Source organism: Crotalus tigris, unplaced genomic scaffold (genome assembly GCF_016545835.1).
Source record: "Crotalus tigris isolate CLP2741 ecotype Arizona unplaced genomic scaffold, ASM1654583v1 scf7180000019068.10715455, whole genome shotgun sequence".
In the NCBI taxonomy this organism is placed as follows: domain Eukaryota; kingdom Metazoa; phylum Chordata; class Lepidosauria; order Squamata; family Viperidae; genus Crotalus; species Crotalus tigris.
In genome coordinates this window covers 8,403,207-8,514,913 of record NW_024097358.1, presented here as the reverse complement: position 1 = coordinate 8,514,913, position 111,707 = coordinate 8,403,207, and the positions used below count along the sequence as shown (strand labels likewise).

The window sequence follows — 111,707 nt, the reverse complement described above, 5'->3', positions numbered from 1 at the left end:
AAGAGGAAGCGGGGACGCCATTTCTAAATCAATTTGTTTTTATTCCCCAGGAAATTCATCACGTTTTTGTGAAAAAAACAACAAAAATATCCGCAGCTGCCTTGTGATAAGATTTAATATATTTCATAGCAGGGAATTAAAACGATCGAGGATCGCACAAAAGCATTACAATACTACATTTTTTCCCACTATTAAGAGAAAAAAATTACTGACGGAAAGCAAACTCCCTTTTCTTTTTTTCGGTCTTGTAGGTTTTTCAAAAATAAACGTTTAATTAAGAAGAATGCATTTTAGTCTTCTAAATTCCTTGTGTGTCCAACCACACTTGGCCAATAAAGAATTAGGCCGTCCACGCTTTGAGGAAAAAAAAAAAAGCCCAGATCCCGCGAGATCATGGCACCAAACCTCGTAAAAACCCCACAGGTCAGAAATCAGGATAACCTATTCTCCGTCCCATCACTGATCTCTAGGCAGGAGTCGCGAGACTTCGCAAAGCTCGGGGTGTGCGGGAGCGCGTGCGCCTGCGTAGGAGCAAATGTACGCGCACGCACGTGCGTGTTCTCGCGGTATTTGGAGAAATAGGAGCAGGTAGAGAGGAGTTGGGGGAAAGGAACCTCCGAGATATACCCAAAGAAGTCACGGCGTCGGCGGCTCGGAGGACGACAACGACGGCGATTATTTTTTCGTATTCTCGCGAGAATTGGTGGCTAACCTTCTTCCCTCCTCGCTTTCCTACCTTCCTCTCCCCTCCCCCTCCCCCCCAATCTGGAAGGAGCGCCGTTTCGGTCTGGGAAGTAGGTGGAAAAAGATGGGAATCTTGACTTGGGGAACTCACTAGAGATTTAGGTTGAGGAAGGTGGTGTCCCCTTAGTAGAGGCTCTTGGGTTGGTCACGGGCCTGCGGGATTTGCTCAGTGAGCGAGGCCCCGGGGCGGGCTGGAAGTGTAGATAGTAACCCCCTCAGGAAGTTAAGGAAATAGCAGATAAATTCAGTCCCTACTTTCATTTTGTAGGGACGTGGGACCTTAGTTAGTGGCAAGGCAACCTTGAGGTTTGCTTAAGTACTTTGAGAGACTAGTCTTAGGGGACCCCTTTTTCAAAAACCGTAAAGCGACTAGTATTTTCCAGAACTTTTCTTTTTCTTTCTTTTTTGGCGTTTGTAACGTTCAACTTCTTACCTACTTACAATCTAGGGGTTTTGCGTATTTTTTACGCCTTTAATCAACCCTTTTGAGCAATTAGTACCCTAAAAGTGGGAGTTAATTGAAAGGTGGCTCAACTCAGTTGTAACTCTATTTGTGAGGCAGCTTTATCTTACGATATTCTGCATGTAATTGCAGAATCAGGTATTCATAAAGCAGCCCAATTTATCCTCATGTAAAGAGACAAGGGTGGGTTGAATGTAGGACATAAGTCACAAAAAAAGTGGCCCTTCCATCATAGGGAGGGGGGCTTGAAGAGTAGAATTTGGGCTTTTTGGAGGATTCCTCCCTCTTTTCAAGCACAGTGGAGAAGGAATGCCAAACCCAGAGAGACATGGGGGAAAGAAGGATACGGGAGGTGGGGGGTCTTTGCATCAAGATGCAGTGTCCAGCAGTGGGAGCTCAAACAGCAGAGAAAGGCATCGACTCTCCAAGCATAAAAGACACAGATCCAGGCATTCCAAAGATTCGCCGTTGGGGTCCCAAGAAGGAGGAGCACCTCTTGGCAGCATGATCAAACCATTGGTAGAATATGATGATATCAGCTCTGATTCTGACACTTTCTCAGATGAAGCCGTCCTCAAGTTGGAACGTAGAGAAAATGATGAGAGGAAAGGGACATCAGACAGGAGTGATCGACTACATAGACGTCATCATCAACACAGGCGTGTCCGTGAGTTGATAAAAAGTAAGCTGGGAGACAAGGAGAAGAGAATGGAGAAAAACCAAGAGTCCTCAGGCAAGTTGAGTTCTAGTAAAGATAGACTATCTGGTACTTCCAAAAGGGTTCATGAGGAGAATGATGACCATTCATCTAAATCATTCAAGAGCAGTAGCAAAGAGTCCCGTTCAGCCAAACTGCATAAGGAGAAGTCTAGGAAAGAACGGGAGGTAAAATCTGGTCACAAGGATCACAGTAAAAGTCATCGGAAAAGAGATGCCCCCAAAAGTTACAAGTCATTGGACAGTCCAAAGCGGAAATCCAGAAGTCCACACCGTAAGTGGTCCGATAGTCCCAAACAAGATGACAGTCCTTCAGGAGCATCCTACACACAGGACTATGACAACAGCCCTCCACGATCACATACATCCAGTAACTATGATTCATATAAGAAGAGTCCTAGTGTATCCTCACGACGACCATCAGTCAGCCCTCCATATAAGGAACCTGCTGCCTACCAATCCAGTATGCGTTCTCCCAGCCCTTATGGCAAGAGACAGCAGTCAGTCAGTCCATACAGCAGGAGGCGTTCATCCAGCTATGAAAGAGGGAGTGGATCATACAGTGGAAGATCTCCCAGCCCATTCAATCGAAGGCGCTCCAGCAGTCCTTTTGTTTCCAAGCGGTCTCTGAGCCGTAGTCCTGTTTCCAGGTATTATTATTCATCATTGAGCCTCTTAAGTACAATGTAACTAAAGGGGCTAATGTCCCAGAATCATTGTTATTGTTTCTTAGAACAGAAAATGTTTTATACTTCTCTGATTCATTAGGGTCACCTTTCCCATCATGATGCGTCCCTATGTGTTGGATTATAACATTTTTAAGGTAGCATGCTTATGCTACTGAGAGTGGAGTTGGAGTAACACAGACGGGTCCAATATTGTATCCTAAGTAATAGGTTCTATTTTATTGATGTGGAGAATGAAGTTGAAAAGAAGCCAGGTCAGCCAGTATGACACTGAACTGGTGGGATATCATGCTAAACAATGATATGAAATAGAATCATACAGTGCCAGTGAGCACTGGTCTTGCATGTTTTTCAAAATAGCTTTGGTTTAATTTGTCATGTTATCAAAACTTTGCAAACTAGAATCAATGATCAAAATATGATTGGCATGAACTACATGGTGAACGACAATGCAGATGGATAGTTTCTATGTCAGGTGTGTAAATGATAAACACAGCTGCCAGGATTTACTGTTTTTTGTTTTAATTGTGTCAGATGTAGTATAAACTCAGACATTTCTGAAAACTAAAACTAAATCCATACTCATATATATTGTAGTTTTTCAGTTTTTATAAAATTAAAAAACTGGAAGAGGTGACAGGATGGGCTTACTAAATATGTAAACTTTGGTGTTGTAAAGAACATTTTTAGCAAATTGAACTCAATTCAAAGAAAATGAAGTACACTTAAATTTATATCATTTAAGTATATAGCATGGAAGTTTCAGGTTTTATCAGCCTTCATTGTATTGTATTCTCTTAATTTTTTGCTAGTAACAAAATGGGTTAATTGCAGTGACTTTCCATCTAGTTAATGCTTGGATAGTTTTATCACAATTATTTTACTGGACCTTTCTTAAATGGAGATAGACATTTTTTTGATACACTTTTAGCGAAACAACAATTATATGCTCAAAAATCACCTTTGATTTCAGCTTCTAATCTTTATGGATACCATAAGGCAATGATGGCGAACCTTTTAGAGACCGAGTGCCTGAACTGCAACCCAAAACCCACTTATGTATCGTCGGGTGCTGGGTGGGCGTGGCCCATTGGGTGGGCGTGGCCATGGTGGTAACAGCAGACTGGGTAGGACTAAAAAGTTCAATCAATCAATTCCAACTTTGCGAAATCTTTTTTTTTTTTTTTGCACATGGCGGCGGAGGCCTAAAGCAAAAAGCTTTTATAAAACCCAGCTGAAGGCCTAGGACTGGGGCGACAGCACGCGTGCCCACAGAGAGGGCTCTGAGTGCCGCCTCTGGCACACGTGCCATAGGTTTGCCACCACTGCCATAAGGGAAGTCAGTGTAGGTAAAATGTGTTCATATTATTCCTTTGAACTGTAATTTTAACAACTAATTATTGAAATCTAAAAGCAGAAAGGAACTTTGAAAAGACCACTTTCCTAGCAACATTTATCATTGATTCTAAACTTTATATTATTCCTCTTACTTTAAATAAGATTTCATTTTGCTAATAGTTTGGAAGATATTACTGTCTCTTAATAATGTAAATATATGAAACTGCTAATAACTGATTATCACCGATTAACATTTCCATGGATAATTTTTTATAATTTCTTGTTAACATTTTTTAATGCAGAACCTTGGCATTCAAGTATGAGCTCACTATGTTCAGTGATGCAACTAGCATTCTGGCAATGCTAAACAACAGTCTTGTCACATTGTTTTAAACATTCACAGAACTCTCCTCTTCCTGTTGTGAATTCTGGATGGTCTTCGTGAAGTGTGACTCTCACAACTCCATTCTCTCTACAGTGAGATAGTTAATGAACATGAGAGAAAGTATATAATAGTTAACATAAGACATTTTATATGGAGTAAATGTTGTGAAACAAATATTACTAGGCAAGCTTCCCGCCAAGTGTGATAGGAAAAAATGTCACTGTTACTAGGTTATATGTGTTTGTATACACACATACACACACACACACACACACACACACACACACACACACACACACAGAGTATATTTTATAAACCTTGCATTTAATTGGCTACATTTTGAATCCAATATTTTTTGTTTCTATTGGTAAGATGGGGTTGGTCCTTCAACTCTTGGCAATTATTTTTAAATAACATAAGACAAATGGAGCTGCTATTTCCTGCTAATTAGGAACCAAATGTCAGGAAAGTATCTCCATGTCTATTGAAAAAGGATTGGTTAATATGTGTAAACATAATCTGATTTAAAAACTTATGTTCATAAGTTTAGAAAACTTATGAAAGTGACTTTGTTGAGTCTGATATGTGGAGTAAAATGGGTTTGAATAGAACAAACTATTGTGTATATAAATATGTGAAACTGCAAGGGGGCATCTCATTCCTGTTCATGTTTCTTTTATTTCATTTTATAGGCTTTACAAAGCTTTGTCTGATGTTCTAGTTTTCCAACTTTTTCCCATTCACCTATATATTTTGGGTTTTGAAACTCTTAAACCATTTTAACTCACATGTTCCACCTCTTCTATAAAAACAAGTGCCCTTCCTTTAAATTAGTGGTTCCCAACCTTTTCTATACCCCATACCCCTAGAATGCTTCTGATATATTCTCGCACCCCTTACACAAGTTCAAAATAACAGCAATGAATTATGCATATAAACTATAATTTTGAAAACCCAAGTTTTCGCACCCCCTGGAATATCATTGTGCACCCCTGGTTGGGAATCCCTGCTCTAAACTGACCGTTCATATTAACTGGGAATGGCTTCTTATAATTATATTCTTATAATTAGTACAACACTATGAAATGAGGTGTTTGTAGTGAGTTCAAGAACTATTTCTCAAGTTGGATTCCTAATTAAACAGGGATTGGCAACCTGTTAACTTGAAGTTTGGAGAATGGGATATAGATCACTAGAGCTCAAATATCCTGTAAACGATTTTTGTTGCAAATTTATTAGTACATTATGGTGATCTGAATTTTGGGGAATATTGTAGGATATTTTGAGACTAGGCTGAAAGATGAAGATACATAAGCAGGTAGGACAATAAGCCAGAAATCTTATCTAAAAGATCTCTTTAGGGAGGTGGTTAAGAAACAACCAAATCTAAAGGAAAAAAAGTTAACTGAGACAGACAAAGGAAGCTGGGCCTGAGTACATAGAGCATGCTGCCATCTGATCAACAGCTACCAAACTTGTGAATAAACATAACAAGGACTTTTGGGTACTAAAAGGAGCCCTAAAGTCCACTCACTCTTTGAGTTCTCTTTGGAGCCAGACTTGGTGGCTTTTGTCCCTCTAGCTCACGGGTGTCAAACACGCTGTGCCATGTGATGTGTCGTGACATATCACAACTTTTTTTGCATTGCCGGAGTTGGAGTGAGTGCAGCCTCCATATGATGCAACCAGCTGGGCCCAGCAGTTTGACACCCCTGCTCTAGCTAGTGCCTGCCAGCCTAGTTGAGGAAAACTTAGGTAATTGTGTATACTGGTACATGTGTATGAGAGCAGATGTTTATGTAACCAGTAAAGCTTTGCTCTTATTTTAAATTCATTGAGTCTCTGTGTATTTCAAAGAACCTCTTATGCCTCAGTATTTGGATAAAAGTGATTTGGGTGTCCCTAATTATTTCTCAGCTTTTGACCAGAGATGCCTGCTTTTAGTTGTATCTATCTGGAAAACTCAAGTAGAAAGTAAGGGGACGTACAAGTTGTGTGCTGTGACTGAGTGACCATAAGCCAAATCTGAGAATGCTCTCTTTGAGTGTATGGAGAACAAGAGAATACTATATATTTCCTTACCTGGAAGTGCCCTGAAGCATAATTAATATTTATTTGACTGTAGTTGTGCTAACATGCCACTTAATTTTGTAGTTTGTTAGGGTTATGGCTTACTGTGCTGAGTGAATCCAGTATTGTGGTCTGCACCTTATGGTTAAAATTAGGCCATCATAGCTTTTAAAACAAATACTATAGCATGATGTGTGAACTCAGCCAGTGAGTGCATTATATGGTAGTAACCATCTTTCAGCCAAAACAACAAAATAGTTTTTATTAAACTATTATGGCACTTATTATTATTGAATTCCTATAGATAATTTGTGTTTTCCATTAATGTCAAAACCATTGTAAGGAAAGAATCCTGATTTGGATTAGTTATATTTAAGAAATTAACTTGAATGTTATTCATTCAAGAAAGAATATTTCTCTTTGCTCTTGATAGAGGTCTGCCCTTATATTTCTAGAATAATATCAGTAAATATGACTTTACTATTTATTTCCAAGAATGCAACTAGCTCTTTTCATATTGGAAGCCATGAAAACACTTTAAACTGCCTAAAATGGTAAATAATGACTTATTGATAGCTTATTCAAAACTTGGAAGAAAATTGGAATAATTGGCCTAAGGCTGAGTTCAGCCATATTAACTAGTGAAGTTCTTATTTATCTTTGAGCTTAATTTGAATAAATAGTGCCTCTCACAAACAACTGTTTATACAAACTTGCATGATCCAGGCGATTGGATTTCTAGAAACTACTCTTTGCAAGTCTTGGGTATCCATATTGTTGTGTTAAAAATGAATATAGTAAAAGTTTTAAAACAGCTAAAATGTTTAAATATAAATAATATAAAGAGGGACAAAACTCCACACTTTATAGCACTGATGATGTTATCTAGTTGGTAATGAAAGGTCTACAAGTAGACAAATAAGCTCAGGTAGTACCAGAAACTCCAAAGTTCATCCCTAACTACATATTTCCCTTCTACTGATAACTTTTAAATCTGAAAATAATAAAGTAACAAAATAAAGGAACAATTTTTAATGTATTTCACTGATTTAAAAAAATAAAAAGGAGGCAGGTAACAGTCACATTTCAAGCTATATCTACTAAATTTTAGATTAGTAAGCTACACTGCAAAGACCTGAGGTACTCCTGTTAGACCTCAGGGTTGCATACATTCTCAGCTGCCTATAATTAATTGTAGAAATTGCTTTCAAATCTTTGTGCTTTGTTGGAATTTTAGTGTTTGGGATTAGAAATGATTTAGATAAGATTACTAATCTGCTGAGATTTGATTCTTAGAACAGTTTTGTCCAGTAATGTTAGAACTAAAACAGCTCAGTGTCAGGAAGGGACTAGGAAAGACTAAACCAGTGTGTGGATTACTGACACTCAGCTGAGTTTTGGTCTTACTAGTTCTTTTAAATTTTTACTTTTCAGGAGCTGTAGATAGGACATATATAGCACTTCTTCCTCTTATTTTTTTTATCATAAAACTCTGTGACCTAGGTTGGACTAAAAAAGAGTGATTGGCTCAGTCACACAGCAACCTTCTGTGGCTGGGAATGTTCTCTGTCTTACCCTGCTACATTATACTGGAAAATACATAACCTATGTTGAACAACAGAACTGGAAGTTTACTTCCTTTCTGACCTGGCCAGTGAATTCGCAGTCTTCTTGATGGGGAAAAAAGGTAATTTCAGTGAGGTTATTTTCTGATTACATAGAACATTTAAGGGCACCTCGGGAGAGTAACCACCAATGTGGGAAAGTGAAACTTGAAAGCAATATTGACCAAAGCAAAGGCAGCTCATCTTCCCTCCCTGCCATCTCTCTTTTAGTAGAACAATTAAAAGAAAAACTTCATAGTAAATATTTTTTCTTATCACAAAAGCCTGTCTTGTTCTGTGCAGGGAATTTATATGTCTTTGGTTTTGCACATGTAAACACTAATATATCATGGTTTCTAGATTCCAAGCAAAAGGTTTAGATCTAGATATATCCAGGTCTAAAATGTTTGACCCCTTTTATTTTAACATGTAGTACTATAAAGATTGCGGTATTATGTTACATGTGAGTGGAAGATGCAGTTTCAGCCTATGCACATAAAGTGGATCCAAAGAAAAAAAAAGAGAAACCTGTAGCAAGTTGGAGAATGTATTGGAGCTTTAAGGGTCATGGTATCTATAAAGTTCTGAAGTGGTTAAACCATGACCTATTTTAACCATGGTCTGATGAATAAATCAGCTGGGTTCATGCAGCATTTAAGCATGGTTTACAAACTGCAGTGGCTGTGTTCACATATCTTATAATTTCAAATGAAACATATATTTTTACATAAAAATATGGCAGTTGAAATCCTATTGGATTCTGATTTGTCCTATTTTGTTTTCACAGGAAGCCCATGAAATCTCGAAGCAGAAGTCCCTCTTATTCAAGACATTCTTCATCTCATAACAAAAAGCAGAGAACTGGATCTCGCAGTCGCCATTCCAGTATCTCACCTGCTCGGCTACCACTGACCTCCAGTTTAGGAGCTGAGCTGAGTAGGAAGAAAAAGGAGAGGGCTGCAGCTGCAGCTGCTGCAGCAAAAATTGATGGAAAGGAGATCAAGGACTCATCTAGCTTGGTGTCTAGAAAAGAAAATAACTTAGCTGAAGTAAAAGAGTCTATAATGGATGTCAGGAAGGCCAAAATGGCTAAGCCTGAAAAATGTCCTCATGATCTGGTGACAGTAAATACTCTACAACACAATGCAGAGATAAAAACAACTCCTGAGCCTGTCAAAACAAAGACAGTAGAAAATTCTGAAAAGAAACGACCTGTTTTGGTTAAAGACTCGAAAACTGTGGGAACAAAAGATACGAAACTTGTTATAGCAAAGGAGGAAATTGTGACTCCAAAAGAAATAGAGACATCTGAGCAGGAGGTCCAACCACCTTTGCCTTCTATAAAATCACTCCCTCCTTTACCAACATCATCCCCACCTCCTCAGATTCCTCCACCATTGCCCCCTTTGCCTCCATTGCCAGTTGTTCCCCCTCTGCCATCTGCCCAGTCATCCACCATTCACAGCCCTGCTTTAGTTCCTCTGCCATTTTCTGCCCATTCTAAAACATCCTTGACTTCTCAGGCTAACTCCCAGTCCACCATGCAATCCTCAAAGGGACATGGTTCTCTGACCATAGCTGTTCCTCATCTGAAAACGTCAACGTTGCCTCCACTCCCTTTGCCACCAATCTTGCCTGGGGAAGATGAGTTGGAAAGGTAAGGTTTGTAGACACTGCAGTTCTACAAAGGTGTGTTAGTGTAATGGATTGCTCATTTCAATCAATCAAAGATTAGTATCTGAAAACTGTTGAGCTGGTGCAGTAAATTCTGTAGTCAATAGAATTCGCAGGAGTAGTAACCTGGTTGCTGCATCTGAAACCTTGAATTTCTAGTAATGTGGACAGGAACAGGAATTCCTTGGAGGATATGAAGGATATATCTCCTTAATAGAAAATAACTTGGGTAGCCTGCTAGGAGAGTTCTTTGTCTGAAATGCTTGATAGGTGGTGTTGGTCGGGGTAATTTTAGACTTAAATGATGTGGTTGATAATCCTACTGTTGTTTTCAGTCTTTACTCTTGGCTTGCAATGCTCTTTATGAACATAGCTCTGATTTCATGACTAGAGAATGTTTAAATAGGCGAGCAATGTGCTTTTGGACCCAGCGTTCCCTTTAGCCAGTGTGTATTGATTTGTTTTTTTATCAGTATTTGATTGCTATAATTGGAGCCAGGAATGATGATCTTAAATCAGATATTTATTTTTGGTGGTGGTGGTGGTGGTGGTAAAAAGTATAATTTGGCCATTTTGGTTGCTGTCTTCATTTTTCCTCTTGCTGGGCATGTTATCCTATTTTCATATGTCTTTTTCTGCACACAAAGAGGACTGTGCAAGACCAAGATTTGCTGTAGCTGTGACCTGATTTTTGTCAGCTTTCCTTTCTTTTAGTTTGAGTTTTTCTCCAGTTTGTCAAAATATTCATCATGCTATAGGGAATTTATAAGTAATAAGTATAATAGTGATAGCATAATATTAGATTTCTGGGAATGCAGAGCTGGATTTTTATATTCCTTTGGGATCTTGAATGGGACAGCAGGACTGGATTCTGTCTGATGCACTAAAATAATTCTAGACAGAAATTTATATCATTGTATATTATTACTATTATTTTAGAAATATTGCTTAAAATAATTTTATTTTTTGCTTCAAAAGTTCTTTGGAAGAAAGACGCTGTAGAAAAATAATAGTATAATAAACTGTTAGGGGAAAAGAGGAGGCAATAAGTCAATTTCTAGTATTCGGGTTTTTATAAATGTTATGTTGGAATAGGACACAGAACCCAGGTAACTAAATTTCCATCTTTAAAAAAAGGCACTGCTATCCACCAGAATACCATCTTGAGAATCATACAACAGAAGTGTGCAGAACAAATAACTCTTTCCCAATAAACAGCCAGATTGAATCCTTCAGGGACTATTAGTTGTTTTTCATACTATAGCCAATTTGATTTCCAGGAAAAGGAATTTTCTTAATTCTTAATCTAGCAAACAGTTTTAATTCTCAAGTGTGTTTGCCCTATCCCATGTTTGGCAGGGGCTGGTGAAAGTGTAAAGAGAAGTTATTATGAGAGTTTTGTTACATCTTTGCTGCTAGAGTTGGACATTGTTGATACTATATTGCTAATCTTCCACATGTCAGTCAGCATATAGTCCTATCTATCTAATAATTACAAAGGCAGTACATCATAATATCCAGAAATTGTAAAAGAATGAATGACAAGCACTAATCTATAAGTGTTCATTTACAAAACTGTAGTTAGCATAAATATTTACATGTAGACAGTTTAATAATCTAAGAGTGTTTTGCCATAGCAAGTCATAGGAATATTTTCAATCCTCACTTTAACATTAATAAAGTTAGATAATTCTTATTAGTTAAACGGGGAAGACAGCTGGATTAAGGGGGGGGGGAAATGTAGTCAACCCTGGCCAATCACAGATCCTTTCAAGCATGTTTGAGTAGTATGGTGGGAGTGGAGGAAGAAGATACTTTAAAAATATGTGTGGCCAAGAAAAAGTTAATTTGATTTCAGTATACTGTAGTTAAATTAGTTCAATTCATGATTGTGTTCTTTTATGTTTTTCCTTCCATTTCATTAAAAGTGACATATTTTCTAAACCCCAGAAATTTGAAATTTCAGCTGTATATCAGGTACTGAACTTCAATGCTAACATGGTAAAACCTTTGGTTACATTGATTTGCTCTAGATATTTCTCTCAATAATGTTATAATTGTAGCTGTGATCAGTTTCTGAATAATTCACAATACTTTTCTGTTCTCTGGTGCTTTAGTCCAAAGGAGATTGTTCTTCTGAAGTCTGTGAAGAAAGAGAAAGAACAGAGACCACGACACTTGCTTACAGACCTCCCACTTCCTCCGGAGCTTCCTGGTGGAGACCCTTCACCGCCGGAGTCTCCAGAACCAAAGGCAGCCACACCACCTCAGCAATCATTAAGAAAGAGACCAAAGTAAGAACTAACTATACTTTATTTGATAGCATTTGTTCAAAATTATTTCTTTAGGCTAACATTGAAGATTGGCAAAAATTGGATTCTTAATATAGCTAGCCAAATCACCTTTCATCTTGTGCAATGATATATAGTAAGTCTAATATAACTTTATTCTCATGACTAGATTTAGATTTGATTAGTACTGGTAAATAACATTTGCACTTCCAATTGAAATACAATGCATTTTGAAATGGATAGAAATTGAAAATTAAGGAATATTAAAATGCAGATTCAGTTCATAGTGCATGGAAGATAAAATTTGATCAGCTTGATATCAATAGCTGCCAATGTATCCGACAACATCTCCCTTACAATTTGTCAAACTTCGTGCCTATCTAGTTTTTATTTTATAGTCTATAATTTAAAATAAAATAAGAATCAAACATATTGTAAAGCACCCCTCTCAAATATGATTTGTATTTCTATTAATGCACTGGGTTTCATATAAATCTTAGAAATATTCTCAAAAATAAAATGGCATATGGATTTAGCTAGAGCTTTGTTTCTAAGTATATCTCCCTGGAAAAAAATGAAAACAAAAATAAACTAAGTTTGGATGAAAAACTGGCTTGTTTTTAGCATTATGGAAGCATTTTGAACTCTTTTGAGCTTAAAAACAATATGAAAATGTTGAATACTCTGTATTTGAGAGTATTTCAGGAACCCTGTCATTATCAAAAAGGAATAATACAATCTGTATAATTTTATATAAAAATTGCAGTTGGATTTTGTTTCCCTGAGTTTAAGGCTTAATATAGTGTGAGAATCCAGCCTAAGAAAAGATGCCAACATTCAGGGGAGGGGATCTGTTTTACATGATGTTAACCATCCTATAGAAACCATTCTGTGCTGAGACATATAAACCCTTTCCCCCAGCCATTTTTTGCTAATATCCATGGATTCACTGATCAGTAGGCACGTATCAGGAAAAGAGAAGTTAGATGTTAAGTACTTGAGTATACTTGTGTATTAATCTTAAATGTGTATCTACCTTAAAGGTAAAATTGTTTAATGAACATACTTTTTATGTTCAAAGCAGAAAACTAGAATTATGCAGAATTATGCACTTATCGATATTCTTTTAGGTATTGCTTTATAGAGAATAATTTTGAAATTTATTTTTAATATAATATATGTAATTTTTAAATAATAAAGTCTAATATAAGCTAAAGTAAGATAATAGAATAGAAAGAAGTAAAAGGTGCAAGAAAAAAAGAGAAACTGAAAAGTAAGAATATAATAAAGAAAAGAAATATATAAAGAAATGACATCCAACCTTCATTATATATAAAAAATTTAGTGACTCTTTACCACCTGTAGGGAGACAAACATTTATGTCTTTATCCCATATCCCATCTCTCAGCTGTAAACAAATCCATAAAACATCATCTTTTCAATTAGCAGAAAGTCCATAAATGGTTGCCAGAAATAACAACATATCTTGTTTTAACTTTGATCAAATAAAACAGCTTTTTATTCCTTCCTTTTACTTCTAACAGTCTTTTTCTTTAGTTGTCATCAAATTGTAGGATTTGATTTCATTTTTTTTTGTCCCATCACCCAGAGTTTTCCAAGCCTCTAACAAGCTTCTGTTATAAATCCAGTAGGAAAAAATTATCCAGATCAGTTTTTTGTTTGGTCATTTGTATTTCCTTTTTAAATGTTAACCCCCCCCCCGCCAGTTTCTTATATACATCCAGTGAAACGTCCTTTTCTAGGTCATTCCCTTGATCTGTCAGTTGTAAATTAATTTTTGATTCCATCTCTGTTTTGCCAGATAAAATTTGTTCTATTCTACATCTGTCATTTCTTCAATAACAACTTTTGGACATAGTCTATCCAGAGAAGCAGAGCTCATTATTGATATTGTTGATAGTGTGCTATTATTTTCAAATTCCCTTCTTTAGTAGTTGTTATTATTATAAAGTTTTGCATTATTTTACAGACTTCTAATTCTTTCCTTTACCTAAAAACTTTAGCCATCTTTTCAGTTATTAGAAATCTTCAAATGCTTCTTTAGGCCCAGAGAGTCCTCATTATTGTGTGTGATTAGAGTCAGAGATGCTAGTTGATGAAATGATTGTTATAGTTCATTAATTAAGATTGTGAAAGTGGAAAGAAACTTAGAGATAGAATTTAATAATGGAAGGAACTGTGATGTAATCCAGATGGAGAAAAGCTTCCAGGAAATACTGGACATGGAAAAGATAACCTATATGTCAAGATTCCAAGAACTTGAGAGAAAAAAGGTGATAGGAGAAACTAAGATTAAAAGAAGAAAAAGGTCTCTGAGGAGTATTGCCATAAAAACACTCTAATTGACTTATTGTTTGTATTGATGACAACATCAACTATGGGAAGATCTTGGGATTCCATGGAACATACTGATTTAGGAAAAATGTTTCGCAAAAAAAAAAAGGGCTAAAGCCAGAATTAAGAAATTAAATAACAGGACTTGTTTGATGGAATACTTAAAGACTAAATATTGTTTGAATACGGTTAAAGAAATAAAATTTTAAATACTGATGAATCTTAGCTTAGGAGGGGTAGGCTCCTTAAGCAATACAGTATTTTTAGCCTATGATATGAGAAATATAAAAATGTTTGGGATGATTTATATGAGGGAAATATAATAAATACTGAAATATAATGGATTTTGAAGACTGGAATATGCTTAAAAATGAAACTGATTATAAATGTATTCTGGTTTAAGAGGGATATATATATGTGTGTGTGTGTATATATGTGTATATGTATATATATATATATACACACACACATACACACACACAAGCATACATTATGTCTGTCCTTTGTTCTTTCTGTTTCATGATATGAAAAATTAAGTATTGGGATGGTTCATATGAGGAAAAAGACTTCAATATATAAGTATAATTAACTTTAAGAAAATTTTAACAGGTAAAAATGTTTTCTTTTGAATATTGAGGGGAAAATAAATTTAAATGATAACTCTAAAAACAGGATTTCTGAAAAGATGGTCTAGATGGTTAATTAGAAAAGCTTAATAATGAGGTGGAGGATATTCGTAGATATTTAATTGTTATCTTCTAAAACTTATCAAGAAATGTACTATTTTAAGGTTGATAAAAGAATATTATTGGAAGAAGAGAAAATCAAGGAAAGCTACTATGTGGAATATGGAACTGTTATTATTTGTTATTGATTATTTGTAATACAACCCAGACAAATACAACCCAGACAACACACTGTTTACCAAATATTGATGGTGATATGTAAAAAAACAACAATAAAATATATATTTTAAAAAAAATTAAAAAAACCTATCCAACCAACCAAAATATATCAGTGATAATTCATTAAAGAAATACATATATTTCAGTAATTAAAAATAGAGATGAAAACAGAAAAAATGTAGGAAAACAAAAAATAAGGTCTATATGGTAATATAAAATTAATTCAATCCTTAAATTTATTATAAAATCCATAGGAAACTAGCTTGTCATTCTTAGAGTATAAGTACATTTCAAAAATTGATAAAGACTACATATTTGAATTCACTCCTTAACATCAGGAATATAAATATCTTTCCATCTACAAATAATTCCATATATGCATAGGTAATAATTATCTATATATCTATATAATTATCCATAATAATTATAGAGTCTTACACTTAATTAAGCCAGAATTCTTCATAAGATGTCAAATTCCATAATTTAGAAGTATCTCATCATCACATTTATATCTTCAATATGTATATTTTCTTAGGACTATGTTACATATAATGTAATTTGAAACTAAAAGGGAATCATGACTGGGCATGAACAAATGGTACGAATCGAAATGTCTTCAAAAAATTTTTTTATTAAAAAAGTTTTATTAACAATTAACAAAAGAAAATTTTTAAACCCCCACCCCCCTACCCCCCCACATCCCAGAGCCGAGTACAGGGTTATTACAAACATATTAAACAAAATCTAATTAAATTTAACAAACTATACAGTAACTAAATTCATACTTAACCCTTAACTCCCTTTAAACCTTAATATCATAATATTATAAACAAATCCATTTTAAAGCAATTATTATAAAGTACCATAATAACAGTAAATAAACTAAATAATTTCCATTATAAAATACTATTAGTAATAATTATTATTTAAAATTTAATCATAAAATAAATGGAACTTTTTAGTTCCATATTTAATCTGAATATAATCTATCCATCTTCTCCATACCATAATATATCTTTCTTGTGTATGATCCTTTAAATAAGCAGAAATTTTAGCCATTTCTGCTAAATTAAAAACCTTAAGTGTCCATTCTTCTATAGTAGGCAACGAATCTTTCTTCCAATATTGACCTACCAATAGCCTTACTGCTGTTACTAAATTCAACATTAAAATAGTTTCTTTAACATCAAAATCCTCAAAAATCCCTCGTAAAAATAGTTGAGGAGTAAACTTTATCTTCCTTTTAAAAATCTTTTGAATGTTCCACCAAATCATAATTCAAAAAGCCTTAATATTTTTACAAGTCCACCAAACATGAAAATAAGTTGCGTCAGAACTACCGCATCTCCAACATTTAGGCTGTAAATTAGGATACATACAAGACAACTTTTTAGGATCCAAATGCCACCTATAAAACATTTTGTAAAAATTTTCCCTTAAAATTTGAGCCTGTGTAAATTTAACATTTCTAATCCAAATTATCTCCCATAAATCCAATGGAATCAGTTCCTGGATATTCCGAGCCCATTTAACCATACAATCTTTAACCAAATCCGTTTCCGAGTCCACTTCTATTAATGCATTATAAATTCTTTTAATGTGGGCCTGATTCTGATCTTTAATCTGAATAAAATGTCTTCAAAGTTTTGACAATATAGAATAAGAAATCTGAAATTGGTGACAACTTGGTAATGACATTGCTCAGATATACTGAACAGGGATGTTATGTTTTTTATTTTGGTTTAGCAAATTATGTGAACCATTGTTGTTTGTAAACTATGGTTAATATTTAATCATAAATAAATTTAGCTAATTGTGGTTTATTTAATAAATCTGTTAAACACGCCATTATTCCAGTCTGAACCTGCAATGTACAGTTTCATACTTAATTTCATTTAGTACTGCCTAATTTCATTTAATCTGCCTATCTGGAAAACTAAGTATAATCCTCTTTGAATTTCTAAGAAAAAGAGTGGCTCGTATTAATAATAAATATACTAGGTAACACAGCATTTCTTATTTCTTATATACACTTTACAGACATACACACATACAGATCTAAGTAGGATGATCAGAAACGGTTTATGAAAAAATTTTGTCTTAGAATTACACATTTTAACAATTCTTTTGTTTGTTTTCTGCCCTCCATCCCCATCTCTTTCAGAATCTGTTGCCCTCGTTATGGCGAAAGGAGACAGACAGAAAGTGATTGGGGAAAGCGCTGTGTGGACAAATTTGATATTATTGGTATTATTGGTGAGGGAACATATGGACAAGTATATAAAGCCAAGGACAAGGATACAGGTGAGTATAAAAACATGGATTATTTTTAACTTTCTTTTTCTAAATATATGTTTATGCGTGTATATATGTATATGTGTGTGTATACGTATACATACTATATTCATATACATACATTTATATGTTATGACCCGAGTCGCCTAGGCAGAGACGGGCTATAATAGAGCCCATTATTGCTCTGTTAAATTCCACAACAACCAGCCCTACAATGACCAGTAAGGTTCCACCCCACACTTTCCTGAAGACAGCCATCCACAATCCAACAAACAAAAGCCAGAAAGCAACAAAACCAATTTGTAAAGTCAGAGAGGAAGTCCAAAGCCAAGATGCAAGCTCATGGGGCAAGGTGCAGAGTCAAGGTCCACAGAGCAAGGCAAGTCCACAGGGCAAAAGGCAAATTCAAATTCAAAGGCAAGGCAGAGGCAGAAACAAGAGTCAAGGCTATTTTTTTCCCAAAGCTGGGGGAGTGTAAGCTAAAGCAAACAATTGTTCCTGACAAAGACAATCTCCTCCAGCTTCTGCTTAAGTCTATCCACACCAGGTATTCTTTGTGAGGAGGGGTGAAGTGACCTTTTCCCACGCAGATCTCCTTTGAGCTTGTCACCTCTTACTCTCTGTGCCCTTGGATCAAGTGGGGGAGGCAGCTGTTCCTCATCAGAGGGGATCTGCTGTCTCTCAACACCACTATCTGTCTGTAGCTGATCTCCCCCAGGTCTGTGAGGGCAGGCAGTTCTCCACCTGGTCACCCACCGCCTCCAATGCCTGAGGGGACTGGGATACTCAGCCCTTGGCCTCTCCAAATATTCCAGTAGTTAGTCCTTGACTTATAAGCAAAATGTATCATGTGATCACCATTTGTAACCTTTCCAGTTGGCTTCTGACAAGCAGAATTAATGTGGGAAGCCAGATTTGTTTAATAACTGCAGTGATTCACCTAACAATTGTGGCAAAAAGTCATAAAATGGGGCATAACTCACTTAACAACCATCTTGCTTAGCAATAGAAATTTTGGGCTCAGTTGTGGTTGTAAGTAGAGGTCTACCTGTAACAGTTTGTAAGAATAAACTAAAGAGGATAAACTGGTTGCTCTCTTAATCTCAATGGCAAGTAATTCAAAATACAAGTTATTGTATTAATTCCAAGTATGGAAATGAAGAAAGGTTCTGAAATATGAAAGTTTTTATACTTCTAATATCCCCAGTATGTTCTGATAAAAAGTTTTCATTGTATGGGTAATCCTTGACCTAACAGTCATGATTTGGACTGGAATTTCGGTCATAAGTTGTGATTGTAAGTGAAGGCATCACATGACTAGACTCGATTTTATAACTGTTTTTACAATATAATAATTTTAATAAAAATACGTAATAAATAAATAAAAAATAATAAATACATTTTCAATAAATTTTATAAGTAAATACATTTTATAAATAAATAATGCAAGTCACCAGGTTGTTAAACAATCACATGGTCTTTAAGCAAATCCATTTTTTGCTGGGAACTGACAAAAATATCACAAATTGTAGTCATGTGATCACAGGATTAGTCGTAAATGCAAGTGATTGCCAGGTGCCTGAAACAAGATCATGTGACCATAGGGTATGTGTGTGTGGCTTTCATAGTTTTGAGGACAGGTTTAAATAGATTTTTTTTCCAAGTCTGCTGTAACTGAATGGTCATTAAATGATCCTAAGACGCAGACTTCTTGTGTTGACATTGTCTGCTCAGATAATTGACAGAGAGGAACATGCTTAAGGAGATCCTATTTTTCATTTCTGTTGTTTCTTTTAACTATTATTACTTTTATTGTTTGCTGTGATCTGTATTTGGCAGGTGAATTGGTGGCTTTGAAAAAAGTAAGGCTGGACAATGAAAAGGAAGGCTTCCCTATTACAGCTATCCGTGAAATCAAGATTCTCAGACAGTTGATTCATCGGAGTGTTGTCAACATGAAGGAAATTGTTACAGACAAACAAGATGCACTGGATTTCAAGAAGGACAAAGGTATTCATTGTCAAAGAAGATTATTTGGAAATAGATTGTGAGATTATGACCTGCATTTCAAATTTGCTGGCTTATTTAGCAGTAATAAACATGCTTTGTACATAAAAAACGTAATGTATTGTGAGGAGATATTTTGTCTAGATTGCCAGAACATCAGTAGCTTACTTTATAACAAACATCTGGCTAAGAAACTTCCTATTCATCTTGAGGATCTTTTGTGAAATTTTGAGAAGAGTTCTGTGCTGTGTAAGATAATTAGGTTAACTTTAATAATAGGTAAGGAGAGGAATATTGTTATTCTTAGGATTTAGAATTTCTTTAGAATTTAGAAATGCAGACACAGTTGTCTTGATAATGAATACTAAATGAGATGGAACATTAAACAAACTTGAATCCTCCTTTTTTCTGAGGGCAAAGTTTATGACATTTATATTTTCCTATTTAATGGCATAATCTACTTTAGAATTTTCCTAGGATATTTGATGTGCTAAATATTCATACTTTTATTTTTAAATAAAAATGGTGATGTTTTCTCTTTTTCATTTTCTGGTAGGTGCCTTTTATCTTGTATTTGAATATATGGACCATGATCTCATGGGATTGCTAGAATCTGGGTTGGTGCATTTCTCAGAGGACCATATCAAATCATTCATGAAGCAGTTGATGGAAGGACTGGACTATTGTCACAAAAAAAACTTTCTTCATCGAGATATCAAATGTTCCAATATCTTATTAAACAACAGGTAATGGTATAAATTTATTTTATATTACATGAATTAGATGACTTTGTATGGGAATTGAAAAATTGTTTTCTCAGTATTCTCTCCAGTATATTTAAAAAATGTTCTTTGTATTCTTACCCTTCCTGAGATATGAGGAAGATACTTTGCTCTGTATTCTTTTGCCTACTCTGGTAATAATTTGAAAGCAAAAAGTATTTTTTACTTATTAATATATCGCTATCATGAAATACATTCATAATGGAGATCTATGTGCCTGCTTCACTGCCATCATTCCATCAATTAAAATGTGTTTTATGTATACCGCTGTTTGTTCATTTGATTACATCGATCTTTGCCATACATAGCAATAGCAGGCTGCCATTTCTGTTAAGCAATCATGCTACCTAGAGTCATTTTTGGTGAGATAGGCTAGATCACGGGTGTCAAACTTGCCGCGTCACGTAACTCTTTTTGCATTGCCATCAATGAGGTGGGTGCGGTTTCATTATGATGAAACCAGCCCGTGGGCCAGCAGTTTTGACACCCCTGGGCTAGATAAATAATAAAAAAAATAGTTCCTAGTTTTTTATCAGAATGATTCATGCATAAACCTTTCTTACTGTGGTGGCGCAATATGAGTACCTATATACATCTTCACAGCAATATTTATCTTATTTAGTATGTTTTAATCTAATCTCACCCAGAGAACTGCTCAAAACATTGGATTCCCATTGGGTTCAAGTTCTCATTATGGAAATAATTCAGAGAGAGAAAAGACGAAGGGCAGCTGACCTCAGCAGAGTTGTTGGATTGGGTCCTGATAATTTAAATTTTCTGAGGCTATTTATTAATTACCTTCCTTCACCATTTGTAACTCTCCCCTGCTGCATATTTAGCCCACTATTACATTGGAAAAAGAAAAAAGTCAACTGATGAATGACTTGAAAATATATTTCACGCTGCCCCAAAATTTCTATAAAAGATAGATTATGTAGTTGAAAAATAGAGTTATATCTATAAATTTGTAGGATAATTTTCTGAGGAATCATTTCTATAGGAGATTTCTCTGCCTTGAAAGTGTGACTTACAGGTGCTTATCTGCTGCAAATTCAGTAATTCTTGTTTATGTATTGTTGCTCTTTTGTGTAAAATGTTATTAAAGGTTCACAATTATTTTTTTGCAGTGGGCAAATCAAGCTGGCTGACTTCGGTCTTGCCCGACTTTACAGTTCAGAAGAAAGGTAAGACGTTTAAGAGGAGCATAGGCATGACTTTAGATATTTTACACATAATACACCTGGATAGACTGCCGTACAAACCCTATTGAATTCAATTGCAAACAAACATATAGGAGTTTTCTTTGTTGTCTCTCTTTTTGAATCAGTGGTGTTAGTGAGGGAGCTGGATTGCACTGTTTTTGCCTGTTTATTGGTTGCTAATCATCTTGGTTAAGCTTTGGACTAATAATTAAATTTATAGTTTATTTATAATCCACCTTAGTCTTAAACTTATTGAAACCATTAGCAAATTATTTTGAGCTTTAGATCCCTGACAATAAAAGCAGTGATTTTCCTAATTTTGTTTAAAATGTATCAGAGAGAAAGATTGACCTATCTTTTTTTAATCAATGAAGGTATCCTTGAATGCCTGAGATGTAATGATTTTCTGTAAAGAGGAGAGTGAGATCAGAAACTGTTTATTTCTTGTCTCTGAGTTGTGATATGCAGGTATCTCATACCCCAAATATGTATTCTGCAACTGTATCCTGATCTCTTTCATTATGAATGCTTGAGATTGGGCTTGAGGATGACTTTAAATGAAATTTGTAATGGCTTAAAAATGCTGTTTAAATACTCAATAGTTGCTGTGTTGATTGTACCTTCTAATATACTTCTGTTTAGTTTGATTCTTACAGAATTATTGAACCTAAATGTTGTTTTTTATAATTGTTTTCTCACTTAGCCGTCCATATACCAATAAAGTCATTACGTTATGGTATCGACCACCAGAGTTGCTGCTAGGCGAGGAGCGTTACACACCAGCTATAGATGTCTGGAGCTGTGGGTAAGCCAGTGACTCTTCCATGCTTTGGTGTCTGAGCTAACTTGTGGCTATTATCTGCAGTGGTTCATACCTCAAGCTTTAAACATAGTGTGGCTGAAATTCCATTTGGTTTTGATCCACCTTAAATAACTATGATAAATCTAAATTTTTGCTGTTTTTTTGGACGGAAGCCCCAAGCACATGCAAGAGTTCACTTTAAAAAAAAACCCTTTAGGTTTTTGTATTTAAGATATTCTATTGTTCCTTTTTATAAATACGAATTAAAATATTACTAAAGTTCATGGCAATAATTTTCTTCAGAAATGATGAAGATCTATCTCTTCCACAAGGCAATGGGAAATGCTGCTCTGTAAATGCAGATAGGTCCTTTGCATGCAGTTTTCATTGGCAATTTGCTAGATATTTAATAAGCTCCCTAGGCAGCCAAGAGAAGCTTGCCATCCCTCCCTCCCCCCAAATACCCCAATTTCTGCTATTGGTATTTTAGCTTGTTCTGTTTTCTTCCTAGTTGCATCCTTGGGGAACTGTTTACAAAGAAACCTATTTTTCAAGCTAATCTTGAGTTGTCCCAGCTTGAATTAATCAGGTAAAGCATTCTGTGAATGATAGAAAGGAGATTGGGCACAGAAAGTAGTTTGTATATTCTGCCTTGGCTGTGATATTTTCTAGAATTGCAAGCAATTATATTAGGTCCATATTAGATCTATGAACAATATGAACCAGCTGTTGTTCATGTTAGAAATGTACTTAGATGCCAGAAAAATGCTTTTCTTGAGTTTTTTGAACTTACGTAATTGTATCTTATATTGTAAGTCTCTATTTCCAGCCTGGTAATCCACTCATCAGGAGACAGGAACCCAGAATTCTGTATGTGCAGCTTATTCCTATCTATAATTTTGAATTCTGGTTCTAATGGTGCTGTTAGATGACTAGAAGCCAGCATTTAGGCTCCCTTTAAATACCATACAAAGTTGGGAAAGAGGCCAGGACAGAAAAGAATTGCCATGTGGCTTATTTAACTGGTCACATAACATCTGCTGTTTCTTGGAAACAAAGTGTTTACAGTTTCATCCGCTGCAAAGTCTTCTCTGGAACATCATTCTTCGCTCAAGTAACTTAATCCTTGTTAGGAATCTTTCTAAAATCTGAAATCCATTGCCTTGGCCCAGAGTTGCCTTATTGGCGAGATGGGCAGTATTTGAGTTAAATAAAGAAATACATTTTTATTATTCATCTACAAGTGTCTTCTTTAACTAATCTTAATCATGGCTCGCCCCACCTGTGCTGGCAGAGGGGGCATACTGTAGATCCCATCAGCCAAGGAATTTCAGCTGGCGGTATCCAGGAGAAGAGCCGCCTCTGCTGTGGTTCCTGCCCTCTGGATGTTTCAAAAGACCCTCAAGACCTGACCCTGCCAGATGGCTTGGGAACCCTATGGGGGAGCTTCCTATTGGAGGTGGTTCACTAGTTAAAACTCAATTCCCCCCTCCCCCAGTGTTTGGCTCCCTTCTTTGCCATCTTGTCTCATTAATTTTATTTGTTAAATCTTTTTTATTTGCTGTGTTTTTATAATGGATGATTTTACTGTTTTTTCAATTTTTTTTATGTTGTAAGCCACCCAGAGTTGTTGGATATTAGAGGGGTGGCAAATAAATGTATTGAATCAATCATCTGTATATTGTCAGGATGTTCAATTTGCTGTTGTATATGAATGGGTGTTTTAAAAAGGCACTTCATGTTTCTTCTGCATTTAGAGATGACTAATGGAAATTTCACTCTTGCTGTTCAAATTATATTTCATTTTATTTTTCCTGATGCCCTTTTTACTTCAGTTTTAAAGTCTAGGCCAATAGCTAATTATGAATCCTTCGAGTTATTTAAAATATCTCAAAGAAAGTCCTATACAATCACCCATCTTTTCTCCATATTGCATGCTATTAAGCGATAAATAACCACAGAACTGAGTGACTTTAATTCAAGTATTATCTTTATTGAGAGATTCAAAACTGTGTTTACATTTCCTTGCAGCCGTCTTTGTGGGAGTCCGTGTCCAGCTGCATGGCCAGATGTCATCAAACTCCCCTACTTCAACACCATGAAACCTAAGAAACAATATCGTAGGCGCCTGCGGGAGGAGTTTTCTTTGTAAGTTTGTGTACTGTTCTTTCGGAGAGAGTACAGCATTGTATGCAGTATGTCCTAATGTTTAATATAATACTACAAAGCACAATATCTAGTTTTTTTATTTCCCTATGCTGTCTCTGTGAATATGAGATCATGTAATGGTACACAGGCTTCCTTAAAAAGCTTGCTTGGGATCTTCCCTTTCAAAAAACAGGTTAAGACTTTTGGGAAGTAACTTTTTTTTAAAAAAAAAATTATTCTGCTTTTATAATAGATTTAATCTAATCTTTATAAATAACTCAAAGTGGCAAACATACTTAATATTCCTCCTTTTTTATATCACCTCAACAATCCTGTGAAGTGAGTTGGTCTGATAAAAGAGTGACTAGCCTAAAGTCACCCAACCAGCCTTCACGCCTAAGGCAGGATTAGAACTCACAGTCTCCTGGTTTCTAGACCAATTTTTGAGGATGGAAAAGAGAGAAGGGTGAAATTGTTGGCAGCTATATCTCATGCTTGCTTATTGCAGTTGCAATAATTTTATTTGGTCCAATGTGTATTGTTAATTGTATTGGACTAGAGATACCTGTGATCTTCCAGTAAAACATTAATGGGCCTAAAATCACAGATTTTTGGTGGATTCTAGATGAGAATTAAGAGAGGAAATGGGGACTTTCATCTGTTTCAACCCTTAATTGTGTTCAGTAGTGTCCAATAAGTGTCTTGAATAAAGGGGGAGGAGTGATTGCTTCTGTCCAGCATAAGGAAAAAAAATACAAATAGTTTTTTTTCCCATAATTGAGAACATTTTCCACTCAAAGTGTCCATTCTTAGGCAACTCATGGTTGGGAAAATATAAAAGATTAACTTAAAATATGCTACAAGGTCTCATTTCAAGGATTGGGACTCCTGATACTTCGTGATTAGTACTGATTTGTTGATAAATAATTGGTGCTGATATTACTGTTTATTCATCTCAGTTGTGTCTTGAGTTGAAAGGAGAGGGCATGTGGATTTGAGTAAATATAAATTTTGCTGCCAAATTCCCAAATCCTATTCCCTTTTATCACCACATAAATTATACATTCATTTGAATTACTATGTATGCCATAGTCACGTACATCTGATTGAAGTGAATGGAGGCATAATCATTTAGTTAGTCAGCAAAGAGCATTAAATCCATGTCCTGAGGCAGTAGGCTTTAAGCAGGAAAGAAATGAGCAAATCCATACATGTGGCCTCAATTTTCAGTGATTTAATCCCAATTCTGCTGATACCAGTTAAAGATCGTCCCATCTCTTTTTCTAGAGCTGGTGTATTGAATTGATTTTTAAAAGAACATACAAAGATGACTAATACAAAATCAAATTTGTCCATGTAATCCAGAAACATCTGCTTTGACTAATAGCAGTTCTTCGGGCAAACACTTTACAGTTGATAATGATAAACACTTGGGTTTGAAGCACAAATTACCAGAATCATGCACTCTCAAGTATCAAATTGCAGTATAGGTAGTTCATTTAACGACCATTCAAAGTTACAATGGCACTGAAAAAAGTGACTTATGACCATTTTTCACACTTATAACCATTGCAGCATCTCCATGGTCATGTGATCAAAATTCAGACGCTTGGCAACATATTTATGATATTTGCAATGTTCTGAGGTCATGTGATCCCTTTTGCAACCTTCTGAAAAAATCAGTGGGGAAGCCAGATTTACTTAACAACTTTTAACAGCTGCAGTGATTCACATAACAATTGTGGCAAGAAAGTTTGTAAAATGGGACAAAACTTACTTAACTACCATTTAAATTTTTTAATCTTAAATTAATTTAAATATTTTAATGTTGATTTTATATGTTTATATATTGATTACATTGTAGACTACTTAGGTCCACTCCCTAGGAAAGATGAGTGGTTGAGAAATAAATAAATAGCAGTGCTGATTATTGTGGCAACTCTGGGCTCCCCTCCCCATATTCTTTTTATCTTCTAGCATTCCTTCTGCTGCCCTTGACTTGTTAGACCATATGCTAACCCTGGACCCTAATAAACGATGTACAGCAGAGCAAGCCTTGCAGAGTGATTTCCTAAAGGATGTTGATATCAGCAAGATGGATCCTCCAGAGTAAGTATCCTACTAAAGAAAAAAAAAAAACCTTCCCTTGGTTTATAAGCTAGTTCAAATTTGGAGGATGGCTTAGAGCAGGGGTGTCAAACTGCCGGCCCGTGGGCCGGTTGCATCATATGGAGGCCGCTCCCACCCCAGCTCCAGCAATGCAAAAAAAGTCATGATACGTTGTGACACGTCACGTGATGCGGCAACTTTGACACCTGTGGCTTAGAATTACCTACCTTGTATTTCATTCCTGATGTCTGCTTTTTCTTTGTACATATAAAGATGCTGCTGGCCATTTCCTTTATTCCCATGATATGTATGCGCACAGCCACCTCTAACCCTTTTTTGGTCAAGGTCCCTATGCAATCTGTTGGAGCTATAGGTAGATGAGACAAGGATATAATGATTTAATCAAAGAAAAAAATAGACATATCTAGATTCAAGCTACATTTTTCTGCAATTCCAAATTTTATTTATTGAAATGGTCCTTGATATATATACCTTAAACTTTAAAAAAGTAGTGCAATTCTTGTGGCTTCTATATATCTTTAAAGTCTTTTCTGAAGCTTAACACAAAGTTTATTCCTCCTCATTCACTCACCCCAAATGATCTTCCTTTTGACTTATATAGGAGTTGCTAACAGATGAGAAAAAAGAGGAGTTTTGTGTTGGATTATTGGGGTAAACATCACCTAAGATGAGAGAAATACCAATAATCTAATATTAGAATTTTTATTTTGATTGTTTGCCCTTGCCATTATTGTCTCTAATGTTTTTGTATTATCTTTCTAGTCTCCCTCATTGGCAGGATTGTCATGAACTCTGGAGTAAGAAACGCCGGCGGCAACGGCAAAGTGGGATTGTGGTGGAGGAGCCCCCTTTGGCAAAGGTTTCCCGGAAGGACACAGCCTCTGTAATAAGCACTGAAGCCATCAAGAATCATAGCAGCCCAATACCCTCCCAGCCTGCTCAGATCAAAACACAACCTGGTGCTGGAGACTCATTTGGTTAGTGCAAAACCTAGGAAAATCCTTCAAGCTTTAATGAATTGGCAGGATTTTTTGCACCCTTAAATAGTTGGCAATTCAAAACCATAACTAATAATTTTGAAAAGGGTTATACATCATAGCATGGGAAAAAGGTAATCCTATTGCAAATGTTAAATGTATCACATCTTCAGTTAATTTGTTCTGAAATAGTTGTCAAGGAAATTATAAGAAACCCAGATAAAAACTGGTATAATAATCTTTTATTATTATAACTTCAAGTTACTGATATACAGTATTATTATAATGTTAAATTAAAACAGGCGGTTATGATTAAATTATTGGATTTGGGTGGGAAGGAAATTGATTAATTTCAGCTTAGCAGTCTTTGATGGAAATAACTTTACCATTTTACATGTTGATAAATTTCCATTCACATGTATATAATAAATGATATAATGATATAATATATATATATAATGCATCATGTGTTAACTTCAATCAGTAGAATGTGTTTTTCAGACAGGGTTTACTTGTGCCAGTTCAGGACTCTCCTTTAATATGTTTTTATTAAACATTTCTAATAACTGTCTTTTGGGGGTGTGGTGCTCAGTGGTTAAAGACGCTGAGCTTGTCAACTGGAAAGCTGATAGCCCGAGTTCAAGACAAGAGTGCTGTGCAATGGGGTGAGTTCCCTTACTTGCCCTAGTTCCTGTTTACCTAGCAGTTTTGAAAGCATGCAAATGCAAGTAGACAAATAGGTACCACTTCAATGGGAAGGTAACTGTTCCCTGTGCCTTGGTGTATGGTCACACTGGCCAAATGACCATGGAAATGTCTTTGGGCAGTGCTGGATCCCTCGGCCAAGAAACAGAGATGAGCACTGCCCCTTAGAATCAGACACGACTGGATAGGGGAAACCTTCACTTTTTATCTTTATCTTATTACACATTTCAGATAAATACATAAGCGAAGGAAAAAACCAAAAGGGATAAAAAAGTAAGCAAGGGATTTACAAATGCCATAAAGATGATAATTTTCTAGAATATAATTGTGAATAATTGAATACACTATATCATTTTAAAAGCTTGAACATCACTCTTAGACTCTAAGCAAAACATACATATCTAGAAACATAATCAATGCAATATAAATCATAAAATGAAATTTGTGAATCACAGTAAACTCAGTCCATATTATTAGAAGTCTACTCCTATGAAATTATAATATAGACTTTGCAGTCCCTACTGATCATTCACTATATTTTATTAATAAAATTATGCAGAGGAATTTAAATTTTGCATGTGATAGAATCTATGTATTGAATTATAATTGAAGAATAGTCTCCAGTTTAAATGAAATTCTGTGTCAGATTTACTTTTGAGATACACAATTATTTTAGTCATTGAGGCACATTCCTACAATGAATAACCAACCGTTCAAGGACTGTTGAAGTATCCAGTCGTAGTGTCTTCTTCTGTTCTTTACTCAGTGTTTCACTGACTTCCAAGATTTATTTACTATATCTGTTCACTCAAGAACCTGGTCGCAAATCACACCAAAAACAATCCTGGAGACTGTTATAAATATATATCATATAAATCACTAAAATGCTGTTTTTTGCTCTCAGTTTAGAAGATCTTCCCAAAAGACTAATGTGTTAATAGTTCCTGAAGAGTTTCAGTAAAATTAATAGGTTCATTTTTCTGTCTTTCCTGACATCTATTGTCCACCACGCTAAACTGAGCAGAGTATTCTGGAAGCTGAAGACAGATGGGGCAAATGCATCAAGGAGCTGAGGTTGCAAATCCAATAGGCAGTAGTGCAAATTAACAGATGTATAAAACTATGTAGCCATACACAACAAGGCTGAAACTTGTGCCTTGCAGTTCTACAGTCTAAACTGATTCTCCAAATTAGTGAATTATCACTTTTCCTGAACTTCAGTTTTTATAATCTCCAGCCAATAACATGAAGGCTGAGTTCCAGATGATTAGAAAATACCAGACTGAAAGATGTTTCCATAGATTCAGCTCCAAAAGCAGGCATACAATATATCCTGGTATGTCAGGTGAGAAGCTGGGCTTATATGATAGTTCTCCCTCAAGCATTTTGAATGAGTCTCCCACCAGTATTTTGAATTACTCTGGTTGACATTTCTGTTTGCCCCTCTGTACGCACCCAATGTCCTTGGATTGCTATGTCATTTCTGTTCTTACATTAAATAATTTTTAAATTATTTCTTGAAGGAGAGGAGGAGAATAACACTAAATGTGTCTGTAAGCAAGAGGTAGAGTAACATATAGACAATTTCCTACTCTATTTTTCCTAAGGTCTTTTTGCTTCTTTTTCTGTTTCCCGATGCCTTGCCTCCTGTTTGCAGCAGGTCTTGGTGACATCACACAGCAGCTGAATCAGAGTGAGCTGGCTGTCTTACTGAACTTGTTGCAGAGCCAGACAGACCTAAGTATTCCACAGATGGCCCAGCTACTCAACATTCATTCAAACCCTGAGATGCAGCAACAGCTAGAGGCCCTTAACCAGTCTATCAATGCACTCAATGAAGCCACCACCACTCAGCAACTGCAGGATTCCCAGAAAGTGCCTGAAGAGGAAAGTGCTGTTGAGGAACCACCCCCACCAATCCGTCCCTCTGAGGAACAACCCACTCCTGAAGCAGTAGGCACTCAGGGAGACATGCAAAGCGTTCTGGCAGTTTTGCTGAGCCAACTAATTAAAACCCAAGAGCCTGCAACAAATACAGAGCAGAATAGCAGTGAGAAGAACAGCGATCTACGGGGGCCACGGAAAACCCCCACTTTGCCTCAGGAGGAAACTGCAGGTAAATAATTGTGACACCCCCTTGCTCCTAGGACTTAAGGGGGAAAATTATATGGGTCTTTCATGTGGTAAATAAAAAACACTTTGAATATTCTTTAACCAAGCCTGGTAGTCGTCTCTGAGTGTGTGTGGAATCTGGCGACAGTTTTGGGTTCCTGAAAATACTCGTCATAAGACCTTGAGCAGATTGTGCACTCTTGGCCCCAGCTCCTCTCATGAAAGAATTTTCAGAATGTAAGGCTGGGAAGTCTTGGAATGTACCTTGTTAAATTGGGAAGTGATTGCTCAGATATCCTCTCATGTCATTTTTTATGCACATGGAAACTAGCATGGTACTGAGAAGGCTAAATCATAGTCCTCCTCATTACTGTTCTAGCCTTGTGCTTAGAAACCCTACATTTAATCTTTAGAATATTACAAGACTAAAACCTATAGTTAATGTTACTCTAATTAAATCTTTAAGCCCTTTATGAAGGCAAACTTAAAATAGTTGCTGATCTGTGCTGAGGAAAGGAGTTCAAAAGAAGTCTGTTCTACATATGAGAGGACACAGATTCTCCCACTGAGGCTGGCCCCATCATCTCACCCTTCTTATGAAACAAATTACCACAGTCTAAACTGAAGTAGAAATGCCAGATCCTTATTCTGAACTAGGCTAATATTGGTGGAGAGGGCCTATTCTTATCAGCTGCACTGGTTTGGGATATCTAAGATAACTATGGGGAGAATCCCTACATTTTGTCAAAATGGAAATGAGCAGCATATTGCTTGGTCTCTTATACAATAGGATCATTATATGTTTCTTTTGGATATTCCATATGGGTTTGATTATGGGAAGGGTTATTGTATATTCTATATGGAATTTTTTTTTGTTTATATGATATTCTTCATAGTGAAAATAATCTTTTCATTTGTTTAAAGGAGTATATTTAGCTATTTTATTTTCAGACTTAGTATTTGAAAATGCGTGGGCCATGACTGCTGAAATTTAAGAAGATGAAGGAGGGATTCAGCACCATTTTTTCGGGGGGCAGCTTCAGTACCCTGCCTAGATCTTTGTAACTGACTATGACAATCAGATGTATAATAAACAGTAAAAACAGAAATGATTATCTTGTACACGGGTCCCAGAATTTAGATAACCTTGATGCAGAAATTTGTTTTGCTTTGGTTTACCTCTTTAAAAAAAGTTTTAAAGCATATACAGCTATTTCATACTATTACCCTGACTGACAGTGGCTCTCAAAGATCTCAGAACGAGAATTTTTGAGTCCTGCAGTATGGAATCCTTTTTATGTCTGATAATCTGGAAGTTATTTTATTGAAAGAATGTTCTCTTCCTCTAAATTTGTTCACTTCCTTTATATCTGTGTCTGAAATGTTTAATGTTTTTCACATGTACTTATGAGATGGTGTTTAAAAGAAGTAACCATTCCACAGCCTGTCCTCACATTCTCCCACCAGAGAAGAGACCCCCTGAACCTCCTGGACCACCACCGCTGCCACCACCCAATCTGGCTGAAGAGAACAACTCTAATGCAGCTCAGGAGTTGAACCCGGCTATGACAGCCGCTCTCCTCCAACTTTTATCCCAGCAAGAGGCAGGGTTGCTGAGCCACCCAAAGCAGGAACCCCAAGTTGGGAAGCCCTCCTCGGAATACACCAAGTCAGAAACTTCATCCAGGACTTACTGCACTGATGGGCCCGAGGGCTGCAACTTTGATGTTGATGAAAGAAATTCCATCCAGACTTTAACAGAGACATCGTCCCCAACTGCGGGGAAAAGTAGGACCTTCCTGGGTTCCACAAGTCACATCAGGGAGTCCAGCAGTTACCAGAGCACAGGATCAGTTCAGTTCCCTGGGGACCAGGACCTCCGTTTCACCCAAGTCCCCTTAGCGATACACTCTGCTGTTGGGCAGTCCTTCATCAAAACTGAGGGGAGTAACAATACACTGGTACACTCAGAGGCCAAAGTTCATAACTACAATGAGGTGGGAGTAACAAATTCGAGTGACACAGGAACAAGCCACACGTGGGGAAACCCAGTCCAGTCCACTGCATACGGGAAAGCTTTTCGAGGGCAGAATAGAGCACCTCCAAGAGGAGGAAGAGGGGTACCTTATTAAAATGACTGAAGAGGTGGCATGAGGGGGGCAATGTTTACTTTCTTATTCTCTTGACCTTAGAGCAACTAGTTTGATGGGCAAACCAATGACCACCTATTATAGAAATGGTTAATACTTTCCCCCCTTTTGCTCACCAGGCTGCTCTTTTCCCTCAGGGCTTTAGAATGAAAGTTCTTTAGCCTTTTTGTGACATCATTCCATCCCCCAGAATCTACTGATTTGGGTTTGATGTGATGAGTTTTGCTACATTGGCATGGGGGGGGGGGAGGGAAGAGGGAAAAGAAGGAAAGATTTCTTAAGCAAAAGAATAAATTGGAAACATGAATTGAATGTGCTTGTATGACTTGAGCTATTATTTTTGACAGCCCACTGAAGATCTGATGAGATGAATCAGTGTCTTGGTCTATCTTTGTTGCAGAATGAAGTCTTAGAATGAGCTGTACTATTTCAGATAGCAGGTGGAGAAATCCATACGTGGAGTAAGAGACAGAAATTTTCCCTCGCAGGTAGAAAATTCAGCATATTATTGAAAGAGATCTTAGCTCAACACCCCTTTGGCTGTATTAATTTTCTTTCTAAAGCCAAGACTGCACCTTTCTGGGAAGAAGAATATTTGAAAAGTGCAGTTGAGCACCATCAATCATTCAGCCAGCTCATTCTATGGCTCATGTTGATCTAATCTCAGTATTGCAAAGTCCGTACATGTTTTGTTTTTCCCTTGCCTTCTTGATTTTCAAGATTTGTCAGATGGTGCCTAACATGCCTTTTATACTAAATTAGAAAAAAAAATTAGTTTGTTATGTAAGTCTTGGGATATTTTTTTCTCTTCTTAGTTATTGTTTCTTTATGTGAAAAGGCAGGATGCTACATTCTTCCAAGGGTAAGCTGTTCCCTGGTTTACTGTGAAAAGCCCTGTGCTGTTATTACTCACTTCCAAACCTTAGCTGAATTAAGTTTCTGTAGTGAGTCCACTGAGTTGTGGATGGAATTATTATTTTTTTATTTTCTCTCTTAAGAATGGCAAGTGTCTTTTTGTTGAAGTTCATACAGCCTGAGTAAATGGCTAAAATAAAATAAAAACCAAAAACTTTGTAATTCTTAAATTCTTGGGGTGGAGGGTATTTAATACTAAAATGAAGGAAACCTGAATAGGTTTATTTTTTTCTCAGTCTTTAAAAGATAAGCGTTGCTATTTCTTGTATAATAAAACACTGTTTTCAGTGTTTGAGAAGACTTTTTGGAACATTCCTCAGTAAAACGAGGGTACTTACTTATTTTTAATTGTTCTATTTTTATTTTTTGCTTTAGTAGTTTCACTCATACTGATTAATTTTCTCTTTCAATTTTTTTTTATCCCTCTCCCCCATAGATCTTTGTGAAAAAATGCACTGGAGACTGTATAATGCTCCAAGATTTCAAAATGCAGAATTATGGAGAGACATAATTTCTTAGAAACATAGCTCCACTTCCTCCCACTTCCAGTTCTTTTAAATGAGAGTTTTCAAAGAGAGAAACATCCTAGAAATTGAAAGGCACAGTTGCCATTGATCATTCATAAATAAAACTGCTTTCATATTATGGAGAAGAAAATCTGCAGAGTTCGAGGAAGCACACTGCTGCTGAATACACCTTAAACATGATGAGGAGTGATATAATTAGAAATTGATATAAAGGGATGAGGGGGAATCATTAAGTATAGTAATGTGCCACCTTATATTAGAAAAATACTGTTTTCTTTGTTCTGCAAAGTAGAAAGTTTTGCAAAATACCAAGTGTAAATTTTGTGTGTACTTTTCAATTGAACCTTCAGTTCATAATTAATGTGCAAAAAAGTATTATATGTGCAGAATATGGTAAATAAAAGGGAGGGTTTTCTCTCTCTCTCTCTCTCTCCCTCCTTTATTATGCATTTTTCTTGATGTTTTTTATGTTAGCGAGCTTAAGCTGTCCTGGTATCCCAATTATGCCTTTGCTCCATCCTTCCATATTCTTTCTATCCTTTCTTTTGTCTAAAGACAGAGTTATCATTTGGCCATATGGCCATTCATTTTCTCTTGTATTCACCTGAAAGAATTTGAGCATCACATATTCAATCACCTGCTTCAATGTTTTTCCCTATCATTGGACATGAAAGGCAGATTAGGGACAGATTGTCATGGAGAAAATCTATGCGGTGATTTAGAATTGATATCAGTTTGAAGGCATGTAATCAAACTCTACAAACCAGAATTACACAGCATTTTGGATTCCAAAGAAAGTAGGTGGTTCAGAAAAATAACTTTTTTTTCCTGAAATTTTGCAGTTGCTCTCTAGAACTAGATCCTGGGAAAAATGTATTTGGTTTAAGGACTGCTGCCATGTATGCACACTTATGCATCTCAAAGCACTTTTTAAAAATCTTTGAATTAAAAGCATTGCACGACTATCGTAGATAATTAACTTGAAGTGAAGAATTCATTGTTTCAAATTGATTCGAAGGATATTTTTCCTTCTCTTCTAGAAGAGAGTCTTTTCCCTCTTTTTTAATCCTTTGTCCTATGCAGAACAGGCTTACCAGTACCTAGTTTGGTACATTGAATGACATAAGAAATTGCTTTGAAATTTAGTACAGTTAAGGGTACACGGGGAGGGAGTTGAGAAAATGTTCACTCTAGTTCTGGAATTCTCCACAACTATCTTACCAGTTTTTATATACAAGTTTGCCTTATTTTTTTTTTTAAAAAAAATACATGGTTGCCTTGTTCAGATTTAAAATCTTCCATCATTCAACCATATTAAGATGTCTGAATTAGTGCTATTCAACAGAAGTGTAAATTGAGTTCACCTAGGACCAGTTACTTTATTCTGCATCCCACCTTCTCCTTTCTGTAGGATGGCATCCTGATCTTGATTACCATGGTTTCTTTTAAGGAGTGCTCTCTGTGTTCTTAAGGAATCATAATATCCAATTAACTCAGGTAAAAATGCAGGCATTTTTTTTTCTGAAGTGCTAAGAAGATGCAAATATTATGTAGGCCAACTTTGGAAAAAAAGGGGGTCAGTATTAAATATTTGATTAGCATAAATCCCTAATTTCAGATGTTTCCTGTTACAAGTAGTCCTTGACTTATGACTACAATAGAGCCAAAATGTCTGTTGATAAGTGAAACAGTTAAGTGAATTTTGCCTCATTTTATCACCTTTCTTGCCACAGTTGTTAAGTGAATTTTTGCAGTTAAGTTAGTAATATGGTTGTTAAATGAATCTGGCTTCCCCATTGACTTTGCTTGTCAGAAGGTCGCAAAAGATGATCACATGATCTCAGAACATTTCAACCATCATAAATACATGCTAATTGCCAAGTGTCTGAATTTTGATCACATGACCATGAGAACGGTTGTAATTTTGAAAAATGGTCATAAGTCATTTTTTTCAGTGCTGTTGTAACTTTGAATGGTCATTAAATGAACTTATAACTTGAGGGCTACCTTACTTGCTTGCAAGTAATTACTTGCATATATGAAGGAGCCATCACATACTAAGTACCTTAGTTCTTTGGATGTAATACTTTTTTAAAAAGTTGGAAAGCTGACACATATGTACCTTTTGACAATATGGCAGAATACCTCTAGTAAAATAGTAAATTATGTTTATCAAAGCTGGAATTTTCTTGTCTATTACAACTTCAGAACTACAGTATTCCTGTAACAGAACATTAGCTTTTCTTGAGAAATACATTAGCAATAGCACTTTCAGGGATCATCGCAAAACTCATTACTTACAATACAACACTTCTACAAAACACTTCCCCCTCCCCCCCCAAAATCTAGCGATTCATGCTAATATTAGTCTGGTAGGTTTAAGACCGTATCTATTTTTTTGGTGTTGGAAAAATGCATTGAAAATCAGTTGCTGTCTGCAACTTCCAGTGTACAAAGATGAGAGTACTTCTATCTGTAATCTGGCAAATTCATTCCAAGTTCAGATAGTGACATTAGGGCAAGTCTTCCCTGAAGGTCAGTTTGTTTATTGATTTTTTCCTAAGCAATATGTAGATACAGGCAAGCAAATGCAAGACACAGACATGGATAATATCAAGTGTGAACAACATTTGAGATCTTAAAAATATATTGTGTTCATCTGAGAAAGAATTGCTCAAAGACGTAAAATGAGAGGAAAACAAAAATGAAATATCAGCGCTAACTGGTATTGGTCTGTGCCTCTGTCCTGTGAATTGTTCATTACTCTATTTGTAAATCTTTATGATCCATCATTTACCTGTGACTGCTATTATTGCAGTGCAAGAAATACATATATAACTTGAATGCAAAGTGAGAAATTGCAAGCTACATCGATTCTATTTGATCCTATTTAAATAGTTCAGTGGGAGTTGATTAATTTTGCCTGTACAGTTTCAATATTATAAAGCATCTCTGCAACTCATGCACGAGAGCTGTTTGTGTGCTGTATATTCATAAAAAATAATTTCTGCACCAAAAAAGATAAATCCAGATTAGTCTAAACCATATGGTTGAAACAGTGTTGGTGTATTTTACTTTTCATCAGTTTCAATTGTATGGTTTCTATTTTGCTAGTCATAAGAGAAGAGCAAAGAGCAGGGCATTAATTCCTCTTGCTAATTAATGAAAATGTTCAAAAACTCTTGCCTCTTTTGAAATGTTGTCAACCTATGGCCATCTCTCATATATTTAAACTCATTATTTTAAAAAATCATTAAATGAAGTAAGGACTTGCTTTGAATTTTAGTACAATTAAGGATATACTGGAAGGGAGTTGAGAATGTTCACTCTAGTTCTGGAATTCTCAACTATCTTATCAGTTTTTATATACATGGTTGCCTTGTTTTTTTTAATACATGGTTGCCTTGTTTATTTTTAACATTTTCCATCATTGAACCATATTAAGATGTTTGAATTAGTGCTCTTCAAATGACATGTAAATTAAGTTTATCTAGGACCATTACTTTATTCTGCACCCCATCATCTCCTTTTTGTAGGATGACGTTCTGCTCTTGATTACCATGGTTTCTTTTAAGGAGTGCTTTCTGTGTTCTTAAGGAATCACAATATCCAATTAACTTGGGTGAAAATGCAGGCACTTTTTTAAAAAGAAAATTACTAAGTGTTAAGAGGTTGAAGAAGATATAAACATGTAGTCCAACTTAAATATTTGGCCATTTCATATTTAAAGTCTTAATTTTAAAAATCATGAAAAGAGGAGAAGGATACGGGTAGGTGGGTGGGCAGACTTACATAGAGCAGTTTTGTGAGCATTCACTTTAAAATATCTTGCCTATACAAATGCAGGATGCTTTTATTTGTTTAGAATTCATAAATTCCATCAGTTTTGTCAGTTTCCAATTTATAGAGGTAGTCCTTGGCTTATGATCAAAATAGAGGCCAAGTTTCCTTAGCTAAGCAAGACAGTTGTTAAGTGAATTTTGTCCCATTATATGACCTTTCTTGCCATAACTGTTAAGTGAATCACTGCAACTGTTATTAAATTAATTTGCTTTCCCATTGACTTTGCTTGTTAGAAGATCACAAAAAGTGATCACATATTCCTGGGACATTGCAACTATCATAAATACATGCAGATTGCCAACCATCTGAATTTTGATCACATGGCCATGGGGATACTGCAATAGTTGAAAGTGTGAAAAATGGACAAAAGTCACTTTTTCAGTGCCACTGTAACTTCAAGCTGTCATTAAATGAATGGTTGTAACTTGAAGACTATCTGTACAGCACAATCATGTATATGTTTGTGCAGAAACTACATTGAACTTAATAGAATTCCAGCCTTTGATCTGCAGGTTTGTGAATACTTTCTTGCAATTAGCATTTTAGTAGCAGTTAATACACTGCAAACTAATTCACAATATTCAATTGTCTCCACTGAAATATGGAGAATACAGAATATTCACAAAATTGAAATGCAGGTTAATTAAGCTAGCTATTTGAATATGGGGTATTTCTTTTTATGGTTGCATATATTCAAATAGCTGGATTAGGAATCTGCTTTTTTTAATTATGAAAAACAGTTTCAAGAAGCCTCAAAATCTGCATTTATGATTTTAATTCCAGGGAAAGCTTTTCTTATATCCCTTCACATCTTACCGCTCTACAATGATATTCAATTGCTGGTAGAGCAGCATTCTGCTTCAGTATTGGGTCACTGTGCCTATCCTATTAGTATATATTTCATAAGTAAATTTAATTCAAATTAATTCAAAGCTATATGCTGTATGTTTGGTATGATGAACATTTCTGAATAGGCTTCCTTTAAACAATATGCACCACGTGCTCATGTGCACACGCATTTATTTACATGGATATCTCTATGTAGATATACAAACATACAAATATAAATAGTAGAATGTCATTTATCCTTTAGTATTTATGTAGAATTATTTTTATAGGAAATTGGCAATATAGGGAGTCATGTATTTGTAATAGAAGAGAATATATATAGCTCAGGGTTGAACTGTGGAGTCCTTGGTGCTCTCTGAGTTTAGTTGTTTGCTTGCAAACATTTCTTTACCCAACTAGATAACATCAGTGCACATTCTCAAAGCATTGGTGATACTACTTATCAGGCAATGAAACATCTGCAAGCAAATAACCAAACTCAAAGAGCATCAAGGTTTCCACAGTAATGAAGTCAACACTTCAACATTCCATGGGCTTAGCTGACATCAACGAATTATTGTCATTTATAGATTTGAAGTGCAAAACTAATAGCTGTAATGAAACTATAGAGCACACTAACAATATGAGCCATCAGATAACAAAAGATTAACCAGTGTTCCTCTTTTTAAGTATGAATTACAACATTAATTACACATAAATCTCCTATTTGGTAAAACATCTATCCAACTCCCTTTAAGAAGATTGCTTTCGTGTTTCTTGTCTTCCCTGCAAAGATGTATGTGATAGTTTCTTCTCACAGAACTAGAATACTAGAATTTCTCCATGATATAAACATGGGTGAGCTCTTTGGTGGTAATGATAAAGAGAGTGGTATGCGTATTTGTGTTTTTACTATGAAGTCATTTTTCTTGCACTGTTATAGTGACAATACACATAAATTCAATTTTCAATCAAATGTAGAGGGAAAAATTCACATTTCCATATAGAACAGGCCCCAATTTTAAAACAACAAACAGTCTCAACTCCACAATCTATTATATGTGGATGAAAAAACATATTTGATCAGTTTACATCTTGACAGCTACATCTAAAGCACATTGCTCAAAATTGGGAGCATAAGTCCATAATTTCCAACTAGATCAGTCAGTGGGGTTGTTAATTGTTACAAGAGATGTAACCCATCATATCTGAAGGGCACCATGCTAGGCAATGTGACCTCAAATCCAAAGAGCAATCCTCCCCATCACTCAAGTCAACTGGTGCATATCCAGTAATTCATATATGAGGATAAGCACAAACTCTTAAAGACACATGAACAAATAAGACATAATTTGTTCAACAGAAATTGCTTCTAGGTTTAAAGAGTTTTGTAGAGAAGACAATAGGCACAATTCTGTTAACAGTCCTAATAGACCTAACCTCACAAATATGCTGATTATGCCTCCAGAATGAAATTTGCCTATACAACCACATGTTATATCTGTTTCAATTATTGGACTGGTTCATACATATATGCATTGCTTGAGAGTTGTATACTTAGTGCTGCCAGTACATGAAGACTAACTTCACTAACCAGTATGAAAGTGTTATTTCACAGCTTAGACTTGTGTCAACTTATATTTGCATATCTAAATTAAGCAAGCCTGGACCCTTCCAGTGTCAAGTTCCATGTATGATTCAGGCCAACCTATGGCAACTTAAGTTTTCTATAGATATAGAATTTACAGGGATTTAGTTCAGAATGTTTTGCCATTAGAATTCAAACACTTGTTGCTGATGTTTGTCTGCAAACTATGATGTATAAATTTGAATGTTTCTAGAAATTTTAAAACAGTTCTGATTTATACAGATTTATGTTTCTGATTTTTTTAATAGTACAAGACAATGACATTAGTTCAGTAATAGACTCTGCAGTCATTAAGGTTTGCTTATATTATTTTTGTGCTCACATTTGGCTAACAAATGTCCAGCTGACTGGGAGGGGGAGCCTTGGAGCAAGGAGTAGAGCATGCTAGTATAGACAAAAAAATATGACCTGGCTTTTCTTGAGCCAAATATAAAAATATTAATATGGTCCTTGGTTTTGACCCCTTACTCTGAGATTTCCCTTAGAGACCAGGGAAGGAGGCTCAGATCTTGAAATTTCTGACCAGACCCTGAAGGCTGAAAGAACACAGCTTGTGGAAGGCCTCCAAGTGAGTTTTTGGTGAACTTTGCCTGAAATTGGAACTAGGATGAACAAATATCTGGATGGGTGGGAGGGTGGCTGGCTCCTAAATCATGCTTTTAATCATTATGCCACATGAGTTCTCTTGATTGCATGTATCTGAATTAAGCTGCTTTAATAACAACAACAAAAAATATTTTTCCCAACTACAGGTTAAATTCTGGATATTGGTTAAAAGATGTCTACTTCAGCCCAGGAAACAGCCCAGGAAGCACGCTCTTCAGGGAGAGGAGAAACAAAGTGTGTAAGTAATTGCATTATATAAACCTTATCCCCGGTATATTACTTTTCAATATTACCTACAGTGATTAGTGCATTAGCTCCACATCAATAAGATTTTATTTTTCTGCCTTGCCACACTTTCTGGATTATTGATGGCATTCTGCTATAGCAATGTCCTGTAGCTGAGGGAATAATTCTAGATCAAGCTGTTGAGGCAAGCTATGCAGTGTGCAGGGAAGTTGTCAATTATGTTTAATCATAACTTCAGAACAGTGACAGTGGCAGGGCAAAGTTTTACAGAAGTCAATATATATTATTAAAAAATATTTTATAGCATATATAGTATCTACATGGGCAGAAAATAAATCTATATATAGATTCTGCCATTTTTTAAAAAAATAATGCTTTTTTTGCATCAGCCACATATTGAACAAAATAAGAATGCATCCCAGTATTTTTCTGCAATTCCATGATATCCCTCCTAAATTAACATATTTTGAACCAGATTGTTCTCTGAAGCTAGTTAAGGGTCATGACTAAGAAATGGAGCTATTAACAAGATTCCTTGCAGAGATTTTGTTTCTGCCATAAACTTGTTGATTGTTGACAATCATCTTTCTTATTATCTCATCTATAGTAAAACAAAACACCTTTGTCAAGTCATAATTTTTATTTTTTTAATTATTTCAGTTGTGCCTCTGTCAGGGACTCCCAGTATACAATATACAATTGCAATATCCATCACCAATGCAGATGAAACATCCACAATAAAAATGAAGTAATTTAATGACATAAAACATGATCATACATATAATATTGTACTCACTGCCCACAAACAAACAACTCTCCCCACAGTAATATAGTTTCCCTGATTTTGGCTCTGTGAATTGAACCATTATGGTTTCATAACACATGTATCAGGATCTTATAATTTGTTTAGCAACCTAACTTTAAAACAACCATGTGTTCATAGATTAGATAAATCCCATCAGTGATTTTAGGAAGATATAGTATTGGTTGCAGCAAAACAAACGTTTTGTGAAAGGAAGAGCAAGAGTACCTCAGCACTGCCCCTGCATTTGGCCAACCCGATGGGACAGAAATGCTGTGTTCCATGTCCCAGTCTAAAGCATATTCAAAGCATATTGAAGTCCAGTGTGAAGAATGTGTTTAGTCAGATTGATGTCATACAAAGATGTCATGCATTCCAGACATTTCTCAGTTGGCTTCAGTGTTTCCATTGGAACTGAATAGGTCTGCCTGATAGAAGAGGGAGTTTTGGAAGAGTAGTGCTTAGTGTTGGAGCCATTTCTGCATTCAGCAGAGAAGAGAAGTGATAAGTTATTTGATTTCTGCATGTTTTGAACTGCAATCCTCAGAAACCCGTATCATGTTGGCTGGTCCATGTTTGAACAATTCCATGTTGGTTAGTAGAGCTAAAGAGATGAAATTAAAGCAGGAATTTAGAGCTTCAGGACTTCTCTCAGTCCCGTACACTAATTGGAATGTCCTTCCTTCCTTCCTTCCTTCCTTCCTTCCTTCCTTCCTTCCTTCCTTCCTTCCTTCCTTCCTTCCTTCCTTCCTTCCTTCCTTCCCTCCCTCCCTCCCTCCCTCCCTCCCTCCCTCCCTGTTTTATAAGTTATTTATTGGACTTTTAAAAGAAAATACCTGAATAAGTACAAAAAACAAGATGAAAGAATATACAAATAAATAAACCAAAGATTTTAAAATGTCGTCAAGGTTATTATAACTTTCAATTATCCTATTGATTACTTGTAAATAATTACATATGTTTTAAATATTATATCTCATTAAAAATTAGCAATCATTATTAAACTTTAGCTACAAGATAAAATCAAGAACCACAATCAGCACAATATAAATCATAGAATGGATTATATATTGTAATAAATTCAATCTATATTACTAAAACTTTATTTTGATTTAGGTATCTCATAAAACTGAACTATAGATATTATGCATGTCCAATCTTTCATATTGTGCCAGTTTATGTATTAAATTATAATCTAAGAATGGTTTCCAGTTTGAGTTGAAATCTCTGTCAAATTTGCTTTTAAGGTGTGAATATATTCTAGAATATATTCTATATTCTAGATATTAAAACTTATTTCCACAATTTTGCCATTTTGGAAAGGATCAGGTTACCTTTCAGTACAAAGCACATAGTAATATAGTATCCTTGTAGCAGTTATCAGACATAAAGACAATTCAGTATGCTTTATGAAAATGTATTTAGTTTGATAAAGTTTGGTATAAATATAATAAATTGAAAGGAATTCAGTTTTTAAATTTTGTTTCATTCTGCTATGAGTTGTTTTCCAGAATTGTTAAGCTTTTTGGTGTTGTTGTCATCAATTATGAATCATTGCTCATTTCAATTCTAGCAACTTTTAAAATAATGAATTGTTCCTTTTAGTAATCAAACTGGGTGATTTTTAATGTGTGCCATTGTGCCAACAGTAAAAAATGACAATAAAGGTTCGTCTGTCTGTCTGTCTGTCTGTCTGTCTATCTATCTATCTATCTATCTATCTATCTATCTATCTATCTATCTATCTATCTATCTAATCTACAATAACTCACTTTATATCAATTCTGTCTGAATAAATTTTTCAAATAAGTTAACATTCTTCTTCCATTGAAATTCCAATTGTTGCATCTCTATTGCTGCAGCCATTTTAACATAGTCTTTTTTTCAGTTTCAAGTTTTTTATTAATTTTACAATATTACATTTACATATTTGAAAAGTAGCGTGGCGGCTGAGCACAGTAATTCCATTACATTTGAATATCATCAGTACAAATCTCAAATTATTACAACAAACTAATTCCCTCTCTTTCCCCCATGATATCTACTGTCATGTTCAAACCAATACAGTTCTTACTCTATTAATCAAACAAAAATACCTTTCTAATATTCATCAATAATCTTCAGTCTATACATATCTTAATTAATTTGACATTCCACCTTTTAGACAATAACCTAGTAAGTTTTTCTTAACTTTAATTTGCCATTGATATTTAAGTTTAACGTTTAATCTTTATCATTTCCAGGTTTTAAATGATCCCAATTTCTAAGTCTCCTATTTCACATTTGGAGCTAATAATTTTCTTTTCTTTTCTTCCTTTCACTTCCTTCGTTTCTTCATTTCCAGAAAGAGAAAAAAAATTGAAAATAAACCACCAACATTTATACCACAAACCCATATAAAAATTTAATTATTAATACTTATACTTTTAAGTTTTATTAACCTTTGTCTCAACTCATAACAATATCTTAAATTCAAATCTTAATTATTTGTAGACGTTCAGATTACATTTAATATTTAATTTTTCCAAATTTTAATTAAACACAATTCCTTTATCCCAATTGCTCATACATTCTAATATTTAAAATACACACCTTATGTATAACTTCTATCCTCTATCTTACCCATCTAATGACAATATAATATTCTTATTTTAACATATTTCTAGATTTTATATGACCAAAATTTTCTTTATCTCAAATCGTTACAATGTCTTATGTTCAGAATACATATTCTATCTAGATATATTCTATTTTAGATCTCATATATAGATCAGAACCCCAATCTTTTTCAATCTTATTCTAGCTTTTTTCCTCTGCCAGGTCATTTTTCGTATTTTTGCCTTTAAATCATCAAAAAAATCTCCTTGTATTGTTATGGCTATTGTTTGATGTTGATAAGAACGTCCAGTTGATGTTTTCTTAAGAGGACTTGATTTAGCCGGTAATCTCTTTATTTTTCCAGTTTTATGCAGTTGTCCCGAGTATTTATCTTCTCTTTCATCTGTTTTTCTTGTTTATCTTCAAATTCCTTCTGGTTTATAAGAAACGCCCTTTCCTTGTTCTCTATTATCAGTTCCTTTTTTGTGTTTTCTATGTCTGTATTTGTTGAGTATCTAAGTCTTCTGTCATAACATTTGGTTGTTTCACTTTCTCTATAGAATTCTGTATAGATAATTATTTGATTGAAGTCATAGTTTGAGTTTGTATATCCAGAGCTTGCATACGTAGAGTTTGGATCATCCCTTTTAACATACAAAGAATTTGTTCCTGTACTTCCTCTGCAGAAGAAATCCTTTCCTGTTCTCCTTCCAGTGTAATATATTAAACTCAAGAGAAAGAAACTGACAGTCAGAAAGTCCGCCAAATAGGGAGCTAAGCTGAATTTTGCAGATGATGTTTCAAGGTTATTTTTTTTTTATCTTGTCTATTTTCAAAGCTGTCAACAAGTCTCTTAGAGAATAGCAGGTTACGTCTTAAAGTTAGTTGGATCTTTTTAGGTTTTTTTTTTCACTCTAATTTAAGGGGGGAAAACCCCAAATCTTCAATAGTAATTAGAATAAAAATCAAGGAAGAAATATATATAGAGAGAGCAGAAAGTTGCAAATCTTATAATCCACCAATTTTAGGAAATAGGATTCCAATTAAGATCTCAGTATTTTTCCAACGTTTTAAAGTCCCAAGTGGTTGATAGCTGCTGTTTCTGGAGGGAGGGCTAGAATCCCCCTTCCCTCACCACAGGGGAAAAAAGTAATTTAACAACTTATGCAAGTAATTAAGTAGTTAGGATGTAAGAGAGGCAAACCTCACCCAGTCCTGTCCATGCTGCTTTGAAGTTGCCAGATGGTAGTGTGACTTCGGCTGTTTGCAGCCTAGGGACGAGCCATATTTCTATGGCCGGTCCTTTCATTCGCCAGTTTGGAGGGATCGCCTGGTCTGAAGGAAGAGTTGCTGCTCTCCCGGGATCCAGCAAAAGCCCCTCCTTGCTGGTCGCCTCTTCGGGGTGACTTTCAGCCCTTTTCAGGGGGCCCCAGCGATGCGAAACTGAACGGGGGGGGGGGGAGAGCAAGTCTCCCAGCCGTCCATGGCAGCTGTGTAACGAACCAGAAGTCCATTTAAACATAGTCTTTGACTTGTTCAGATCCTCAATCATACTGCATGAGAACTTAGATTTTTTCACTACAGATTTTTCAAATTCAGTCAACTTTTTCAGTATTCCCCTTTGTTTTTACATTTTTTTAACATTATGCTATCTATTTGAAAGTACTAATATGGATAGGGTAAACTAGGCCATTGTGAACTACAAGTTTTGGATGATTTTAATTATTAAATCTTGCAATTTGAACAAATTATTAGCTCTCTGATAAACATTTTTTGGGACCTTTGTCTTTATACAATTTCTATGTAATAATGATAGAAATGGGTTCTGTTTTTTTTTATCCCAACACATCACTTATTATTGCATGCTTTCTTATATTTTTTTTCTGTTTATGTCTAGCAGAGATATTCATGCAAACATTTGAAAATCCTGTCTCCTCTATATATGTAACTGAATCATCAAGAGAGACAGTTCTCGCTTAACCTGCTAATACTGTAATACAATTTAAAGTTTGGAGCCATTAATCCACCTCATTCTTTTGAGTCCTACAGACTTTTGAATTTAATTTATTTGACCATATGTAGCTCAGTACATATCTCTGCCAATCATTTAATTTCTCATTATCAATATGTACTAGAACTATCAAAAAAGAAAATTAAGTGTTGGTAAAATATTCATTTTAATAACTGCAGTTCTATTTACCCTAGTCAAATCTATTTTTTTCCCATCTGGAGATATTTATTGTATTTTTCCTAATGTTGTAGATAGTTGTTTTTATACAAATCCTTATTATTTTTGGTCATATAAATTCCTAAGTATTTAATCTTTTTAACAGCAATGTTAAATTTCAGATCTTTGTTTAGATACTGCTTTTCTTCCTCTGCTAAATTTCATGTCAACATTTGAGTTTTTTTCTTTATTAGACCCACAAGCTGTCATAAGTCCATATTACTGTATACATTTCATTAAGAAGGCTAAGGAGTGTTTTGCTTGGGTAATTGTAAATGCAATTTTGTTGTCATATAATTTCAGTGTATGTTTTTGAGTTCCTAATTTAAAATTTCAGGACTTTTCCTGATGTGCTGTATTTTCTTTGCAAGTGGTTCTAATGCTGATAAAAATAAGGAGGGCAAAAAAGGGGCAACCATGTCTAGTTCTCTTTGGTGTGTTGTCTTGTTGTGTTAAAAGTTATTTATTATTATCTTGGCTTTCTGTTCTTTAAAAATTCTGTGTATCCATTTGTTACAATGAATGCCTAAATTCAGGACCAGCCTTGGAGATGGATGAATTTGATCCTCACCCAAGAACCAAATTAAAGGTGATCCCAAGCTAAGCTCAGTGGATCAGTATTTGTTGAGTGCACTGTCCACAGTAGGCTTGAACAAAAGAAGAAGCTAATGTGCAATTCCATAATGGACTACTGAGAAATAATTCTCACTGCCTTCCATACAGCTTTTTCCAGGTGTAGTTGACTAACATCTAACACACACATACATAGATAAACACACACATACACACACAGTATATGCATATACATGCACGTGTATACATAGTATTAATTACTAAAATTAGCCCTCAGCAATTCATTTGACACTAGTTCTAATTCAATATATAATTTGTTGTCATTTGTTTTAACAAACAATAACAGAATTGATTCCTGAAAAGAACTTTGTCATGCATACAAAGACTGTTAAACACCACAAATATAATAAACTCTAAAAATAAGTATTTAAAAGCTATAAGATATTAATTTTAAAAGCATAAGTTTTAAAAATCAGAAACTTATGTTCAATTCTTATTTTTAAATACAAGACACAGCATATTGTTCATATTATAGCTATACCTTGATTTACAACCATTTGTTTATTGACTGTTCAAAGTGACTAACTCTGAAAAAAAGTTACTTATGACTGGTTTTCACACAACCATTGTGGCATCTTCATAGTCATGTGATCAAAATTTTGGTACTTGGCAACTGGCATGTATTTATGACAACAGTGCTGTCCAGGGTTAAGGGATCACTATTGGTATCCTTCCCAGCCAGCTTCCGACAAGCAAAGTCAATGAGGAAACCCAGATTCGCTTAATAACTGCATGATTCACTTAATAACTAAAGTGATTAACAACTGCAGCAAAAAAGTGTGTAAAATGAGACATAACTCACTTAATAACTGCCTTGCTTAGTAATGGAAATTTTGAGCTGAGTGGCGGGTTTTTAAATAAACAGTATAAAGTCTTTGTAATAATTTTAAATTAATTATGCACAGTTATCCCAAATATAAAGGGTAAAGCAAAAAATTATTATGAATCAATCAAAATATTAATGCAGTATTAAACATTATACTTAGTTGACAATGGGATGGACCTTTTTCTGATTATCTTATTGCCAACCACCTCTAAAAACTACTGATACTGGCATGGTTTGTATACTCTGTTAAGTTTTCTGAACAAACAATATTTTGATGGAGAGCTTGTTCCGCAGTGGGAAGACTCTTTTCATCCCAATTACTAAAAAAAACATCAGTGGGCCATGGCTGAACAGCTAGACTAGACTAGACAAGACAAGACTAGGTAGGCTGGAAGGATGGAAGAAATTTCTCATAGGAATGTACTTGTTTTAAGTTTTATGTTTGTAATCCCTGCATTCTTGTTGAACTGTAGTCTTTGAGTTGTATTTTTAATTAAAGCATACTTTGTTTTATTTATCTTTACTCAATGGCCATTAACACCCACCATTTTTCTTGGAAAGGCAGGGTTATAATGCGAGGGGACAGAAGGGGATGGGAAAGGAAGGGAAGAAGAAGAGGAAGAAAAGAAAGAAGGAAGGAAAATCTTAATTGATTTTCATTTAGCATAATTCTATTTTCAACAATTAAAAATTTATATTAAGAGTTAAGGCCTTGATAGAGCTAAGGAAAAAGCTTTTTGGTGTCCCCTTTCCTTTGATGCCCTAAGCATGGTTAATCCAGAGCTACATTTTTTTCCTGGAATATTTTCCTCCATGTCTTCTGGCCAAAACCAACTTATCTGCAGTCTGATTCTTTGTGAGTGTGTGTGTGTGTGTGGCTTTTCTCCCCACATTAAACTAGGTCTAATTCTATTTAGTTTTCAGAATTATTTGGCTGACAAATGCGTGGATAGACAGAATCTTAATCTTCTTTGTATACTTTTTGCTCTAACTTTAGTGTTAATGATGGACACAAGGTGGCACTCTAATCAAAGGCAAAAAAGGATGAGGATGTACATTTTTCAGCCCATAGCTATCTCAGCTATGATAACCCCATGTGCCTATGTGTGTGTTTTGTGTATATGAGAGAAAGAGAGTTTATGCATGTCTGTGGAGTGGTATTCGTCCTCATCAAGCTTTTTATATAAGGAGTGCTACAGTGTAGACAGAGGAAGGAAAGAGTAAAGTTAGTTTTATCATTGGGTATTCTATCTTTTATTCAAAATAAGTGGCTCAGCAAGAGCTCTTCAGTCCCAGTAGTTTAGGGTTGGGGTGTTGAAATAATGTATCCAAATCATTTTTGGATTCCCTGCTGCCACTCACATATCTCCCAAATCCACTCAAATTAACATAGCTTTGTTAAAGATTTTGTCAGATCATAACCATATCCATAATTTATACTCCCTGTCCTAAATACAATTAGGGAGTCAGTATAATAGAGGAGATACAGAGTGAGATTATTGGATAGTGAGATTACAGATAGACCTTCCTTAATAACTGTCTTGTTTAGTATCCATTCATAATCAGAACAGTGATGAAATAGTAACTTCACTACCAATTCTTGCATTTACGACCTTCACAGGCTTTAAAGCAAAGAAAACCCAAAGTAAAATCCTAAGAACCATCATGAATTTTCTTAGCAAATGCTTTGCTTAACAATCAAGTTGCTGATCACAGTTGGGGTCACAAAATGAGGACTATATGGCAATGTTGTTACCACTGAGGTTATTAAAAGTTACTAAAAGAATTAGATGGTTCACTTGAATTAGCAATTTATGGGTAGGAAAGCTGGAGTTAGGTCTGAACTGATGAACCAATGATGTGCTTCTTCATCAGTCCAGATTCTCTCAGCTCTCTGTATGAGTAAATGATTTGCCTGTCTGTGCAAGTCAGGACTGTGAAACTTATAGGTTTCCAAGTATTCTTTGAACTCCATCTCCCATTAGTCATAGCCATAATAGTTTTATTTGTTATATTTACATTCTGGCTTTCAATCCAGAAATCCAAAAGGTTTCATTTTGACAATTGCGTAATTATATGGCACGACCCAAGACAGACATTCAGTGGATTTTTTTTCTTTTTAAAAATAATTTTAGTAAAGATTTTTACAATAATAAAATACAAATATGTAGTGTATATTTATAGAAAAGACGAAGAGGAAGAAAAAAATGAAAAAAGAAAGTAAATAAAAAAAGAACATATTAAAAAACAACGTCCAATCTTCTTTACAGCAGTCACAAGCAAATTTATTATTTATCCTACCTCTTTAAGATTGCATCATAATTCTCTTCTTCCCATATTCTGCCTTCTCCAAGGGGATTTCCCATGATAAGAAGGTAGATCTGAACATGAGTCTCTGAGTTCTATGCAAGAACTTAACATATCACTGTGTCATCATGCATTGTGATCATAGTTGATGAAATCTGTCACAAATTGTGAAGAGGCACAATCTTTGGAAAGGCATAATTTCCCAATTTATATTCAGTTTATCACTAGTGATTCTACTCTTTGTCCTTACCTTGAGGACATTTATCAGCAGTGGTGCTAGTGGTAATTGCTTACAATTGCATACAATGTTGCCCCCTTATACAGCTGAAGAAGATATTTAAATTTTGTCATGCTGTGTTTCTTAATCTGCTGGCTGTTTTAGAATGGTCATTGTTCTGTTTTAACTTTGTTTTTAATATTTGTTATCAATAGTTTTAGTTATAAATTTTTACTAATTTAAAAATGGTTTCTTTGATGGAAAAGTGGAAAAGAAATACTTAAAATTTTAAAAATGAATGAGTAATCTATAAGTGATAAAAAGAAATGCTGTATAAATTGAATATAAAAGTACCTAATTAAAGGTAAGACTGAACAACAAAAAGTACTGTAGAAAATATTGTTGTGCAATAAAACTAGATGCAGATCTTTAAAGATGGGTCATTGGCTGATTTCTTCTTCATAACAATTGAAAACTGGCATTTTTCTTTTAGACACAAGAGGGCAGCTCATGCCAACAAAACTTCCAAGCATTTCCACAGGAAGTTCTGGCATCTCACTTTTGGATCATGATGGCTTGTTAACTCCATCACCCTCTCTTTTGATTTCATTTCCTTTTACCATTTTGAGGAAGAGAGATATTTACAGCCAAAGAAGTCTGAATACAGAGACAAAAAAAATTATTGGAGAATCATTATGCATCTGAAGTCTCTCTTCCTCGTTCGCTAAAATGGAAAGAGGGAGGGAGGGAGAGAGAGAGAGAAAGAGAGAGAGAGAGAGAAAGGAAAAAAGAAAGAGAAAGAAAGAAAGAAAGAAAGAAAGAAAGAAAGAAAGAAAGAAAGAAAGAAAGAAAATTTTCCTAGTTTCTGTTGCACATGAGAAAAATCTCTTTCCCACTTTCCTAGTTTTACATTAAAGAAAATCCAAACTGGCCAAACAACAGTTCCAATTACATTCTCCAGTGTATGGAGAGCAATATGTTTGCATGTCAGCTGATTATATAGAGTGCCATGTTCACAGCATATGGGTTGGGTTCACATCAGCTAAATCCAAGCCAAACAAAACACATTATGGCTTAAAATGCTATGTGAACACTCTTTTAACTAAAGCAAAACAAAAATAGACAGGTCCTTGCCATTACAGAGCTTATAAGCTAAAACTGACAATAGGAATGGAACAAATTGAGAGCAAGAGAGCTAATGGATCAGTGAATAAAACATACTTAAGATTTATATCCTTATATTCAACGAAATGCATAAGTGTAGAACCTGTGTGAGTCAACATGGGGAGTGTTACCCATAGCAGCTTCTCTGCTAAGTATCCTATATTTGCCTCTTCCAGATCTTTTCATGCAGAACTACAAGGTTTAAAATAATAGTCCTTGCTGTTTTGAGGATCACAATTACAACTGCACCCAATTAAGCCTAAATACAAACAAACACAGCACAATGAACACCTGAAATTTAGAGGAGATGGGATGAGTGAAACTAGATGAAGAATGGATTATAATGGGAAATAAAAAGGGTCCCTTTGGGTTGAAAACTCCTTGATCCTCTATTTTGTATCCAGATGGATCTCACCTATTATAATGTTTGTTTCTGCTGCATAATCTAGCCCCCCCTCTCTGTATTGACCACATTGATCAATGTTTAAATCTACATTAAGATTCTTATTGTCCTTATTCTTTGTGATAGTTCAGATACAAAGATCAAAAAACCTAGCAATACAGAAGATTTAAACTAATTTTAAAGCCATTCTTTTTTTAAACAGGACTTCCTAGATTAGTAAAATGTAGGAAAAGAGTTGTTTCTGGTGTAAATATTTTCAGTATGTTCACCAGACAATAATTCTCCCAGATTCTGCAGGACAAAAAGAATAAATTTCAGGATATTGAAATCTGTACACGTTTGAAGTGAAAGCCCAAACAGTATGTCTTTGGGAAATATTTTAATTTTGAAAAAATCTCACAAAGCTGAGAAAGCAATGGAAAAAAGCAACTGAAGCATTTTTTTTAAAAAAAAAAGCATTGGAATCCTTTCTGTGAAGATAGACTAAGGAGGCATTGGGTTGTCTAGTATAACAACTACAGTTCATAGCAGCTTCATTCAACATAATCATTGGTGAACCATGCTTACAACTCCAGTTCAACAATATTTGGTCAGCCAAAGATGCTCTCCTGGTCTGGGCTAGAGTTTGGGCTTTGGTGAAGATTAAGAATGAAGTTTAAGATACTCAAAATTGTATCTCAAATACAATACTCAAAATTGGACTTCTGTGTAGAGGATCACAACTTAAAAATAACAAAAGAGCCGGTTTGGTATCATAGTTACGGTGCTAAATTAGAACCTGGGAGATGATATATTAACCTCTTTTCTCTTTGCTGCACTGATGTTCCCTGTGTGCTTCTGGGTGGAATTGAAGATGTTATTTGTCACTAAAGAAGACCTTCATGGCATGGGATTGGTTATTTTCAAGACCACCTTTCTTGGATTGTTTCTGCCTATCCTTCCAGGTCCAACAGGTCTGGATCCTTTCATTTAAAAGAATGCCATCTAATGGGACCTAGTGTGCCTGATAGTCAGAAGGTTAGATAACCCATGGAGAGTTTTTTGTTGACTAGTCTACTTGGGTTTACCCTCAGTGACTTCTGTAGATTTTCATTCTTTATCATCATTTGCCAGCATTGTTTTTATTGTTTATTTCTGTGCTAACTGCACGGAATTGCATTTGCAAGATGGGCAGCCATATGAATTAGTTAAATTAAAAAATTAGCAAAAATGGTATGAGTATCATAGAAACTAATGCAAACAGTTTCCACCTTCTTCAGAATAGAATATGAGGTCTATTGGCTTCCACTCACACAATAAATAACACAAAGTCCCTTTTTACAATCCTGTAATCCCTTATTTTGGGGTACAGTCAGGGTGACGGGATAAAGCTAAGCATTTATTGGCCAGAGGCCCTTCTTGATGCCATGCGGAATTCTCAGCAGATACTTTTTCTTTGTGCCCCAGAAGAGAAACATTTGTTGCTACCTAGGATTGAATTCTCAACCTTCCAAGTGGAAGGCAAGTGTCTTCCCCACTAGGCCACATACTGCTCTACACAATAAACACAATGATTGCCAAAATAGGTAGTGAAGCTATAAGGGTACAAACTATCTATTCTATATGAAGTACAGACCAATCCTTATCTACTTTAAAGATAAAGAGTCCTAAGAGCACTTCCCTCCAGATCAGCAGTCTGAGCTGGTGCAGAGACCTCCTAGTCCAGTGTTTCTCAACCTTGACAATTTTAAGGCATGTGGACTTCAACTCCCAGAATTCCACAGCCAGCATTGCTGGCTGTGGAATTCTGGAAGTTGAAGTCCACATGCCTTAAAATTGTCAAGGTTGAGAAACACTGTCCTAGTCATTATCATACTGTCGATTTGCCAAAAGGTATAAAATGATTTAGATTATTCAAAATTGTTTTGAATTTGGCATTTATGCACATAAATTAGCATATGCAAATATATGCACACTTTGGGGGGGGGTAATGTACTTTCTTTTCTCTTTCTGAAGGATTCCTAAATGGGCTCTGCAAATCTTTTCAGCCTTTTTTAACATTCTAAAAATTGGGGTTGGGGCAAAATAAAAGAGCATTGGATTTAATTTAATTATAGTTTTGTTAAAAATTAAATATCATTCATAGAATAATTCTCTGTCATTTTCTCCTTTTAACCTCTTAAATAAAACAATTATTCTCTTGAATAAAAGCAATTCAGCTGTAGTTATTGGTGGGGCTGTCAGATTTCGCCAAGGCTTTGTCGCAGGGACTGAATCGAAGGCCTGCAGCCACCAAGCTGTGTATTATAGATGCTTGCCCTAGCTGATTTTTTTCCCTAAAAGGGCAAATTTTAGAGGAAAAATCTGCCATGACAATGATAAGACTTGACAGCTAGGAAAAGATCTCCATCTGCAGAAGACCAAAAATGCTTATTAAGGCAATCTGAGGATATCAAGGATGTTGTTCTCTGTCAAACTATTTGATGAACTTTAGGCCATGAGTCGCAGATTAGAGGGACATTAAATGCCCATGGATCAAATAGAGTGATACATAAGAGTTATCCATGAGTCATAGGGACTATTGGCTTAGTGTCAAATCTTGGAGCTGACTCATATATCCCCTACTCCAATATAAATACTTGCGGTGTCTCCTCAGTGCTTGAATCATGGCTGTGAGGGAAAGAAGGGGAAGATATTTAACTGTATTGTGAGCAGAAATTCAATTTCTTTATCCTTACTATATCTAACCAAAAATCGCTATCTACCTTCTAAAATAGTAGCTAAAGATTGCAACAAAAAGGAAGAGGTCTGGAGTTTTCTTTCTTTGCTCCTTGACATAATTTAAAATTTTACTGTTTTAATATATAGCGGATAGGAAACTGCAGTCTGCATAAACTCATATCTTGGGATCCTGCCAAGACTTACTCTTAGTTTCTGCAGGGGAAAATCAGTTTCTCTTTCTTTCCCTCCACATATTAGTTTTGTCCTTGGAGGGGGGAGGGGGCAAACACCAAGCTCTCACCTTCCTCATCCTCTTAATCTCACCCTCCCTTTCCCCAATTCCACTATCCCACCTTCTCTGCCAAGATGGCTTGATTAAAAAGCCACCACCGCTGGAATAGCTGCACAGCTGGTGATCCTGTCAGCACCCCTGAGCAGAAAGTCACTGAAGATTAAAATCTCCAATTAGCAGGAATGTGAAGTCAGCAAGAAATACAGCAGATTCCAAAACTAAAATGAATCAACTACCCCATTTCTTGGCCATTGCAAGATTTTTCTGATTTGTTGTGTTGCTCCACACTCCATTCAATATTACTTTCACAAGGAATACTTTTGTTGCCACGTTTGTCTGACAAGAAAAGCTCAGTTTTCAGCCCAAGAATTTTTTTTCAGTGTTACTATCTCAACTTTTGAAATGTAAAATGCCAATTTCATGTTTGATTGAAATTTGGTCATTTTTAGATATTGCAGTTAAGAGTCATACTTTTATCTATCTTTGAATGGCGTTTAAAAACATCGTTTCCAGTTCAGTGCAACAAAATTTAGTTTCAGTATATAATTAATCAATATCAGTCAATCTGTACTTATCCACGACCAAGGAAAATATTTATAGAATTTATGGATTGTATTACTTGAAATATGAATAAATGAAATAAATCCCATTGTATATTCAGTGCTTCCTTTCAAAAAAGTATGGGTTGGACCATAGAATTAGCTGTCATGTTACCTGCTGATATATAACTATGAATCAGATCTTTGAAAGAGCCCATGAAAAATGTTTATATTATTATGTGTCAAGATGACTGATATTGAAGTACAACCAACTTCTTGAAATATTCATTTGGTTCCATATATTTTCCCTTACTTCAGCATTACTAAAAGATAACGCTATTAGATTGTTGCCTGCATTACCAGTTTGGCAAAAAAAAAAAAAGAGGTCAATATTTTGTAATTGTACCACTGTGAGAAGGGTAAAATTAGCATTGTTGACTAAATCCGTATTCAGAGATTCCATATTTTGCCTGTCTCTTGTCTCACCACTTCTATACTATATTTCGATTATTGTTATTAAGTATGTGATACAATACCCATCTGTCAGGGATATTAGCAGTGTGGGGAATTAATTCCTATTATGGAAGCCAGATTGAAAAATAATTTAGACTTCCTTGTTCTCCCCATCCCCAATCCAACTTTGGGTTCCTACAAACTGATTGTGAAGCTCCTACAACTGGATTCTGTGACCTGGGAGAACACAGAACTGAAATAAAGTCAGCACAAACTAAGAAAGAGGAAGTCTGCTAAAACGGACAAAAAAAGCTTGGAAGGCAGTGGAGAAATTGAAATTAGTGTCACACTTTAAAATGGATAGCCAAAACTTTTCATGCAGGCTTCCATTCTGTTGTTTGGTTTAGCAAACTCTCTTAGATAAGCTTTTCTTCCCCCTAGTTTCATTTAGTATTTGGGAGAAAGCAAGCATAAAAATGGGGCAGGACGCAGCTGACAAACTATAATAATGCCAACCATTCGCTATGGAAATCAGCCTGCCACATCTCTTTTGCATATGCACACACAGCAACACACTCACAGCACCACCCGAACAGACTGGCATGGCCTATGTTGGCACAGGTTCAGAGAGCTCTCCTGTAGCCTCTCTCTGCATCTTGTTCAATTTGAAGCACAGATGAGCCAATCGTAGCAGGAGGGGGAGGGAGCTCGTATGGCACGTCCTCACCTGCCATTTAATTGGATGTATTTTTAATTAATAGCACCTCGGGGACTGACATGAGACACAGTCGGTCTTTGAATAGGGACTGGGGAGGAATTGGGGAATGTGCAAGGATTGGACCGCAGGGTGCGCTTAGCGGGCAAACACTGCCATCAATCAAGGACCACTTTGGGCTGTTTGGATGGAACACAGCATAAAGGGAAATGGGTAGAGTGTGGATGTGATGTGTGTGTAGGACAGGCAAGGAATCAAAGAGAATAATTTACTTTCCCTACTTCTAAAGATAAACCCTGGCCAGTGGGAAAAAATCTCTAAGGACAAGGCAGGAATTTCATGATAGATAAGTTGAGACAGAGGTTTGCAGCAACTTGTTTTTACTTTGGCCTTCAAAAAAATGAGATTTTTATGTGTCCATTCAGTAGTTTCTATATCTTTCTTTTCAATTTGGTTGAGAATACATGCAGCAAAACTCAAAGGTCTTTTTATGGCAGAATATATTAATAATGTTTCATGTGTCTGCATATAATTGTGTATAATAAAAGAGGATCTACCGAAAGAGGCCAACCATCTCTTTGAAACAAAGATATGAATTCCCTTTGGGATCTATTCCCATGGCCAGGAGTAGGATTTTCCTGCACTTTGGATGAGAAGATACTTTTGTGGTTCCCAAGGTTGCTGGGCTAGGAGGAGCCCAATGTTTGGCATATTGTTAGGGACATTTAAGGATCAAATTGGTGCATGGAACATCTCTCCTTAAACACCCCAAAAAGGGACAAAGTGACTAATTGGCGGGGGGGGGGGGAATGGAAGCCTGAAACTTACACTCATGAATCCCTTCCTCCTCCCCTCTTTCTCTCTCTCTCCCCCCCCCTCTCTCTTTCTCTCTCCTATACACTCAGTCACTCTCTTACAATGGCCAAAAATCCAGGGAAAGACCCCACATTGTACACATTGTATAGTTCACACATTTTAGGTAAGCTGACCCTGCTGTATTCCTTTGGCAGGCAATCTTGATGTATAAGGCCTTTTGATGATTTATACAGTTCTCCAGAAATGTGTACAACCAATAAAGTAGCCAAAGAAATAGGTCGGGGTGGGGGTGGGGGGTGGGATGACAGTCTGCCTCCCTCAGGCTTCACTTGGCAAGCTGTCCTCCAGAGCTCATTTCAAAATTACAGGAGCTGTCCTTCCCAGACACACCTGCTGTTTGGGGGAGAGAGAGAGAGGAGGGACCAAAAGTAAAGTAGGAAATGAACAGCCCTTTGCCAGTTTAGAACTGCCCCCACCAGTGGCCAGTTTTGACTTAGTTAATTAGCATGCAGGTTTTAGCAGACCAAGGCGACATATGGGGAAAATATAAAAAATATAAAACGAGCTAAAATCTTCAATCTATTGTGTGTGTAAATATTATTGTTGTCATGGTGTGGTTTTTAATGTGTTTTACATATATTTTATTAGTTGCCCAGAAAGTCAAGTAGTAATTTCAAGAATTATTGAAGACAGATAAGTTGTTGGGGAAGAGTTTATTCTACGTCCAAGGTTAACCTACCAGTTGGATTTTCTTGCAAGTTTAGAACTCCGTCTAGCTATTGGGGTTGCCCTGGGTGAAATCTAGGGAGGCTACCCAATATATTCTGCAGGCTGGAAACACAAGCTGTTGATTCTCCTAATTTGGTATATAACTAAAACTAAAACGGGTTGAGATAGGATGGAGTAGATAAATAACTTTTTTTGTTCCTTTTGCTTTTTGTTTCTTTTCTAGGGAAGGAATGGGAAAAAAACTGGCCAACTCATGACTTTTTGCCCAATCAGATGGCAACTTTTTTTGGTTGAAGGGTGAGGAATTTAACATTTGCACTGGTTCTTCAAAGAAGACATGATTGGCCTGCAGGCACAGGTACATCCTATTTCTCTTTTTTGCCTGTCCTATCCCTTTCCCCCAATGTTAATACTTTATAATTTCACTGCCTCTGTTGAAAGGAAGAATAGCGAGGCTGGCTAGAATTGAAACCTCTGGAAATGAATGCACAGCTGGTGCTGCTCTCTTCCTGCTCAGCTGCACTAGCCTCCCTTTGCCTTCTGGCGAGTCCCCAGTTGGCGGTGGGGGGGAAGGGATGGCAGAGGGAAGGAGGGGAGGATGGGTTCCTGCTAGTAAAGATGATGGTTTCTGCGGTGATGCGCCTGGGCAGCTGCCCTGCAGAAGGAGAAAGGGGAGGGAGAGTCAGGTGCTTGTGGATTTAATGTAGGCCACTCATTAATATTTAGTGTCATTGGAAGAAAGTGCAAATGTGTAGCAGGGAGATTTTATCTAACTTGGCCTACACCGCCTCCTCTGCATTGGAATGTGTTTACCCAGGCAGACATTTAGGGGTACCAGATGCTAGGCCCAAAAAGCCTCTGGAGATTTATTTGGCCTAAAGAATTAAAGCTGCTATGATCCTCTGAAATTTATTTCACTTCAAGACTGGATGGTTGCATGCTCCAAACCCAAAACTTACAGAATAAAGGAACATTCTCCCTTTCTCTCCCCAGCAATTTTTGAATTGTTAAGTAAAAAAAAAAATAGTTTAGAAAAAATACTCTTGAATTCCTCAGTGAATGTATAAAAAAGGTTGGCTCTCATCATTTTTATGGTGCAGTTGTAATAAATGTAAAAGCATGTTGGTGCATATCTTATGAATATGTCCACTTGTAATTTCTTATTGCTTAAATATTATGACTATGATAAACCAGGTTTTTTGAAGCCAGGTAAAGGTTAAAAATGTTAATGTTTTGCTGAATTATAGTTCCTAAATTTGAATTTTCCATCTATAAAAAAAACTCTAGATATGCTTGCATATCTAGATATGCTTGCATGTTGGCTTAATGGAATTTGTCAACTCTGAGACTTGAATCAGCTTTACACTGATGGGAAGGCAAGCCAGACATAAGCTCTTGCTTTAATTCACTGTTAAAAACATTGAAGCACAACATTCAAAAATAGAAAAATTAACATAATTTCAGTTGTCTGATGTCTATCTACCGTACCTACCTACTTACCTACTATCTACTAATCTACTTATCTTTGAATGGGGTATTATATACCTATACTAAGAAGTAGATATAATTTAGGGATTTAGGTATTTTGCTTTGTTATTTTGACTTTCTACTTTATTTTAGAATTTTCTTTTCCATCTTTGAATTTATTTGAGCTATTTTTTATGCTTGCTCTGTTTCAAGCACTTTCAAGATCATAGGTTTATTTACCATAAGTAGAAAGCTAGTATACAGATTGGGAATTCCTTTACTTTCAACTACAGTTATATGCGTCATTTAGTATTCTCTGTTTTTAATGTTAAAGAAAAATCTCTAGATACCAGCCCCATTAAAAATCTCTAGATACCAGCCCCATTATTAATGTGTTCTGTTATTTGAACCAAAAGGGGGAAAAAGCCAGTTCAACACATAATATTTACATTGTGAAGCAAGGACAAGCAACAGTAAAGAGGTAAACTTTAAAAAGTTTATTACCTCTTTACTTGGAGCCGAGGTGGCGCAGCAGTTAGAGTGCAGTACTGCAGGCCACTTTAGCTGACTGTGTTCAGCAGGTCAGCGGTTCAAATCTCACTGACTCAAGGTTGACTCAGCCTTCATCCTTCCGGGGTAGGTAAAATGAGGACCCAGATTATTGGGGGCAATGTAAATATATATATATACATTGCTTACTGGTGTACACCGCTTAGAGAGTGCTTGCACTTAAAGCGGTATATAAGTCTCATAAATAAATAAATAAATAAATAAATAAGCCAGTTTATACATTTTTCAATAATGTGCTAATCAGCATAATTGTATATAAAAATGAACACATAGTAAAGTGTCCTACTACAGAACTCTTAATTGGTTTAACTGTAGTATTCACCTGCTAACAATTTACATGCAATACTTGCTAAGACTGACAGCTGATTTGTTTTTGAAGTGTTGTTAATAATAATAATAATAATAATAATAATAATAATAATAATAATAATAATAATAATAATAAAGTTGGAAGGGACCTTGGAGGTCATCAAGTCCAACCCCTTGCTCAGGCAGGAAACCCTACACCATTTCGGACAGATGGCTGTCCAGTCTCTTCTTAAAAAGTTAAGTAGATTAATGACATGAGACATAGTACTGTATTAGGTTATAAATTAACTAAAACTGAAAACTGCATGAAGAATTTTACTGGTCACAAGCCTCTTCTGAAAATAAGATTTAAAAAATTATAATAACATAGTTTCATCATACTACAAATACTATCAAGGCAATGCATAGGCAGATTGTACCTGGATGTGTTCAAATAATTCTAAAACCTTGACTATGCTAAGGTGAGCCTAGTAACTTTTGCATATTGCTGCCTATGCAAAAATATATTCATTTTATGCTTTGGTTTTTTCCCCCCTGCAAAACATCATTGTGAAATCTCAGACTAGTACAGAAAGGCCCAGTTGTTTCACAAAGAGCTTTTATGGTGGGATACATTCCAGTGTGGCCTGTACATAGTAAGAGTACTTAACAGTCTTAGTATTAACACACGAGCACATTAAATGATTTTAGTAAGATTCCAAATGTCAATGGATGGTGCAACTGGCATTCCATTACTTGCTTTATCAACTGCTGCCTTTCCCTCTCCCCTGCCTTGTTTTTGGAAGCTGGGCCTCCTGACCTGCCTGGGCTTTGTGCAAAAAAGAGCTATTTTTTCTTTGTTTTTGTTTTGTATTTTATAAAGTTTAATATAGGATTTTATTTTTGCATTTTTCCTTCATCATATACCATATACAGATTTCTTTTTTTAAATACAGTTCTTCTACATAGTAGTAATATAGTTTTGATGCCATCAGTTATGGTATCCTTCTGTATTGGTTCTGGAAGTTGGGAGAGGGCAGCACAATATTGTCCTCCTTCCTATGGGTTTAATGAGTGGGAAAAGCTTTAGCTCCTGGACACTACTTTGTAGGGTGCCACAGGGTTGGCACTTTCTCACCTCATATTTAACATCTACATAAAGCCACTGAGTGAGGTCATTGGGGTGAGATATCATTGGTATGCTTTGTATCTCCATTCCTGGCTGTGTATATATTGGTGTGGAAGTTTTGCATCACTGTCTGGAGTCTGTGGGGCCTGGATGGGGCAGTCTTAAACCCAATGGAGATTCTCAGTCATCCAGGTCGTGGTTGTCCCAAAGATGCTGTTCAAAAGGCAACTGGACTTTCAGTTTTGTTTTCCCTTGAAAACGTTTCAGTTCTCATCCAAGAAGCTTTTTCAGGGACTTCAGCTCAACCCAAGCAAGATCACATGGCTTTGAGTTTTGGGGCCTTTTGGTTTTAGGGACCTTCCATTTTAGGTTCTGGATGGGATGGCCCTGCTGCAGAGCCAGGATACAATCTAGGGGCCTTCTGGACTTACAGCTCCTCTCAAAGAGCAAGTAGCAGCCTTAGCTAAGAGGGTCTTTGCACACTTTTGTGTTGTGCATCATTTGCACTTGTTCCTGGATCAGGACTACTTGCTCACTTTTAGTTATGCCTTCATTATCTTCTGATGTATTACTGCATCACATTCTACATTGGGTTGCTCTTGGAAGCTTCAGCTGGTACAAAATTAATGGTGTCAGTTATTTAATGAAGGTGAAACATTGTTCTGCAAGTTGCATTGATTGCTATTCTGCTTCTGGGTGCAAGTTGATAGTTATCTTTAAATCCCTACAGGACTTGGGGCCAGGTTATTTATAGGGCTGACTCTTCCCAGTTGTCTCTATTATCCTATCCAAAGTAGCATGGGAGGGGGCCTGCTGCACTAGGTAAGTTGGCTGGCAGAACCCCATAGGATAACTTTTTCTCCTAGAACATTATCCCTCAAGAAATTTGGTTGGCTCTAATCCTACTGGTCTCTGCAGGGTCCTGAAAATCTGATTATGTGTTCAAATCTCTGCCCCCGGTATATGACAATCCATTTCCTGACTGTGCTGAGGTCTTTATTTTATGCTTCTCCAGCTACTGTGTGTTTTATCTCTTGTTTTCTTTTGTGTTTGTATATTTTATATTGATTTTAATATTGTGAGCTGCCTAGTAAGATAGACAGCTACATAAATTGATTTGATGAATAAGTAAGTAAATAGTCATCCTCCTATATTTCTAATTTTATACATATAAAATCTTCAGGGAAAAAAAGGAATAATAATTGAAGGTCAGTTTGGTCTACTTGGTTAAGGCAGCAGGCTAGAAAACAGGAGACCGTGAGTTCTAAGTCCTGCTTTAGGCATGAAAACCAGCTGGGTGACTAATAATAATAATAATAATAATAATAATAATAATAATAATAATAATAATAATAATAATATCTGTCAATAATACTGAATAACTCAGGACATGGCTATCAAACATCAAAAACATCTACCAGAATATACCATCTCCTTTACATGGATGATCTGAAGCTGCATGGAAAAACATCATCTGAAATAGAATCGTTGCTCAACACTGTCCGTATATATAGCCAAGATATTGTTATGGAGTTTGGCTTGGACAAATGTGCCACACTTACTATCGAACAAGGAAAAGTAGTGAAAACTGAAGGAATCAAGATGCCCCACGAAAATAACATTAAGAGTCTGGATGAGGAAGAGTACTACAAATACTTGGGTATCCTTCAAGCTGACAACATCAAGCACACTGAAGTCAAGAAAAAGATTAGAGGTGAATACATCAAGAGAGTGAAGAAGATCTTAAAATCCAAACTCAATGGAGGAAATACTATAAAGGCAATCAACACCTGAGCAATTCCAGTCATTAGGTACACAGCTGGAATAGTGGACTGGACTCAAGCAGAACTAAAAGCAATGGATAGGAAGACCAGAAAAATAATGACAATGAATCATGCCCTTCATCCACGCAGTGACATTGACAGACTTTATCTACCAAGGCAAATAGGTGGGCATGGAATGCTACAAGTACATCAGATGGTTGAAGAAGAAAAAATGACTTTGGAAGAATATCTGAAGAACAATGATGAAGATGCACTGAAATTAGTACATCAGGAAGGCTTACTGACTACTGGAGAGACCAAACTGGCCTACAAGAAAGACCAAATGAAGAACAGAATAGAGGCATGGGAAGACAAAGCACTACATGGCCAATACATTAAAAAAATAGCTGGGAAAGCAGATAATAACAAGACCTGGCAATGGCTAAGAGCAGGAAAATTGAAGAAAGAGACCGAGGGACTAATTCTGGCTGCACAAGACCAAGCCTTAAGGACAAATGCATATAAAGTCAAAATTGAGAAGACAGCAATAGACAGTAAGTGCCGCCTATGCAAAGAAGCTGAAGAAATAGTGGACCACCTGGTAAGCTGTTGCAAGAAGATTGCACAGACTGACTACAAGCAGCGGCATGACAAAGTAGCAACAATGGTGCATTGGAAGATCTGCAAAAAATATCATTTGCCTGTAAGCAAAAACTGGTGGGATCATAAAATAGAGAAAGTCATAGAAAATGATAAAATTAAACTGCTCTGGGACTTCAGAATTCAAACAGACAAGCACCTGCAACATAACACCCCAGACTTAACAATTGTCGATAAGAAAGACAAAAAAGTCTGGATAGTGGACGTGGCAGTGCCTGGAGATAGCAGAATAGAAGAGAAAGAACTGGAGAAGATAACAAAATACAAAGACCTATAAATAGAAATAGAAAGACTGTGGCAAAAGCAAGCAAGGGTAGTACCAATAGTCATAGGCTCCTTGGGTGCAATCCCAAAACAACTGGAGCACCACTTGAACACCATTGGCATTGACAAATTCGCTATTAGTCAATTGCAAAAGGCAGCCTTATTAGGAACTGCTTCCATCCTGCGACGATATCTGTAATACCATCAAACATCCACATCTGCCTATCCCAGGTCCTAGGTAAGGACTCGATAGGTAGACAAAATGCCAAATCCAGTCTGAACATCTGGCTGACTGTGCGATGATCCATAATAAATAAATAAATAAAGTTGGAAGGGACCTTGGAGGTCATCAAGTCCAATCCCCTGCTCAGGCAGGTAACCCTATACCATTTCGGACAAATGGCTGTCCAATTTCTTCTTAAAAATTTCCAGTGTTGTAGCATTCACCACTTCTGGAGGCAGGTTGTTCCACTGGTTAATTGTTCTAACTGTCAGGAAGTGATGGGCCCAAAGTTTTCTCTCAGTCCAACCCACCTCATAGGGTGGTTGTTGTGGGAAAAATATTAAAAGGAAGAAATATTAGGTATGTTTGCCACCTTGAGTTATTTATAAAACTAATAAAAGTAGGATATAAATGAATAAAAATAAAAATATTTTTGAAATGTATGAATTAAACATAGGGTATTATGTTTGGATTGTAAGAATCCAGAAGACCGATATAAGGCAGCCTAGAATTGGAGTTTTCTATGTCAGTTTGCTGCTGTAGAATAGTTAGCTAGATTTTTGCAGCCTAGAATTGGTAGCCTTAACTATTATCGTGGGAAAAATCATCTGTTGGGCATGGATCAGCAGTGTGCTGCTATAGGCATAAAAGCAGGTGCTGATTGAAAATAGTTTGCAACTACCCAGTATATAGGCACAAGACTGGCTGCTGTCTGAAGGAGGGCGACTAATGATCCCCATTCTCTCTCTCTCTCTCTCTCTCTGTCTCACGCTCATCTGTTCCTTCTTCCAAGGGGAACAATTTCTGAGGCTTGCCAAATTATTCATCTATGGCAAATAATATCAAGGATAGTTTATTTCTCCCTCATAATAAAAATACAGCAATAAATTAAATAATTATTTATTGCTCTCCCCCACCCCTCAATCAGCTAAGAAACACACTTTCTTGGCCAAATGATAGGGTCAGTCTTGGTATAATATAATATCATATCATATCATATCATAACATAACATAACATAACATGTAATATAATATTATTTTGCATAATATATTATGAATTTAATTTTTTGTTTTTATTTTCAGTACTAGGATTAAGATGAATTTTTCTTTGTAAATTCTGTTCAGAAATTAGAGCTGAATTGAATACATTTGGATACATGGTAGAAGTAAGAGAAATTAGACAGATGAGCCATTTGTCTTCAGTGGCTCTATGTTAAATTGCAAAATCTATAGGGACCTTAGTGATCTGTACCCAAAAACAGAATACTTCGCACAAATGATTATTGTGAGCAATCCTCCTGGATACATGGAAACTTCCAATCAAATTTAAGCCAGTGTGAGTGGAAGGCTACTACAGATTTCCTGTCTCAATGCTGAAGGTCAAGACATCCAATGGACATGATACGTTCTGCTCTCTTATCTATGTTGCTCCTGGCTACTAAAAATCCAAAAGATTGTATACAGTAATAATTTACTGTTTATTAAAATTGTCATCTAGAATGATTTCTGAAATTTAGCTGAAGATATTGTGTCCATTCCCAAAATCTTATTTTGCATGTTCAGAAAACTAAAAAAACACAGAGAGATCCACTGCCACTTGGACAGAGAATAGAATATATGAACTTGTGCAGTTTAGACATTTAGACATATGATATAGCCAGTCTTTACATTCCTTTTCTAAGATGAATGTGTTACAGCCACATGATCTATTTAGATGTTAACACCATTTGCACCATGTGCATGAAGTCTGTATGTGAGGATATCTAGTATATATGCTATACACAATGCAAATAGTGTTCTTTGTATAACTACTGATTTCTTGTAGATCAGTGTTTCCCAAACTTGATAATTTTAAGGCATGTGGACTTCAACTCCCAGAATTCCACAGCCAGCAACGCTGGCTGTGGAATTCTGGGAGTTGAAGTCCTCATGCCTTAAAATTGTCAAGTTTGGGAAACTCATCACAGTATATCTGCACATTTAGTTATTACTGTATGAATCAGATCTGTTCGGCTGGAAAGGGCAGCTGTTTAGAAGCTGAATGCCAGTGTTATAAGGTGCCGAACTAAATGCAAACTGTATAATCAGACTTTGAATCTGCAAATATATGAATGAATAGGCAGCTAGGGAGAAAAGTGAAAGCTCAGAGACTGACAAGTGAATAAGGGGTATATGGAGAAAGATGACTTGAATAGCAAGTCATAAAGTGTGGCATGGGTGACTTGGCTCATGTTTACAAGCCATTTCTGATTATTTGCCCTAAATGTATCTTTCTACAAATTCTTGGCTTGTGACAAACTATATGGTGATTTTGATAGGCTAATGAGAAAAGGAACGTTAGGTGGTGCCTTTCTCCAGAGGTTTGATTCTCCTGACTCCAAATTCATGACAGTATAACTGACTCAGGACTGCCACAGGCAAATCAGTTGGCACCCCAGGCCAGAAACCTGCTTCTCCTCTCAGGATTTTTTTTTTTTTAACTTTGATCCTTTGATGAATCTCTGAAAACCTTGAATGCACCAGGAAAAAAAGTGATTTGGTGGCACAATTTGATTTTCAAACACCTGTTAGGTAGGTGAGAATGAGCAGAAATGTGCAGTAACTAGCAAAAATATTTCATCTATAAATATATTCATCAGTCCAGTGTGTGTTTTATGGGCATGACTTTGCTTGGAAACAGTGAAGAGGAAATTGTTCTAGGCAACAAGACAAACCTGAAAGATTAAAAGATGAAGAAAGCAAAGCAAGGCCAGCTAGTTTGGTTAAAGATGAAGAATGGAAGAATTGAAATTATCAGACCTAATTTGTCAATCAATCAGATCTAATCATCAATGGATGATTTATTTTAGGTGGACAGGGAGATAGATAGGAATACTTAAAATAAAAACTACACTTCCTGGGACAAACACTGACATCTGCTATAAAGAAGAACAGTTGTCCTCCATCCATGACCTGCTAGGTGTGTGAATGTGCATATGTAACTGGGTAGATCTGTGTGATAAGAGGAAGTACACAAAATGTTATATGTGGGAAAAGTAATAAAGAAAAAAGGGAAGGAAAGAAAATGTGTGGGCAAATATAAGTAATTATCACAACTTAGCCATAGGTGTGGCTATTGAAGGTGAGATTAAAAGTTTAGTAAGTATGTTGAAGAACCTGAGGTTTGAAGCAAAATCTGAAGATGAGAGAAATGGCACCATACTCAAAATCCCCAAAGGAGGATTTTTGATAATCCTTTACAATTCCTTTTGTTTGGTTAACTATCCTGAGGTTGGTTGAGCCGGAGGCTAACTCTGTGCACTAGGCCAGAAATGCAGGAGTTTGGCAGGCTATGTAATTCTCTTGTGCATATGCAGCCTCCTTCATTGCATAGCCACTGCTTCATTGATCATCTTTTTTTTTTGTTAGTATTTTTGTTCTCATGGCTGTCTATTTAGAAGAAATGGAAAGAGGCAGATTGGTATCACCAGCATGTAGAGATGCACAACTATTATTATTATTTTTATAACAACTCTCTTCTGTCTTTATCCTGGCACACACCTATATAACTGTATGGTAATGAGTATATCTGTAAATAAATATGTATATGCCCAGGGATTCAAAGTTTACACGTACTAAAGCGCAGTAAGAATGTGGCTTAAACATTACAATTAAAGCTATTTCAAAACATATTATAAATATACCTCATTTTTAAACTATAAATAAGTTACAGTGTTTTATTTGGCTAACAAGTTACATTAATCCACCAAAAACTTGATTGAGTGATAAAAGTGTTCCCAGTTAATAAGTAAATTTGGTTTCTGTTGAATGTTGTAAAATTGTAACATATGTATTGTCTTTTAAATGTGACCCCTCTATCTTTTCTGATCCTTTTTAAAATAATTTTATTAAAACTTTTAAATGTAAAAATTAACACAAACTAATTGTTAGTAAGCATGAAAAAATAATTAAAAAGCATAAGGTGTAAGAAAAATTAAAAAAGGAAAAAGCATAAAGAAGTGGCTTTCAATATTCTTTGTAACAATTAAAAGCACAAATAGATCTTAACACCTCTAAAGTTACATATTACTCTTCTTTTTGTAACCTGTATAATTGTCAAAAGGTCCTTTTTTTCATTTTTATACAAAAAATCCTTAAAAGGTTTCCAGTCAGTATTAAATGTAAATAGTAACTTTTCTCTAATCAATGAAGCTAATTTATCAATTTCATCAAAATCTTTCAATTTCACCAACAATTCCTCCATAGGAATTGCCTATGCATCTCTGTGCATATAATAATCTTGCTGCTGTGATCATATCCTGAAATAATATTTTATGTTTTTTTTCTAAATGTACATCCATTAATTCTAAAAACAAAAGTTCTCTGGCTTTAACTGAATATTAATTTTTAAAATCCTCTATAATAAAATATGTATTTGGATCCAGTTTCTTTTAGCTTTTATATATGTTCTCTATGCCTGATAAAATGTCACTTCATGTTGCTCACATTTCCAACATACATTTGAAGTGGCTTTATACAATTTATATAATTTCTCTGGCATCATGTACCTACAGTACAAATTTTATAAAAATTCTCTTTGAGATAACAAAAAACAGAGTTTGAAGGGACAAGTTTCAACTCTTTTGACTACATATCTTCCCATTGATTCATTTGTATATTACAACCAAAATTCTGAGCCCACTTTATCATACATTCTTTAAGTTGTTCTACCTCTATTTCAAATTTTAACAAAAATTTGTACATTTTAGCAATTACATTTTCACCATCTTCTTCTTGTGCCATATCCGTTATCGGACGTTGGCGATCATGTTGGCGATCCTGTTTTTATCAGCAGCCGCATGAAAAAGTGCTGCTGAGTTTTGTCCAAACTAGTCCCTTAGAGTTTGAAGCCATGATGTTCTTCTTCTGCCTGGACCTCGTTTGCCTTCAATCTTTCCCTGGAGGATTAAATGGGGTATGCCGTATTTTCTGGGTGTCGCATCACATGTCCAAAATATTCTAATTTTTGTTTTTTAATTGTTTTGATAATTTCCCTTGGCTTTCCAGGCGCTTATCACCTCCTCATTTCTGATCTTGTCAACCCACCATCAGTATACATTGTATTTCAGATTCTTACTTGCTCCATACTAAAAGTTACTTCATTTTAAATATTTCAGTTAACTGTAAATGGGAGAACCATTGATAATTATATTCTTCTGCTATTAATTATTCTCTTGATTTGATTTTAAATTCCCCTTGATAATTTTCCAATAGGTCCCGGTACGTCAAACATTTACCTTTTACTGCCATTTCTCTTCTTTAATATAGTTCCTGAGCTGAGATCCATAAACGTATTTTTTGGGCACAATCTGGGTTTATATCTTCTCTATATTTTCAACATAGCACGTGTAATAAAATGATTTTTGAAGTCTGTATTAACCATAAATATCCATAGTATGTAGACTTCAGGTGATCTAACTGTAAAAGTGTCCATTCTTTCATCCAGATCAAACAACAAGCAGCGAAATACAGTTTTAAATGCGGTAAACCCAATCCTCCTTTTTCCTATGTATATTTTAATATTTTATATTCAACTCTTTTTTTCCCTTTGCCATGTAAACTTAGGGACATCTTTTTGCCATTGTTTGGATGATACATCTGTTGTTAAAACAGATATTGTTTGGAACAAAAACATTCATGGCAAACATTCATTTTTATCACAGAAATTCTCCAAATGACAAGCTTTAAATTCTCGCATCTTAACATGTCTTTCTTAATTTCAGTCTATATCTTAACATAATTATTTTGAAAAAACATATCATTTATATTTGTCATAGCAATACTCGGGTATCTTTTTTTCCTCAAAACCAGTTGTTCTTTATCAGTTCTACTTTATCTGTTGCTTTCATGTTTTTTGTTAACATCTTTGTCTTTTGGTTATTAATCATGAAACCTGCTAATATACCAAAGTCCTTTAAATTTCCCATTAATGTTTGTACTCTATCTTTCCTGATCCAGGAAAAAATGGTTCTTCTAAAAATGAGTCTATTGCAATATCTATGCATCTTCTGAAGGGACATAATCCCTGTGCCTCTTAAGCAATTTCATTCATATGCAAATTAAATTGATTGATGAATCAGTTGATTAACTGATTGTTCAGCTTTACTCTGAAGTAAGTTTGATTGAATTAAATGGAACTTAACTATCCCGAAAAAAGGATATAGGATTGCAACCTAACATTTCTTAAACTGGAGGTGCTCATGCTCAGGACATTTGGGCTTGATTTCCACAATGTACTAGAATAAGATAAAAAAAATTATAATCAGATTATTAGGAGAACCTGATTTTTGTCTTCGCATGCTGCCTGATACAACAACAACAACAACAATAATAATAAAGTTGGAAGGGACCTTGGAAGTCATCTAGTCCAACCCCTTGCTCAGGCAGGAAACCCTATCCCATTTCAGACAAATAAATTCAGACCATAATATTGTTAAAGCACAGTATAGTTTTTTTACTTAGATGTAACATTTTATACAATCCCTTCCACTGTATTTTGTTAACCCGGGTTTAGATTTATTGTGTTCCATAAACTTAGCCTTTTTCTGCCGTTTTGATTGATCCTAGGAAAAGTAGAGCCTAAACTAAAAAATAATTGATTTGGCTTTTTTGTGTATTTATGTCAGGTTCTTTGGCAACTGCCTCAAATCAAAAGTGATATTTTCCAAGCAAGATTCTCATATATTTTTCTTTAGCAAGATTTATTGAAATGGAAGGGATGGGGTTACAAGAATTTCAGCAATTGAACAATTTCCCATTTATATCCACTTATCCTCTGATATATTAGGGCAGATATTTATTTGATTTCTTTCTAATAGTCTTCCTGTGCTCAAGCCTTTTCAGTAATAATGGAGATGTTTGCCATGGGTTGTTTATGTAACAGTCTCCTAAATCTTTATTAATATAGGGACGAAACATTACAGTGTATGAACATACATCTATGTGTACATGTCAATATGACTTTTAAAGGGATTGACAGCTGACCCTTCATATTGGCAATGGAAAAGTAATACATTCTCTTCAGCATATACTTTTAAAAAATGTTTTTTAATTAAAATAATTTTACCCAAAAAATTAAAAACTCCAGAACCATGGAAAATAAAATAAAAAGATCATAAAAGTAAAGAATAACACACAATCAACAATAAGAAAGGTATTTAATTTTTATAAATGTTATATTTGTAAGTCCTGCAAAGAAGATCAGAAGTTGCTTCTCTTTAACATTCAAGGTAGACCACTAATAGTCACTGCTTGGCCTGCAGTCTTCCTAATGCTACAGTAAGATTTGTGCAAGTCTATCATTTCTATCAGTTAGTATGCACCAGCCTCTCTTTCCCTCCTGGGACATACTATCTTCTGTCGGGTTTCTGTCTGTTTTTATGAGCCCAGTGACTTACCTGCTTGCATTGGCAGGAATCCTAGTAGCACTGACCATTAACTAGCAGTGACTTACCTGCTTGCATTGGCAGGAATCCTAGTAGCACTGACCATTAACTAGCAAGTGCCACTGTTTAAATTTCTCATCTTATCCACAAGCAATGCTGCTTGATTCAATAGCATTTTGGGCATGTGCTGCTTAGAACACCAAGGTTCAGATATTGGGAACAGTGAATCATAATGGTGCCAAGCATTGTTACAACCCTATATAACATATAGGATATAGATTATACAGGATAGTTTAAAAATCCTTCTTTCTGACTTATCTCTCCTTTTCTTCTTTAAATATGGGGTCAGCTTAGCTTGGTCTCACAATCCATGTGTGTGTGCAAGAGTGTGTTTGTGCCTGCCAATTTATTAACATTATTCCAACATTGTGATGCAGCAGGAGTAAAGGAAGCAGATGCTCCTTGGTTGTAGTCTTTATTGTTACCTAGAGACAAGCTACTGGCGTCTTCCCAGCTATTTCTCCCCCCCCCCTTCTCCCAACTCAGTTCCCTCTACACTCTGCAAAAGGAAATTTATGGTATGCCCACACTGTGTGTTAACTCCTTCCCTCTTTGGCAGAGAGGCAACCAACCAGGGTGTAATTTGTACCAAGGCTATCTAACACTTTAACCTCAGCATCTGTTTTTAATGCCAAAGGTCTGGGGTAATATGCTGGCCTTGATATTTCTGAGCATGCAGAAAATGCCTTCCCTTTCCCCTTCAAGAAAGCTGAGGGGTTAGAAGTCACCATTTCAACACCATCTCTGCAACTCAGCAAGGGGGAAGCTATTGTTTGGTAAAGCAGCACATACTTTGCATGTGGAAACTTCCAGGTCCCCTCCTGACATTTCAAGTTATGACATCTGAAAGAACTGGATGGCAAGAATGACTTTTGCCCAAGGCCTTGAAAAACCAAGGCCTTTCAGAAGGAATAGAAGGTCTAGACTAGACAAAGTGGTGATTTGGTTCGTTATCTGTTTATTGTGTAAGCAGAGCTATCTCAGCTAATTCTGGAGTGTGGAGAAAAGTCATTTAAACTCCAGCCATTTACCTGACAGAACACTATTCTACAAAATTAAATTGCAGGTTGAGAAGCAATGTTTTCAGAAAAGAGAGAAAGTTGTACCACAAATTGCCATCCAATAATCTCTTTCCTTTAAAATACCCCGAAATCTAAAGCCATGGTTGGTTTGTTACACAATACTTTGGGCTACATTGTCCCCTATTCCACTTATCAAGATGTTAGGTATCTCGAGAGAAAAATATGAGATATGTGATTTGTTGATGTTTGTGTTGATGATGATGATTACATAAGTATATATAGGTGGAACATGTGTAATTTTAGATCCAAGATTTAATTGTCCTTTAAATGTCACTGTGTTTCATTTTTCTTTTTTCAGAATGTGAAAATCCAGTTTTGTGGTGTCTGGCAGCCTTCCTGTTCCATCTGCCAACTAAAACCTTGGATGTTTGCCCTTAAATGCTGTCTTGATTCTACAAGACACTATTTCTTATTTGCCCTTTACCATAACATGAACGTACCTCAGTGACACTTCTTTCTGCCATGGCTTCATGACCCTGCATTTGTCTTATCCTCAGTCCACTCTTCAGGCAAATGAAGGTTTTCATTTGTTGCTATGTTAGTGTTTTTCCTCATCTCCTGGTCATTTGGTTGCTAAGGTGATTCGAGATGCTATCCAGTTATCCTAATTATTTTTGTGTCTTTACAGTGCTGGCACAAACATCCTTTCTAGTATTGTTCTTCTTAGCCATTTTGATTAGGCAGAAATGATGGGGCACATCGCTTCTCCAAAGGTATAACTCTGGGCAGAATTTTTTCATTGAGCTTGTCAGGTCTTATGTGAGCTTATTATGAACATGGGCTTAGCATTCTTTTGAAAGCACATTAGATCTACTTTTTAAAAACTGGTTTAGCCTTTTTTTGAAGGAGTTCAGTGCTTCATAGGAAGTTAATCTAAACTATGAAAAAAGCTAAATGTTTCCAACATGGAACATGGATTGGAAAGTGCATTGAGAGAAAGATCCCTCACATTACATGACCTCCCTTCTAGCATCTTTATTTCATTTATATCCTGCCTTTATTATTTTTATAACTAATTCAAGGTAGTAAACATACCTAATACTCTTCCCTCCTCCTAATTTTCCTTCAATGTGAGATGGATTGGGCTGAGAGAGAGTGACTGGACCAAAGTCACCCAGCTGGCTTTTATATCTAAAGTGGGATTACAACACAGAGTCTTCTGGTTTCTAGCCTGGTATGTCTACTAGACCAACTGCCTGTACCCGCTAGCTATTAGTCACACAATTTGACAGTTAGCTGAGCCCATTGTCTTAAGTATCTCTCTAAAATATTATTGGTTCTTAGAAAAATAAGTGTCAGTAGAAAGTGACAATTGGTTAGAGAATAATGAAAATCAAGACAATCCACCAATGACCTGTCATGCATTAAATAAGTAAGAGCATCACAATGTGTCAGCCTCATTATTATGGCAGAATAGGGATTAGCAACGGAATCAGCACAGTTTATGCTGCCCTACTTTTCTATCAGCTTAAGGACTGGTGGACAACAGCTTAATGTCAATATCTGGAGAAGTTCAGGGAAGCATTGGAGTGCAATGGAGACTCTTCTAGAAATTTGCAGCTCTAGAAATCACTTGGATATTAGACTTCAAATGATAAATGCCTTTACAAATCCATTTTTTCAGCATTTCCTGTGTGATCTGGAAGGCATACTATTGGGATGTGGTGTGAGAGTCGAGGGAGGATGAAGTGAATAGAGAAGGAACACAAAGAGAGTTTAAAGAAAGTCTATACTCGACCCAATTAGGTGGGGATTCTCATTTAAATGGAGTATTAGGTTTTCTTGGTATCCTACTCCTTACATAGATTGAGACATTAGAGTGTTTTGTGATTTTTAGTGGGCTGATAGTGGCAGTACCAGGCTGAATATGAATCAAGAAGCATGCCATGTTGTACAGCTATGGGCAATTTTCCTAAGTAAATAAAGAATCTATAGAATTATTTTCTTTTCACATAATATATGCTGAAACTTGGTTTCATTCTGTACTAAGATTGCATGGGGATGCAACTGCCCTAAATATGTAGATTAAAATCTTAAATTGCAATGCTCAAGGGCATAGACAATATTTGAAGGCTTAAACTAATGTAGCTTGGAAAATAATAATTGTCTATGTATTTACTGATGTACCACATCGGTATCTCTTATATTTAGGGCTGCTCAATGCTCTGAAATCAATTCTAAGAAAGCATTTCAGAGCATGAATATAGTGTTTTCCTGGGATCACGGGAACTGTCAAAGGCAAAGAAAATATGTCTGTTTTAAAGAGTTTTAGGCAGTTGGTATGCTTGAGCCCTTGTTTCTTTTTTTGTAATCTAATCCAAAGATTATTCAGTCCTAAAATTGGTATTTATATTTTTCAGATCCTACTTGTAAAAGCTTTTGGGAAACAGGGAAAGTAATGGGAAGATATTAGGCATAAACAACTGACAGAGAGGACAGTAGTTCATTACTAGCTTATCTCATAAATGACAGTCGAATCCAGGTTGCAAAAACCCAAGGAAAAAGAGATTAAAAGCATTCAAAGAGACTCCATCTTTATGAAGTAACTAATAAATTTGGACAGGAAGTTCCTATCACAACTTCCAATAGTCTGTAACTTATCCCTTATTGTTGCATTAAAACTTCTTCATGTCTGTCAGAATCTTGAATCATACACTGAGGTAGAGAACTTGGTGCAAACACACCTGTAGCCATTACTGTCCTGAGCTTCCATCACTCACAGAGTAGCACATCATAGTGGTTTGTTATAAAAGAAGAGCAGTTTTAATTCCAAATAGGACCAGGGGAAAGGAGAATCCTTCTCTCGGTCAGTAATATTATAGGAATTCAAAAATGACCTCATCTGAGTAGCAGTGTCTCAGATGTAACCAGTTACTTAGAGTTGTACAGCAGTTGCAAATGCAAGGCACTCCATCACTTAAAAATAAGGTCCGGCAACACAGAAAATACATGCCAAACACTGGTGGCTGGTTGGCAACTACATTCCCAGAAGGCCCAAGTTGGAGAATGCTGCTTTCCAGCTATAATTTAGGTGTGGTAACTCTTCATTCCTTGCAATTTGCACAAGTGGCATGCAGGCACATACTGTTTACTCAGCCATATGGTGTAGCACAAGCAGACAAGGCTTCCCTGCATGCAAATGTTTTTCAGAAATGATTCAGAAATGCATTTTTCAGCTTTTCATTAAAGTAAGTGGGTTTTTTTCCAGGTGTCTGTTGAAAATGAAGGGGGGAAAATCCAGCTGTGCCTTTTTTTTAAAGGCTGGCATGGAACCCAGAAAAAGAAGGGCTGCTTTAATGAATAGCAGAGAGGTGCTGTGTTCATGCATTTCTGAAACATTGTTTCTGAGTAGTTTTTGAATACAGCCTCTCTCTATAGATGAATAGGAGAGAGAGAGAGAGAGAGAGAGAGAGAGAGACTGACTGACAGATAGATAGATAGATAGATAGATAGATAGATAGATAGATAGATAGATAGATAGATAGACAGTTCCTGACTGACTGACTGAATGAATGACTTTATCAAAGAAGAAACTTTGGCAGCTATGTGCGTCTGCATTTCAACTTAGAGTAAGGTGTGGAGGTGTTATTTTCAAGCGTGTTAGATGGAGAAAGAAAACTTTTACAGTTCCACTGAAGACTGTTAGAGCCTGAAACTTTTTCAAGGACATAATATCAGGTGTGGATTTGAAACAGATGGTTCCCATAACAAAGTGAACTTGTTTATATGGACTATATAAGATGTTAAGGTTTGACTGGGAAAATTATTGTTTAAGTCTATAAATTGTGTTGGAACTTCATAGTCAAAGTTTTGCTTTGACATAGTTGGTTTTGCTTCAACATTACCATGCAGTGTATTCAATAAAGAATAAGATTTTTGGAGACAGAATTTGGATTCTTGAGCTGGATGTTGACAGACTTTTGTAAATAAATATATTTGTATATATGCCTATAAAAAGGATATTGTATGCTTAAACATCTACTTTTGTAAATATGCATTCTCTTCTTAATCCCACTAGTTTATTTTTAAACTTTTTGTACGATTGGTGTTTTTGGACTTTTAAAATGCCTATTGTTGTAGTTATTTTATTAGTTTAAAGCAATAATTGCATTTATTTTAATGCATTAATTATTGCTTTATGATGTATCTAATGTTTCTGAACTATACTGTAAATTGAGGTATGCACACATACAAATACAACTTGTCTATTATATAGCATGCAACAACCAGTATGGAAATTCTTTTTAATAGAAATACTGGGATTTTTATTCTTTCTTTATACACCCTATTTCTGTCAGTGTGGGGATTGGCAGAAGAAAGTAATTCAGTGCAAGTAATTAGTTTGTTAATATGTTAACATATAGGCATATATATGGAATTTGTCCATGGCAAAAGCATATTTGATTGTTTCAATAATTGACTGTAAAAATGCACTTCTACTGATGCGCCTCCTCTCTTTAATACTGCTGATAACCTTCCAAAGCTTCACATTCATGGAATTTTTATAATTTATAGCACAGCATGAGTTCTAGTTTAATATAAGTCCTCCTCTAGATTTATTATCTAATAAATGAATGGCCAGTTTTGGATGTCCAAATAAAGCTGAAATGCCTGCTCTCTTTGAAAAGTGGGTCAAAAGAGAGCAATGGAAACATACAGTATTATCCTGCATGCTCTGAACTTTATATGATGATCAGATTCTGAACATGATAATCAAGAATAGCTATCTACTGAAGTATTGCATATGTAACTTAGCAAGAAGAGTCTCTTCTCCCAATTCCATGTGTTCTTTTTTTATTGATCCATTCCAACAGGAAATCTTTGGACCCTCTCAGATGGATTTGGCCTTGGGTGGCCATTCCAGTAGGCTTATTCTGATGTACACAGTATTCATTTGAGACTATCATAATTTTGTGTCTTCCCTTGGTATGTTTCCAATCTTACTCATACCAAGTTTACTCTTCTCCAAGATCATGTCTTCTAGATGTATTGGAATAAAACTCTCATAGTTTTCAGTTAGCAGGACATGAAACATCTGGAGAACTGCAGGCTGGGGAAAGCTACTATTACACCACAGAATCATAGATTCAACTTCTTTCTAGGATCTTTCTTATTTGGGCTGGTCAGCAATAGCTAGAGTGAAACAAACAACAAGCAATTCTCAATCTAAAAATAGCCCCAGGGAGAGTAACAATATTTTGTCACAATCAAGATGGTGTAATATAATGGAAATTTTTGTCATATTAAAATATTTGATTGTTTTTAAGTGAAACCATATATACGGGCAGACATTCTTTTTTCTGAATACTTGCCTTCATTAAAAACAGAATGATGCAATGGCTAGACTCCACCTGGTGACTTATCAAGCCACTCCCTAGATATTTTCAGGGCTCCATACCATACTTAGATTATTAAGTAGAACCCCTTCCAATTTTTTTTATCATTTTATTCTGGTGGCTCTGTAATTCTGGGGACCCTAATTTAGTGTATCTACTTGCACCATTGTTTTAAGCTAACAATACTCAACCCTTATCAGTTATTCTTCTTTCCTCCTTTTTCCCCCTTTCTCTCTCTCTTCTCTCCCCCTCCTTCTCTCTCTCAGCAAGTTTTTATGTGATTACAAGCACTGCATGGTAATTAGTGCTAAACTCATTTGCACAACTACAGTTAATTGGCTACAACAATTAATTAATGTGTTGGAAATTTGGCACCAGAATAAAAAAAAGTTTTTTTTCATCAAACAAAAGACAGAAGTTAAAAAAGAGAGATGGACAGACGGAAAAGTAAATTGACTGCACTTGGATTACCCTCATAGCTCCCTCCTCCAGCAAAAATACATTGTTGTTTCCAAACTACAGAGTCCTTCAAACTTTTGTTTGGTATTTGTCACTTTAAATTTTTTAGCTATTTATTTTTGACACTTTTACCCTTTATCGCCTCCCTTTTTAATTCATTCGTTTATTTTATATTTCCTTTTCCTTTTTTTTTTTTACAACTTAAGCAAACTCATTTCACTGATAAAATATAGCATGACTAATGAGTGGAGCATGTAGAAATCATTGGGAGAATGTCCTTGGAAGACGAATGCATTTTCAGCAGAATAATTAACTTAATTAACAAATTCACATGCATATTCATCAGGCTATTAATGTCTTCTCAGCTCAGCTTGATGAACATTGCGGTAATAACAATCTCATTTGCATACTGCATTCTACTGCTATCCAAAAAAAAAAAAATTAAGCAACATACACAAACACATAGAAAAGAACACACTTTCAACACCTTCTCTCTTCCCATCTTCCCATCACATCATGTATTTGCATGTTTATATGTTTAGAATGAAGTTTGTTGATTTCAACATGGGACATGCATAAGTAGTCAACTGTATTTCATGTATGTGATGTGTGTGTGTTTGAACTTTCACTATGCCTGTCTCTCTCTATCTTTCCAATCTCTCCCTAGGGAAGCCTTGGCACGGGTTCCAACTTTTTCTTCACTCTTCCCCCGCTGCCAAGCGGCATCAACACAAAATTGCCATTTTCCCCAGCTCTCTATGGAGCAATCTTGAAAAGCAGTAAGGTGTGACGCCGAAGGACTGCCAACTCGGCAGCAGTGCCTGCGGAAAAACCGCAGAATGGAGGCAGAGAAATAGGATGGTGGTGGGTGCTGGTTTTTTTTTTTCCTACTGGCGCGTGGAGTGATTGGGAGGAGGGGTGGCAAAGAAGGGGGGTTGAAAGAGGAAAAAATAACGTAGCAGCTGTCGGCCTAATTCCACTAACACTCTGCTTGTGGTCATATTAGAAAAACAGATTATACTCCTTTGTGGCACTCATTTATTCCTGACATACGTTAACATTCTATATCTTAATTCTGCCTGCCTTTAGTTTGACCAGTGGACTTTGGGGCCAGGTTTTTTTCCCCATGAAATATATTGAGGAATATGGAAAGCAAAAAAGAAATACCTGTTTTTTTTCTTCTTCTTCTGTCATTATACTTCATAAACCGTTGAATTCATTTGACAATAAGAGTTCTGAATAGGTAACTGTCAGGACTATTTTATCTAAATGCACCACTTATCAAACTCACCTCCATAGCCACAGATATGGTGATAGTTCCTAGCTTTAATGGGAGATAAGTATCATGGATAAAAGTCCCTGATGGTTACAAGTGGCTACAGGCAATTTTCCCCATTTCTGCCCTATAGATGTATTTGGACTACAACTCCCAGAATTTCTAGAGTTGGAAATATTCCTGAATGCCTTTACTTCAGGGCAAGGCTATTGACTTTTGTAGCCCAAAGCTTATGATCTAAAGTCACATTTCTGAAGCTAAGCAGGCTTAATTATGCTCAAGGCTCTTAGAAGCCATCACATGGCATCCTGGACTTCATTTTGAGAGGATGGCTGAATGTAGAAAAATGCAATGAATACATGACTCACAAATGGATCCAAGCCAAACGTACAGCTCGTGAAAACACCTTTGGATAAAATATCAAATATAAGCTGGCAAGAATGATAGCTAGCTGAGTGTATCCTCTGATGCACAGTGGATAGGTGAAGAACCTTATCCAACTCACCCAATTTCCTCAAGTCTGCCAATGGTTGTGTTAAAAAAATGCCCCTCAAGCAAAATGTTATTCTCCCAAGTAAATCTTGCCTCTATCTCCAGCCAGTTTCCTAAGGAAATATCAAGCAGCAGAACACCTCTGTGTATGTATTGAATGTTCATTTGATGGGATTCAGTATAAGTGTTTTGCCCTTTATACGTCTTTCCCCTCACTGCTTGAAAAGGGACATTTACATCCAATGTTGGTGCATCCCCTTCCCTCAATAAATACATCACTCTGTTCTGACCAAGTGGCCCAGAGGATCATGTCTGATCATGTCAGGCAGCTTAATAATGCATGTGGGCCCATACTTAACACAAATCAGGTGCTTCTTGGTACTCTCTTCTTATCCTCTGGTAATAATCTCTGCTTTAGTTTCTCCATTGATGTTTTAAAATAAGCATGGTTCACAATCAGAGATGGAAAATGATGGGAAACAAAGTTCTTCCTACTTGATCACTCACTCACTGATCACCTCAACCCTTGATCTTCCATCTTCAGGGTTACAACTTCACTATTTTTACAGGTAGTCCTTGTTTAGCAACCACAATTAGGATCAGCAACTTGCTCATTGAGTGAAATGGTTGCTAAATGAATCTGTGACTGTGCTTACAATCCCATTTCAGCTTTGCTTCATATATCTGCAAAGTTTGGTCACAAAGTTTCTTTTTCATCACTACCACTGCAAATGGTCACTAAATGAGGTAGTTGCTAAACAAGGGCTAACAGTATTTAGCCTTCCTGGGGCATGCACATCTTCAGCTTTCTTCTCTCTTTTGCTTCCTAAAGCATCTGACAATGGTTTCTTCTGGCCCCAAACAAGAGCCATTCCAAACTGAACCAGAAGTTTCCTCCATTCACTTTAGAGCAGGGGTGTCAAACTGCTGGCCCGCGGGCCGGTTTCATCATATTGGAGCCGCGCCCACCACATTGCCAGCAATGGCAAAAAAGCTCCAATACGTTGTGCGACATCACATGACGTCACGAGTTTGACATGTCTGCTTTAGAGAAACTTCAGTTTCCCCTTCCACACACACAGATCCTCCCACACCCATCATGAGGCAGGGAGAAGGAAGGGAGAATTTCACAAACACAGAAATGCATATTTAGAGACATGAAGATACAATAACACATACACACCCTAACCCCAGGTTACTTTACATGGAATTGGGGCTGAATAACATGTACTGCCAATAGAAGAAATATCTGGCAAAACATAGGTCTGCATTTCATACAGCTCCATCAGACAGCTGCAAATTTCTGCACCTAGCCTTTTACATAAGAGAACAGATCTTTGTTCAGATCAGCTTAAAATTTGCAGGTAGGTCCAAAATACAGAAGGGAGGCAGGATTGTTTGCTTCTATTTTAGTTTTGAGCGTGCCTTAAATGAGAGATCTCGAACACATAGTATACTGCCAATATATTAATTATTTTCTGAAGGTCAGTTTTCTATGCCCTAAAGACTTGTTTTACCCGATCTATCAACATTTCTTCTGTCCCTTCCACCTGCCTACCTGCCTACCTTTTATAATCAAGTGAGATTTGAAGTCAGGTTCTCAAAGTTGTATTCCTTAGTCTTAGTCCAAGCTGGCATTTAAACTTATTCTTCTGCAGGATCATATTTGAATTGCCTTTTGACAGTAACTCAAGACAGTGTGTGACTCTGAATGAATTGCACGTATATAGCGAATAGCCAGCTAAAACCCTAACAGCTGCATTGCTCATGGGAGATTTAACTTACGGTGTGTGTGTGTGTGTGTGTGTGTGTGTGTGTGTGCGCGCGCGCGCGCGCACGCGCATCTGTGTGTGTGTGTGTATGCATGTGCGTATTTCATAGCTAAGTTGTTAGGAGAATGGGATGAACAGATATATCTTTCCCTCAAATATTTGCTAGTGCAGGGTCCAGTTCATTTAAATCCTTCCTTCCAGTAGTATAATGCCCTCTTCTTTATAAATATAATAACTGGAGATTCCATATTTCTATATGCACAGTCTGTTTTCAACTTATTTGATACATGCATCTCTCCTTCCTTATATGTTCAGTTCAGAATCTCTAGTGTACATTTTTTTTCTTTTTCTTTTTTTCATTCAGAGACCTTGTCACCCTTAGGGGAAGCCAAGAGATCCCTCCCTATTCAATAAACAGCAAAGTGGCAAGTGAAGGCCCTGCAGTATCTCATGGAAAACATAGATCTCCAGGGTTCAGTGTTGTCTAGAACATTGAATGATGTGGTTTTTCAGACAATGTTGAAAGAGATTTTGGGAGTTTACTTTTTAGTGTTATTGACGCAACTTTCTGTTTAGATTAATTATTGTATATTATATATTTATAAGCCAACAAAGTTCTTGAACTTTGTTGAAGAAAATAATATGATACATATTACTAACAAATGAATAAAGATACAGCTTCTTGGATAACAATCTGAATTATTCCCAAGTATGCTTCCTCCACTAGGAAAAATCTAAAAATTCTTTGCTGCCATCTAATGGTTGTTTTGATTTGTGCACTTCAAATCCAGTAGAACTACATCCACATCTCTTCATTTTCACTCTCTTCAAATATTCTTTTGAAGGATCATGGCAGAGCTGTTTATGTAACCTCAAATCTCTTTTTTTTCTCCCTCTGATCTCAACTTCCTACCATTTTGAACTGAGGAGCACAGGACCTTTGCAGAATAAGTTCTATAAAGATCTGATTAATAATGTTAATGAGAAAAACCCCAACCTCACTCTATCAGAAAAAAGAAAACCCCAGCTTTGTCCAAGTATGTGATGCAGTCCTCTCCACTTGACTCCATTACTTACCCATTGTAGCTGCATTCCCTCTCCCCATCTAATAAGTGAGCCTTAGTTCTGACCTAAGTGATTTGTAAATACATACATCAGCAACTACCACAGAAAACAGACAGCATGCAGTTCGCATACCTTTCAAAAAACCAAGCAGTATAAGTTATTCCTTCCCAGATCCATTACATGCAGTTGTGGTGCTTCACTGCCATTTTCTAATTCTACCTTATGGAGCTGATGCAGTGAGGGTTTTTTTTTTCTTAAAAAAAAAGGTATTTGGGGCATGCCTTACATAATTATGCGGAAAGGCTCAGAAGGACCTTTGTACCCAGCTTTGAGGGTGGTATTGAATTCTGGGCAACTTTTCCAAGCACATTTCCCATCAGGTTGCCAGCACACTGCATTCTCTGATTGTCCTGTGCTGAGACCTGTTGCTTAGCAACAATCAGTACATTCATCTTTAATAAATTGCTGGCACCATGATGGCAAAGAATGTAGGGAGGGGGAGAGTGGAGAGTTTGATGGGTGACTTTTATTTTTTTTTTTAAGGGAACACCATGTGGTTTGCAGAAATGAAAGGGGAAGAAAAGATTAAAACATTTTAAAAATGCAATCTGTTCACATGGACTAGCCCAGATTGAGTCAGCCCATGGATGAGAATAAGTTTTCACTAGCTACATGAGAATAGCTACTCATAAACATGTGATATGTGTATTGTGCATATATATAAAAGAGCGGGGTGGTGGTTGTTGAGGTGTGATGCTCCAAACTGTGTTTTACATTTGGAGTTAGAAACTATGGTGGGTGCTAGCCATGCAACCAACTCAACCAGCAGAAAGCCAATATTAAAAGACTGAAATAGTGTTCACTGGCAAATATACCTACTTCAACAGCTCAGTCCAGAGAATATGAGAAAACCTATATGGAAAAAATGCTGAAGGATAGAATCATAGAATCAAAGCTGGAAGAGATCATGTAGGTGAGCGTGTCCCAAACCTGGGTAAATTACTCAAAGTTGGATAAAAGTGGTTTTTCTTTGAGTATTGATATCCAAACCAATTACCCATCACAACAGGGACATTTAAATTGATTTAAAGATTGCCACGTGTACTAAAATATATTCAAAAATCTTCCAAATATTCCTATTAAGTTAAAAATTGGTGAAATTATCAACAATAATTTGTTGAAATGATAGTTAAGATCATTGATTGATATTGTTTTTATAATACAGGTAGTCTTTGAGTTATGATCATTTATTCAATGACCATTCAAAATTATGACATTACTGAAAGAAGGGATTTAATTTAAGACTTATCAAAGTTAGATAAGACTTTCTTTCATTTTGGTAATGAAGGAAAAAAATTGGGAAACATTGATTTAGGCCATCAAAATTTCTGAACTATTTCTTTTCATGATTTGAAAGTTATACTTCTTATGATGTAATATAAATTGTGTTTGCCATTTTAATCAGAATTAGGAGGAAGGGTATGTATTAAATGTGTTTAATGCTTTGAGTTATTTATAAAAAATAATAAATGCAGGATAAAATAAATAAATAAATATAATATCACAATGGTGCTCTTATTCAGCCCGCTACATAGAAATTCATGTTTTTTTCTTTATCTTATATAGTTGAATCTTGCTGCTATTACCTCAGACTCCTCTTTTTCAGGAAAGAACAGAAAGAAGTTCATGGAAATTACCATCCATTTTAAATTTGAAGTCTGTCAATTTGGAAGAAAGAAACATCAGCTCAACTTGACTTCTCCATAATACTGGCATCTGCATGTGGACATTTTGGTGTCTATTTTTATAACGAGGCAAACCAAAAACCATTTTTTTTAAAATAGAAACTCTTATTATAGAAAGATTGAACACTAATTGCTAATTGCTGAGAACAACAGTTTAATTTTGAGCAAACTCTGATCTTGACATTCTGTCTCTTTAACTCTTGGAACGTTTGATTGTACTTTGGACTGTTCTCTTGAATTTGTACTCTTTTTTTTGCCTTAATGACTCTAATCTGTTTAGCTCTTTAAATTTACATTTGGCTACTAATATTTGCTAGATGGTTTACAACATCTTCTGAATTTGACCCTGGACTTCGCTAATTCCAATAGACACAATAAAATTATCCCTAATAAAAAACAGTAGAAGGAAACATTTTTCACATATTTCTTACTGATGATTTATGGAAAAAGTATAGGTGATTGGGTTCAAACAGCTAAACCAGAAGTCATGGTTTACAAACAGATTTCATGTACTAGGCTAAGGCACACATTTGGAGGGAAAAATCACATTATAGCTTAGTAATTCGAGAAGCCAGTCTGTGTCTGATTTTAACATAAACAGCTGCTGGAGCTTAAATGGACCACAGACCTGGAAGCCCTGTTCTGGTTTGATGTAACCTAGTTTTATCTACATAAATATTAGAGAAGAGCCACAAGAATTCTGCATTGACCTCTTTGTTACAAAATAGACTGCTGAGTATATTGCATAATGTTTTACATGGTTTTTCTTCCTACAAGAGAATCATGCTTTGAATTTTCAGTGCTAGTTGGAGATAAAAGGAGATAATGTCCTACGCAAGGACACCAATTTTCATCCTAGTATCTCAGTGTTTTATTATTGATGTGTCTACAGCTAGAAACTATTTATTTGATTTGCAAGGCTTAACCCACCCATTTGCCCCTTCACTCTGTGGGTTTAAAAAGGGGTTTGGGGGGCACTTCCATGTAGCCTGTCATTGTACCTCTTCTCCCTGAACATAGTAGCAATACGGTTTATTTGAGTCTGGCTTAATGTTTTATGTAAATTCAGCTTCTAGATGTGCACACCATGGCTTATGGTTGTGTTGTAAGAACCCAGCTAGTTAATTCCTATTCAATAAACTAGAGTTAGGATGAAGCCAACTGTGTTTTAGTGGAATATGTAAACCCAAGCTTTATGTTAGAGGATTTTTTTCTGCCACACAGGTTGATAATTATGATGACTGTTGTTTTTAATTAGCTATTTTATTTGCATTATATAGTTCAATTGGATTCTAAAGGTGGCATATATACAAATGTTTTAAATTGCATAAGTAATCATCAGAATTATTCCAATTACAGACAAACAAAAACAAAAACTTGTAAATGAAATAACAAATGAGCTAGTTAAACCAAAGACCTCATTTTGTTCAGTCAACTGTTTGTTGAGTATCACAGTAAGGATAATGTTATTTTTCAGAAAGTTTTATAGTTCAGCTGCCAAAATTAATTCAATATTTTAAAAAGAAAGTAGGAGAGATTTGAACAAATGAAGATAGAATGGCAGACTTCTCAATCAAATTTTTCTATAGCAGTCCAAACCACATGTTTTAGTTAAAGGTTTTATATACATTTAAGTGGAGCATTACAGTTTAACCTAGCCAGTTTAAGAAGTTCATGTAATGAACTAGGATTTGATATTGATTTTATTCCAATCTTATAAGAAACATTAGCTTAGAGTTCCCCAATAAGAATATAAGGAAGGACTGTGATTAGGGCAGGAAGGGATATTCAAGGAAGAAATCTGTAGAAAGTGGTCCTCAACTCAGGTTTTGTAAAACTTGATTTATTATTAAATCTTGGACAAATATTCCAAATGACGCCACTCATTCAAAAGTTCTTTGAGTTGTGTGCATAAAGTTAATTTACTTATGAATGCTGTGCCATATGTAAATAATGTTACTTTTAATTCCCATTGTTTTAATTTGTAATAAAATAGATTACAAAATAATATGCAGCTGAGTTCTCTAGAACTCTTTGTGATACATTATAATAAACAAGGCAACATTGAGTAATGTTATGTGCTCAAATCCTAATATTTCCTAGATCATGTACATGATTCATATCAATAAATTGATTTTATGCAGAAAGAGAGAGAAAAGAAAAGCAGCCATTTGCAGTTTATGGAAAACTCATTTCTAAGAGATGCTTTTTTCTAAAAGGTTTTAAATGAAAGATACATCTGAAAGATGGATAGATGAATGAAAAAAGAAGAACCTAAGCTATATTGAAGGTTAAGGGAGAAAATCTACAAGGCAAATTGCTCCCTGGAATTAATTTTATAACAAAATAAAAAAAGAGCACTACTTAACTTTGCCATATTTCTCTCTGTCTCTGTCTGTCTGTCTGTCTGTCTCTCTCTCTCTCCCCCTCCTCATATCTATTAAAAGTTAAACCTACTTGTAGGTGTATCTGTCTGAGACTTACACAGAGATGGCAACAGAACAGGATAAGAATGAGGAACTCTCAATTGTCTGGCAATCATGTCCAGCGGTGGAAAAATACTGTGAAATGTACTTCAGCAAATTCTGAATAGGGATAATGAAGATGTACATTAAACCAAAATGATGAAACATACATTGTGACATTATAATGTAACTTGTGTCCCATCACACTTCCATTACAAAGTTGCCTACATATATATAAAAGATAAAGGTTTAATCATGACATTGTAATGTACATTTTGTCACTTGCTTCCTTGTGAATGCCTATGTAAAGAGAGTCTTCTCCCCTGAAATAAAGGACTGGGTATGGGAGTTCATGGTCACCTACAAATATGTATTATTTTCTCTCACATATATAGCTATCCTTTAAGGAGAATGGCCACAAGTCAGAGCTTTTAAGTGATTTTTGATGGCTTCCATATTTTTGTGCATGGAGGTATTAATTATTGGTTGTTACCAATATGGACTTTTAGGCTGAGGTAGTTCTCACATGGGCCAGGTATTCCATGTACACACATGGCATGTGAATCAGGGTGTAGTTGTATTTTAATTCATGTAAAGTACCATGGAAAAGATTTTCTTTCAGAAACACTTAATCAACATCTGAATCAATTTCTGAATGAATAAACATACAGTGAGTTGCGACTGAGTCAACAGACTATCCCTGATCTAGTTTTCTCTGTTAGCCTTCTCAACTTAGTGTCCACCAGATATCTTGGAGCAACTCTGAAAGTTGTAGTCCCAGAACATCTGGAGAAAATCAGGATAGAGAAGACTAAATTGCACACTATTCTTTAATCACTTCAGGACTCAAGCAGATTCAATGGGAGTTGTTTCATGTACTTAAAACCAGATCACTTAGATTCTTGTAGCAAGAAGGGGTGAAGTTCATTTTAACTGCAAACTTTGGCTTGTAGATGTAAGCAGCTGGGCTCTTCCCATTCCTATAGGTGTTGTCCTCCTCTCCCAATAATAATTGTGGAGAAGAAATGCAGAGCAAATTTTCTTCTTCTTTTCACCCTTGGGTGTTCCTTATGATTTTTAAACACTCATTTCGTTATGAAGAAACAAATCTGACGCCTTTCTGTCTAACTGGGCCTGCCGATAGTGCTCTCCCCAATTGTTGATAGTCCACATATTCAGTTGTCAATCATTGAGTGTGTTACGATTGCAGATAAAGAAATTTTAATACCACTACATAAATAATATCAACATGAATTTTTTTTTCTTGTAAGAAGTAATAACAGTGAGGAGCAATAAGCAGAAGATTTTGCTTATTGTGAACAACTTATTTAAAGCCCTGCTCTTTTATAATGCCGCAGAGAGGGGCACTCTGCCCATGTGCGGAATCACTCTGTTTTGATCATTTGGGTATAGGCTAACTGTAGCCTATCTCCAAGAGAATATCTCCAGTTTAGTAACACTGTACTTCGAAGCAGGCCAGCTTAGTATTCACTTCCCTTAGAATGATCAACTTGAAGAAGGCTGAGTGTGGTAAATTCTTGCCACGTTCCTTGCCTGATGGATCTTGGAGGTGGGGGTGGGGGAGAAGCAGGGGAAAAGATGTGCTATTATTGTTAGCGTTTGACTGGGTCCCTTCTGTGCCTTGCCATTCATTTAAAATTCTGATTTAAAAACCAAAAGAGGCTCTTTAAAATTTCCACATTAGCATGCCATTTGTATGTTAGGCCAAGATGCTCAGGGATGCTTTTTGGCAGAAGTCACCCTCTGACAGCTTTTGCCAGCAATAAAACAACACATGAATAAAAAAAGAAAGTCAGGAGCTTTTTAACAATTTCTTCCCCTCCCTGAGAAGCAGAAACAAGGTGGTGCAGGTCCCAAGCAGTGGGTGAGGGCATTTTAGGCCTGGAATTCAGGCCATTGTCCCTGTTTTTGGCCAGAGCAGATAGGAATCTCTAGTTCTGCTAAGGAATGTTACATTTAGAAACAATGGGGAAGGGGCAATCTGTATCAAAGAGACAGTGCTTTGCTCCTCACAAACATTTCCCCCCCCCCTTGGCAGCCTTCGTCCCCTCCTTCCTTCCCTCCATCCCTTGGGTAATCCCTTGCTTCTTCATAAGGACAGATGTCTCTTTTGATGAGGACACAAGGATTTGGCTGGCTTCCTAGACCAGCCCAACTTCATTAATGGGCTTTTGCGCAGCTTGGGAACAGGTGGGGTCGGGGAACGAGCATTTTCCATAAAATGTCGTGCCACATAAAATACGATGGTGCCAGCGGATGAGAGGCCAACAGCAGGATAGGAATGGGGGGGGGGGGGAGAAAGGTGGAGAAAGGTGTTTGTCTCCATGCAGCGATAAGATCTTTTGATAAAGTTGAAGCATACAGTACACTACGCCTTCTCCCGCTGCTGCTTTATGGAATTTACCGTGTACATCTTCTCTCAGAATCTGATACCCCAAATAATAATTAGAATTACTTCATGTGCAGTTGGATAATTTTAGACCATAAAGTCTTCATGCAGGGATCCTCAAATAGCCAAACCGATGTTCTGACATCTGAGATTGGGGCTGTAATAGTGATGGTGATCTCATTGTGGGTGTGTGCTGTATTTTGTGTTCATTGTGATTTGCTGGGTAAGCCATTGTATGCTCATGTAGTGATACTTAAGTTGCAATCCCATAACTAGCACTGTTCTTTCCTTCCATTTTTTACAATAACTTCACTATTTTGTTGTAAGACTCATCCCTAATGATTTTTGTGAAGAAAAAACAATACACAAATTTCATTTTTAATTCTTTTAAATCATCACATTCTAATGACTTATAGGAATAAAATGGTGGTTGTTTCTGTTACCCTTCTGACAATGAGCCTCATTGGCAACAAAAGGTTTTAAAAAAATAAAAATAAAAAACAAAAGTCTTCCAGTATTTGGCTCTGGAATATCTATGCAGATCTAGGCCTTGCTGTTCCATCAGCTACCATTTTCTAAACCATTCCTTATGCTGCTATGTAGCTCTGTGGCCCAGCCTAAGCTTCACTCCATGGATCTGCATGCCACCCACTGTTCTTTCAAATGTTAAATCCAGGTAAGCAAAAAAGCAGAGCTAAATTCTGTGAAATTTTACATCATGAATATTTGCATCATTTTGTACAATACGTTCTACAATATTTGTGATTTTTATCAATAATTTTGCTTCTGATTGCTATGGGAAGTGTGAGATGCATTTAAAGCACCAGGCTAGAATCTGGGAGATCATGAGTTCTAGTCCTGCACAAAGACAATTGGGTGATTTCCAGCCAATCACTCTCTGTCAGTCCTAGGAAGTTGGCAATAGTAAACAATTTCAGAAATCTTGCTGAGAAAATTGCATGCAGTTACCAGGAATCAAAACTGATTCAAAGGCACTCTTCCCTCTAAAAAAATGTGGAATAGGGTCCTAGAAAATATTCATCAACTCCCCCTCAACTTTCTACATTTTACCAACTGGAGGAGTGGGGGGGGGTTTAGTGCCTTTTGACTCCAGGCAACTAGTCCTGAAGTTTTCTTGGCAATATATTTTTGAAGTGATTTGCCATTGCTTTTTTCCTGGGATGGAAAGAGAGTAAGTGGCCCAAGGTCACCCAGTTGGCTTGGTGCCTAAGATGGGATTAGATCTCATAGTCTCCTGGTTTTTAGCCTAATACATTATCACTGTACTACATCAAACTAGTTCTGTCTCCAAATGTTACTTCCACAATAACTTTATATTTGAGAAAGTATGAAATTGAAAAACTTGAGAAAGTATAGAGGTTGAGAAAGTTGCATTTGGGAAGAATAGCTAGAAAAGAAAATAGCTAAGAAAACAGAAAGACATTTTTGCAAAGCAGTATTCTGCTTTCAAATGCCCATCCTGTGATACTTTGGAAATTCCCTGAGAATTCTGAAGTACACTTGTTTAGCATTCTTCTGGGCATTAAATGAAATATGACAGTTCTGTCCTTCTCTTCCATGTTTGGATCCATCCTGCAAAGTTTATGCCAGTCTATGAACACTTTGCTTTATTGACCAAGCAAGGTTGAGCCATCGGCTTAAGATGCCCACTTGGCAATTAGTCAGTTTGTAATAGGATGGAACACTGAAACCCTGAAGTGAAAATCACTTCCACATTTGGGGCTCCCTTGTTCCATGAAAAGATTGAACATTAAGAGGAAAGCAGTACAATATCTCATTTGAAAAACAAGAACTCAAAGTGGAATCTGGTGGCACCATAAGAAAACCATATTATCTTTCAAAGATGAAAATCAATCCAATTTTTACCTTCATTTCTAAGTGTGGAGGGGAGTGCAAAATAGATTGCAGCAATAAAGATCAGACAATGATGCTTTATTAATTTTAAATACATCAGATGTTTTTCTAGTTTATGACTCCTGGATGAGGCTACCAAACAATGTGTCAAGTGGAATTCTTTGATCTGTATAAATTATGCATATTGAATAGCCTTTTATATTTTTGCATAGATTGCTGTGCAAATTTTATTATTTTGCCTAACAATCCAAATTTATTCAGGTTTTATATGTTTATTCATATTTACGTTCTGCAGTGTTTCCGTCATGGAATTCAGGATGATATACTTAACGATCCTCCACACTAATCAAATATGGTTAGCTTCATGTATTCTCTGTCTGTGTTTTGATAAGTACGAGTAAGGTATAAGAAGCCATGCAGATCACTGAAATCTTTCTCTCTCCTGATATCAGGGAAAAATTTACTGAGCCACTGCTCTTCATCTTGAGATTTCATCAGATGCAGTCTACGCATTTTTCAACAAATTATTCAGGGACTCATTATGTTCGATTCAATTTCCTGTATATTTATTTCTCCACTTCAACAGTGCCTATGCATCTCTGGTTATAACCAATACAAAGCCCAGTGAATGCCCCATTAGCTTGGCAGCCTAACTCTGCTCTGCCATAAGTCATTTTGATGCTTGAGGTAGAATAGCAAAGGGTTTCCCATCTCCAATTCAGAATGCAGACTACATGTTACTGAAGTCCACTCCATTCATTCTGGTATCTGAGGCAAAAGTCCACCAAGTACCACACTTTCAACCTGGCAGTGCATATTAATAAACTAAATAACTAACTTTGCTGCCTTTCCCTCAGCTTACCTCATGCTGCCAGTCTAACACTGGGTAACTCCAAAGAAAGTTCATAGCTATGGCTTTCAATCTTTGGTTATGCTTGTCCTGATTTAGTGTAAACATACCATTCAAAAAAGATGCCATTTGTAATTAATAATTATTTTTAAAATATATTTTGCTTAAAGTCAACAAATGGCATCCTCTTTAAGTGACTGCTATGCCATTTCATTACTCATGAAAATATGTTTGACATTTTCTCCAAATATTTTTAAGTCTATTTTAATTTTTTATAAATGAAGTCTGTAGGCACTATCTAGTCCCAGTGGGCTTTTGTTAAGATCATGCAAGGAATGGGGATATAGTATAGACCAAGGGGAGGCAACCTTGGCTCTTTTATGACTCATGAACTTCAACTCCCAGAATTCCTGAGCCAGCATGGCTTGCTCAGGAATTCTAGGAGTTGAAGTCCACGAGTCATAAAAGAGCCAAGGTTGCCTACCCGTGTTATAGACAATTTATAATAAAGGGGAAAATTAGGTTTCACTGCAGACGAAACTCAAATCAAAACAAAGGTAAAAACCATACATAACAAGTATTCTGCTGTCACTGTTAAGATCCCCCCCCCCTCTCTCTCCCTCCCTCCCTCCCTTTCAAGATTGCATTTCAGGTCTTATTTTGCTTAAGGAATTATTTCATATATGATTGTAAGGATCTATCTCAAGTCTTTGTCCTACTTGTATCTCTTTTTATTATAGATCTTCCATTGTTTAGGATGTTACAGCGAGATTGGTTTTTTAATAGATTTATATACAGTATGAACCTGATTGTGTGATTAGGAATCAGTAAAATAACAACAGTAATAATTAAAAACAAGTGAGAAGATTATTCTATGCCTAGATTAAAGTCCAAGTAAATTAAAGTTCCCAGTTACTATTTTCACATAATATGTATCTTAAATAAATAAACTATATTATGGCTGAATTCAATAGCCTGATCCTACAACATGCTTATGCTATGCCAGGATAGCCACAAGTTACGCAATCCCATTTCTGCCTTGTCTAGTATGAATCCAGCCCATCTATAATTCGGAGTGTCAATAACATTCACAAGTTTATTTTGAATATGTTTTAAGATTTACTTTTGCATATTAATTTGAATCTTGTGCAAATGAAATTGAAAATATACTATGGACATTAAATCAATGCTCACATTGGATTAGAGCAAGATTTATTTACTATACTGGTATGATGTTCATCTAGCTGCTGAATGTGGCACCTAAATCCAAAGCACAACCTTGTCCAATCACCTTCCATGGCTGGGAGTAGATGGGGGCCACACATCGTACGGCAATCTTCTGAACTTTTCTGGAGAATATGGTTCCACCCTTATGGTTGTCTTAATAACAACCTACCAATCCATGTTTCACTAAGTGGTTATAATCATGCCTCTTTTCCTCTTGGTCATGTCAACAAACTTTCAGTGCTACAAGATGCAATTGCCATGGCACAAATGAGGTTATTCATATTCTACCAGCCTCCTTCTTCTCCTGCAAGTTTCAGGCCCATCCTCTCTGAACCGTCTGGAACGCTGGCACCAGTTCCAATCCACGGTGCTCCCACAGAGAGCCAGCATGCATGGCAGGCTGCAGCATCATTATGATGATTGATTCTTTCAGCAGCTTACACACAGTGGGGTCCCTGCTACCAACAAAAATGGGGACACAGGGAAGAAGAAGGAACTGCAGCTTCCACAAAAGCTTCTTCTTGATTCCTCTTTGGACTGCAGGAAAGACTTGCTCAAAATTGAGTAAAGAGGAAAAAGAGGGGCCAATTTGGAATTGACCCTTCCATGTTTGTCCCTTTTGTAATTGCAGGGTGGGTCTAGGAACCAAGATCGGGAACTACAAGAGGGTTTCACTTGTCTGGATGGAATCCAGAAGCATCAGTTGTGCTGATTGGTATTTTTCTGTCTCTGAGAATACTTTCTACATTAGTATGTCCCGTAAGGAACCTTTTTCACCTGCAATAGATTCCTTATACATTGGAGAAAATTCTGGGTACACGAAGTTGAAACATTATGTAGGCATAATGAGTTCCCCGTTTTGCATTGCCCACCCCTCAAAGGACACTGATGCCAGTTTAGAAATATTTACAGGTAGCCTTCGAATTATGATTATAATTTCTGTGTAAATTGTAGTCATAAGTCAAATCAGACCTGATTTCACCACCATTTTTATGACAGTTTTAAGCAAATCACTATGATCATTAAATAAATCTATAGTCATTAAGCAAACACTGCAGTCATAAGTGTGAATCCATTCTTCCAAATGGACACTTTTTGCCTGAAAGGTTGCAAATCATCTATTGATCACAAGACACTGTAGGTGGTTGTGAATTGCTAAACACCCAAACTGCAACCACATGAACATGGGGATGGTATGACAGTCGTAAATGTGAGGACTGATCCTAAGTGTGAGCAGTGGGCTTTTTTCAGCACCATTATAACTTTGAACAGTCACTAAATGAATAATCATAAGTCAAGGACAACCCATATTATAATTTAAGTACAAATAAAATATATATTATCATAGAAGAGAAATCTATATCAAGTGATTTTTGTGTTATAGAGAAGACTCTGTATCTTTACAGGCAAACAGCTGATAACCAATTTCAAAGTTTTTGCTCAACTTTCTAAAAGCTCCATAAATCAGATTTTCAGCAGAAAGCTGTCACAATGGGAGGCCAAAAAGGACCTATTAGTAATATTGAAGCACTACATTTGCCTTATGCCAGTCAACAATTGCAGCAAAGGAGTTCATTTTGTTTTCCTTGCAAGTTCAAAGTGTTTCTCTCTGAAGATATGCAGAACAAAAGGACAGATCTAGAGAAGTCAAATAGATCTTGACCTTGATCTGTTGACCTTTTCCGTGCTTCCACATCTTCTGTTTGAAATAGCTATTTTACTTGATGGATAGGTAAATACTGGGAAATCAACTTATCCCACTGAAGCCTCTTTGTCAAGGATCCTGGTGTCTCAATCTGTAAGCTTCATGGATTGCCCTGGGACCCAGCTAAGCAAATTATCTAGGACTGTGGGTGCTCTTTTTAAAATCCAGATGCTCTGCAGTGCCCTCTGTGATTGGAAGGCAAGTATATTGTTTCTGCACAGACAAATGAGTCTAACAGAAAAATAGGATATGCCTACCCTTGCATGCCTATCCTTGCACGGCTAACAAAGCAACCCAGTCCACCTGCTTGACTTCCAGCTTGTGCCATCATTTCCAACCACAGACAACAGCAGATTTCTTAGATTGACAAATCCTAGATAGAAGCTAACTTTGGCTTAGCATTAACCACCTTGTTTCAGACTTACACTGTTTTTGCCATAGAACTCCTCCTTGCAATAAAACCACAAAATTCACCTGGCTGGTTTGGGAGCAAAGTATCTCTGCTATTTCTTCCCTGTCCTCCATTGCTTTCTTCTTTTTGACAAGATAATAAAAGAACCAAGACCCACAGGTCAATTTCCTTTTTTTGACACAGACATTTGAAAAATCTTCAACATTATGTCAACAACCAAGCGTGCAGCTGGGGCTCAAGGCTGGTTGTTTCCAGTCCCAGCTCGGCTCAGGGAGCCGTAGCTCGCCAGCATGAGAGTTTCTCGCCCTGCCAAACTGAGTAATTAAAGCCTCTATCACATCCTATAAAGATGTGTTCTAGCAACAACAAGCAGGAAGAGGCAAAACTTCAGGCTGATCAGACCCTGCTTTCCTCATTAGGGTTAATATTATCAATGTTAGAACTGAACAGCTTTGGTTTTTGTATCTCATACATCCTGTATTTTAAGAAATTATTGTAAAATAATAATTATTATATTATATTTTTTGGCTAAATTTCAAGGTTAAGAACTTTGCAGTCAAGATGGAGAATTTAAAAGCTGGCTTTATACTTTATTTTCCATTGAAGTTTAATTTTATTTTGTATTAATTCTGAAGGTAAATTAATTCTGCTTTCCTTCCTATTTTCAACTGTACTGGATTATTTAGTACTGAAATTAGAAGAATAACCAATCTGGGGAAAATTGCACCAGCAATGGGGAAATAAGCACTGCGGAGCAACAGCACCCTTTGTCCTTCACCACTGACTATAGGGTCAATGAGAATTGGAGGGACACCCATTTTTAGAGGCCCAAAGTTTCCCTAATCTTACTTTATATTGATCACTTTTTCTCTCTCTCTCTTTGTTTTTTTTGTGGTGAAAAGAAAAGCAATGCTGTCATAGTTCTGATAGATGAGACCATTTAAAAGAACTTCAAGGCAAGTGTTGACACAATGCGTTGTGGAAGACGGAGAGCTTTACTTCCCTGAAGGCTGTCTATTCAACCATCTCCATGGTCAAAGAAAAGATTGCTACTCTCCTGAAGCATTTTGACCAGTTCTTTCAAATATCCCAAGCAATGTTAGAATAGATGATTTTTATACATTTCAGTGATAATTTAACATTGAACTGATCAATGTAAAATGGCAAGACCGAATTACTATTGGACCACTTCCACACGGGGAATTAAGTCCACTAGTTTTGCTGCCACATGAGTTGTTTCAGTGAGCACTTTCTGCCAACTGACACTGTTTCCAACAGCCAGTAAGGAATGCAGAAAGATCAGCAGGAGACTGGCACCCCATCACCCACCTCAAGCTTCATCTTATTATATTTATGGTCCTTGTCAAGGAACAAACAAGCCACCACATGGAGATGCTGCAAAACCAAGAAAGGAGCATCCATGCACTACAGCATCTTGACTTCTCAGGAAAGTAGGAAAATCCTAGATGGCGGATATGGGCTAGTGCTCCCTGCAAAGGAAAAACATCAGCCCCATAGCTCTAAAGGAGAATGCTGTGGAATTGTTATTGCAGGACTTCTTCTGGAGCAGGAGCCAGGCCAAATAGCTTGCAGAGTTAATCAGCTCAGTTTTCCAAGCCTACTGAACACCCCTGACATTGTGGGAACTCACAAAGGCAGCACAGTCTCAGATTGGCATGGACTCAAATGGGATGAGGAATTGTCCTTGCCTTCTTGTTGGTATTCCTATGCACTGGAAGCTCCAATGCCAAATCAAGCACTAAAGCTTTCAGCAAACAGCATTGCTTCAGGTGAGGATGATGGCAGCCTCTTGGAACAATGCCCCAGGACTATAAAGCTCATTGTGTAGAAAAATGGTAAGTCCAAGAAAAGCCTGGCCCCACCATTTGTGTGGCAATCAAACTACAGTATATGGCAGACTTTGGTGGTCTAGAGTCTGCTAGGGGTTTTGGTCTGCAACTCCCATTATTCAAAGCTATTTAGAACAATAGTGGTACAAAACAAGTGAAAACATTGTACTCTACTCTGGATTTGCTTCCATGCATGGTAGCACCTGGTCCAGCTGCTTATCTGGCTTCAGAAATTAAATGGAGTCATGCCTGATCAGTCCTTTAGGTGGGAGATCTAGGATTATGGGTTGCAGCAAGGAACAATCCTAAATCATTTTCAAACAAATTGCATGGACATAGCCACAGAGTCACCAGAGGCTGAATTGACCTGAAAGAGAATTACCTATTAAAATTAACATAAACCGTATCTCCTTGTTATAAGTCTAAAGATCAGACTTAGGACATGAAGAAGCGAAAACTGCTGAATAATTCTCTCTACGAGTGTGTATTATCTATTTAATGCAAAATTCAGGAAAAGAGGTTGCTAAAGCATTTGGGGAAGATAACAGTTGCATGCAGATATGCTGCATTTTTCAAATGTAATATTTGTTTTTTTTTTCATTTTAAAATTAGGATTGTCTTTCAACATCTCAGACAATATTTGCAGCAAGACCATTATATCTCTCTTGACTCTTCTCATAAAAGAATGTTAATTCCCCAGAGTCTGTTTTTAAAAATCTTAGAATCCCTCTAGTGGTCAATAAGCTTCAGAACAGGCAGAGTTTTGCCCCGTGGAAGCCTTAAAGTAAAATTTCAGATATCTTTCCTTCCCAGGATACAGTTGTCAAGAGACTATTTTATTTTATTTTATTTCACTTCATTTTAGATCCCACCTCCGGTTCCCTCAATAGCATCTTGCCATGCAGAAATATAGCAAATGAGACTTTTCCTGGCATGGGGAGAATGGATATGTGCCATTTAGTCAGGTTGGATAACTGATTCGATAACGTTTTGTTCTAAACTAGAGTTGCCATCTTTTAAGCAACCTTCATAATTATTAGTTTGGGCGGTTGAAATTCACCAGCATGTTTTTAAAGAGAAGAAATAATAATTCTTTTAAAAGTATTTTGAGAAAAGGAACTTTACTTGTGATTACAAGCAAGTCCAAAAAGTTGTCTGCAAGACAATGTGATCTAGAATTCTACTTGTTGGTTTCTATAACTCTAGTGACTTTTTAAAAGAGAAGCATGATTTTTTGCTGATTTTGGGGGGTCATAAAAGACACCCACCTAAATCTGTCCCCCAGGTTAATGGGAAACAAAATATTACATACTTTATACACCTTGAAGCTATGATGGAATAGTATTGGCTTAAAGGGAAGGGGTGAGGTGGAAATGGCACTTTCAAACTGATATGATTAATTATTTTTTATGTCTGGTTCATTTATCCACCTAAATTATTTTTAAGCAAATTCTGTAGATAATTTACTTAAATTCATTATTCCAGATGACCACTAGAGGGCAACAAGGAAATCCACAAACTCTGCCCTTTGCTGACATCTTGTGGTCATCCAGATGCTTTGCATCATGAATATGGTGGCAACCAGTTTGATCTGATGGTTAAGGCATCCGACTAGAAAGCAGGAAACCATGAGTTCAAGTCCCTAGCTTTGCCATGAAAACCAGCTTTGGCATGAAAGCCAGCTTAGCTTGGGCCAGTCACTCTCTCTTAGCTCGCCTCACCCCACAGGGTTGTTGTTGTTTTGTAGAAAATGGTGTATTGGATATGTTGGTGTATTGGATATGTTCACTGCCTTTAGTTATCTGTAAAAATAATGAAGGCAAAGATAGACAGCCAGATAGACAGATAGATGATTGATAGATAGACAAACAGACAGACAGATAAATTCCCAAGACAGTTAAATCTTTTTTTGTAGGAGGAAGACTACAAACTCCTCGTGGCTTTTTTTCTGAATGCTGAATAGCAAAGTGGGTCTTTTTGTATATGGAACCAAATAGCCGTATCTTTTTAACAAGTATTTTTTAAAAAACATACTTGGTGTTTTGGCTGGCTCCTTGTTCACCCTACTGAGTGGAATCCCAGACTTCTGCCACTCCAAAATGCTTTCATAGTCTCTCTGGAATTACTTTCTTTTCTCCCATTAGAAATTTGAAATCTTCTAAAGATGGAGGAGCACAATAGATAGTCACAATACAGAAGAAATTCAACAGATGTACATCCATTAGTGTTTCCTTATTTGGGGAGAGGGGGAATAGGAAGCAGCAGCACCCACTGATTTTTTTTTTCATTGAACACTTCAAAAAGCATGAGAGTCTGTAAAAAGGCAGTGTGGTTCCATGGCCAAACAACTGATTTTCTGCATGATCTCCAAAATATGTCCCAGATATTGTGTGTGGAGACCAATCTGATCTTTTAAGCATACCTGTTTGCTTTTGCACATTAAAAATAGAGACTCCACCCAGCCTGCTGCTGTCCTGTTTATTTATAAACACCTTTTTTTCCCTCCCCACAAATCCAAAGCTGTGAAAATCTAAAGTAGTGTTTTTGTTACTTGTGTTGGTGTTTGAAGCATACTTTCACCCACTTTGTAAGGCAGATTTCACTTATAAAGTGGACCTTGATCAGGAGGCTTCTCTTTGATGTCATCTGAAAGAGCCGAGGTGGCGCAGCAGTTAGAGTGCAGTACTGCAGACCACTTTAGCTGACTGTGTTCAGCAGGTCAGCGGTTCAAATCTCACCGGCTCAAGGTTGACTCAGCCTTCCATCCTTCCGAGGTAGGTAAAATGAGGACCCAGATTGTTGGGGGCAATGTAATATATATATATACATTGCTTACTGGTGTACACCGCTTAGAGAGTGCTTGCACTTAAAGCGGTATATAAGTCTCATAAATAAATAAATAAATAAATAAATCTGGTCACCTAGTATTTGTCCGGATTTGTGCAGCCCAGTTATACTAGTCCCAATGACCAGGAGTGGAAATAGTTCACATTTATACTATACTTGAATAAAAGCGAGCTCTGCATTACTCCAAAATTTAGAAGTTGTTAGGTAGGTAGGTAGACTCTTATAAGCTCCAAAATAGAGGGCATGTTTTGCAAGCACATCAATTGTTGGGAGGTAGAGCATGGGGATCCGTGGTTGTTTGTTTCTATTCAAGGGGAGAATGGTGTAAATCTCACCACAATTGGTGGTCCATTGAGAAATGGGCTCTGTAAGGTTATTTTTCAAATCTAAAATGAGTTAGTCAATAATGACACTGAATTATAATTTCAGCATCCCTCACCTGTGGCCAGGCTAGCTGAGGCCCCTAGAAATTAAAATGGAGCAATGTCTTGCAGCCCAAATTTAATAGAAAGGAATAGATTGGCAGGAAATAGGTCCATGGTGCAAAAGGAAGGAAAGAAGATGTATGTTATTCTTTATCAATCTTTATCTTCATGAAATGAAACTATCAATCAGTATTACTCTGGAGTTTTGCAGCTGAAATATGATAATGCTAGATTGTTATTACTTGGGTCACCTGGAGGGTTGAAAGAAACAGCAGCAAGTCAACAAAGAAAGAAATATGTGAGTAATATGTGGGACAACCTCTATATGCCTCTTCCTCAAGAATTCATGGTAGTCTTTTGCATGAACCCCAATAATAGATCTTTGAGGTTTTGCTTGTTCAGAGCTGCTGCTACAAGACTGGCCTCCAATGGTTTAGAAATGTGCAAACTTCATTTATCCAGGATTGAGAACTCAAAATATTCTGCTTCCTTTCTGATCAAGACAAACTCCTCCTATTCTGGGAGGAATTTGGTAGTTTCTGGAATTAAATCCTTCTAGAATTAAAACTGGAAGCAACTTTCGATGTTCCAGACAATACAGTTTGCTTCAACCTGGATGATGAAGTTTGCGCATGCATATAATGGATCTATATGGGTAATGTAGCTCTAAAGTACTACAACTAATAACACTGGAATCCTACAAGCTTTCAGATAATTAAAGGAGAGGCCTTGGAGACTATATGTTGCCAATCACCTCGGATTTTAAATCTGTGTTCTATCTGAGAATTAAAGTCTGAAAAATCAATGAATACTACATGCTTCCATGAAGAAACATGTGTTGCAGGGAGAAAAAAGAAATGGAAAATTTTATGAGGTTCTCCAGATGTTACTGAACTCTACTTCCAGCTACTGTCTGTTATTGGCTAACAGACTGGCCCTGCTGGGAGCTATAATTCAACACATCTGGTGGACATTTTCAGGATATGTTCACATGACACACTGAAACAATATTCAGTCCATGACACTTGAGCAGAGCATGTTATAGTTCTTTGTGCTAAGCAGGCTAAGGAAACTATGGTGAAGCAAAACGCAGTTGAGCCTTTTTTATGTGGAGCCTGTGGTGTCATATGTTTACACTGTACCACAACAAACCTATTAATTTACATGGTGCCACACAAGTTGTTCTCTTATTACCAGGCTCTTGCTTCATATCTACAATCCTTCATGTTCCACAGGGTCCACAATCTTCCAGATTTTGCCTGATTTCAGCCCAGACTTGCCTGTTCCTCTCAAATGTTACCCTTGTCTGTGCTTAATCTGGTCTTATACTTGGGCTCATCAGGGATCTAGCAAAAGTACAAAATTAGGATTATAATTGGCACAATATTCAGTGAAAATGAACAGCTATATGTTATTGGGAAGGGAGGTTTTGCCTCAAAAGTTTAAGATTAATGAACAAGCAAGTCTTCTTTCAACCAATTGTTCTTCTGTGAACTTCAGGGAATGGATTGTAGACTCTAATAGTTTTCATGGTGGATTGCAGCAAAATCAGCCTAGAATCCTGAGGCCTTTCAAAGATTATGACAAATTATCTGTGTGACAGGATCCTTGGGATTTGGGGTTAACCCTCCTCTCCCTGTGACTATTCTTGTGTAGTGGTAGTTGTTTCTTAATATTGTCATTTCTGATGTCAGATGGGGATCCATTTATTATTCTGCACAGTGACAAGCTACCTTGTCTTATGTAGAGTGCAGCAGCACATTGTTGACAAATGATGGCATCTATCATATTGCAAAATGAGCAACTAAGCAACTAAACTCCTATTGAATTCAAGGGGACTTAGTTTGGAATAAATTAGATTGGATTGCAAAGTGTGCTCATATTGTTTTCTGGCAGTTATTGCTGTACCAGTAGTGCATGTAGAAGGGCATATAGTGCATACTATGGAACAGAGGTAACAGGAACAAATACAAACAAAAGGCAGACTTGAATACAAGGAGCAAAAAGCCTTTAAGGAGTCAGTTGAAAGCTCACAAAATAGCGTGCACGATTTTGAGTTAAAAAGAATTTTAACCAGAATTTTTTAAAAAATGCAGCTAAGTTTACAGCCTAAATTTAGTTGAGGGAGAAGGGAGAATACCAAAAATAAAACAGAATGAACATGTGGTTCCTTTGAAACATTGAAACAGCTTCTTTGCCATTTACTTTCTTATATATAGGTCTGGTCAATCATCTTCCTTTTCAATGAAAACTCTGCTTTGCTAGCTTGTAGACCTGTTCCTAAAAACCAACTCTCTCACTCCACCCCCAAATTTCTCCTCTGGGCTGGCAATTGCACCCAATGGTGTTGAGGACACTCACAGTATCTATCTGCCTTTCCCAGCTTGGCTTCCTCTGGATGGGTTAAGATTGCAGACCCCAAAATTCCCAGTCAGCATGGCCTATGGGTATTAGAATCCTCCCTTAATCCACTGGAAGGCGGTAGTTGGAGAATATCAGTTGTATGAGAAGTGTGTGTTTCTCCAGCATGATTGGATGGAGAACCCACGGATGGGTTGTCTTAATCTATCTGCTCCAATTAGACTAAGTCTGAAATTTAGTACCGCCCCCTCTGTGCCAACTGCACCCCAGTTTTAGACTTAGTCTCTTTGCTCTAAGACGCGTTTTTTCTTCGCTCCTGGAGCAGAAGACTGTGTATTCCTATTTTATTTCATCCCAACCTGTAGCCTAGCAGGCTGACAGGCTCACAAAACCTCCCTTGGGGGGGGGGACTTTCCCTTTCTCCCTTTGAGAGCCTTTCAGCTTCACAATCAGCTTGAAAATTGGATTCCCAGAAGCAAGAGAAATCTCCTACCAGGGGCCGTTCCTCTGCATCAGAGGCTCCATTCTTCTAACCAGAGCCTGGAGGCCTTAGAGGCAGGGGTAAGCTTGCCAATTGACTGGGGGGCTCCGCAAGGGACGACGAGGCTCATCAGGCCTGGAGGGAGCCTTTTCTAGGTCCCTCGGCCTCAGCAGACCGCCCCAGCAGCAGGAGAAAGTTTTTGGCACCGATCCAATTTTCAGAGCCTGGAGGCCTTACTAGGCCTCGGCCTGCCTCAGCCTCTCTCAGCTCACCTAATTGTAATCCATTCGCTGCGTTAGGAGCCCAAGCGATTCCTCGGAACGAGGGCTCATTGCAGCTTAGGCCACAGGCCTCAAGGCCTTCTTCTTCTAATGGCCTTTTTTTTTTTGGAATACATTCGCTGCGTTAGGAGCCCAAGCGGTTCCTCGGAACGAGGGCTCATCGCAGCTTAGGCCTCAGGCCTCAAGGCCTTCTTCTTCTAACTGCCGTTTTTTTGGCGCGAACTCTGCGGCCGCCATTTTGAATTGACTCACGGCGGCCATTTTGTGTGTGACTGAGGCCCAGACTGCCTGGAGTTTCTCCTTAAGGCAGTGTTCATCACCGGTGACAGAGGCTTCGAGACTACAGCGTTGAACCGGGGAGGGCCTGTTCGCTCCCAAGGGACGCGGTGCCCATTAATTCCCCGCCCACCCCCCTCAAGGGCTGAATCATCTCTGCAGGCTCCCTTGGTGAGTTACAGCGCCGAGGGGGGGCGTTTTGCCAAGGTTGAGCCCAGAGCAACTCATCATGGCAGAGAAAATCAGCGAGCCGGCCAAGAGGAAACGCCAAACAGAGGCAAGTGGAAAGAACACCACCAAGCGAGCCCGGCCAAGCAGGGAGCCACAGAGGGAGGAGGAGTCCCAAAGACTGAGAGCGGCCTCCCCAGATCTGACAGGCACGATGGGAAGGTCCATTTTTGAACCCCTTTCCTCACATTGTGCCTCAGCCCCAGGGGCCTGGTCTTCCCCCAGGGGAATTCCCCAATTAGATTTAACCACAAGAGTGGACCCAGGGAGGGGCACAACCAACCAGGACACCCCAGGACCCCAGGTCACGTTCACCCCCACTGCAGCAGGGCTTCGCCCTCCTGAGAACCAGGCCTTGAACCCGGACCTCCTTCAGTCCACGATAGCCCAGGCTGTGGCTCAGTTTATGGCCTCCAACACCCCACAGCCACCCCCCCAGGCCACGTATCATCCACAATCTCCAGATTTGATGGAGGATCCCTCATCGGATTTGGAATCTACAGGGGCTGAACAATCTGGCCTGATTTTGTTTGAGGACGAGGGCATCACTCCCTCTGACCCCACCCCTCCTGTCGGTCTCTTTGACCATTCATTCTTTAATTCCCTGCTACTCAGGGCCTGCACTACTGCAAACCTCCCCCAAGAACAGGAGACCCCACCTACAACGTCCAAGGGTCCCCACACCATATACACCGAGCCCTCAGTCTCGCAAAACAATATTCCCTGCCCTCCCCTTTTTCTGAATATAGTTCAAGAACAATGGGAGAACAGGATCCTTCTTAAGCCCCAGTGCAGTAGAGGGAACATTATTCAATGTTGCCCATTCTCTGGCCTCCCTATTGGAGATTCCTGAGATTGATGAGCCTTGAACTCATTGTTTCCCAATGCTAATATCCCTGAGAACATAAATGAGGCACTTAGGGTGGAGGATAAAAAGATTGACTCCGCATTGCGTAGTTCCCATCTGGCATCAGCCTGGGCAACAAAGGCGGCAACGTCCATGGCCTTCTTCGCCAGGGCTTCAGCCCTTGGGTTATGTGAGCTCCAGGACAGGATCCCTCCGGACCAGCTCAGAGCTCACCAAAATCTGGGTAAGTTAGTGGCTACATCCCAGTACCTAGCCGACGCTTCTCTGCACATGGCTAGATACACTGCCAGACCATCGCTGCAGACATCTCAGCACGAAGGCTCCTTTGGCCCAGGAATTGGCGAGCAGACACCAAGACCAAGTGGCGTCTGGCCTCTAAACCTTACACAGGTGGACATCTCTTTGGTAAGGCACTAGAACCATACTTAACTGAAGGTAAGGACAAACGTAAAACTCTGGTTAACTCATGTCACAGAGCAGTTACAGGAGGCTGCCTTTCGACCAGCTCCATCCTGGGACTGGGCCCAGGCATCCCTCTATTCCTTTCAGAGACAAGAACGACAGCAGGATCGTTCAGCATGCAGAAGCAGACCACAGATCCAGGCCAAGCGGCCCCTTCAAGGCCGAGGGGCCGTTCCTCTAAACGAGGCAAGTGATCTCACAGTCTCACTTCCCATAGGAAGCCAGCTGGCCCCTTATTCCAGCACTTGGGCAGTCAACCATCACTACAGATGCATGGGTGTTAGACACTGTCACGCAAGGTTTGAGACTAGAATTTTGTTCTCAACCACCTGACAAATTCCGCTCTTGCCCTATCCCAACGAGCAGGTCCAGGGCTGACTTTATGTCAGAGGCCATAGCTCATTTATTACAAATACGAGCAATTGAACCAGTACACAAGACCAAGAAGGACGAAGGTTTTACTCAAACCTCTTCGTCATCCCTAAGACTTGGGGGGCTGGAGGGCAATCTTAGACTTGAAAGATCTAAACCTTACTTGAGGTATAAGAAGTTTAAGATGCAACCACTTCAATCAATCCTGGCCAGCATCAGGCAAGGTGACTTTCTTACCTCAATAGACCTAACTGAGACATGTTTCCTAACCACCGCAAATTCCTCAGATTCAGCTATGCCCACTACCAGTACAGAACCCTACCATTTGGCCTCTCATCGACACCGAGGGTATTTACAAGGTACTGGCAGTGCTCGCAGCCCACCTTAGACAAATTCCAATCAGAATTCAATGCTATTTAGATGACATACTAATTCAGTCATCATCATTCCGAAACGCTCAGTCAGACCTCGCCCTAGCCATCAAGGTCTTTCAGGAGCACGGGTTTTCTGTTAATTTCCAGAAAAGTCATACAACAACCCGGCTCCTCCATTTGGGCGCTGTTATAGACATGGACAATTGTACGGTCTACCTATTTCAGGACCGAAGGAACTCTATTCAGACTCTTGTACGTCGGATCCAAAGGGCCAGAGTAGTCACATTGGCCTCCCTATCACAGCTACTGGGGAAGACGGTGTCCTGCGTGCAAATTGTGCCATGGGCACGCCTTCACGCCAGAGAATTACATGGCTTCTCCTTCCATTTCAGAGACTTGAACTCCCTTCAATGGTGGGACTCCCCGGCGCTGTCATGGGGAGCAGTATTAGAACCAGACAGGATTACCATTACTACAGATGCAAGCCTGTTTGGGTGGGGGGCACACCTCCACACGCACTGGGCTCAAGGTCGGTGGTCCAAACAGGACCTAAAGAACAATATAAACTGGCTGGAACTCAGAGCCATACATATGGCCCTAAAGGGATTCACCGATATAGTACAGGGCCAACATGTCCTGATTTTAACCGACAACATTACAGCCAAGGCCCACGTCAACAGACAAGGGGGGACAAGGTCCAGGCCTCTCATGCAGGAGGCCAAATTGCTGGGGTCCTGGGCGGAACTGAATCTTGCCTCCATCAGGGCGGAGCACATATCCGGAGTGACCAACCAGCAGGCGGACTCACTGAACTGAGCAACCATGGACCATTCCGAATGGCAGCTGGATCCGAAGGTGTTCAGAGAGATCGTGGACAGGTTTGGTTCCCCAACCTTAGACCTTTTGCCTCCCCCACCAACTCACAACTTCCCAGATTCCTTTCCGGGTTCCCACCTCCATCAGCGGAGGGAACAGATGCGCTTCGCAGTCCCTGGCCCAGGGAACTGCTCTATGCCTTCCCTCCTCTGCCGTTTCTTCCTGCCACGATCAGGAAGATCCTTCGCGAACGAGCAAAGGTCCTCCTGGTTGCGCCGCATTGGCCGAGATGCTCTTGATCGCCAACCTGATGAAGCTCTCCGCACCATCTCCATGGAGGATCCCAGCAAATCGCATCTCCCACATTCAGGGGGAACTATGCCATCCAGACCCTCAATGACTCCAGTTAACCGTCTGGCACTTGAGAGGCAGGCCTTAGGCTGAGACTCATATTCATCAAGGGTCATAGCTATGATTCAGCAATCCAGGCGACCCTCGACAAATAGAATATACGATGCCACATGGAGAGACTCCTGTAATTGGTGTTCAGTTCGAAAAATTGACCTTTTGGCGGTTTCAATGCCAGTTATCTTGGAGTTCCTGAGGGATGGTCTAGACAAAGGGCTTTCCACAAGCACCATCCGCAGGCAGGTAGCAACACTTGCCACAGTTATTTCCTGTGGCAATGAATCCTTAACACATTACCCTATGATACGCTCCTTCCTAAAAGGAGCTAACAACGTCAGACCATCAACTATACATAGATACCCCTCGTGGGATCTTCATCAGGTTTATAGGCTCTTGTTTCGCACCCTTTGAACTATTGACACTGGTTTGTTTAAACAGTTATCGATGAAGGTGGAATTTCTTGTTGCTGTAACTTCAGCGAGAAGGATATCTGAACTGGCTACTCTTCAGTGAGGAAGGACCTGTGTACGTTCCATAAGGACAGGGTAACCCTTAGGCTAGGCCCCTCCTTCGTGCCTAAGGTCAAGTCCTTGTATCCTAGATCTCAGGAAATAGTTTTGCCGGACTTCTGTCCTAACCCATCTAATGACATAGAGGTTCAGTGGAACAAATTGGATGTGCGCAGGGCTTATATTGTTATATACAGAGAACCTCATCTTTCCACAGAACAGAGGCTCTGTTTGTGTCCTATCACCCTTCATCACTAGGTCAGAAGGTTTCTTCAACCACAATACGCAGGTGGATTAGAGTTTGTATTTCTCTGGCATACCAGTCTCAGTCACTGCGAGATCCCAGGCATATCATGGCCCATTCAACCGGGGCGCAGCTACTACAGCTGCCTGGTCTACTCAGGCCTCCGTAGAGGGAATTTGTAGAGCAGCAACATGGGCATCGCCCTCTTCCTTTGTCTGTCACTACAAGAGGGATGTATATGCATCTTCTATGGCTTCATTTGGCCGCAAGGTTCTAGAACACGCATTAACGTTGGATGGGACCCAGGCCCAATTTAATTCCCCACCCTAGGGACACAGGGCTTTGGTATGTCCCATCCGTGGGTTCTCCATCCAATCATGCTGGAGAAAGGGGCGTTGTCTTGCCTGAACGCCTTTTCTCAGCATGATGATGGAGAATCCACTCCCTCCCATTAGGTCAGTTGGCCTGGTTCCCATATTGCTCAGATGCGTCGGACTAAAGTCTGAGTATCGCCTTAGCCTAAAACTGGGGTGCAGTTGGCACAGAGGGGACGGTACTAAATTTCAGACTTAGTCTAATTGGAGCAGATAGATTAAGACAACCCATCCGTGGATTCTCCATCATCATGCTGAGAAAAGGCGTTCAGGCAAGACAACGCCCCTTTCTCTCAAAAGCAGAATCCACAGAGGCTGGCAGATGGAAGCCCATCTTCCCCAAATACATCCTAAGCCTTCCTGACATATGGTTCTAGCTGCCCCCTTTTTAGTCATTTAGATTTCTTCTTCTCAGAGTTGCTGTTGCATTAACATTTGCCTCTAGGCGCCTCTGAGTCTAGATTGGTGGGCTCCATAAGGGCTGTTTTATATATTTATTTTGCCATCTCCCACATTCTACCCTTCAAGAGACACCGTGCCTCCCCCCAAAACAAGAGAAAAATATGGAAAAGGAACCAAACTGATGTGTACATAAAATGTGTGTTTGTGTGTGTTTGTAATTTGTATAGGGAGGATAAAAGTGGTAGAAAAAAGCCCTTCATATCCCTGGGAAATAGGTTGGGAAGCATGTGGAATTAGGATGGCTATGGGTGCTTAATAAAAGATTGCTGAACTGCATTCTACTATCTCCTAGCATCACATCATTCTCAAGTATGGAAAAGTCTTGTGAACTGTTTAAAAGGACTGGCTACTAGAAAAACAAGTTGAATACCTGACTCTAGCAGCATGGTTTCCTTTGTGTTCAGTGTGTCTGTGATTTCCATACTCTGTTGCTCTCCCTATTGGAAGTGTTTCTCAACTTTAGCAAAGCTTAATCCATGTGGACTTCAATTCTGAGAATTCTCCAGCTATGCTTGTGGGGGGATTCTGGGAGATCTTATAATTACCAAGGTTGAGAAATACTGATTAAGGTTGCTTCTTTATTGTTTTCCCCATACCACTTTGTTGAACAATAGAACATTTGGGAATGAGGGAAAAGCAACTTTTTGTGGTCACTGTCCTTTCCTTTTCCTATTAAAGATTTACTAAGAATTTCATAACATTTATTTATTTATATCCTGCCTTTATTATTTTTACAAATAACTCAAGGCAATAAGTATATCCAACATACCTTCCTCCTATTTTCTCCACAACAACCCTATGAAGTGGGTTGGGCTGGGAGTGAGTCAATCACCCAAAGTCACCTAGCTGGCTTTCATGGCTATGGTGGGACTTGTACTCATTTGCCTCTTGCTTTCTAGCCTGGTGCCTTAACCACTAGACCAAACTGGATTTCCATCTGTTTATGTTTATAACATCTGTTTATGCACATGCATAACACAGAGAGAATGGTAACCTTTGAATACCATCAGTTTCCCAAAAGCAAACACCATGCCCTCTGAGTAATAGCTCCTTTTTTTTTAACCAGTGATGAATTCCCTAAAACGTATGCATTCTGTGCTGACTATACTCCTACTATCCAGACTGTTTAATCCCAACTCTTACTCTCAGTAAATGAAATATGTACATTAACTAACAGCCATCAATTGCACATGAAGACAATATGCAAAAATTATGAAAATACTAAAAATACTTTTCGCATTGTCTGTAAAAGATGCTTGCAACAACTGGCTTGGATTGGCTTTGGTGAAGACTTCACAGCATTTTTTTCAAAAGAAGAATATCAGAAAAGAAAGGGCCATGCCATTTTTTTTTCAGTCTGAAAAAATTGCTTTTTTTGCAGATTAAGGTTTAATGTTTTTTTTAGATACTATATTAGTTCAGGGCTAGAACCATGGATTTTATTTATATTTATGTAACAAATTTCCTTTTGGTT

The 111,707-nt window shown here is 37.1% G+C and overlaps 1 protein-coding gene across 15 annotated transcripts; it reads left to right on the top strand.

Moving 5' to 3' along the window:
* The first annotated feature begins 506 nt into the window (after positions 1 to 506).
* On the top strand, positions 507 to 87,661 carry CDK12 (cyclin dependent kinase 12). Of its 15 annotated transcripts, XM_039358991.1 has the most exons (18): positions 510 to 2,574; positions 8,795 to 9,664; positions 11,799 to 11,975; positions 17,397 to 17,536; positions 19,367 to 19,537; positions 20,091 to 20,280; positions 21,444 to 21,500; positions 22,222 to 22,323; positions 22,832 to 22,909; positions 24,352 to 24,468; positions 26,446 to 26,577; positions 27,361 to 27,575; positions 29,938 to 30,396; positions 40,789 to 40,871; positions 41,056 to 41,147; positions 58,800 to 58,934; positions 74,135 to 74,219; positions 85,573 to 87,661. In XM_039358991.1, exons 1-16 carry the CDS (start codon positions 1,517 to 1,519, stop codon positions 58,831 to 58,833), a joined length of 3,975 nt encoding a protein of 1,324 aa, XP_039214925.1. In that variant the 5' UTR covers positions 510 to 1,516; the 3' UTR covers positions 58,834 to 58,934; positions 74,135 to 74,219; positions 85,573 to 87,661. The 15 variants fall into 15 exon arrangements, with proteins under 15 accessions (XP_039214915.1, XP_039214917.1, XP_039214918.1 ...); XM_039358986.1 differs by lacking the exon at positions 74,135 to 74,219; XM_039358990.1 differs by lacking the exon at positions 74,135 to 74,219 and having other exon boundaries at positions 85,533 to 87,661.
* The last annotated feature ends 24,046 nt before the right edge of the window (positions 87,662 to 111,707 follow it).

Coding starts and splice junctions, on each gene's coding strand:
- CDK12 (XM_039358980.1), top strand. CDS start 1,517: ATGCCAAACCCAGAGAGACATGGGGGAAAGAAGGATACGGGAGGTGGG. Junction 17,537..19,366: donor AGCCAAGGACAAGGATACAG/GTGAGTATAAAA, acceptor TGTATTTGGCAG/GTGAATTGGTGGCTTTGAAA. Junction 20,281..21,443: donor AATATCTTATTAAACAACAG/GTAATGGTATAA, acceptor ATTTTTTTGCAG/TGGGCAAATCAAGCTGGCTG.